The sequence below is a fragment of the Tursiops truncatus genome, chromosome 6 (genome assembly GCF_011762595.2).
Source record: "Tursiops truncatus isolate mTurTru1 chromosome 6, mTurTru1.mat.Y, whole genome shotgun sequence".
Taxonomy (NCBI): domain Eukaryota; kingdom Metazoa; phylum Chordata; class Mammalia; order Artiodactyla; family Delphinidae; genus Tursiops; species Tursiops truncatus.
The window spans coordinates 19877513-20021691 of NC_047039.1; the positions used below are offsets into that span (position 1 = coordinate 19877513).

Genomic DNA, 144179 nt, shown 5'->3' on the forward strand with positions numbered 1-144179 from the left:
AGAAATGATGACTGGAAACTTCTCAAATTAGAAGAAAGACATGAAAATAAACATACAAGAAACTCGATAAACTCCAACTTAGATGATCACAAAAAACCCACACCAAGACACATTAGAATCAAACTTTTGAGAGTTAAAGATAAAGAGCAATCTTGGAAGCAGCAAAAGAGAAATTAATCATCATTTACAAGAGATCCTCAGTAAGATTATAAGCAGATTTCTCATCAGAAACTTTGGAGGCCAGAAGACAGTAGGTTGATTTATTCAAAGTGCTAAAAGGAAAAAAACTCTCAAGCAAGAATACTATATCTGGCAAACTGTTATTCATAAGTGAGAGGAAAATCAAGACATTCCCAGAGAAACAAATGTTAAGGGAGTTTCTGACCACCAGAACTTCCCTGCAAGAAATGATCATTAAAGTCCTATGAAGTGAAATGAAAGGACAAAGATGGTAACTCAAAGATGTGTGGAGAAATAAAATCTTAATAAAGATAGATATGTGGACAAATATATAAGCTAGCATTGTTGTGACAATGGTTTGTAACTTTACTTTTTATTTTCTGTATGTTTTAAGAGACCAATACAGTGGGATAGATTTAGAAATCAATAACATAAAGAAAACTGGAAAATTCACAAAACGGTGGAAATTAAACAACACACTTTTAAACAACCAATGGGTGAAAGAAGAAATCACAAGGGAAATTCAAAATTAGAGATGAATGAAAACAAAAACATTACCAAAACTTATGGCTCTCAGTGAAAGTGGTGTTAAGGAGGAAATTTATAGCTATAACAGCTTACATTTAAAAAACTAGAAAGATCTCAAATCAACAACCTAACTTTACAACTTTAGGAACTTAAAAAGAAGAATGAACTGAAACCAAATCTAGCAGAAGGAAGGAAATAAAGATTAAGCCAGAGATAAATGAAATACAGTATACATAAACAATAAAGAAAATCAATAAAACCAAAAAGTGTTTCTTTCAAAAGAGGAACAAAATTGGCAATACTTTAGCTAGATGGACCAAGGGGAAAAAAAGAGAGAAAACTCAAATTACTAACACCAGAAGTGAAAGTGGGGGCATTACTATCAATTCCACAGAAATAAAAAAGAAAGTACTATGAAAAAAAAAAAAAGAAAGTACTGTGAATCTTTGTACTCAAAAAAAATTGAATAACCTAAATTAAGTGGACAAATTCCTAGAAACACAAAACCTACCAAGACTAAATCACAAAGAAATAGAAAGAGAATAGACCTGTAACTGGTAAGGAAATTGAATCAGTAATCAAAAATCTCCCAAAAAATAAAAGCCCTGGATCTGTTGGCTTTACTGTGAATTCTACCAAACACTTTAAAAAGCACTAATACCAATCCTTCTCAAATTTCTCAAAATATTAAAGAGGAAGGAACAGTTCCTAACTCATTCTATGAAGCCAGCATAACCCTGACACCAAAGCCAGACAAAGATACTACAAGAAAACTACAGACCAATATCTCTTATGAACCTTGATTCAAAAATCCTCAACAAAATACTACCAAACAAAATTCAGTAGCATATTAAAAGGATTACGCACCTTGACCGAGCAAGATTTATTCCCTGAATGCAAGGATGGTTAAAAATATGAAAATCAATCAATGTAATATACCACATCAAGAAAATGAAGGAAAACAAACACATGATCATCTAAATTGATGCAGAAAAATTATTTGAAAAAAAGTGAACATCCTTTTACGATAAAAACCTTCAACAAAGTAAGAATAGAAGGAAACTACTTCCACATAATAAAAGCCATGTATGAAAAACCCATAGTAAACATGTGATGAAAGATGGAAAGCTTTTTCTCTAAGATCAGAAACAAGACAAGCATGCCCACTTTCACTACTTCTATTCAACATAGTACTGGAAGTTCTAGCCAGAACAATTAGGCAAGAAAAAGAAAAAAAAGACATCCAAATTAGAAGGGAAAAAGTAACATTATCTCTGTTTGCAGATGATACAATCTTACATGTAGAAAATCCTGACAACTCCAAAAACAGCTGTTAGAACTAATAAATGAATTCAACCAAGTGATACAAAATCAACACACAAAATTAGTTGCATTTCAGTACACAAGTAATGAACAACCTGCAAAGGAAATTACAAAGACAATTCAATTTACAATAACATCAAAAAGAATTAAATATTGATACTTAGGAATTATCTTAACCTTAAACAAGGAAATGAAAGACTTCTACAATGAAAATGACAAAATATTGATGATAAAAATGAAAGATGACAAAATAAGTGGAAACACATTCCACGTTCAAGGATTGGAAGAGTTAATATTTTTAAAATGTCAGTATTATGCAAAGTGATCTGCAGATTCAATGCAATCCCTATCAAAATTCTAAAGATTTTTTTGCAGAAATAGAAAAATCCATCCTAAAATTCATATAGAATTTCAAGGGACCCCAAATAACTGAAACAATATTGAAAGAAAAAGAACTAAACTGGAGGACTCACACTTCTTAATTTCAAAACCTACTACAAAGCTATCATAATCAAAAGAGTGCAACAAGTGCAACATTGGCATGAAGACAGACATATAGATCAAAGGAATAGAATAACAAGCCAGAAATAAGCTCTTTAATATATGATGAAGTGATTTTTGACAAGGTACAAAGGTCATTCAATAAAGGACAGTCTTTTCAACAAAAGGTGCTGGGAAAACTGAATATCCACATGCAAAAGAATAAAGTTGGAAAGTTGGACACTTACTTAACACCATATATAAAAATTAGCTCCAAATGGATCAAAGATTTAATGTAAGACCTAAAACAGTAAAACTCTGAGAAAAAAAAAAGAAGAAAAGCATGGAACAAAAGCTTCACAACATTAGATTTGCCATTGATTTCCTGGATATGACACCAAAGGCACAGGAAACAAAAGTTAAAGTAGACAGATTGAAATTCATGAAAATTAAAAATTTTTTGTCGAGACATTATTCACAGAGTAAAAAGGCAACCCAAAGATTGGAATAAAATATTTGCAAATCATATGTCTGATAAGGGATAATTATCCAGAATGCACAGAGAACTCCTAAAACTCAACAACAAAAACAAACAACCTGATTCAAAACTGGGTAAAGGACTTTAATAGATATTTCTCTAAAGAAGCTATACAAAAGGCAAATAAGCACATGAAAAGATGATCAACTTCACTAATCCTTCAGGAAATGCAAATGAAAACTGCAATGAGATACGACCCTACACCCATTTAGATAGCAACAATCTAAAACAACAACAACAAAACAATGTATTGGTGGTGAAGTGGGGAGATTGGAACCCAGTGCAGTGTTGGTGGGAATGCAATATGGTATAGTCACTGTGGAAAACACTATGAGGTTCCTTGAAAAATTAATAATAGAATTAGCATATGATCCAGCAATTCCATATTTGGGTATATATCCAAATGAAATGAAAGCAGGGTCTCAAGGAATATCTTCATACCCATGTACATAGAAGCATTATTCATTATAGCTAAAATATGGAAGCAACCCAAATGTCCATCACCAATGAATAGATAAGCAAAATGTGGTACATACATACAGTGGAAGATTTTTCAGCCTTACAAAAGAAGGAAATTCTACAATATCCTACAACATGGCTGAGCCCTAAAGACATTATCCTAAGTGAAATAAGCCAGTCACAGAAAAACAAATATTATATGATTCCACCTATATGAGGTACTTAGGGTAGTCAAAATCATAAAGAGAGAAAGTAGGATAGTGGTTGCCAGGGGCTAGAGGGAAGGGAGAAAGGGGAGTTATTATTTAACAGGTAATAGAGTTTCAGATTTGCAAGATTTGTTGGAGGGGATGATGGTGATGGTTATATATCAATGTGAAAGTATTTCATACCATTACACTTAAACATAATTAAGAAGGTAAACTTTACGTTATGTGTATTTTAACACAATTTTTAAGAAGGAGGAAAAAGTCTGGCAGTTCCTCAAAAGGTTAAACTTAGAAATACCATATGATCCACCAGATGGTGGATCTACTAGACAAAGACAACTCTCTTTGAAATAACTGTCTTAAGGATGTTCAAAGAACTCAAGGAAGATGTGGCTAAAGTCAAGAAAACCATGTACAAACAAAATGGAAAATGTCAATAAAGAGATAGAAAACATTAAAAAAGACCAAAAAGAAATCATAGAGCTGAAAATTACAACTGGCAAAAAAAAAAAAAAAAAAAATCACTAAAGGAATTCAAAGGCAGATTTAAGCAGGAAGAATAAAGGATTTGTGAACTTGAAGAAAAGAAATTATTGAAGCTGATGAACAGAAAAAGACTGAAGAAAAGTGAAAAATGCCTATGGGACTTATGGGGTACTATCAAACAGATCAACATACCCATAGTTGGGAGTCCTAGGAGGAAAGTAAAGAGACAGAGAAATTATCTTAAATAATGGCTGAAAACTTACCAAGTTTGATGAAAGATATGAATAAAAACATCCCAAAAGCTCAACAAATTCAAACTAGGATGAGCTCAAAGAAATCCACACCAAAACACATTATAATTAAACTTTCAAAAGACAAAGACAAAGAGAGAATCTTGAAAGCAGCAAGAATGAAGCAACTTATCACATACAAAGGATCCTAAGATTATCAGTAGATTTTTTTCATCAGAAACTTTAGAGGCCAGAAAACAGTGAACTGATACATTCCTAAGTGCTAAAAGAAAAAAAAATTAACAACTAACAATCCTATAACCAACAAAACTGTTTTTCAAAAGTGAGAAAGTAATTAAGACATTTCAGGTAAACAAAAAATAATGTAGTTTGTGACACTAGACTTGCCTTGCAAGAAATTCTAAAGGGAGTCCTACAGGTTGAAATGGAAGGACATAAGACAGTAGTTTAAAACCGCATGAAGAAATAAATCCTCAAGAAATGTAAATATATGGGCTATTATAAAAGCTAGCATTATTCTAACAACAGTTTGTGACTCCACTTTCTGTTTCCTCCACGATTTAAGAAACTAATACATAAAAAGTTATTAGTCTAAATGCTAATATTATTCTAACTTTGGTTTGTAACTCCACATTCTGTTTTTTACATAATTTAAAAGATAAATGCATTTTTAAAAATTATTAGTTCATGTTTTTGGACACACAATGTATAGATGTAATTTCATGACATCACTAACTGAAAGGAGTGGGGACAGAGATGAAAAGGAGCAGAGTTGCTTTATGTTATTGAATTTAAGCTGTTATAAATTCAAATTAGAGTGATTTAACATGAGGATGTTAAATGTAATCCCCAAGGTAACCACAAATAAAATAGTTAAAACATGAAAGCAACCCAAGTGTCCATCGACAGATGAATGGATAAACAAAATATGGTGTATGAATACAATGGAACATCTTTCAGCCTTAAAAAGGAAGGAAATGCTAACACAGGCTACAACATAGAGGAACATTGAGGACATTATGCTAAGTGAAATAAGCCAGTCACAAAAAGACAAGTTCTGTGTGACTCCACTCATATAAAGTAGCTGGGGTAGTCAAATTCATAGAAACAGATGGTAGAATGCTGGGGGCCTGGGGGAAAGGAGGAGTGAGGAGTTATTGTTTAATGGGTAGAGAGTTTCAGTTTTGCAAGATGAAAAGAATTCTGGAGATGGATGGTGGGGATGGTTGCACAACAATACTAATCTATTTAATGTCACTGAACAGTACACCTGAAAATGGTTAAGATGGCAAAAATTATGTTACGTGTATTTTACCATAATAAAAAAGAGCAACGGAGTTCCTGAAAACAGGTGTGTGGGTGAGGGGACTGCTCAAGCCTTCAGAGCTTGGAAGTATGAGCTCTGGAGTGTAGTCTTCCATGTGCTTTCATGTTGATGATTTTGCTTGGACCTCACAGTCATCTGTGCAGAAGACAGACCCTTACTTCCCCATTTTAAAGATCATAAACCTGAAAAAAAAAATGACCTCCACAGTGATCTTTCAAACTGAAGCCAAAATGGACCAAAGAATGTTCTGTGCCCATTGGCATAAAGAGTTTATGGCACATTTAGCAGCATTTTCAGCCTTTCCTTAGAGAATGCACATAACAGAAACTGAGGCAAACCTTTGTTAGGACAAGAACAGCTCAAGACCCAGGCCAAGCATTGGCTGGAGCAGTGGAATATCACTGAAGCCCTGGGCTAAGAGCCAAGGGTTATTGAGCACATATGATGTTCCAGGAAACGCTTTACAAGGTTAGTTTTGTTCTATCCCCACAGCAACCCTGGGTAGTAGGACATACAGACTCCCCAGTTCTTCTAAGAGGCAGAGAGTTAATTAGCTCACCACATTCACTCAACTAGAAAGAGGTGGAATCAGGATCTGAGCCTACACAGGCCACTCGGGAACCTGCATTCATAGTCTCCTCCCCCAAATGCCCTGAGCTGGCCACATGGGGGAGGACAGGACCCTGATTTTGGCATACATAACATGGCAGGATGAGCCAGAGGACCAGCTCTCTGGAACCCAAAAATGTGAGTGTGAGCTGTGATTTATATATATATATATATATATATATAAAACTATAAACTTCAGTTCACAGCCCAGTTTCACACTTCATCTGTGACAGCTGACTCCTGTTTCTTTCTACAATGTGTTTAGTATAAGTCTTTGGTTATATATGTAGCCTCGAAAAGTACATCCTGCTATTTTATTTTATCTGTAAGAATTTTTTATTTATACAAATGGCATGGGCTTTAAAATCTCATTTTGTTTCCTACTTTTCTCACCTGGTACTCAGTTTTAAAGCTGTATCTATGTTGATAAGCGTGTGTGTGCGTGCACTTATATGTCAGCAGCTATGTCAGATTCCATTGTATGCATCTGTCTTATTCAGGACCCCTGCGAGGGAGACCCTGAGATGTGAGTGCATCTCAGAATGTGGATACAAGTGGCTCATTTGGGTCATGACCCCTAGAAACTCCTGAGCGCAGTGGGAAAGTGGAGCAGGGAGAGAAGGAAATCAGTTTCTTCTCTGGCACTTCTGGTCTGCCTTGAACGCAGGCAAAGGTGACTCCAGCCGCCAGATGAATCCCCTGGCAAAGAGGTGCAGATACTGGCAGAGAAACTGTAACTGCTGGGGGCATTGTGGGCTGGGAAGGAGGTACAAACAGCCTCTGCTACAGCATCATTCATGATCATTCCGCTTTAGACAGACCTTAGCTTTCTGCTACCACATATAGTGCTGTATTGAATATCCTTGGCTCCTGGCCCCTTATGATCCTGTGTGGGAGGGTTCCTGAATATACGGCCCAAGAGTAGAATTACTGGGTCTAAGGGACGTGTGTGCTGAGTTTCCCCAGCTCAACCAGACTGCTCTTCCCAGGCGCAGCCCTGACTGACAGCCTCGCCAGCAGTGCATCGAGTTCCAGCCACACCATCACAGGATTAAAAACCATTTCTAGTCCTGTCCACCCATGGAGTCTCACCCACACTACCACCAGCACGTGACAGAATCTCTTTCTAGTCCTGTACATCAGAGAGCTGGAAAGTGGTCTCCCACTCTGATAACGAGTTAATTTCTTATGTTTATTAACTGTTCAGGTTTTTGCAAGACGAGGGAAAAAGCTGGGTACTTCCTCCACACTGCACACCAAAATAAAGTGCAGTTATATCATTAAAAACAAATTAAAATTGTAAAAATATTTGAAGAGAACAATTTTTTAAAATGTGAGTTGAAAGTTGAAGTGTATATTTGAAAATTGCTAAGAGAGTAGATCTTAAAAGTTCTCATCACAAGGAAAAAAATGTGTATGTGACAGATGTTAACTTTTTGTGGTGATCATTTTGCAATATACACATATACCAAATCACCTTAAACTAATACAATGTTATATGTATATCTCAATAAGACTGGGATGAAAACAGAAAAGAATGGCAAATTTGACCACAAAAAAATGTTTAATTCTGTACAATAAAAGATACCTAAACAAAGTTTTTTTTAAAAAACACTGAGAGATGCAATGTAGGGAAATAGGTACAACATACATAAAAGGAGATAAATATAAAAAAATACATCAAATCATATAGAAAAAGAAAAAGAACCTTATGGGAAAATGGGTAAAATTATGAACAAACGATGCCCTGAAGAAGTTTTACAAATGGGCAGTGAGAAGCACAAAACACCTCATTAGAAATGAGGAACCAGCAGTCAAATCCACTAAGACTCATTCATTTCTCCATCGTCAGACTCACAAGTACTCCGTGTGGGCATGAAGCAGGGTTACAGGCTCTTGCCAGTTCTGTGGGTGGCAGTATAGATCCAGCCAGTCTTGGCCAAGGCACCTGGCTCTTGGGTCACACACAGGAGCTGCATGCAGAGGAGAGACAGCCACACAGGAAGTCCCAGATGTACTCATTTCTCTCCTGAGAGCTTAGCAGAGTTTAAGCTCAAAGTCCCTTTACTGGTGCCATGCTCTAGCCTTCTGGAGGCTTCTAAGAGCTCCCCCCACCCTGAATTGGAGGCTGGGCAGAAGAGCAATGAGGAGGGGGTCACTAACTTGAGTGTCAGACCCCTGGCAGCTCTTACAGCACAGATTGCTGAGTGCACTCCTGGAGTTTCTGATTCAGTGTGAGATGGGCTCAGAAATCAGGGGGTGTGGACACTAAATTAAAGTATGAGCAAAACATGGTTATAATGACCATATTAGTCTGCTTGGGCTGCCATGACAAAGTACCACAGACTGGGTAGTTTAAACAACAGAACTGGGCTTCCCTGGTGGCTCAGTGGTGAAGAATCCGTCTGCCAGTGCAGGGGACATAGGTTCGAGCCCTGGTCTGGGAAGATTCCACATGCCACAGAGCAGCTAAGCTTGTGCGCCACAACTACTGAGCCTGCGCACCTAGCATGCTCCACAACAAGGGAAGCCACAGCAGTGAGAAGGCTGTGCACCGAAACGAAGACCCAACGCAGCCAAAAATAAATAAATTTTTTAAAAAAACAACGAAAAAAAACAGAACTGTGTTGTCTCACAGTTCCAGAGGCCAGAAGTCCAAGATCACGGTGTTGGCAGGATTGATTTCTCCTGAAGCCTCTCTCCTGACTTGTAGATGTCTGTCTCTTCTCTGTGTCCCCACATGGTCATCCCTCTGTGAATGTCTGTGTCCTAATCTCCTCTTTTCATATCCTTATAAGAAGTCCGATTTGTATATACCAGTCAGATCACACTAGGACTCACCTAGTGACCTCATTTTAATTTAATTACCTCTTTAAAGGCTCTTTCTCCAAATACAATCAGATTCTGACCTGTTGGGGTTTAGGACTTCAACATATGAATTTTGGGGGAACACAATTCAGCCCATAACAATGACCTCATCCAGAATTTCTTAGTCAGGTCTTGGACTTCTTTTGCTCCCCTTGGCCAGCATATCCACTTACCTCTTTTCCTCAGGCCATATTTGAGTTATCAAAAGAAAAAGTTTCAGAAACCTAGTGGGAATAGAGTCACCTCCAACACTACTTATTTTTATTATTTTTTTTTGTGGAACACGGGCCTCTCACTGTTGTGGCCTCTCCCATTGCGGAGCACAGGCTCCGGACGCGCAGGCTCAGTGGCCATGGCTCACGGGCCCAGCCACTCCATGGCATGTGGGATCTTCCCAGACCGGGGCACGAACCCGTGTCCCCTGCATCAGCAGGCGGACTCTCAACCACTGCGCCACAAGGGAAGCCTTACCTATTTTTCTTGATTGTATTATGTTTTCATTCATCTCGTCTCCTTTATTGATGTCTCCAAACTGTAAATTCCATGAGGGCAGGGACCTTGACTGCTTTCTTTACAGTTGTATCCCAAGGTCTTAAACAGTACCCAGCATATAGTAGATGCTGAATAAATGTGTATCAAATATATGACTGAATGACCCACCCCTCTCCTTCCTTCCAGCATTATCCCACAGAGCATGCTCATCTCACACACACAAACACGCACACGCGCGCACACACACACACACACACACATCTCTAATGTATGTAATATCTATTCATTGATCCACTCTGACCCATTTCTAGCAAAATCTCTTTATGCAGCTTTTGTCTGTGAAAAAGAAGCAATGCAATGAATGCAATGAATGCTCTGATGAGGAAATGTCCCTAAGATACGTTTAAATTTTAAAAAGGAAGTCGCAGAACATATCCTTCCACACCTTGCCCCATGCCCTCTGCTCCACTCGCACTTCTCCTCCTCCCACACCTCACCACCACATTACTAAAGGCCTATTTCCAGTAGGTCCTTTTACCCAGTACATGATGTCTAGCCACCAAAAGAAAATTACAAGGCATACCAAACAGCAAAATATACACTTTGAAAATACAGAGCAAGCATCAGAACCAGACCTACACATGGCAGATATGTTGGAATTATCAGACCATGGAATTTAAAATAACTATGATTAATATGCTAAGGGTTTTAATGGAAAAAGTACACAATATGAAAGCACACAATTACATATGGGCAACAGAGAGAAGAAATTCTAACAAGGAATCAAAAAGAAGCACCAGAGATCAAAAACAATCCAACAGAAATGAAGAATGCCTTTGTTAGGTTCAATAGTAGACTGGACATGGCAGACGAATAATCTCTGAGCTTGATGATATGTCAACAGAAACTTCCAGAACTGAAAAGTAAAGAGATAAAAGTCTGAAAAAATAAAAAATAATATCCGAGAACTGTGGATAACTCGGAACTGTGGGACAACTGCAAAGGGTGTAACATACAACTAATGGGAATAACAGAAGGAGAAGAAAGGGAAAGAAACAGAAGCAATATTTGAAGCAGTAATGACTAAGAATATCTCTGAATTAACTTCAGACACTAAAGCACATTTCAGCAGGATAAATGTAAAAAAAAAACAAAAAACTTGCACTTAAGCATATCATATTCAAACTTCCGAAAATCAGAGATTAAAAAATAAAATCTTGAAGGAAGCCAGAGGGAAAAACACCCTACCTGTAGAGAAGCAAAAACAAGGGTTACATCTAACTTCTCAGAAACCATGCAAGGGAAAAGAGAATATAGTGAAATATTTAAGTGTTGAGAGGGGAAAAAACCCCCACTAATCTAGATTTTTGAACACTGCAAAATTATCCTTCAAAACTGAAGGAGAGGGCTTCCCTGGTGGCGCAGTGGTTAAGAATCCGCCTGCCAGTGCAGGAGACATGGGTTTAATCCATGGCCTGGGAAGATCCCACATGCCATGGAGCAACTAAGCCCATGCACCACAACTACTAAGACTGCACGCCTAGAGCTCGTGCTCTGCAATAAGAGAAGCCACTGCAATGAGAAGCCCATACACCGCAATGAAGAGTAGCCCCCCTTGCTATAACTAGAGAAAGCCTGCACGCAGCAATGAAGACCCAACACAGACAAAAAAAATTTTAAAAAACAAAGTCAAAAGTGTTTTATTAAAAAAAAACAAAACTGAAGGAGAAGTATATTCTCAGACAAATAAAAATTAAGGGAATTTGTTGCTAGTAGACCTGCCTTGTGAGAAACATTAAAAGAAGTTCTTCAGGGAGAAGGAAAATAATACAGGTCAGAAACTCAAATCTACATAAATAAAGAGCATCAGAGAATGAATAAGTTGAAGGTGAAATAAAAACATATTTTTCTTATTCTTTTGTTCAAAATAATATTAGCAGCAAGGCATTCAGTTATGTATGCTATGTGTGTATGTATGTGTATATAGCAAACATACTCTTACCAAAAAATCCAACAATAGCACTTTTTGGTATTTACTCAAATGAACTGAAAATGTATGACTGCGCAGAAACCTGCACATAAATGTGTATAGCAGCTTTATTCATTCATAATTACCAAAACTTGGAAGCAACCAAGACATCCTTAAGGAGGAGAATGGACAAATAAACTGTGATACATCCACAATGGAATACTATTCAGCACTAAAAACAAATGAGCTATGAAGCCATGAAAAGACATGGAGGAACCCTAAATGCATATCTCTAAGTGAAAGGAGCCAATCTAAAAAGGTTACAAACCGTATGATTCCAACTACTGTATATGACATTCTGGAAATGCTAAAAACTATGGAGACAGTGAAAAGACCAGCGGTTGGCAAAGGTTAGAAGAGAGCAAGGGATGGAGCACAAAAGATTTTTAGGCAGTAAAACTTTTGTATCATACTATAATTGTGGATACCTGTCATTATAAATTTGTCAAAGCCAGTAGAATGTATAACATCAAAAGTGAACCCTAGGGCTTCCCTAGTGGCGCAGTGGTTGAGAGTCTGCCTGCCGATGCAGGGGACACGGCTTCGTGCCCCCATCCGGGAAGATCCCACATGCGGCGGAGTGGCTGGACCCGTGAGCCATGGCTGCTGAGCCTGCGCATCTGAAGCCTGCGCCTCCGGAGCCTGTGCTCCGCAGCGGGAGAGGCCACAACAGTGAGAGGCCCGCGTGCCGCAAAAAACAAAACAAACAAACAAAACAAAGCAAAAAAAAGTGAACCCTAATATAGCCTATGGACTTTGGGTGATAATGATGTATCAGTGTAGGTTCATCAATTGCAACAAACATACCTCTCTGGTCGGGGACGTTAGTAGTGGATATTGATAGTGGAATGGACTGTGCCTTGTAGGGACAGGGAGTAAATGGGAAATTTCTATACTTTCTGCTCAGTTTTGCTGTGAACCTAAAACTGCTCTAAAAAAGAACTTATTCATTAAAAAAGAAAACATAACCGCAGGTAGCAAAGACATGAACAATATTGTTCTGTTGTTATTTTTATGGTGATTACATTGCTTATTTTCTTTACAGGGAGTGAGGAAATGTTTTAGATATATTAGTAACTTGCTAACCACCTGCTCATTCCCTTGGGAATTCTAAAAGGTTTTAGAACTCATCGGGAAAACCACTTACTCTCCATAGAAATGCAGTTTTAGGATTTAAATCCACATTTAATCACAGAAATAAAAAGGAACACAGTGTTAAGTGGGTAGCCTTGCAAACATCTTAAACACTATTGTGCAAACCTGCCATTGAGAAATCCAGCTCAAAGAAATCCAGCAAAGGGGATTCGGCATGTTGTCAAACTTGTCCTACTCCCTGTGGATCCTGAATGTTTGACTCCAGAAACCTGGCACTTAATTTTAATCAAGATTTTCTAAAAGACACAGGACACTCCTACTTTCCTTGGCTCCTTCACCATTTCCAACAGAAATAAGATGTGCTCTGGGCTCAGGACCAGCATTGCCACACACACAAACACTCATATGTTTGGAATGAAGAAGGAGTGGTTATTTATTTCCTCCAGTCTGTGACATAAAAAACAAACAAACCAACAAACTCAGTTTGAAAGCTCGGGATGCAGACAAAAAGCACAACAGGATTTCACTTTAAAAATCTGATTGAACACAACTCGGTCCAGGATTTGGGAGAAGGAAGGATTTCGGGGCTCCACCTAGGAGGGTCTGGACCCTGCATTTGGAGGACACTTTGTTCAAGATGGAGAACAAGGTGACTTTCAAATCAGGTAATTATGAGAAATGAGGAGAATAGGGACTGTAAGGACTTTAGAGCCCCCCTTGGCCTCCGCTTGGCGCTGCCCTGATTCCACCACCTCATTTTGAGCGCCTCTCTGAGTCCCTACCACTTGGACCAACATGGCAGCTCATGATGGGCTTTTATGTTGCCCTATGCATACTTTGGCTTGAACTTTATGTTAACTAGAGCAACCCGTCTTGTGGTCTATCAAACATACATTGTACATCTGCTTTAACCATTAAAGAAAAGGGTGCATTGTCCAGGAGTAAAGAGTGTCCATCTGGAAAACAGAGATAAATGCCTCCCTTCCTGGGACTCCTTTGATGATAAGCCTTCCTTCCTACGAGCTAAGGCCATACTGACTCGCTGTGTATGTGCCAATCTGTCTTTTTTGAAACCTTGAAGAAATGTACCCCCATCAGGTTTGATGTTTTGTTCCGACAAAATATAAAACTGTCCTGAAAACCATGCTTCTCTGGAGCATTTCCTCAGAGCTATCTGAGAAGCTGTCTTCTGGGCTACATTCCCCAGTCTGGTTTGAATAAAACTCTCCTCTATTCTTATTATAGATTGGTTTATTCATTGTTTCCAGTGACATCAGCAATCTTAGTGAGCACCCTGTCAAACCCCTTCATGTACAGATCAGGAAACTGGGTTAAGAAAGGTGGAATGACTCACCTGAGGACACCAAGCAAATAAGCAGCAAGCACAGAAGGGAGGTCGGTCACCAATAGGTTACCCTTGTTCACTGTGCCAAGATGAATTGTGCCAACCCTCTGACTCCTTCCTTTAAACCTTGCTGATTGAGGTGGGAGGAAGAAAGGAGGTGAAATATAAACATGACACGGAGAGTCCTTTGGCCTTATTCTCTGCTCGTATTTTTGTTCAGGGTACATATGAATGCTTTCTTCAACCTAGATGACCCAGATGAAGCTACAGGTGGTGCCTGTCTGGTCCATCTCTGCTGGGGATCCTGGCAAGTCACCTAGTCACTCCCTAAATTGGCTCTGAACGCATCCTCCAACTTCCAGGTAATGGGTCCCTGCCCTTCTGTCACCCCTGAAACTGGAACTTCTCCAATGATTATAATAACTGCCTGTTATTACCGTCTATTACTGTGCTAGGTGCTTCATATTTAGTAAACCATTTTATCTTCATGATAATCCAAGGGAGAATTACCATTTCCATGGTACAGATGAGAAAACTAAGAAAGCAGAGGGATTCTTTCAAATGTGCTGAGAGTGTTAAATCTAGGACAGGAGGCCAGATCCCTTCAGCTGGGCGTGGACTACACTCATTCCCCCGCTCTGGGTACTGTGGCCTGCTGTCCCCACTCCAGCTCCCAGACATGGGCCTGCGGCCTTCCCAAAAGAATCAAACTTAAATCTTTCTTTTATTCCATGAACATATCACACCTGGAACCCAAGCTAGACCCAGAGCCTGGGGCTCCTTGACTATCTAATAAAGAAGATTGGTGTGATTACTTTGTTTCAGGGTCTTCATCTAATAAAGACATGTAATAGATGGAAAAATAGAGAGAAGAAAGGAGAAGTGAGGAAGGGAGAGAGAAAGATACTAAAGCAAACCTCCCTATACCGGCTCATCTCACTACCCTGGGAGTATTCATAGTAGTGCAAAACAGTGCATCAATACATACATGCACACACATACATACACACATGCATACACATACAAACACATGAATGAATGTATATATGCAGGAGTGTGTAGACATGAATATATATGCAATGTATATATTTGACTCTAATGTATAAAACTAGTAAGGATTGGTTGTACTTGATTGTGAGTCATTTAAGTGGAAATGCTAAATGCATGTGAAAAGATGCTTCCTGAATGACAAATGTAAGTCATCCGTCTCAACCAGTGGAACAGGAAGAGGGGTCACTTGGGCATCCCACGATCACCTGGTGGGATCTGAGTAGCTCCGACTTCTCTTTTTCCCTGTCACTGGGGAAGGTCGTTAACTGTGCTGGGTGGAAAGTGCCCCGCCCCTACCTCTGTGCCTTTGTGCATGCTGTTCCTGTCTCTTCAAAACCTCATCCCCAACTCCCTACTCAACCCCTCAGTTCATCCTCCTCCTCCTTAAATGGCCCAGCTTAAGTCTTCCTATTCCAGGAAATTTTTTCCTGATCAACACAAGCTCACAATTCTTTTCTTGTCTGAAACCCTATACAATGAGTTCTTCTTTACTGTTATTTATTGTTGAGATTGTCATGAGGAGTTAGGGAGATAAGTTACATAAAAGCGCCCAGCACTAAGTCTAAAACATGACAGGTACTCAACAATGAAGACTGCTATGACTATGCTGGAAATAACATAGAACAGGAAGCAAAATAAAAGCAATAATGTAAGTTTCTTGTAGAAATGTTTCATTTTAAAACATCTGGATTTTTTTTCCCACACAATAGTAGTAAGGGTCTAGGTGAATGTAGGTTATGTGCTAGGCACAGTTCTGAGCACTTAGCATGTGCTGTCTTGTTCTGTCTTGTTTATTCCCCCACAGTCATCCTTGGAAATGAGTTCCACCATCATCCCTGCTTGACAGATGAGGGAACGAGGTGCACAACTAGGAAGAGGGTGTATGGGGCTTAACCAATCCTCCAGACCACTCTGCATCCCCTTGCTCTCCCCAACACTAAGCACAGACCTTTTAAGGTCAGAAGGTTCACCTTCAAAATGGGATTTCCTTTTTAAAAAAATTTTTTTTAATTTTATTGAAGTATAGTTGATTTACAATGTTGTGTTAGTTTCTGCTGTACAGAAAAGTGACTCAGTTTTATATATATATATATATATATATATATATATATATATATATATATATATCCTTTTTCATATTCTTTTCCATTATGGTTTATTGCAGGATATTAATTATAGTTCCCTGTGCTATATAGTAGGACCTTATTGTTTATCCTATATATAATAGTTTGCACCTAAAATAGCATTTCCTTTTGTCCAAGCCCAAAGCCCAAAGCCCCTGGTGATTTTAAGTTCACGGTTCTGTTTGTATGACCAGCACAGTTGAGAATTGCAGTGTGCCTGGGATTTCCCTTTAAACAGCATGCTTCCCACTGCCTAGTACAAAAGCACAACACCGGAGAACAACAACAGTATCAACAGCATTTTTTCTCTTGAGTGTATTCATTTTAGCAGTTCAAATTCATTTTTCAAGTTTCCTATAAGCAGTTTTAACACTTTTACGCAGGTAAAATTCTATTCTTCTCAGGAAGTGGAGAAAAGTTCACCTGCAGAACCCAGGGAAGATCTGGGCTGATTCCAGGCTGGCGTTGGGTTAGCTGCAGTGCCTGATTCAGGGGCAACCACACTGGGCAACCGTCCATCTGAGAGATGAAAATCCCTCAACTGCTGCTGGGGTGAGTCTCCTTGGTGGCCCAGATGCATTTCAGGGCCCAGCGCTCACTCCTGGCAGAAGCACTGACCTGCAGTGGGCCCTGGAGCTGCCTCCAGTTCGGACACGGCCAGCTCACTCAGGGATCACGCAGGGGCCATTCTGGGCTCCCCCATTTGGCTCGATGAACCTTCAAGAGAAGGTAGGCTACTAGGATCATTTTCTACATTCCAGATATTTATCTGATATGACCTTTGAGCCCTTTATAAAGATATTCTCTATAGGTGCATAGTAGTAGTATTAAAGATCACCAATTAAGAAAAGACATTTTAATTAAAAACTAATATAGTCATTAGAAAGAATGTTTATATTTTGCTCATTATAGGGAACAGAGATAGAGTTTGCTAAGGACCAAGGACTCCTGGCCCTCGGTCCTCTCATTGACTTCAGAACCAAGACAGCCTCTGCCACAATGTTCCCCAGAGCTGCTCCAATCCATCGACTCCTATTCAGAGGAGTGGAGAAAACCTGTCTATAACAGGTCTCCTAAAACACAGTGAGGGGTTAAGGGTCCCAGCTCATGCAACTAACTTATTCCTGCTTCTCTGTACCTTGATGGGTAATGGCCGGACCACAGGAAGTATTTGCAACTCCTAGAAAAGAAGGGGATTACAAATTAACACAATGTAAATATAATAAAATAAAATGTTATCCTAAAACAGAGAGGTGCACAACTGTTTTTCTTTTACAACGTGTCTCTGTCTCTAACTAGCTAGGTGACTTTGAACAAGTCACTTTATCCCCTCTCCTTCCGCCCCTGAGTTGTTCCCTCTGAACAATGACTGAATTTGAACTTGATGGCTCCTGCATGCCCTTCAGGCCCCACAGTCCAGGGCACTCTGGGCTGCCATGAGGGGATGATGGCTTCTTGGTGTCTGAGGCATCAAGTGAGAGCAGCATGGTGTACGAGGTACTTGCAGCCACAACTTGATTTAATTTAAACTGTATTTCATGAGGTAGATATTAATATCCCCATTACAGATGAGAATACAGAGGTTTAGAGAGAATAAATGATTTACCAAAGTTCCTAGAGCTGGTTAAGTGGTAGAGCCTGGATTCAAACTTTGAAAACCCATGCTTTTGGAGGCTCTGCGTTGAGATCCTGCCACTATGCTAGACATTGGAGTAACAACCCCAGGTACACAGCACTTACCAGGAGCCAGACACAGTTCTAAGCACTTTGCATATACTAACTTGCCTAATCCTCACAATGGTCTCATGCCATTTCACAATTGAGGAAACTGGGGCACAGAGAGATTAAACAACTTGCCCAAGGTCACAGAGCTGGTATGTATAGGAGGGATATTCATAAGCACAAACGATAACTTAGACCTGGGTTTCTCCTTTAAAATAAAGTATGGAAATACTATTTTTTTACAACTATCTGTAGAATATTGGCACAGAAATTTTTCCAATACCAAATCATCTACCTTTCAAAACTTCCTCCAATACTAAGATTCTGTTCCCCAAGAAACCTAGTCACAGCATCACCCCAGGACCCTCAGGTTGGGTATACTATAAAATACATTCGTTTCTAGAGCAATTAATTTATCCTTCTTTAAGAGGGCTCTCCTAATTATGTTAATCTGCACTTTTAAAAAAAAACGTGTAACGTAGTTATCCAAAACTTGAAAGATGAATAGGATTCTATGACATTATAAATTGTTTATTTGTAGTATCCTGAACTGAAACCTAATAATTTCACCAAGCATAAAATAAGCTCTTGGGGCTTCCCTGGTGGCGCAGTGGTTGAGGGTCCGCCTGCTGATGCAGGGGACGCCGGTTTGTACCCTGGTCCAGGAAGATCCCACATGCCGCGGAGTGGCTGGGCCTTTGAGCCATGGCTGCTGAGCCTGCGCGTCCAGAGCCTGTGCTCCGCAACAGCGAGAGGCCCGCGTACCGCTAAAAAAAAAAAAAAAAAAAAAAAAAAGCTCTTGTTTAAGTAAAATGCTGGACAATCATTGCTTGGACAATCTAAGATCACCCTTTTGAAGTTTTTCAGGATTTAGGATTCAGAATAACATTTTAAAATGACTCAGTGTTTATACAACACCAGCATCGGGAGGTGTGGGTGAAGGTGAGAGAGCAAAACACAATGTTCATATATTTTATAATTATTTATTGAGTATGCACTAGATACTTGTGAATACAGTGATGAAAATATTGTCACAGCTCCTACCTTTGGTCAATGGAGAAGGCAGACATTAATTCATACATACACAACTACATACTTAGGTTTTATTATGTGAAACCAAGAGGTGCAGAGTCCTGGAAAAAAAAAAAAGTGCCGAGTTCTAAGAGAGCTTATAACTCAGGGAGGGGAGAGCTCCCTGAGAAAGTAGTGTTTGAGCTGAGATCTGAAGGATATATATCTCAGATCTTGGCTGGGAGATGAGAGCATTCTAGGTACAGAGTGTGCATTCCAGGTACATGTGCCAAGATTCACAGAAGAGGAAAGGAAGGGCTAGTGGGGATGGGACACAGAAGGAAGGCTAGTTAAGGATGGGGCTTTAGGTAATGGTGTGGCTGGCACAGTGGCACATCCAATTCTACTCCCTCTTTCTTGAAAACAGAACCCCACTTTATTCAGGCAGTAGGCAGAGACCCCTTGATCTCAGTGAAGGTAAGCCCAGCTCCCAGACTCAAAAGATAAGTCACAACTGGTTGGCTAATTCTTTGCCTCCTTTCCCAGTGACCAGAGAGGGGTTGGCAAGTGGCCAGTTCTGACCAATAAAGGAAAAATGAAAGAATGCTGGAGGGTTCTTGGGAAAAATTAGATTTTCAAATAAAACCTCAGAGATCAAGAGAAGACATCCTTTTTGCCTTGCCCCTCTTGTCCTGACTGTATGTGACAGTGTGGCACTGTGGTCATCTGGAATGCATGACAATCTTAAAAACACAAAGCCACCGGGTGGAGGATGACAGAATGGAAAAGTAGCACCTGGGTCCTTGACATTTGCAAGCCTCTGGGCAAACCCTGGAACTGCCTCCCCCAGGCCCCTTGATATGTAGGATCATTGAAGGCCTTTGTTTAAGTCATTATTGCTCAGGTCCTCTTATTCACAGCCAGATGCAAGCAAAACTGATATGTGCGGGAAGACATTTGTTTCAGTGGTCTATTGTTAAGTCATGAACCACATCAGAGCTTAATGGCATAAAGCACCCATTTATTATTATCTCTCACAGTTCTGTCGGTTGACTGTGCCCAGCTGGGCAGTTCTCACTTGAAGTCTTACAGGTGGTTGCCATCATACAAAAGCTGCAGTCATGTGAAAACTCGACCAGGTTGGATGCCCAAGGTGGCTCACTGATGTGGCTGTTGGCTGGTTGCTCAGCTGGGGCTGTCAACATTGCGCCTATTCATTGCTTTGTCATGCAGCTTGAGCAGCTCACAGTATGGTGGCTGGTTTCCTAGAGGGAGTATTCTAAAAAACAGTGTTCTAGCAGAAACAGTAAAGTTTTTTATGACCCACTTTCAGAAGTCACACGGCATCATTGGTCAAAAGCAAATTGCAGAGCCAACCCAGATTCAAGATGTGAATACCAGGAGGTGTAATTCAGTGGGAGGGTCATCTTTGAAGACTAGCTTCCATACTGTTGAAGGATTTTAAGTGATGAGTGGTGTAGTCAGATGGTTGCTGTATCGAATGGATCGGTGGAAAGGAAGATAAAAGGGAGACCAGTGAAGTGGCTTTCTAGGATTGTGATTGACTCCAATATCCATTCTGTGCCTCCCATTGTGTATCAGCAAATCATCCCTTCTCTCCTTTACACTTACTGATTCAGGTGTGGACAGATCCAACTCAATGTCGACCAAGGAGACTTGAGCAGAACTCTCAGGATCTCTTAGAAAATTTGTTCCTTGTTCTTAAGAAAAAACCTCTTGAAACCAGTCTTTCTCTTTGGCTGGACATGAACATGGAATCATGCAGGACTGATTACCATCAGCTGCTGTCTTATAGCCAGTGAGGAATACTGGTCTTAAAATTATCTTGATATTGGTCTTACAAAGAAGTTAATACTGTGGGTAGTGGAACAAAGATCTCAGAAGAACCAGAGGCTTCAATAGCTTTGTTGAGCCACAGGACAGGAGCTATCCAGGGATGACCTGAACCTCACTTTTTAAATTTTTCACAAATTATTTGATTGATTGATTATCACTGCATATTTTGCAAGGCTACAGGTATAATTAAAGACATTAGAGCAGGTGTCCAGAAGGACAAGGGATGAGAATGGGAGTCAGAACTGGAGACAAAGTGGGGGGAAAAAATGGATGAATGAATAAAGAGACTACAAGTGATTTATAAACTTAGCAGTCTGAATAACTCAACTTTATACCCCTACAATAATAAAAATAATAATAATGAATTGAGAGCCCTTAAGAAATATTATCTAAGGAAAGGTTGCAACAAATCTATTTGATTTTAGATCCAAACAAATTTTTCTACATCCCACAATAAGATATTATTCCACTGTTCAATACACATAAATCACTGATAACAGTGACTGACACATAATGCTAAATACGTTAGGTAAAATATTATAAAGAACAATTAAAGATACAACTTTGCTTAATTTTGATTTTTTTCCCATTTAGTACATATACTATATATGCATATACATATATACTTACGTATATTATAGCTTAAGAATTCAGATAAAAGCATGAGGTTTATAAAAATAAAAATCTGTCCTGGCCCGCCCTTCCCCACCCCAGATTCCCATTCCCAAAAGGCAACTACTTCTTTTAGTTACTTCTAAAAATTTCTTTATATTTTTAAGTAGCTTGCTCTTCTGGTATTTATGATGTTTTCATTTTGCTGCTGTTCATTAACAACATGCTATAGAAGATGAAGATTCAGGTGTCTTAACATTATCCCTCACACACATTTCAACATTTCACCAACTCCCATCTTCTCAATATAGTTGAACCCATTTTTCAGTTAAGTTCATTCACAGTGTTTCTATTATTAAATGACTTTAAACATTGTTCACTGTCAAGCCAAATAGTGATTCCTCTCTATAACATTTTTCTTCTGGGTTTAATTGTCTCTTTTTGTTAATTTTCTTGATGTTGGACCCACTTAGATCCATTCCTTCTGTCCTCCATCCCGTTAATCCAATTTTGCCTAGTCACACTTAGGCCTGCCCACAGCTGTCATCCTGGAATCTCCTTCCCTTCTTTTCTGTGTGAGGTGTCCCATGCCATCTTCTTTCTTGTTTTGCTACTCATTTGGGAGCGGCATATCACCCAGGAGTTTCTTGAGAAAGAGTACCAAGGTGGATTGGTTATTAAGAACTTGTGTGCGGGCATCAGTGCTTTTCTGTTTTCCAGACATGGAGTAACATCACACCTCCTTGCCACATGAGTAGAAGTGGCATGTTCCCTTCATGCCATAGCACTAATTGCTAGTGTGAAACTGGCACTAACACAATGATAGGTGATGTCCAGGATGGTGGCTGTTGTGTTGACCTGGATCATGAAAAAGGGCAGTGTTGTAGGATCTCCCCTACTCTCAGATTTACAAAGGGGTGTAGCATAAGCAAGAAATAAACTTGTTATAATAAGCCACAAAGATTTGGGGGATGGTTGTTACTGTAACATCACCTAACTGATCCTAATTGATACACATTGTATGTCTTCATTCTACTTTTATTATTGCATAATAGTTAATGATAGACTCCTTTGTTGGAAATCATTTCCTTCAGAAGTTTGAAGGCATTGGGGACTTCCCTGGTGGTGCAGTGGTTAAGAATCCTCCTGCCAATGCAGGGGACAGGCGTTCAATCCCTGGTCCAGGAGGATCCTGCATGCTGCGGAGCAACTAAGCTCATGTGCCCAACTATTGAGCCTGCGCTCTAGAGCCCACGAGCCACAGCTACTGAGACCATGTGCCAACACTACTGAAGCCCGCACACCTGGAGCTGGTGCTCCACAACAAGGGAAGCCACTGAAATGAGAAGCCTGCGCACTGCAAGGAAGAGTAGCCCCCGCTCACAGCAGTGAAGACTCAACACAGCCAAAAATAAATAAAATAAATTAATTAAAAACAAAAAGTTTGAAGGCATTGGTCTATGCTGTCTGGCTTCTAATATTGCTAATGAGAAGTCTGACCCTACATTTACACATGATCCTTTTTATATGACCTGTCCTCTGATCCCCCTTTTAGAATATTTAGGAGCTTTCTTTATTTTCATTTATGTTTAACTTTACAATGGTATAAGTAGTTGTGGGACTTTTTTTTTTTTTTTGTGGTACGTGGGCCTCTCACTGTTGTGGCCTCTCCCATTGCGGAGCACAGGCTCCGGACGCGCAGGCTCAGCAGCCATGGCTCACAGGCCCAGCCACTCCGCGGCATGTGGGATCCTCCCAGACCAGGGCACGAACCCGTGTCCCCTGCATCGGCAGGCGGACTCTCAGCCACTGCACCACCAGGGAAGCCCTGTGGGACTTCTTATAATCAGTATGTTGGGCACTTGAGGGAGCCTTTCAATCTGGAAACTCATGTCCTTTGGGGAATTTTCTTTTATTATGTCTTAGATTGTTTCCTCTCCATCTTTTCCTATGTGCTGTCTTTCTGGAACTCAAGTATATGAATCTTGCAATTCCTGAACTGTTTCTCTCATCTGTGTGTCTTTTCTCCCTAATTTCTATCTCTTTGTATTTTTTGTTATATTTTCTGGGACATTTCTTTAACTTTATCTTTCAAGACTTTTAACACATTCTTTCATTTCTGCTTCCATGTTTTTAATTCCCAAGAACTCTTCCTTATTACCTAGATGTTCCTTTTTATGACATATGGCTCTTGCCTCATGGTTGCATTATATTCTTCTTCTTTCCATTATATTCTTCTTCATTTCACATTAACCCTGTTTCCCCAAGTTCCTTTTTTTAATAAGCTTTTTATTTTACAATAGTTTTAGATTTACAGAAAAAATTGTGAAGATAGTAGAGTTCCTATATAACTCACAAGTAGTTTCCTTATTATTAAACAGCTTATACAAGTATGATGCATTTGTCACAATTGCAAAGCCAATTGTGCCAAGCTCTTTTTATTCTTTGTTTTGGTGTTTTTCTTCATGTTAAATTATTTTTTCAACTCTGCGGTGACTCTTGGATGACCATTAATATCTAAGAGTTGGGAAAATCCTGATATATAAAGTAAATGGGATTTTACTGGGCTTTAATTAAAAAGTCTTTTCAGTGACTATAGTAAAGTCTGTCTCTATATTAACATTCACTTTATTCAGTCTCTGAGTGGGCAGCAATCCAAGGTAGGAAAAAATTAAAATTTTAGAAAAATTTTTTAATTTTTAGAAATGTTTTTCAAATGTACTGGAAACTAATACCTAATATGACCAAATAGAAATAATATCTGAGGAAATATGGTTAATAGGGAAAACAGGAGGCCATTTTAAAGTAAATGTAGTTAATATACCCAGAAAGTGGTGCTTTAAGGCAGAGCCTTTATACCTCTTTTCTCCTGTATCTACACTCATTTCCATTTCTATTCCTTACCTCTTTTCTGAACTTCAGATCCAAACATCCACCTGCCTATGGGACATCGCCATGTAGATGTCTAACACCTGCTTTCAAACTTGCTCACCTTCAGTCTTCCCCATCTCAGAAAATGGTAATGCCATTCACTCAGTGATTCAGGCTAAAGACCTTGGAGAATCCTTGATCTACCTTTCTCTCCCATCCCACAGTGGCAAATCCTATCAGTTCTATCTTCAAACTGTCTCTCGTATGATGACTTCTCACCTCATCCAACTCTACCACCAGCGTCTAACTAAGTCAGGACCTTTGCAGTAGCTCCCCTCACCCTACACCAGCCACACTCTCATCTTTGGTATTTCTTGAACTCCCAAAACATTTTATCATCACTTAGTCTTTCCCCTACCTATAACACTCTTTCACCAAACATTCATAAATTTCATTCCTTTATTAAAAGTTCTGTCCACACAACAACTCTTTAGAGAGGCTTCCCTGTCCACTTTCTGTAATTCTTTATCTCTATACATACTTTCCCTTTCTTCATAGCATTTCATGACATTAGGCCATAATTTTATTGTTTATCTGTTTATTACCTGTCTACCCACTAGAGTGTAAGCACCAGGAGGGCAGGGATGTGACATTTTTTGTGCATTTATATGCTCCAGTGCCTTAGGAAGTAAGTGCTCAATAAATAAATGTTGATGAATTCCACATCTAGAATTTTAAATAACATCTCTAGAAATTAAAAATGATCACTGAAATTAGATTTTAAATCAATGAACTGATGGGCTGAATAGGCACAACTAAAGACAAAATGGTGAACTAGAATATTGACACCAGGAATTTTACCAAAATGAAGCTTAAAAGGACAAAAATTGGAAATTTTGGAAAAAAGTTAATCTATATAAAATTTAAATACATACATATAAAGAAATCCTTTATTGTGGTAAAACATACATACATAACAAAATTTACCATTTTAAGTGTATAATTCAGCACCATTAAGCATCCGTTTATGTGCTTAGTGACTATTTGTATACCTTCTTTGGTGAAATATCTGTTCAAATCCTTTGCCCATTTTTTAACTTGGTTTTTTTGTTGTTGTTTTTGTTCAGTTGCAGGAGTTCTTTATACATTCTGGATATTAATCTCTTATCAGTTGTGTAGTTTGCAAATATTTTCTCCCATAAATAAAAAACTGTCTTAAAGGTAACATAAATAATGAGGTAGAAATAGTCAAAAAAATTGTTCTAGAACTGAAGAAAGACATAATGCTTCAGCTTGAAAGAAACCACCTAGTAACCAGCAAAATAAATGAAAAATGTTCAACGTTACTACATATAATACTTGTGTGTGTGTGTTGTGTTAGTCTCAGATTCTTGATAGTGATACTCATGGTTAGGAATGCCTAAGACACTTGCCCAGGGCCTATATTACAAGCAGTCAGTCCCCACAGACATTTCCCTGACCTGATCCAAAGTTGTGGCTGGTCTGGTCATTGTAGTTCTTATTATGATTGCAGGATGCACTTCAGCAAAAACCATCAGGGAACTTTAAGGGAAAAGGTTTATTACTCACAGGTCTTGGAGGGTACACCGCAAGCTCCAGGACCACACTGTGAGGTCATGGAGAGGGAGGGAGGAAGGGAGGGAGGGATCTGGGGGGAGAGAGAGAGAGAGAGAGAGAACCTAGCAAGAATCAGGGTCTCTGCCTTTGTTAGGGTCCAAGGTTCATGTGTGTAGGGTTTTGCAGGTTCACTCTGTCAGGAGGAAGAAATTTTTCTCTACCCTTCTAGGTACTTCTGGCTGGTCTAAGAATTAAATTGACATGAAACAGATTAACAGGAGAAAATCACACAAAATTTTAATAACATGTATACATTGGAGAGACCCAGGAAAACAGGATAACTCACCAAAATGGCAGAAACCTCACCTTACATATCATCTTCAACTAAAGACAAAATAGGATGTTGGGGATAGCAGTTTGGGACTTCAAAGAAGGGGAAGGCAATTTACATGGAGATGGAAAAGCAACTGTTTGGTAAACAAATGTTTGCTGGCCATGCAGAGACAGTGAGACAGAGAGGAATTTTAAAAAACACACTGCTAGGTTCCCCCCTGTGTACACACCCAGTTCATACCATAGTTATCTATGGTGATAGCTCCCTTCCTGAAACAGGTCCTCTATTTACATTCTTTAGGCAGTTAGGAGGAAGGTCAAAGGTTCTTCCTGAGTCTTTTGGGCTTTGAATTTTTTCAACTCAAAATAATCTGCATGCCAAAGAAACATTTTGGGGTGAGAAATTTTGCTCCTCTGTAGTCCCACTTTTGAAACTTCTCTTAAGTTTCACAGTCCAGAAGTTAAGTTGATAGATGGCTTTATAACTCATTGAACCAGTATCTTAGTCCTGTTAATAGGTCAGTTCAGTTACTCATTTCAGGAAGCAGAAATGCAGGTGGGCTCCCAAAGCTAGGCCTCTAGGGTGTAAGAAGTTGGGTATTTAATAAGAGGCATTTCTATGGAGACAAAAGAAAAGCAATGGTTAATGATTGGAGCAAGTTATAAACTCACTGTCTGAGTGAGTTCTGATTGCTGCCAGTCCAGAAGATTTCTTGATGTCAGGGTTGAAGCATCTTTTGCAATTTGAAATGTCTCTGAGGATGTCATCACGCGTTCAGGTAAACCTTCTGAGTGCCTTACACAGCAATAAGCACAAAGATTGTCTAAACATGGGCTACTGAGGTAACCTCTCTTAAGTTTATATCAAGTTGTTCAGTTCACAGGGCTTCAGGAAAAAGGCAGTTTTAGTTCTCAATGATTCCACGTCCAAAGTGGGAGAAAAATTAGAAACATTAGTTTGAAAAGTTGTAGTAAAAAATTTGAGTAAGCTAGAAGAATTCAGGATCCAGACCAGCTAACGAGTGGAAAAGCAAAACCTTGAAGACAATTAACAGAACTAGCATCTAATATCCATGACTGTGTATTAAAGTTCTACTGAAAAACAACTTTTTTCTCGAAAGTCACCCTTATTTCTAACAAAGCTAGCTGAATTAACATTTAATTTGTTTGCTAAATAAATTTAGTTTTATTAAACCTAGCCTGATTACTTAAATCCAGAAACAATAGTGATTGACCGTAAAGACTATTTTAAATTTGCTTTGCTGGAACTTTTCACAAGGAATTCCAGATTAAATTTTTTTTAGCCTATGGAGGCCAGGAAGCCATGAAGCCACACCAAGGACTTGCCATCTGACTTGCCTGTAATACCTATCTATTTGGGTGAATTCCTCTCTTCTTGAGGTCCCCAAAATATTCTGAGATTCTTGTGCCTGCCAGGAAGTGATCTTCCTTACTCACCTGGTAAGGCCACTGAGAACCTGTTAGCAGGGCACCAGGCTAACTTTCTAAGGGATTTTATGGCTCCCTAAAGTCAACCTCAGTTCCTTAAAGCTGTCTGGATGTATCTGATTCTATGCACATTCTCAAAAATGACTTTCCAGCCAAAGCCATAGCCAAAGTTTCCAACTGGGTCCTGTTATAAAGGGAACATATTCTTAGTGAACTTATACAAATAACTATATTGCCATGAAAATAAGAATACTCACTAAGAGTCTCCAAATTCTGGAGCAATCAGGTAGGGATAAAAAAAGATAAATGTTTCAATTCTACTTACAAATGTATAATTTACCAAGTAGCTATAATATTGTTAGCTTAAGAGGAAAGATTTCCTTATATCTGGAAAGCAGAGATTAAAAAGCCTGTAATAGTTCAGATGAAAAATCATAAAAATTATGATCATGTTCATCAGTTCATTCAGTTTGGTATAATTAATTCTTATTGATCTTGATCTTTGTTAGCAGTTTTATGAAGCCATCAGGGTTTTCATTAGAGTTCTGTAATTTCTTACTCAGTTAAGTATGTGATTTGAAAGTTATCAGAAAGGTATATATGTCAAAAAATTCTTTCTATAAATCTTCTTGAACGTGAAGCATTTTTGTGAAAGCATCAGAGTAAAACAGTAACTGTCTATAAATGACAAAATACTTAAAATGGTATGGTTAAAGATCTTATTATAATGCAATTGACAAGGAAATTTGGTTATTTCTGTGACATACAACATTATAAAATAATAACTCGAATTGTGATTGATATTATACCAGGACATATCTGAGTTTTAAGAATTTTATATAATTTCTATAACATTTATATTAGTAACATTCATTCATACAATATAACCTAAGGTTTATCTCAAATTATCACTCATTTGACAATGCTTTCCATGTAATTTAACACACCAAATAAGCCTAATAAGTTTAATATCTCTCTTTGAGATTTTTCAGGGGCTCTCTGAAAACCTCAAAGTTAGCTAGAGGTCAAAAAGACTTCATCTAGAATTTGATTTGGGGAAATTTGTCAAAGATATCAAAAGGTTTAAAACACTTGGTCAAATAGGATCATAGGTCACTGTGAAAGAATACTTATTCACTTAAACAAAGTGACAATAAAATATTTCAAAGGCAGGGCTTCCCTGGTGGCGCAGTGGTTGAGAGTCCGCCTGCCGGTGCAGGGGACACGGGTTCGTGCCCCGGTCTGGGAAGATCCCACATGCCGTGGAGCGGCTGGGCCTGTGAGCCATGGCCACTGAGCCTGTGCGTCCGGAGCCTGTGCTCTGCAACAGGAGAGGCCACAACAGTGAGAGGCCCGCATACAGCAAAAAAAAAAAAAAAGAAAAAAAAAATTTCAAAGGCAAATACAGAAAATTACAACAGATTATTTAAAAGGTAAAGAACTTTTACAATCTGCTATCAAAAACAGATCAATAATGTAAGATAACTTTGTCCCCTTAACAGAGAGAAAAATTCAAATTCGAATTTTGCAACAGCTTAGTTTTAATATTAAAATTCATTCACTCAATTAAATTTATTATATTTATTCTAAATTTATTCTATTTTATTCTTAGCCAGTCTTAACCATGCACAAAAATTTTTCTCAGGGTTTATTTTCCATAAACCTCTATAACACCTTTCTTTTGTATATTCAAATTTTGTCCTATGCTTTCCCTTTCTCTCTCTCTCTCCTTTTTCTTTTAACTTCTTTTTAGGACAAAATTATTTGTTTTCCCTTTAACAAAATTCATTTCCATTCCTTATACTTTTTTCCCCTTACATATAAAGATGTTTTCCTTATTAATTTTAATTATTTTAATTATTTATATTAATTAGAGTTCTTAACCCTTAGAAGCCTTAATTTCTAGTGAAAACTAAGGAGTAAGCAATTGTGACCTGTTTGTTATACCAATATTTTTTGGTTGGCAAACATGTGAATACATTTCATAATTTCTAGAAACATACATTTCCTCATAACATAATATTTTTTTAATGTGGTACATGACATGTTTCTAATAAATCTAAACATATTTAGTTTTTCTGTAATAAGAAGACAAAAAGTAAGTATATTTATACTCATTTAGCAATTAATATTTATCATATTTGGAAATGATCTAGACATTCGATGAATTTTCATCATTTAAGTTAGCAAAACTGTACAGTTTTGTTTCCGAATTATTTTGGAAGCTGTTTTTAAGTTTTAGCTTACTTACATTTATCTACATCACTGTTCTCAAAAATTATGTTTAGATCACCCTTGAAAACTTCAGGAGACATTAGACAAAGTTGGTCAACATCCCAAGCTATTTTTCTTGCTGACAAATTTTGTATCAGAGATAACATAAACTTATTTGACTTTTGATAAACCTAGGTTGAATAAAAGTTTTACATTTAATGCTGACAACTCTAAACACATGCCTATTTTAATTGAACTGATAACCTTAAATATACTTTTATTTGTTAAAGATTAATCCTGGATCACATGAACTTGAAAAATATTTGGGTTTGTTTCTATTACATTTAAAAATATTTAATTTGTAAGCACTTTTAAGCAAAGTAAACAGAGGTCTTTTACAAATTAATTTCAATAATATTATCAGAGGTAGAAAAAAATACCGTATCTTCAACATACACCACAGACATACAGACGCAACCAGTGAACTCAAAAAATACCATATCTCCAACATACACCACAGACATACAGACACAACCAGTGATCTCACAGCTTCATTTTAAAACTTTAGTCATGAATCTTTTACAAATTAATTTCAATAATACTATGAGAGGTAGAAAAAACACCATATCTCTAACATACACCACAGACATACAGACACAACCAGTGATCTCATAGTTTCATTTTAAAACTTTAGTCATGAATCAGGTATTGCAATATAAAACTCACTAGTTTATAAATAACAGTTGGAATAAGTTAAGTTTATCTGCTCAGAAGACTAAGGCTTTTTAATATTTGTGGAAGAGACTTTTAAGATTTGCATTTGTCCTTGAAAAATCTTTACAGAGACTATGAATTAGATTTTGGGGCAAGGAAGTCTTTCCAGCAGGTTGCACTTTTTAAAGCTCTCTTTCCCTCTTTTTTCCCCCTTTGGTGTCAGGTACTACCTGACTGAGGTAACAGGGTCCAGTCTTAGGCAATAGCGAGCTGTGTTTACATTTCTGTTTAGGTAGAGATTACAAGACAATGTTTTCAATTTCCCCAAAAGAACTGGGTTGCCGCCTAAATGATATGAAAAGGCTGACTTGCTGGTCCAATTACATTTTCTTTCACTTGCTTCTTTATATCAAGGAGATTTCCAACAACTAAAATGGAAATCAAAATATTTCTATGTTCTAGAATTTCGGGGTTTATGTACCACATCTTTAAAAAATCTGCACAAGGCACTCAACAAAGGCCCTCTATCTGAGTGCATAAGTCAACCCTAAACCAGTTCACGCTAGGGACAAAAGTCCTCCGCCACTACTCCTGTCAATCCCCAGTTTCCACCTTACACTACGTGGGATCAGGCAACCCTATTGACTTCTTTTAGTATGTTCAATTCACGTACTACGTTGTCCAAAAGGTGGATGTATATGGCCTGTCTTACAATACCAGGCAGGGGAAGCATTCCACAGTGAGACACAAAGTTCACTCCCACAAAACAATCAGGCAAAAGAGACACAACCATTTTACATAAAGCCCATTCAAATATTCCCATTTTCTCCAAACTGAGGTAAATAGAGCAGACTTGTTTGGGGCCCTTTAATGTAGGGGAGTAAGTAACCATATCAGTATTTGTTTTATATATCCCACTTCTTAATAATTATCAAAAGATTTTCATCCCTCTGTGATGAATCCCATGATTCTTCCTTTTCTGATTCCACTTTATTCTGCCTCTAGCAATATTTGCTAGACATAGGTGCTGTGAGGTTGCCCCTGAGCAGAGCTATTTGCTTAGGTGGCAGCTGCCATTAAAAGTGCTAAAGAACTTCAGGCAGGGCAAACTTGACTCAGAGCAAAGTGTCAGGTTTGCTTTCTCACCACTCAAGTGGTTTATTTTCCCTTGTTAGACCCTAGCTGATACATTGCTTCTAAAATGATCCCATCAATCAATTTTCAAAGAGCTGGCAGAGAAATCCTGGCAAATGCAAGCCAGAGCATGTCCCTCTCCTGTTCAGAAACCTCCAACAGCCCCCATGTCATCTGGGAAATGGCAGAGTCCTGAGAGCGACCTACAATCCCCATAAGACCAGGTTTCTTCCTCACTCCTAACCTCACCTCCTACTCTTCTGCCCTCTGGCTCAATCCAATCCAGCCAGATGGGCCCCTCATTCTGCCTTGAGCACTCTGAGAATGCTCCAACCTTAAGGCCTTGCACCTGTTAGTCTCTCTACCTGCAAAGTTCATAGGAGCTGAGAAATTTTTGCAGTGTGTAGCACAAAGGACAATAGTATCAACTAGGTATCTGCATGGCTAGCTCTTTCATTTGCAACTAGTATTTAAGTCAAAAGTTAACTTCTCTGTAAGCTTTCCCTGGTCATACTATCTAAAATATCAACCTCTCAAACAATTTATATCCCCCTTCCCTGCTTTATTACTTTCTCTCTAGCATTTATCACTATCTAAGACACTATATATTTTCCTTGTCTGTCTTGTTTCTTTCTGGTTCCCTTAGTAGGATATAAGCTCCAGGAAGAAAAAGATCTTTGACTATTTTGTTCACTTCTTTGTCCCTATCTCCTTAGGCTTATAGTGGGTACTGGTTAAATATCAGTTGAAAGAGTAAATGAAAAGAAAATGTAACCTCATGAAAGAAGAACTGACTTATGAATAAGAAACAATGAGCCAACTGAATTGCTACATTCACCAAGAACAAAATACCACAAAACTACAGTGAATTAAAAAAAAACATGGTGCAAACCACTTAATGGCAAAGGAATAGTATCTAGATTACACAAAGAACTCTTAAAACTGAACAGTTAACATAAAATACTATTGGAAAATGGGCAAAAGACATAAATAGACATTTTACCAAAGACGATAAACAGATCTCTCTCATCCTTATTTGATAACAAACAAACATATGAAAATTGGAAAATTCTAATTAAAACTACAGTGAGATATAATTACATACCTATCAGAATGGCCAAAGTAAAAAATTGTGACAACACCTGGTGAGGATGCAGAGAAACTAGATCACTGATACGTTGCTGATGGGAACGCAAAATGGTACAGGCACTCTGCAAAATAGTTTGGCAGGTTTTGTAAAACTAAACGTAAAATTACCATATGACCCACCAATTTCACTTCTGGGTATGAATCCCAGAGAAATGAAAATTGATGTTTACACAAAAATCTGTACACAAATCTTCATAGGAGCTCTATTCTTAATAGCCTAAAACTGGAAACTACTCAAGTGTCCTTCAACATGTGAATGGCCTAACAATGACCTAACATCCATATCAGAGAATACCACTCAGTAATGAAAAGGGAAACACTATTGATACATACAACTTCCTGGATGAATCTTCAGGGAATTATGCTGAATTTTAAATGCCAATCTTAAAATTTCCCCTATGGTATGATTCAATTTATATAAAATTCTAAAAATGCAAAATTATAGAAATGGAGAACAGATTAGTGGGTGTCAGGGGCCAGAGACTGAGGAGGGAGAAGGGGAAGTGGATGTAGCCATAAAAAGGCAAAATGAGGGATCCTTGTGACAAGGGAATGCTTCTGTATCCTGACTGTATCAATGTCAGTATTCTGGTTTTAATATTGTACCATAGTTTTGCAAGATGTTATGATTGAAGAAAACTGGGTAAAGGGGACATGAGATCTCTCTGATTTATTTCTTACAATGCCGTATGGACCTGAAAATATTTCAAAATAAGTAATTTATTTTTAAGTAATATTGTATCAGAATAGGCACAAATAAAATAGATTAATGGAATCAAATAGATGCTCCAGATACAAACTCTATCAGGTTTGGTTTCCAGAAGCAGACTATGAGACAAGGATATGTGTGAAAATGATTTGTTAAGAAGCATTCTCAGGAAAAACTGGTGGGAGAGATTGGTGGTAGGATCAGAAAAGAAAGGAGGCTGTAGTAAGTTGAATAGTGGCCCCCAAAGTCATGGTCTTATCCCAATCCTAATCCTACATTGTAAATGTCACCTTATTTGGAAAAAGGGCTGTAACAGGTGTAATTAAGGATTCTAAGATGAGATCATCCTGGATTATCCAGATGGGTCCTAAATCCAGTGACAGTGTCTTTATAAGAAACACAGAGGAGACATACACAGAGAAAGAGGAGAAGACCATGTGAAGATGGAGATAGAAATTAGAGTGATGCAGCCACAAGCCAGGGAATGCCTGGAGCCACCAGAACCTGGAAGAAGAAAGGACACATTCTCCCCTAAAGGCTTCAAAGTGAGTACAGCCTTGAAAACAGCTTGATTTTGTATTTTTGACCTCTCAGAATATAAGAAAATAAATTTCTCTTTTTTTTTCGCCCACCCCATTCGTGGTAATTTGTTATGACAGCCCTAGGAAACTAATACAGATTTTGATACTAGGAAGTGAAGTGCTGCTGTAAGAAATACCTAAAACTATGGAAGTGGCTTTGGAATTAGGTAATGGGTAGAGGTTGGAAGAATTTTGAGGTGCACGAGAGAAAAAGATTTGAAGAGTCTACAGGTAGAAATATGGGCTTTAAGGATAATTCTGGTGAGATCTCAGAAGAAAGTGAAGAGCATGGTAGAGAAAATGTCTATCATCTTAGAGAATGGGGATCCCATCATGACCAGAATGTTAGTAAATATGGATGTTAAAGTCATTTCTGTTGAGGGCTCAGAAGGAAATGTGGAACATGTTATTAGAAACTAAAGGAAAGGCAATTGTGGTGATACAGTGGCAAAGAACTTAACTGAATTGTGTCCTGTAGCTACTGTGGAAAGCAGAACTTTTAAGTGATGAACTTGGATAATTAGCTGAGGAAATTTCTAAGCAAAGTGTTGAAAGTGTGGTCTGATTCCTTCATGCTGTTTCTTCAAAAATATGAGAGGAAAGAGGTAAACTGAGGAAGGAACTGTCAGGCAAAAAAGAACACAGCACTTGATGACTTGGGAGGTTCTTGGGTTATCCATATTGCAAAGGATGAAAAAATTAGTAGAGTCACTGTTGGGAAAATATGCTCTGGAGAGAGGGTCAAGGATGCAGCTGGACAAACTTTTTGTAAAGAGATTAAATATGTGACTCATGGATCCACTCAATCATCTCAGCAGAGCCAGAAGTAGAGATGGGGTTATTCAGAAAAGATCTCTGGAGGACTCTCTGTCTATGGCACAGTCTCATGACATACGTGGGAGACCCACAAGGTTTCTGAGAATGTTGTATCAGCAGAAACACGGTCAGCTTGGCCTGAAGGGACAGAGACAGGACAAAGTGAAAGAGTGCTGTTGAATTTCTAGAATTCTACAGGGCTGTTAGAGCTGCTTAGCTATAAGCATATGCTCCCCTTCAAGAATGACTATAAGGGCAGAGCCATGGACTCGAGAGCTAGAAGCTGGAGATGTAGGAGCAGAGGCCTACCAATCTACCATAGGTACAGAGGCCTATGGAGCTGTGTGTCCAGATGATGTAGCTTCATAACACAGAGAATTATTCTCAGGCCTTGAAACAAAATGAAACTGGCCCTGCTGAATTTCTAACTTTCTTGGAACTGATGACTCCTTTATTCCTTGCATTTTCTCCCTTTTGGAATGGAAATATCTATCCTATTCCTGTCCCACCCTTGTACTTTGTATGTGACCTTCTGGCTTTACAGGTCAACAGATGGAGAATTTTGCCATTGGATGGGTTATACCTAGAGATTCATTCATATCTGATTTAGATGACCTAGATAATGAGATTTTGGACTTTTTGAACTGATTTAGATGAGGGTTGAAACTTTTGGAAATGTTGGAAGGGAGTGAATGTATTTTGCATGTGGGACAGAGGTGAATTGTGGGCCAGAGATTGGACTGTAGCTGAGTTGAATGGTGGGCCCCCAAAGTACATGTCTATGTCATAATCTCTGGAACCTGTGAATATGGTCTTATTTGGAAAAAGTTTCTTTGCAGATGTAATTAAATTAAGGCTCTTGAGATGACATTAGCCTGGATTATCAGGATGGGTCCTAAATCCAATGACAAGTGTCTGTAAAGAGACACATATAGGACCGACAGAGAAGACCATGTGAATACAGAGGCAGAGATTGTGGTAGTGCAGTCACAAGCTAAAGAATGCCAGGGGCTTCCCTGGTGGCGCAGTGGTTGAGAGTCCGCCTGCCAATGCAGGGGACACGGGTTCATGCCCCGGTCCGGGAAGATCCCACATGCCATGGAGAGGCTGGGCCCGTGAGTCATGGCCGCTGAGCCTGGGCGTACGGAGCCTGTGCTCCATGACGGGACAGGCCACAACAGTGAGAGGCCCGTGTACAGTAAAAAAAAAAAAAAAAAAAAAAAGAATGCCAGGAGCCACCAGAAGCTGGAAGAGACAAGGAAGGATTATTCCCCAGAGTCTTTGGAGGGAGTGCAGCCCTGTCGACAACTTGATTTTGGATTTCTGTCCTCCAGAACTGTGAGAGAATAAATTTTTGTTGTTTCAAGCCACCCAGTTTCTGATAATTTGTATGGCAACCTGAGGAAAATAATAAAGGGACCATGCAAGAGTGAAAAAGCCTGCAAGGTTCCACAGGGTACCCATTCCAGTGATCTATTGTAGCAGATAACTTCTACATAGCAACCAATCCCAAAGCAGTGGCTTAGGACAATAACAATCATTTGTTTTGCTTACAAATTTTGGGGTTGTCTGAGCTTAGCTAGACATTTTTCACTCAAAGTCTCTCAGATGGTTGAACCAGAGGGTGATTAGAGCCAGGGTCATCTTGAAGGCAACTTCCCTTACATGTCTGGCACCTGGACTGGTAAGACTCAAACAACAGGGGGCTGGAGCAGGTGGGGTCACTTTGCCATCTCTTTTCGTGTGTATGCGGTCCCCACGTGATCTCTCCACGTGGCAGCAGCAATCTACTGTAGAAGTTGTCACAAGGTACATCCAGATTCAAGCAAAGAGAACATAGACTCTACCTCTTGATGGGTGTGTCAAAGAATTTGCACATAGTACCCCTGACTCAATCTAGAGGAGATGGTGAGGTTTACCCCTCAGAATCGTCTTGCTCTGTGCAGCCAGGAAGCTCCAATATTTTATTCCTCAGCAACCATCAGTCACCCACCCAGTAAAGGGCTGCCTGAGAAAACATGTTCTCAGATCCTTCCAGTTCTCCATGAGAGTAGGAAACATGGGTTCTGGCAGCCTGAAGGTACGCCTCTGAAGATTGCAGGAGCTGGCTGCTGGGAGTGAATGCACCTGGGCGAGGCAGTGTGCACAAACATGGTACTGGATCCCAGGTCACCAACATCATCGGGTACATAGTGGCAACTTCATGGGCAGTGCATTAGTGCTGGTGCCATTTCACATAATTTGGGGAAATCAGGATTACTAAAATAAATGGCACTGAGAAAAATTGTTATTCCTTTAGGAAAAAATAAAGGCCCATAACTCTCATCATACAAAAATATAATTTCCAGAATAATTAAAGAGCTAACTATAAACAACAAACTGAAGCATGGGAGGAAAACCTAAGTGTGGTGAAGATGGTCTTTCTAAGCAAGATACAAACCCACAGGCAATAAAAGAACAGACTGACACATTACATAAAAATTAAAATATAGGTATGACAAAAGACAATGTAAAAAACTAGACAGAAATTGGGCAAAAATAATTGTCACATATGAAATTAGATGGTCTTTCTAAGCAAGATACAAACCCACAGGCAATAAAGGAACATACTGACACATTACATAAAAATTAAAATATAGGTATGACAAAAGACAATATAAACATCTAGACAGGAATTGGGCAAAAATAATTGTCACATATGAAATAGGAAAATATAAGATATTCAGAATGCATAAAGAGCTTCCATACATCCATTAGAAAGTGAAAAATAACTAATAGAAAACTGGGCAAAGAATATGAATTGATGATTCACGAACGGACTACAAATGCCAATAAACATATAAGAATAACCATGAATAACCAGCAGCATGAAAAGTAAAATTCAGTGAAGAGACATTTTATCTCCATTAAATTAAATTGGCCAAAAATAGATTGATAATATCCATCATGAGATAGAGTATGGATACACTTTCGAACATTTAAAATTGGTTGAGCCATTCTGGAGAGCAGTATGGCAGTATTTATCAGCATTAACATGCATATTGAGTAAAATTCGACTTTGAGGAAACTTGCCAGACATACCCCAACACACACAGAAAGACAATAGGGCACATCGATGTTTACTGTAGCATTGTTTGTAATAGGTGAAAAAGTAGAAAAAACCTAAGTGTTCATCAATAGGAAAATGTTTAAATAAAATGGAAAGAGAAATATACATAACAAATTATTCCAATAAATAGGCTTCTTTGTTGATTAAAAACACAAGATTTACAGCCAAAAAAAGAATGGAAGAAAAGCAAATTGTAGAACAATATTGTCCCTATGCTCCCGGTTAAATTTAAGAAATCCAACCGAAGTGTGTGTGCACACCACGTTGGGATACATAGGCTCTTGAAGGTTCCACACCAAACTCCTATTATGGCTTAATACCTGCAAAGCCTTAGGCTAGGCTTTATACACGGTAAGTGCTATATAAGAGCTGTCTATTTTTTTTTTACGATAATGCATTCCTGCATTACTTATGTAATTTAAAAGTAAAGAATATGTTTGTGATTGCATTAATAACTCCCTGCACCCAACTGCCTGCCAAGCGCGAGGGCCATTTATTAAAATCTCTCCATCCGGAGAGCCCAACACGTGGTCTGGCACATAATGGCCGCGTTGTGAACACCTGTTGCGGGGACCTGCCTGCCGCTTCCCACCCCTCCCCGCACCCAAGCGAGACCCCAAGTTGACCTTTCACCCCTAAACCTTCCTCAGCCAGCGCAGCCAACCGCCGCCCAGTACACAGGCGCGAGAAGGCGGTGCCCAACTGACGGCAGCCCCGCCTTCCGGGCGTATAGACGTCACTGGACCGCGCCGCGCAATATCTGACGTGCCTGTGGCCTGCCTTCCGGAAGGAAATCCTGGCGGCTAACTATGGCGACGGTCGCGGAGCAGTGGGTGCTGGTGGAGATGGTACAGGCGCTCTACGAGGTGAGCTTGGCGGCCCCAGGGGTCCACGACCACACCCAGCCCTGGGGAAGTGGGACGTTTTGTGTGGAGTTTTGGTCTGAGGCCTGGGCGGGGCTGGCCCGGTTATGCCCGGACCCCCGGCGTCCCTCGCTGGAAAGGCTCATAGGCGCACACATTTCCCAGTGGCGGAATGTAGGGAGACACGGGCGGGAGCCGGAGCCGGGGGGTCTTGTATTGCGCTGCTGCGAGCACGGAGCCCTCTCCAGGTCCTGCCCGGATACAGGAGAGAGGCTAGTCAAAAACAAGAGTTGGGACTGATGGTAAAACGGAGTGATGAAAGTAGAGTGGAAAATCTCAGTCTGGTGAGGTCCTAGGGAAGACAGGTTCTCGGAACTGTGGAGCAGGGAATAGGGAAAAGAATTGTAATAAGTTCGACTTTGTTTTTGTTGGGACGTGGGGTTAGAAAGGAAGCCGAATGATTTAGGTATGTGAAATAGTTTGTCATTCTTCCGCCTACGTCCCATTTTCTGTCTTGTAAAGATACAACTATTTTAGTAAACTTTTAAAGGAAGACCAGTTAGGAGCTTTTTTGAAAGGTAATATAAAATTTAAATGTCAGTCTTGGAGAATGTTCATTCATTTGACATTTAGTGAGTTTCCATGCATTGTGCGATGCAACTTTCTGCGTGTTCTCTGAGCTGTTCAGTACAGTAGACCACTAACCACATGTGGCAGTTAAGCACTTGAAACGAGGCTAGTGCAACTGAGGGGCTGAATTTTTCATTTAATTTAATTTAGATGTGTATTTAAATAGTTGAATGGTGCTAGTGACTACAGTATTGGACAGCAGAGATCTAGATGCTAGGAATAGTGCAATGAGGGAACAGGTAAAAGTCCCTGTGCTTACAGAGCTTACATTCACTTAAAGTGAATCTGTTTTCTTTTGATAATTTTCTTAAAACTTAATATAGCGCTTACTGGTAAGGGTGATGATGCAAGATGTATTATTGCAAAACCCATCAGGACTTTTTGGAAAAAAAAACAGAGCAAATAGAGCCTAGGTGATGTCCAACCTTAGGTAGATTATAGTGACTAAGAAGAACCACTAAAATTTAAGATTTCCTTTTTTCTTTTTTAGAAATGAATAATTTCTACTATATATTGTTGCTGCCTTTTTGAAGACTGCCCTTTGACTATGTAACTTCTCATACCCTGGTATTGACCATGAGTGAGACTTGAGAGAAGGTCTCCTTGATGTAACATTTCCTAGGGAAGAAAAGAAGCCACATTTGTGATTTTTATTAATTCAGTAGACATTTCAATTTTTCTTAGGATTTCTTTGTGGAGTGGAATGTTTAGTGACTTGGACTTATGTTTGTCAACTATAATCCAATTATTGATAAAACTAAAAGGATTTTTTTAGTAGAGTCCTCATTCTTAAATGAATTATAGTCAGGAGGGATCAGCAAATTTTAAAAATAGTCTTAGATTTCTTGTTTTGCTTCTAATTTCTGTGCACAGTGTATGCAGAATTTGAGGAGTCTTGCTGTGTACCCATACATATGTAGCATGTATGTAGTTTTAAAGTTATTTGTCCAATGACCTGAAAGTTTATTTATGAAATTGCCAGCAGTTTCCCTGATCCCCCCTTCTGAACTTTTTTAACTGTTGTGAATCATCATTGCTTTCTTTTTGTCTAATGTTTGAAAATAATTTGTATTTACGTTTCTAAATACCTCTTTTTTTTTAACATCTTTATTGGAGTATAATTGCTTTACAGTGGTGTTAGTTTCTGCTTTATAACAAAGTGAATCAGCTGTACATGTACAGATATCCCCATATCTCTTCCCTCTTGCATAAATACCTCTTTTAAATGACTTTCCGATGACAACCTATTGGAATGTAGCACCCCATAACTGACTTATGGAGGTTTAGTTGGTATCTGGAATCTTTTATATGCACTTACTGTATCTAGTTGTGTAAGACATAAAAGTCAGCCTGGCTTTTATCCTGGAAATGTACAGTTGAAAAGAAGACCTGATGCGGATAATTTCATTAAGGTACCTTTATGGATGTTGACATGGAAAACACTACATACTTTGGGGGAACTGGTAGAAAAGAGACCTGCTATTTCTTTAAACACTTATAAAGTCTTCTTTTCTCTGCCACATTCCAAGGAGAACTTAAAGAGGCCTATTGGGGATACAGGAAATATAGTAAATTGTGCAAAAGTCTTTGAGAATTATGGTGTCCAAATAATTCTCAATTTATCCATGGTATGTGGGGGTTGTAGAAGGCTTGTGAAGCTGCGATATGTTTGTTACAGTTATTTCTCACCAGTAAAAATATAAATTACCTGAAGGATCTGATAGTTGATATTGTTAGACTATTGGAATTCTGTGTCAGATTTAATTTTTAAAATTAATTTTTATTCCTAACACTGCAGTTTTAGAGATTTTTCATGTAGGAGAAATTGCCTTCTGTTAGAAATGGGAAAACGAATGAGTAGACGTGAAGTGAGCTTTGAAAGTAAATTTTAAGAAGTAATAAATAGGTATAAAGGTCATGGGAGCAGTATATGCAGATGAATTAAATTTTATGTGCAGGTTTTGGAAATGTTTATTTCACTTCTTGTTATGCTTTTGCTTTTGACTCACTCCTAGGCTCCTGCTTATCATCTTATTTTGGAAGGAATTTTAATACTCTGGATAATCAGACTTCTTTTCTCGAAAACTTACAAGTTACAAGAACGATCTGATCTTACAGTCAAGGTAAGAAGTTAAATCTCTATTTTATTATTCGGTGTATGATTATAGTTGCTACAACTTTCGAAACAGGACTTGTGGTGGCTCAACTATAAATGTTAAAATATTTTCTGGAATGTAAGGAAATCAGGGTAAGCAAAATACGGGGAAGCCAGGGATAAAGTGAATACACAAAGGAGTACCATGTTACAGGCCTTTTTACTTTGCTAGGAGTAAACAGCAGTCTGGGAACGTACTAGATGCTGGACGGGAAGCATGGATGCATGCTGGATTTCAAATATCCGTATACAAGAAGGATTACATGAGTTGCTCAGGAAAAGCACCACTATTTCTGAAGCCTGAATGAAAGTTTCCCCTGTGGTCTTTATAAAGGAAATTCAGAGTTAGAAAGAATCCTCCCCATCCCACTGCTCTCCACCTTACCACCCCAAATCAAATTTTGATGTGTTCTATATGGTAAGGGACCCAGCTCAAGCCCAAGCTAGGCAAACCTTAGGAAGCAGAAGTGTCGAGAGGACTTGCAGTCCTGACCACTTCGAGTCTGTTAGTACGAGGGACCAAGGGGTTTGTGGAATCCCCTACCTTCTCACGCAGGTAGGAAGACTTAGTAACTGTGCCCTGGGTATGAGAGGAAGAGCAGTTTTGACTGCAGTGTGGTTTCTGTAACTTGGATTGTTTCCTTATCCAGCCTCTGTAGCAATGTGCCAGAATACTACTTAGGGATACAGAGATGGTGAGAGATGTTTTCCCACAAAAATGCCTGAAACTTTGGTTCACAAGGCAGCATTGAGTGTGGCACAATGATGGAGTACTGCTCTTTTCTGGAGCATTCACAGAAGGAAGTGCAAGTGGAATGGAATTACAGCAATGTGGCGATTGTTCCCCAGGTTTCACTGGCTGCCCCTGCTGTCCTGATCATTAATATTTGTCATGAGATGGTCAGGCAGTATCCCCCCTAGAGGATAGGGGATATGCAACAAATGGTTCTTAGGGCACATAAGTTTTCGAAACCTGGGTAAAGAAGACTAAAGAGGTGTCTCATTGCATGATTTCTTGTAACCTTTAATATGCCAGTGGATATTTGAACCGCTGTTTGGAGAACTGCCATAAACTTGACCATAGATCCCCACCCCCACCCTTTTTTTTATGAATACCTGTGGGATTAGTGTGCCTTAGAACACTCTTTTGATAGTATTGCAGTAAGATTGGGCTATCTGGGCCAGAAATCCTGTCTCTACTTTTTTCCCTTGGTATTTAGGAGCTCCACGTGAATGATTATGAGGCCATGGAATAGATTTATAGCCCAACTTTTTAAGGGGTTGATCATTCCTAATATTCTTAGTTTAAGTTTAGACAAGTCAATCCACACAAATATGCATTTTAAAAGAAGGATACTGAAACATAATTTTAGGATAACCCTCTAAAAGCAGAACTTACCTAGAGCAAGATTCAGTAATCACTGACATCTTACCCTAAAAGCTGTGGAAGAAAAAAAAAACTTTATGAGTGTTTCTAAACCTTAACTTATGGCAGCAAAGAAGAAATACCTTCTCGTTTTATAGGTCTGCAGAGTCTCTTTTTTTATTATTTATTTATTTATTTATTTATTTTATTTTGGCTATGTTGGGTCTTCGTTGCTGAGCGTGGGCTTGCTCTAGTTGCAGCGAGTGGGGGCTACTCTTCGTTGAGGTGCTTAGGCTTCTCATTATGGTGGCTTCTGTTGTTGCGGAGCACGGGCTCTAGGTGTGCGGGCTTCAGTAGTTGTGGCAGGCAGGCTCAGTTGCTGTGGCTCACGCGCTGTAGAGTACAGCCTCAATAGTTATGGTGCACAGGCTTAGTTGCTCTGCAGCATGTGGAATCTTCCCGGACCAGCGCTTGAACCCATATCCCCTGCATTGGCAAGCGGATTCTAAACCACTGCACCACCAAGGAAGTCCCCTGCAGAGACTCTTGAATACCAGGCAATCCTGAGTTGATTCTCAAATCTGTCTCTGTGGTAGCAAGTGGACAGTGTGCATGATACATACTTCAGGCTTGTTCAGGCTGCTATTCTGTGCAGTCATTGGCAGAAATAGATGAGGAATTTATTGACTGATTTATTCAGCCAGCATTTTTGAGTGCCTGAGCATCAGGTGAATATGCTCCTAGCCATGCCCTAGAATTGCCTGTTAGGAGAAAAATGCACAGAAGCATTTAACAGGAGTGTGAAAATAGGAGTATTGAGAGTGGGCCTATGTAAAGCAAGATTTGCTGTGGCTGTCATGTTCATCAGGTGCCTCATCTCATCCTGTACATCCAGACTACATTTTCAAAATTACATTGTTTTCTAGTTCAAGAAAGGGTAAGAAACTCAAAATAGTCAAAATACTTGGAATGCATGAAATAACAGGTAAAAGGAATAAAGTAGTTTTTTATGAGAAATTTCCAAACAACGAAATCCTGTTACAATAATTATTATGAGAGTCTTTTGGTATATTTCAGTTACTTCTGCATCCTTGCCAATGGCTTGTAGAAACAGTGCTTTGTAGTCTAGTTGATCCCTTCCTGTGACAGCCATGCCTGTAAGAACTTAAGGCATGGCTGTCTGTCATATCTTGCAGTAGAGGCTGAGCTCCCTTACCTGCAGTCATGCCTCTCACCTTTGTGTTACAGACTTTTAGTTTTATCATCAGTAGCAGTTATACTTCCTACTTCCCACAGTGAAAAATCCTGAACATAGAAATAAAATTTTTAAGAAATTTCCAGTCAGCCACAAAGCTTCATGGAAAAAGAACCTTTAGCCTGAGATAAGGAAAGAGGTGAGGGGTTAAGTGCACAAAACTCAATAGTGATTCTGTGTCATTTCCAGGCACAGCAGCTGGACGTCTGTCTAGCAGTGTGTTCATTATGATGGTTCCATTACAACAAACAGTTTAGATACCGCTAGAGTTGCTGTCCAGTAAGTAGCACTGCACTGTATTTTAACTGCTTTTCTCCTGTAGGAAAAGGAAGAATTGATTGAAGAGTGGCAACCAGAACCTCTTGTTCCTCCTGTCTCAAAAGACCATCCTGCTCTCAACTACAACATCGTTTCAGGGTAAATTGGTTTTGCTAGTCAAGGGCTTATATTTGGTTTCCTGTAGGTAAACTCAACAAAGTATACAGTGGTTTATATAGTATTCCTTTTTTTTTTTAACTGATATAAGACTTTTAGAAATTTCTGGAGATCAGAAACTTTTTTAATAGTCTCCAATTTGGGTTTCCAAGTTTGTCCCTTTTTAAAAATATATATATATATTTTTAAAAGCAGGGGCTTCCCTGGTGGCACAGTGGTTGAGAGTGCGCCTGCCGATGCAGGGGACACGGGTTCATGCCCCGGTCCAGGAAGATCCCACATGCCGCGGAGCGGCTGGGCCCATGAGCCATGGCCGCTGAGCCTGCGTGTCCGGAGCCTGTGCTCCACAACGGGAGAGGCCACAGCAGTGAGAGGCCCGCGTACTGCAAAAAAAAAAAAAAAAAAAAAGTAATAGACACACATAATATTTCAAATGGGAAGACAGTTAAAATGAAAAACAGCATTCCTACTTTTTCCCACCTGGATTGTTTCTGATTTTAGATCTGTTGAAGTTTACCTTCATAACTAGATATTAGCAGTATGCTTACATTACTGTTTCTTGATTGATTAATGATAGGCAGTGCCTGTTGACTTTCACAATATGAATTATGAAACCAGCTCACTTATGCTACCTACCTCCTGGCTTCCAATGTTTTATTTTTATTTCTTAAATTTTAAGTATACAGAAAATATCAGTCACATACATATCTACCACCCAGAAGTAATAGGTATTAACATTTTGCTATCTTTACTTTAAGTCTATTTTTTAAAAGAAATAAAGCATTAGAAATGCAGTTGACCCTTGAACAGTATGGGGGTTAGGGGCCCTGACCCTCTGGGCAGTCAAAAACCTGCATGTAAATTAGAGTCAGCCCTCCAGATACCCAGTTCCTCTAAATATGTGGTTCTACATCCATGGATTCAACCAACCGTGGATCATGTAGTACAGTAGTATCTACTGTTGAAAAAAATCTGTGTATAAGTGGACCTGCACAGTTCAAACCCATGTTGTTCAGTGGTCAATTGTATCACTAAAGAAATCCCTTCCCATCTATCACTTACTCTTGCCTCCCAGGCAAGATAACCACCATCTTGAAGTTGGTAGATGTTTTTCCTTTGCTTATATTTATACTTTTGCCACAGCATGCCTGTTGCCATGAAAGTGTTTAGCATTCTATTTTAAAATATGATGTAGGATATTCTCCTGAGTATGTCCTTCTACTTCTGGTCTGATCTGAGAGAGGCTTGTATTCTTCACTTTCGCGAATTTCTTTGGTCTCATGAAAGTTTTACTTCTCCTGAAATCAGACTGACCAATCATTAATGTTATGGTTATAAAATCCTTCCTACCACAAAGGTCTAATTTGCCTGTTTTCCATATGACAGTCAGTTGTCCCAACATTATTAGTTGAATAGTCCATTTTTTACCTACTGATTGGAAATTTCCCTTCTTTCATATGTCAAGTTCCCTTATAAAGGATCTGTTTCTGGCTTTATTTCTATTCTTTTGGTATATTTATCTCTCCCTGTGCCAGAACCTCACTTATACCACAGCTTAATAATAGGCCTTGACTAGAGTGAGTCCTTCACCTCCTTGTTCTTCACAATTGTCTAGGCTATCCTTGACTCTTCACTATGAGTTTAGGTTTAGCTGATCAGATTTGACCAGAAAATGGGTTTGGGTTTGTGACTAGTAATGCATTGAATTTATGGATTAATTTGGAGAGAATTGGTATATTGCTAATACTGAATCTCTTCACCACGTACCTCGTGTGTCACTTGTATACTTAGGTCTTTTATGTCTCTGAGAGAAGTTGCATAACATTCTTCATAGAGATTTTGCTTAACTTTTTTTTTGCTACTTTTTATTTGGAAATAATAGTAGATTCACATGCAGTTGTAAGAAATAATACAGAGAGATTTCATATACCCTTCGTCAGTTTCCCCCAATGGTAACATCTTGCTTAACTATAGTACAGTATCGCAACCAGGAAATTAACATTGCATATCTTTTAATAGCTTCGTCTCTGGGTTCCAGAGAGTTTTCACTTCTGTCATGAAGCGTCATTTTCTTCTTGTTTCTGTGTTATTGCACTTGCTAGGATACCTACCATGCAGTGTTGAATAGGAGTGGTAACAAGGGCCTCTGTATCCTGTTCCTGATGGCTTTTAAGGGATAACCTGTATGGTGTTACAAGCCTTCCTTTCTCTTCCTAGTTTGCTAAGGGAACTTTTTGTTAGTTTTAAAGTCAGTATTAAATTTTATTAAATTTTTTCTTTATCTATTGAGATGGTTGTGACTTTTCTTCTCTAATCCATTACTATATTAAATTGTACTGATTGATTTTTTTACATTAATTAAGCATATACATAAATTTTTATGAGAAAAATTGCAAGCAACCATGCCACTCATCCTCACCCCAGATTCCAGCTCTGTAGACTTGCAGAAAGATGGGAGATTTACTCTCTGGAAAGGCTAAATATAAATTGAAAGTCCTAAGAATGTGTGAGGAGGTGAGTGCCATTCTAAAAACAGAAAGCAAGTATATAATGAATAATGGGATGCTAATCCCGTTTCCTCCAACTCAGCTTTCAGAAAGTTGGAAACCAGATTTATATCCTCATATACACCTCACTGGAGGATTCCTCTCTGGTGAAACTCAGAGTCAAGAGAGTAAAAACAGAAAATTTTGAGTTTGTGGTCTCCACAGATGAATAAACAAGTCTATGTCTCATTATCATAGAGTGAAGCCCACCATCAGTCAAGAAGCCAAGCCCATTTACACAGTGCTTGCAATTAGCATTTCAGTGTCTTATTCTTAAAAATGGGTGGACAACCTTAAATTATGGTCCATTGATTTTCAACAGAATGCCAAGACAATTCAGTGGGAAAAGAATACTCTTTTTAACAGATTGTGATGGGACAACGGGATATACACATGTAAAAGAATGATGATGGACCCTGACCTCACACCATGTGTAAAAATTAGCTCAAAATTAATCATGGGCTTAAGTTTAAGAGCAAAAACTATAAGTTCTTAGTTTAGAAGAAAGAAAACAAAAGAGTAAATCTTCATATTCTTGGATTGGCCAGAGATTTTTAGATATGACACAAAAGCACAAGCAGCAAAAGAAAAAATAGACAAACTGGACTTCATTAAAATTGAAAACATTTGTGCTTCAAAGCCCATTACTAGAGAAATGATACAAAACCCCACAAAATGGAAGAAAATATTTTCAAGTCACATATTTATTAAGGGGCTAGTATCCAAAATATTAAATATATAAAAAGAACTCTTACAACTCAGTGATAAACCCTATTTAAGCATGACTATTTGGTTAATTTTTATTAATTGTTGGATTTTTTTTTTTTGCTAATATTTGTTATTTTTAGCATCAGTATTGAAAAATGAGTTTAGTCTTTTTCTTTTCCCTTACTGTGCTGGCCCAGCTTTGGTATCAGAGGTATATTAGTCTTACAGTTTTCCTGGCAGCACTATTTGTTGTTTGTTCTGTTGAGCATATATTTTTAATCATGAATTTAATGTCTTCAGTGAGTTTTTAAAGCTGTTCATATTTCCTTTTTGAGTAAGTTTTGGTTACTGCCATTTAGTAATTGTTCATTTCTTCTTTCGTTTTCAAATGCATTGGCATGAAGTAATTCATAGGATTCTCTTGGGAAGTTATATGTAAAATATATACGTATAACTTTGTATATAGATATATATATAACAACACATCTATGGATTTGTGTCTCCATTGCAGGCATTTGTGTCTCCTTTCTCACTCAAATTTGCCAAAGGTTTATCCTCTGGTTTAGTTGAGTCTCTGTTTTATTTTCTTCATTTTGGGCCTTTCCTGCAAAGGCATTGACTCTCCCTTCAGCACCGCTCTCATCAGCACCCACGTAAGGCAGCATTCTCATTTGCTTTATTATTTCCTTCATCCCCAGCGCCTGCATCTGTTCTCCTCCCCAGTAAGGTATCCCACTGCAATACGTGTATTTTGCTTTCTTTTATTATTTTATGTTATTAAAGTCATATATGTTATTGTTTTTATTACATATGTATGTTTGAAACCATGTAATCTTAATGTTTTATGAAAGTTTTTAATTTTGTGCTCTAGACTTCATTCTGGTTTTTTTCTTACAAGTTGTTTACTCAGCACTTATTTTTCAACAAATATTTGAGTGCCTACCATGTTTAAGGAATGTGCTGATGAGCATGTGCGATAAATCAAAATCTTAGTTCTCTTGGGGCAGGCTGACCAAGAATGAAATAAATACAGTGTTAGCTGGTGTTGAGCAGTATGAAGAAATATCAAGCAGGGCAGAGAGGTGGAATTGCTAGATGGACTTCCTGTTCATTTCTTCCAACTGCTACATATTATTCTGTTGTGTATGGCCACGATGTTTTACTTAGTGATGGGTAAATTTAGTGATTTTCCTCATGATGGATACCTAAGCTACCCCGACTCCCCACTGCCACAAAAAAACCTGATGATTAAACCTGATTAATGTCCTCTTGTGGACCTGTCTGAGTCTCTCTAGGGGTGTGGGACCAGAAATTGGGTACTACTCTATATGCCTGTCTCATTTCCCTTTGGGACTTTCCTACATTGTGATTCTCCTGAGTTAGTATATGAGCGTTCAGTTTCCCACAGCTGTGTTTGGTAACATTGTTTTATTTTGCATTTCTCTGATTATTTGAGCCTTTAAGTATCATTTGATCTACTTATTATTAGCTGCTGGGGTTTTTCCCCCTGTGAATGCCTCTTCATATCTTTTAGTTCTTCTTCTCCTTGATTCCCAGTCTATCTTTCGATTATCAAGAGTCCCCAGTATTGTGTAGCTTTTAATCCTTGGTCAGTTTTTGAGTAGTAGTCTATTACAATGAGTCTAAGAAACTTTTTTTTTCCGATTTTAAGATCTCTGAAACATGTATGAATCTTACAGCTGCTGAGAGTCATTGTCAGCTGGGAGCAGGTGAGGGTATCATTTCTTGCACACTGATGAACTTGGTCATGGCTATGCTTACTGCCAGCACCTCAGTTGAGTTTTGTGCACTGCTTGTAAGTAAATCAGCTGATGGAAGGAGAAATGGCCAGATTCCTCCAGACAGTTGAACAGAGGCTACTGGGACTAAGGCTTTGAACATTCCTTTGTCAAACTCCTACTGCCTTTGGGTAATAACAGTTTACTTTCTAGAAACGTGATTCAACTGCATAAAGATGAAACTAAGAGTTTAGTCCAGTAGGAAAGTTCCAGCATCAAACTTAGAGAATGGGTGATACTGACTTGTCAAGTAATCCCAGAGGTGATAGCAGAGCATCCTCCTAAGCAATGCCAGGATCCTTCTGTCAGCAGGGAGCAGAATATGTTAGCAGGGAGTATGAATACCCATGGTATCCATTTCGTAGCAGAGAGCAGACAGAACTGCTGACTAGAAGTTACGAATGTCTTACCTGATTGATCTTGCTTATATTTTTCTTTTCATAGATACAAAAGTAGAATGACAAAAATCTGTGTCAAGATAGCCCTTTCATTAAATATGAACTAAAATATAAATGATAAGAAAACATCATTGCATTTTATTTTATTTTTTTCATTTTTGGCTGTGTTGCGTCTTCATTGCTGCATGCATGCTTTTCTCTAGTTGCGGCGAGTGGGGGCTACTCTACAGTAGCAGTGCATGGGCTTCTCATTGCAGTGGCTTCTCATCGTGGCGCATAGGCTCTAGGCACGCAGGCTTCAGTAGTTATCCCACACGGGCTCAGTAGTTGTGGCTTATGGTCTCTAGAGCGCAGGCTCAGTGATTGTGGCATATGGGCTTAGCTGCTCTGTGGCATGTGGGATCTTCCTGGACCAGGGCTTGAACCCATGTACCCTGCATTGGTGGGCAGATTCTTAACCACTGCACCACCAGGGAAGTCCCTGCATCATTGCATTTTACTTGGCTGTGTCTTTCCTCCTTAGTGATAGATAAAATACAGTCGATGCCATCTTAGATTCATGAAATCTAGTAAATCTCTTTATCACCTGTCTGTTAATTTTGTCTTTGGTATCTTCATTGAACCAGAATTCTAAATTTGGACTTGGTCATATTCATCCATTTTCGCCTCATGGTTTGTGTGTTTGCATACTTGTTTTAGAAATCATTTCCTATTCCAAGGTCATGAAGACCTTCTAAATTTTCCTCTGTTCCAAAATACTTTTTAGTTTTTTTTTAATATGTGTGGAATTCATCTTTGAATATGGTAATTCAATTTTATTTTTCTCCATAGAGAAAGAAATATGTGTAACTTAGTAGTTAGTGGGGGCAACTGATGTCATTTGCCATATATTTATATATAGGCACACCTCATTTTATTGCACTTCACTTTATTGCACTCCCATAGATACTGCACTTTTTACAAATTAAAGGTTTCTGGCAACCCTGTGTTGTCAGAAGATGGTTATCATTTGTTAGCAATAAAGTATCTTTTAAAAATTAGAAAAAAGGAAGACCTTCAAGATGGTGGAGGAGGAAGATGTGGAGATCACCTTCCTCCCCACAAATACATCAGAAATACATGTACATGTGGAACATCCCCTACAGAACACCTACTGAATGCTGGCAGAAGACCTCAGACCTCCCAAAAGGCAAGAAACTCCCCACGTACCTGGGTAGGGCAAAAGAAAAAACAGAGACAAAAGAATAGGGACGGGACATGCATCTCTGGGAGGGAGCTGTGAAGGCGGGAAAGTTTCCACACACTAGGAAGACCCTTCACTGATGGAGACAGTGGGTGGCGGGGAGGAAGCTTTGGAGCCACGGAGGAGAGTGCAGCAACAGGGGTGCAGAGAGCAAAGTGGAGAGATTCCCACACAGAGGATCGGTGCCAACCAGCACTTAGAGGTTGAGAGCAGCACTGAGAGGCTTGTCCGCTCACGCGCCTGGGCGGGTGGGGGCTGGGAGCTGAGGATCTGGCTTAGGAGGTCAGATCCCAGGGAGAGGACTAGGGTTGGCAGCGTGAACACAGCCTGAAGGGGGCTAGTGCGCCACAGTTGGGAGGGAGTCCAGGAAAAAGTCTGGAACTGCCTAAGAGGCAAGAGACCATTGTTTCGGGGAGCGTGAGGAGAGGGGATTCAGAGCACCACCTAAACAAGCTGCAGAGACGGGCACGAGCCGCGGCTGTCAGCGTGGACATCAGAGACGGGCATGAGATGCTAAGGCTGCTGCTGCAGCCACCAAGAAGCCTGTGTGCAAGCACACGTTACTATCAACACCTTCCCTCCCAGGAGCCTGTGCAGCCCGCCAGTGCCAGGGCCCTGTGATCCAGGGAAAACTACCCCGGGAGAACACACAGTGCGCCTCAGCCTGTTGCAACAGCATGCTGGCCTCTGTCACCTCAGGCTCGCCCCGCATTCCATACCCCTCCGTCCCCCCGGCATGAGTGAGCCAGAGCCCCCTAATCAGCTGCTACTTTACCCCGTCCTGTCTAAGCAAAGAACAGACACCCTCAGGTGACCTACATGCAGAGGCGGGGCCAAATCCAAAGCTAAACCCTGGGAGCTGTGCGAACAAAGAAGAGAAAAGGAAATCTCTCCCAGCAGCCTCAGGAGCAGCAGATTAAATCTCCACAGTCAACTTAATGTACCCTGCATCTCTGGAATACCGAATAATAGATCATCATAGAATTCAGGTGGTGGACTTTGTGTAATTTTTTCTGTATATCTTTGCTTTTATCATTTGTCCTAGGGTTCCAGCTGTCCATTTTTTATTTTTTTGTTTGTTTTCCTTTTATTATAGTTTTTAGTGCTTGTTATCATTGGTGGTTTTCTTTTTTGGTTTGGTTGCTCTCTTTCATTTTTTTATTATTATTTTTAATTTTTTAATTTTTAATATTTTTTTAATAACGTTTTTTTTCCCTTTTTTTCTCCCTTTTCTTCTGAGCCGTATGGCTGACAGGGTCTTGGTGCTCCGGCCGTGTGTCGGGCCTGTGCCTCTGAGGTGGGAGAGCCGAGTTCAGGACATTGGTCCACCAAAGACCTCCTGGCTCCACATAATATCAAACAGCGAAAGCTCTCCCAGAGATCTCCATCTCAGTGCTAAGACCCAGCTCCACTCAGTGACTAGCAAGCTACAGTGCTGGACACCCTATGCCAAACAACTAGCAAGACAGGAACACAACCCCACCCATTAGAGAGGCTGCCTAAAATCATAATAAGGTCACAGACACCCCAAAACATACCACCGGACGTGGTCCTGCCCACCAGAAAGACAGGATCCAGCCTCATTCACCGGAACACAGGCACCAGTCCCCTCCACCAGGAAGCCTACACAACCCATGGAACCAGCCTTACCCACTGGGGGCAGACACCAGAAACAACAGGAACTATGAACCTGCAGGCTGTGAAAAGGAGACCCCAAACACAGTAAGTTAAGCAAAATGAAAAGACAGAGAAACACACAGCAGATGAAGGAGCAAAGTAAAAACCCACCAGACCAAACAAATGAAGAGGAACTAGGCAGTCTACCTAAAAAATTCAGAGTAATGATAGTAAATATGATCCAACATCTTGGAAATAGAATGGAGAAAATACAAGAAATGTTTACCAAGGACCTAGAAGAAGTAAAGAGCAAACAATGATGAACAACACAATAAATGACATTAAAAATTCTCTAGAAGGAATCAATAGCAGAAAAACTGAGGCAGAAGAACGGATAAGTGACCTGGAAGATAAAATAGTGGAAATAACTACCGTGGAGCAGAATAAAGAAAAAATAATGAAAAGCATTGAGGACAGGCTCAGAGACCTCTCGGACAACATTAAAGGCACCAACATTCAAATTATAGGGGTCCCAGAAGAAGAAGTTAAAAAGAAGGGGACCGAGAAAATATTTGAAGGGATTATATTTGAAAATTTCCCTAATATGGGAAAGGAAATTGTCAGTCAAGTCCAGGAAGTACAGAGAGTCCCATACAGGATAAATCCAAGGAGAAACACACCAAGACACATATTAATCAAACTATCAAAAATTAAATACAAAGAAAAAATATTAAAAGCAGCAAGGGAAAAACAACAAATAACATACAAGGGAATCCCCATAAGGTTAACAGCTGATCTTTCAGCAGAAACTCTGCAAGCCAGAAGGGAGTGACAGAACATATTTAAAATGATGAAAGGGAAAAATCCACAATGAAGATTACTCTACCCAGCAAGGATCTCATTCAGATTCAACGGAGAAATTAAAACTTTTACAGACAAGCAAAAGCTAAGAGAATTCAGCACCACCAAACCAGCTTTACAACAGATGCTAAAGGAACTTCTCTAGGCAGGAAATACAAGAGAAGGAAAAGACCTACCATAACAAACCCAAAACAATTAAGAAAATGGTAATAGGAACATACGTATCAATAACTACCTTAAATGTGAATGGATTAAATGCTCCATCCAAAAGTCATAGACTGGCTGAATGGATACACAAACAATACCTGTATATATACTGTCTACAAGAGACCCACTTCAGACCTAGGGACACATACAGGCTGAAAGTGAGGGGATGTAAAAAGATATTCCATGCAAATGGAAATCGAAAGAAAGCTGGAGTAGCAATTCTCGTGTCACACAAAGTAGACTTTAAAATAAAGACTATTACAAGAGACAAAGAAGGACACTACATAAAGATCAAGGGGTCAATCCAAGAAGAAGATATAACAATTGTAAATATTTATGCACCCACCTCAATACATAGGCAAATGCTAACAGACGTGAAACGGGAAATCGACAGTAACACGATCATAGTAGGGGACTTTAACACCCCACTTTCACCAATAGACAGATCATACAAAATGAAAATAAACACAAGCTTTAAATGATACATTAAACAAGGTGGACTTAATTGATATAGAACTTGCCATCAAAACACAACAGAATACACTTTCTTCTCAGGTGCTTATGGAACATTTTACAGGATAGATCGTATCTTGTGTCTAGCCTTCGTAAATTTAAGAAAACTGAAATCATATCAAGTATCTTTTCCGACCACAATGCTATGAGACTAGATATCAATTACAGGAAAAAATCTATAAAAACTACAAACACATGGAGGCTAAACAATACACTACTAAATAACCAACAGATCACTGAATAAATCAAAGAGGAAATAAAAAGATACCTAGAAACAAATGATAATGGAGACACAATGATGCAAAATCTGTGGGATGCAGCAAAAGCAGTTCTAAGAGGGAAGTTTATAGCAATATAGTAATGTTTCTTGTTTCTTCATACCTCAAGAAACAAGAAACATCTAAAATAAACAACCTAACCTTACACCTAAAGCAGTTAGAGAAAGAAGAACAAAAAAACCCCAAAGTTAACAGAAGGAAAGAAATCATAAAGATCAGATCAGAAATAAACGAAAAAGAAATGAAGGACACAATAGCAAAGATCAATAAAACTAAAAGCTGGTTCTTTGAGAAGATAAACAAAATAGATAAACCATTAGCCAGACTCATCAATAAAAAAAGGGAGAAGACAAATCAATAGAATTAGAAATGAAAAGGAGAAATAACAGCTGACACTGCAGAAATACAAAGGATCATGAGAGATTACTACAAGCAGCTATATGCCAATAAAATGGACAACCTGGAAGAAATGGACAAATTCTTAGAAAAGCACAACCTTATGAGACTGAACCAGGAAGAAATAGAAAATATAAACAGACTAATCACAAGCACTGAAATTGAAACTGTGATTAAAAATCTTCCAACAAACAAAAGCCCAGGACCAGATGGCTTCACAGGCAAGCTCCATCAGACATTTAGAGAAGAGCTAACAGCTATCCTCAAACTCTTGCAAAATATAGCAGAGGGAGGAGCACTCCCAAACTATTCTACAAGACCACCATCACCCTGGTACCAAAACCAGACAAAGATTTCAGAAAGAAAACTACAGGCCAATATCACTGATGAACATAGATGCAAAAATCCTCAACAGAATACTAGGAAACAGAATCCAACAGCACATTAAAACGATCATACACCATGATCAAGTGGGGTTTATCCTAGGATTGCAGGGATTCTTCAGTATACCCAAATCAATGTGATAAACCATATTAACACATTGAAGGAGGAAAACCATATGATCATCTCAATAGATGTAGAAAAATCTTGACAAAATTCAACACCCATTTATGATAAAAACCCTGCAGAAGGTAGGCATAGAGGGAACTTTCCTCAACATAATAAAGGCCATATATGACAAACCCACAGCCAACATCGTTCTCAGTGGTGAAAAACTGAAACCATTTCCTGTAAGGTCGGGAACAAGACAAGGTTGTCCACTCTCACCACTATTTTTTTTTTTTTTTTTTGCAGTTCGCGGGCCTCTCACTGTTGTGGCCTCTTCCGTTGCGGAGCACAGGCTCCGGACACGCAGGCTCAGCGGCCAAGGCTCAAGGGCCTAGCCACTCCACAGCATGTAGGATCTTCCCGGACCGGGGCATGAACCCGTGTCCCCTGCATTGGCGGGTGGACTCTCAACCACTGCGCCACCAGGGAAGCCCCACTCTCACCACTATTATTCAGCATAGTTTTGGAAGTTTTAGCCACAGCAGTCAGAGAAGAAAAACAAATAAAAGGAATCCAAATAGGAAAAGAAGAAGTAAAGGTGTCACTGTTTGCAGATGACATGATAGTATACATAGAGAATCCTAAAGATGCTACCAGAAAACTACTAGACCTAATCAATGAATTTGGTAAAGTAGCAGGACACAAAATTAATGCACAGAAATCTCTTCCATTCCTATACACTAATGATGAAAATCTGAAAGAGAAATTAAGAAAACACTCCCATTTGCCATTGCAAAAAAAGAATAAAATACCTAGGAATAAACCTACCTAAGGAGACAAAAGACCTGTATGCAGAAAACTGTAAGACACTGATGAAAGAAGTTAAAGATAATACAAACAGATGAAGAAATATACCATATTCTTGGATTGGAAGAATCAACTTTGTGAAAATGTACTACCCAAAGCAATCTACAGATTCATTGCAATCCGTATCAAACTCAATGGCATTTTTCACAGAACTAGGACAAAAAATTTTACAATTTGTATGGAAACGCAAAAGACCCTGAATAGCCAAAGCAATCTTGAGTAAGAAAATCGGAGCTGGAGGAATCAGGCTCCTGGACTATAGCGTATACTACAAAGCTACAGTAATCAAGACAGTATGGTAATGGCACAAAAACAGAAATATAGATCAGTGGAACAGGATAGAAAGCCCAGAGATAAACCCACCACATATGGTCACCTTATTTTTGATAAAGGAGGCAAGAATATACAATGGAGAAAAGAAGGCCTCTTCAATAAGTGATGCTGGGTAAACCGGGCAGCTACATGTAAGAGAATGAAATCAGAACAGTCCCTAACACAATTCACAAAAATAATATCAAAATGGATTAAAGACCTAAATGTAAGGCCAGACACTATAAGACTCTTATAGGAAAACATAGGCAGAACACTCTGACATAAATCACAGCAAGATCCTTTTGACCCACCTCCTAGAGAGAGGGAAATAAAAACAAAAATAAACAAATGGGACCTAATGAAACTTCAAAGCTTTTGCACAGCAAAGGAAACCATAAACAAGACCAAAAGACAACCGTCAGAAGGGGAGAAAATATTTGCAAATGAAGCAACTGACAGAGGATTAATCTCCAAAATTTACAAGCAGCTCATGCAGCTTAATATCAAAAAAGCAAACCACCCAATCCAAAAATGGGCAGAAGCCCTAAATAGACATTTCTCCAAAGAAGATATACAGATTGCCAATAGTTACATGAAAGGATGCTCAACATCACTAGTCATTAGAGACATACAAATGAAAACTACAATGAGGTATCACCTCACACCAGTCAGAATAGCCATCATCAAAAATTCTACAAACAATAAATGCTGGAGGGGGTGTGGAGAAAAGGGAACCCTCTTGCACTGTTGGTGGGAATGTAAATTGATACAGCCACTATGGAGAACAGTATGGAGGTTCCTTAAAAAACTACAAATAGAACTACCATATGACCCAACAGTCCCACTACTGGGCATATACCCTGAGAAAATCATAATTCAAAGAGTCGTGTTTCAGTGTTCTTTGCAGCTCTATTTACAATAGCCGGGACATGGAAGCAACCAAAGTGTCCATCAATAGATGAATGGATGAAGATGTGGCAAATATATACAATGGAATATTACTCAGCCATAAAAAGAAACGAAATTGAGTTATTTGTAGTGAGGTGGATGGACCTAGAGGCTGTCATACACAGTGAAGTAAGTCAGAAAGAGAAAAACAAATACCATATCCTAACACATATATATGGAATCTTAAAAAAAAAAAAAAGGTTCTGAAGAACCTAGGGGCAGGACAGGAATAAAGATGCAGATGTAGAGAATGGACTTGAGGACATGGGGAGGGGGAAGGGTAAGCTGGGACGAAGTGAGAGAGTGGCATGGACATATATACACTACTAAATGTAAAATAGATTGCTAGTGGGAAGCAGCTGCATAGCACAGGGAGATCAGCTCGCTGCTTTGTGACCACCTAGAGGGTGGGGTTGGGAGGGAGACACAAGAAGGAGGAGATATGGGGATATATGTATATGTATAGCTGATTCACTGTGTTATAAAGCAGAAACTAACACCATTGTAAAGCAATTATACTCCAATAAAAATGTTAGAAAATAAATAAAATTTTTAAAATTAGAAAAAAAAAATTTTTGTTTTATTGAGATGTAATTGACATATAGCATTGTATAAATTTAAGGTGTGCAGCATAATTATTTGACTTAAACACATCATGAAATGATTACCACATTAAGTTTAGTGAATATCCATCATCTCATTTAGATACAAAATTAAATAGAAAAAATTTTTTTCCTTGTGATAAAAACTCTTAGGATTTACTCTCAACAATCTTCATACATAATTTAACAGCAGCATTAATTATATTTGTCATGATGTACATTGTATCACCGGTACTTATTTATCTTATAACTGAGAGTTTGTGCCTTTTGACCTTCATCCTGTTCCCCCTTCCCTCACCCTGCCTCTGGTAACCATAGATGTGATCTCTTTTCCTATGAGTTTATTCGTTTCTTTTTGAAGTATAATTGACTTAAAACACTGTTAGTTCTTTTCCTTTTGAAGTGTAATTGACTGAAAATGCTGTTTATTCGTTTCTTTTTGAAGTATAGTTGACTTAAAACACTGTTAGTTCCTGGCACACTACATGGTGATTTTATATTTTTGTACATTTCAGAATGATTACCCTGATGAGTCTAGTTACCATACAAAGATATTACAGTAATTAGTAACTATATTCCCCACACTGTACATTTCATATCCATGACTCACTTAATAACACACAACACACCATGCATATATAGCAAATCTTTTTCCGTACATATATCGATGGGCACTCAGATATTGCTACCCCATCTTGGCTATTGTAAATAATACTGAAATGAACATAGGGGTGCAAGAATATTTTCTAACGAGTGTTTTTGTTTTCTTTGGGTAAATACCCAGGGGTAGAATTGCTGGATTGTATGATAGTTCTATTTTTAATTTTTTGCAGAGTTTCCATACTGTCCTCCATAGTGGCTGCACCAATTTACATTCCCATGAATAGTGCATGAGGGTTCCCTTTTCTTCGCTTCCTTGCCAACATTTGCTATTTGTGGTCTTTTTGATGATAGCTATTTAGACAGGTGTGAGGTGGTATTTCATTGTGGTCTTGATTTTCATTTCCCTGATGGTTAGTGATCTTGAGCATCTTTTCATGTGCCTATTGGCCATCTGTATGTTTTCTTTGGAAAAATATCTATTCAGATACCCTGCCCATCCTTGTCTTGTTCTAAATCTTAGAGGTAATGCTTTCAGCTTTTCACCATTTAGTATGTTAGCTATGGGCTTGTCATATGTGGCCTTTATTATGTTGAGATATGTTCCCTCTATACCCACTTTGTTGAGAGGTTTTGTCATAACTGATTGTTGAATTTTGTCAAAGATTTTGTCTTTATCCTTACTGAGGTGTTCATGATTTGTATTCTTCAGTTTGTTATTGTGATGTATCACATTGATAGATTTTCAGATATTGAACCATCCCTGCATCCTTGGGATAATCCCATTTTATCATGGTGTATGATCCTTTTAATGTATTGTTAAATTCAGTTTGCTGATATTTTGTTGAGGAGTTTTGCATCTATGTTCATCAGTGATATTGGCCTGTAATGTTCTTTTTTTGTGATATCACTGGTTTGGGTATCAGGGTGATGCTGGCCTTGTAGAATGATTTCAGAAACATTCCTTCCTCCTCTGTTTTTTTGGAATAGTTTAAGAAGGATAGGTCTTAACCCTTCTTTAAAGGTTTGGAAAAATTCACCTGTGAAGCCCTCTGGTCCTGGGCTTTTGTTTGTTGGGAGTTTTTATTACTGATTCAGTTTTATTACTGGTAATTGGTCTGTTCATATTTTCTACTTCTTCCTGATTCAGTCTTGGGAGGTTGTACATTTCTAGGAATTTGTCCATTTCTCCTAGGTTGTCTATTTTTTGGCGTTTAGTTGTTCATAGTAATTTCTTATGGTCCATTATATTTCTGCAGTGTCTGTAACTTCTTTTTTCATTTCTGATTTATTGATTTGGACCCTGTTTTTTCTTGATGAGTCTTGCTAAAGGTTTATTAATTTTGTTTGTCTTTTCATAGAACCAACTCTTAACTTCATTGATCTTTTCTATTGTTTTTTAGTCTCTTATTTCATTTATTTCTGCTCCAATATTTATTATTTCATTCCTTCTACCAACTTTGAGATTTACTTGTTCTTTTTGTAGCTCCTTTAAGTGTAAGGTTAGGTTGTTTATTTGAACTTTTTCTTGTTTCCTGAGGTAGTCTTATATTGCTTTAAACTTGCAACAGCACACTTCCCTCTGGTCACCAGAGCTACGTGCTCCGAGTGTGCCCTGTGTGTGTGCTGAGCGAGTCTTTCTGTTTTGGTGTGCTGACTAACTACTATGGGTGCTTGGTAGCCACGGTTGGCCCTTGGTCCAGTTGGTTGCCAGACCCTGCCTTGTGCAGAAGTTGCTGGCCCCTGGTAGGCATGCCCAGATCCTGGCATGGCTGGCTGCATGGCCAGGGGAGTCCCAGTCCTGGTGCCAAGCAGCTGGTGGGTGGGCCCAGGTCACAAAGTAGCTGGCTGTAGGGCCAGGGGTCCCAGAGCTAGTGTTGGCCTAGTGTTTGTGGGCAGGGCTAGTCCTGGATTGCCTGGGGCTCAGGGGGTCCTATGATAGCCTGCCTGTTGGTGAGTGGGACTGTGTCCCGGCCCAGCTGGCTCCTTGGCCTGGTGTTTCCCAGTACTGGTGCTGACTAGCTGGTAGGCAAGGATCAGTTTCAGTGCTAATAAGCTAGAGTGAGGATTCAAAAATGGCACTCGCCAATACCAGTGTTGCCATGGTATGATAATCTCCCAAAAGTGGCTGCTGCCAGTGTCTGTGTCCCCAGGATGAGTCCCATTTGCCTCCTGCCTCTCTGGGAGGCTCTCTAAGATCAGCGAGTAGGTCTGACCCAGGCTCCTTTCATATTACTTCTGCCCTTGGATACTGGAGTGTTTGAGATTTTGTGTGCAGCCTTTAAGAGTAGAGTCTCTATTTCCCACAGCTCTCTGGCTGTCCCAAGAGGAAGCTCCACTGACCTTCAAAACCAAATGTTTGGGACTTCCCAGGTGGTCCAGTAAGAATCCACCTTACAATGCAGGGGACCCAGGTTCAATCTCTGGTCAGGGAACTAAGATCCCACATGCAGTGTTGCAACTAAGCCCACACACCACAACTACACCAAGCCCACATGCCTCAACTAGAGAGCCCATGTGCTGCCAACTACAGAGCCCACGCACTCTGGAACCCCTGTGCCACAACTACAGAGCCCACACACCCCAGAGCCTGCATGCCTCAACTAGAGAAGAGAAAACCTGCACACCACAACTAGAGAGAAGCCCACGTGCCACAACGAAAAATCCCGTGTGCCTCAATGAAGATCCCGCATGCCTCAACTAAGACCCGGTGCAGCCAAAAATAAATAAAATAAGTAAATAAATAATAAATTTAAAAAAAAACGCAAATGTTCTGGGGGTTCATCTTCCGGGTGCAGGACACCCAGGCTGGGGAACCTCTTGTGGGGCTCAGACCCCTCACTCCTTGGGAATGACCTCTGTAATTGTAATTATTCTCCCATTTGTGGATCACCTACCTGCGGGTATGGGTCTTGACTATACCATGTCTCCACCTCACCTACCCATCTCATTGTGATTCCTTCTATCTTTAGTTGTGGAAGATCTTGTCTGCTAGTCTTCAGGTCATTCTCATCAATAGCTGCTCTGTAAATAGTCGTAATTTTGGTGTGCCCATGGGAGGAGGTGAGCTCAGGGTCTTCCTAGTCTGCCATCTTGGCCACTCCCAATGCAATAAATTATTATTTATTTATTTATTTTTGGCTGTGTTGGGCCTTCATTGGTGCACACGGGCTTTCTCTAGTTGTGGCAAGCAGGGACTACTCTTCGTTGTGGTGCACAGGCTTCTTGCTGTGGTGGCTTCTGTTGTTGCAGAGCACGGGCTCTAGGCACACAGGCTTCAGTAGTTGCAGCACGTGGGCTCAGTAGTTGCAGCACACGGGCCCTAGAGCATGCAGCTTCAGTAATTGCAGTGCATGGGCTCAGTAGTTGTGGCTTGAAGGCTCTAGAGCGCAGGCTCAGTAGTTGTGGAGCACGGGCTTAGTTGCTCCGTGGCATGTGGGATCTTCCCAGACCAGGGATCAAACCTGTGTCCTCTGCATTGGCAGGCGCATTCTTAACCGCTGCACCACCAGGGAAGTCCCAATAAATTATTTTTTAATTAAGGTGTGTACATTGTTTTTTAGACATAATGCTGCTGTACACTTAATAGACTACAGTATGGTGTAAACATAACTTTTATATGCACTGGGAAACCAAAAACTTCATGTGGTTCTCTCGATTGCTATACTTGCTTCATTGTGGTGGTCTGGAACCGACCCCGGAGTATCTCTGAGGTGTTCCTGTATACACAATTTTCTTGAGTTCTGGATTCTTTCATTCGTCCGTTTGTCTGTTCTCCCTCAAGTGCCAAACCTGTTGTTAATGGGGGTCTGTAGTATTTGTTTCTTTCTGGTAAAGCACCATTGTCCTATTTCTAAGTTCACTTATGTAATTACTGACTCTCAGTAATAGTGTGGTTGTGGGTTTTGACTGGAAGGGTTTTATTTTCCCTCCCTTGACTCTTCTGAAGCCTTGTTGTGAAGATGTCTTTCTGTATCGGTTTTATTTGCTTCTGTGAGGAACTTTGAAGTGTCTTCAGCTCCAGAATTCCTGTGTTAAGTGCCCTGTCTGGCTTACTGCTGCAAGCCTGCATGGGGCACAGGTGTGAGCCTTCCAGTTCTCATGGAAACTGTTTTCCTTTCCTGCCCCATGTGCTAGGCAGAAACAAGATGTCTACATCCCTACATCATGCTGGCAGCTTATCGACTGGTCAGGGCCTTTGGGTGTACTTATTCCTGGTAGTTTGATTTCTCTGTGTGTCACAGTTTTTGTAGAATGGCCTCAACTTTCACAGCAGCAACCGTTAGTACAGACTTGTCTACATGGATATTTTGTTTTTTCATCTTTTTGTGGGTGCCAACACCTCCACATCAGGGAGGACTTATGAAACTAAAGAAGTCCTGGGAAGTGGGAAGCTAAATAACACAGTGGATTATTTGAAAGAGAAGAAGCTCTTGAAGCAATAGGGAAAAAAGAAGAACATATGATGAACACCTCTTATAATGAACAAGTTGAGAAATGAAACTGAGGCTTATGCAGTCCAGGTAACATCTCTGAGTTTCTGAAGTGGTCAGTAGCCATAATACTGATGGGATCTGCCTGACTCCACAACCATGTCCTTTTCACCGAGTCTTGTACGAGTTCATCTGCTTTTGTGAATTTACTTCAAGTAGTCATTCTTTTCCTTCCCTGGTTTCCCAGCATCTTTCGTTATTTTTCTCATAGAAAACCAGTTCTGTTAAAACATACTAGTGAAAGTGGTGTTTCCCAATCTTTTCTGACCACAGTGCATTTTACAGAGCAGCCCAGTGCACAGAGCAATGCATGTGTAGAACAGTTATGTGCCACCGTCCTTTCCCTGGCCCTATTGGTGCATTTCCATTCCATTCTATTCTTATGGTTTACTTTAGGTGAAATAGGCTGGCTGTGACTAAGTAAATTGATCTCACAACCCTTTAATAGCTCATGTCCCATAGTTTGGCCAGTGTTTTTTTTTTTTTTTTTTTGGTTTACTTATTTATTTATTTATTTTTGGCTGTGTTGGGTCTTCGTTTCTGTGCGAGGGCTTTCTCTAGTTGTGGCAAGCTGGGGCCACTCTTCATCGTGGTGTGCGGGCCTCTCACTATCGCGGCCTCTCTTGCTGTGGAGCACAGGCTCCAGACGCACAGGCTCAGTAGTTGTGGCTCACGGGCCTAGTTGCTCCGCGGCATGTGGGATCTTCCCAGACCAGGGCTCAAACCCCTGTCCTCTGCATTAGCAGGCAGATTCTCAACCACTGCACTACCAGGGAAGCTCTGGCCAGTGTTTTTGAAGCATGACTTAAAGCTAGAGTATTTGTCAGCAGAGGACATAATAGGTTGTCTCCTCAAGAGCCCATCTCTTGTCTCAGCTGAACTCAATCCATGCTTCTCCTGTGCAACTGGCCACTCTGTTTTCCCCCCTTTTGGGATGAGGGGGATTCCTTTTAAATGGTATTCCAGCATTAACTTTAGAAATTGGGAACAGAGCTCACTTATTCTTTTGGTGGCTTCCTGTAGATAACATGTAATTTTTTTTAATATTTATTTATAGTTATTTATTTATTTATTTTGGCTGCGCCAGGTCTTAGTTGCTGCATGAGGACTTCTTAGTTGCAGCATGCATGTGTGATCTAGTTCCCCACCAAGGATCAAACCCAGGCCCCCTGCATTGCGAACGCAGAGTCTTACCCACTGGACCATGGGGGAAGTCCTAGTAACATGTATTTTTAAACCACTTAACTGTAAGATTGTTACTTGCTCTGCCTCTTCATACCTTTGATCTTGATCTTTTTATATTTTCTCCCTGTTTGTCTCATTCCAGGTACTTTATTTAGCAACTTCTTTCTTAAGTGAGTTTTAAAACTAAAGCAACAGTTTGCCATTCATCTATTCATCTTGGAATTCTAGCTCAATTTTTTTTATTTAAGTACTACTAGGTGGCCTATTAAGAGTAGAATTGATGACCGAGTATCTGATTTTTAATATACTATTGTCTAATTTTACTTTTTAAGAATAAAAAGAGAGCTAGGAGGCCAGAAGGCAAATAGAGTAGAATGACAACACTTGTGTGTCCTGTCACCTTCCCTCTTCTGGACAGCTGATAATGTGTGTCCTGTAACAAGAATGACTGCTGAAGTATACCACTCCTGTCTCTTTCCCCAGCCCTCCAAGCCATAACATTGTGGTGAATGGAAAAGAATGTATAAACTTTGCCTCATTCAATTTTCTTGGATTGTTGGATAACCCTAGGCTCAAGGTAAGTAGCACATATGCTGAAGTGGACAGATAACATGACTGACATAAGCATCTGGACATAAAATAAGAGACAAATGCAGAATATCAGAAGGGGCTGTGTAAGTACTTACTCTTTACTCTTTAGTGACAGAGCTGTAACCTAGTTTTCAACAAAGGGAGGCAAGAGTGTCCTAATGTGGCTTAGTGCTGGGTGACAACCAGAGAACTATATGAACCAGACCCAGGTAATAGTTGGAGATGTGTCTAGGAAATTGCTTCATCTCCTGTTGGGATTGTGGGCCAGTAAACATTTTTTGAGGAAAGACCTGTGCCCACAAATGCCAGAAAGTACGAATGCATTGAGTTAACCAGGTTTTAATGATCAAGCTAATATAACTTTTCCATGTTTTAAGTCGTATACCTAAGTCTTCCCATCCCTCTTTTCTTTATATCCTGTTAGAATTGTCTTAGTACTAAGAAAGGAAAAGCCAGGGTACTGGGGAGCTATGTGGGTTAAAGAATAGGAAATGTCATTTTTAAACTGTTAAAGATATATTATTACAGTCTAATTTTTTTTTTACTTTCACAAAGGCAGCAGCTTTGGCATCTCTAAAGAAGTATGGTGTGGGAACTTGTGGACCTAGAGGATTTTATGGCACATTTGGTATGTTTTCTGTCATATTTTTCAGACTACTGCTTTCAAGAATTAAGATTCAGTTTGATTTCAAAACTCCTTGGAAAAGGTATCCTTAATTAGTTGTGGAAATAAGCTGGTGAACTTTCTAGATTTTGTGTTTGAAATCATTGGTAGGAGATGCATTGGTCTGGGGCTGACTGTCCGTTGTGGACAAGAGTCATAGGTATCTAAGGCACACTGTCTCAGTAGGGCGAAGCCTGAGCTCTTGTTGCATTTGCCCCAGGAGACATGGTGTGAGGAGACTGTTTCTGCTGTGCATGACAGTTGTAAGGGGAAGCATCCGGTTGTGAGTGGCTCTGCTCTTTGTAGTCATGCAGGAACCCAGATTTTCCCTGTCTCGTTGCTCTAGGCCTCAGGGCACCATCTTTGTGTGACCGAAGCCAAGTGATGAGTATGGAGGAGCAGGAGTGCAGGGCATTGGTACCTGTTTAGGTGGGCAGGTGGTGGTGCTTATCATTCCGGCCACATTCTGTTGGTGAGAACATTACCCAGGTCATGTCTCCCAGCAGAGGGACTGGAAAATTGCTCTAGCTGGGCAGCCACCACGTGCCGGAAGGAAAGTGAGAACAGATTTGGGGGATGGGGGAGGTCATAGACTGTGTAGCCCTTTTCTTTCTGGAATGAAGACAAAGGATCATTGATTTCCTTGTGTGTGGATGACCTGGAGATGGGCTAACTACATATTAGGATGAGAGTGTGATTTCAAACACGATGAACTCCCTAAATCAGAGTCATCAAAGAAGACCCTGGAATTTTATGGTGGTTTTTTATTAAATGTATATTGTTCTTTGCTTCTGAAAATTTCAAAAATGTTGTTAAATAATTTTCCAAATAAGTATATTACTGGAAATAACATTCTGGTTTACAAAATGTCAGAGGGTGGGGACAGTGGGGCCAGGCAAGTCTCTTTTGTCTTCTCTACTCATTTTCATTTCTGGGTCTTTGTTTTTTTCACTTTAACAGTTAAGATGTTTTTATTTAAGGGAGCACCTTTCTTTATCCCTTAGCTAATTTAGTGGTTAAATTATTTTTATTGGAAACAGATGATGGGAGTTGGTGTCCAAGAATCCTACAGTTGGAAATCCTACAGTTGGAAAATCCAGCTATTCAGAAGAAGAACAGAAAGCTCAGAGAGGTTAAGTGACTTCCTCATGGTCACATAGCTAATTAATTTCAGCCCTAAAACTAGAAAATAAGTATTCTGATTTGCAATATTAATGGCAAGATCAAAGACTTAAAAGAGCTCAGATCAGAGGCTCTCTCTTTCCTCTAGCCTAGTGCAAACATGATTTGTTTGCCTGCTTTTTACTGGTAGGGTATTATTTCCTTCATAAGAATTAGAAAACTAAAAAAGGCATTTTTTTTACAAAGTTGTTTGTTGTAATCTGATCAACAAGGCTTTCTTTCCATGATCTGCTTGTGGGGTAAAGAAATTGCTTTCTTAAAAGCCTCTCTTTCTAGTAGATCTTATTTGCATGTGTGGCCTTGGCTCTTGCTCAGGAGTTAATCTGAGAAGACTGATAAGAGATTTATTGCTAAATTTAGAGAAAAAAAAGTTTCAAATCTTCAAGACCAGTTTTCCCAGAACTATGGAAATATGTTGTTTTAATTGCCCAGTCAGTTTTTCATTTGGATCACCTGAAATATGTGTAATAGGATGCTGTGTGCCTCCAAACTTGGGGGGGGGGGGATCTTTAGTGATTTTTAAATTAATTTTTTTAATTTAAATATAGTTGATGTACAATATTACGTTAGTTTCAGGTGTAGTATATAGTGATCTGACATGCATACATTATGAAATGATCACCATGGAGTCTAGTAACCGTCTGTCCCCAAAGTTATTACAATATTTTTGGCCATATTCCTTATGCTGTGTGTTACATCACCATTGCTTATTTATTTTATAACTGGAGCTTTGTACCTCTTAATCCCCTACACCTAATTTTCCCCACCCCTGATCCCCTTTCCCTCTGGCAACCACCCCTTTGTTCTGTGTATCTATGAGTCTGTTTTCATTTTGTTTGTTTTGTTTTTTAGAGTCCACATATTAGTGAGATCATATGCTATTTGTCTTTCTCTGTCCAACTTATTTCACTTTTCATAAAACCCTCTTGATCCATCCTAAATTAATTTTCTTGATTGAATAATTCAATCCAAGATATAAACCTCAAAGATTTAAAGAGATAGTGAAGTCTTCTCCCCACTGCCATTCCACCCCCAAAAAAGACAGCTACTCTCAGTAGTTTCTTGTTCATTCTTCCAGGCTTTTTTCAGTGTGTGCAAACCACTTCCATACATTTCCCCCCCAGTTTTACAAAAATGGTAGCATACCACATACATGTGGTGTGCTGTTCAAGTGCGTTTTAAATTTAAATTGGATTTGATCCTTCAAGTGTCTGAATGGGCCACCAGAGTCAATATAATGAACACATAGTTGTGTATTAGCTACTCTGTGAACTACATTATTGGTCACTGTGTCATCCTTATCCTAATGTAGTCAAAGGTTCAAACAGACTGTGGTATCTGGACAAAGGTTGAAGGTTAATTTGCAGTGTGATGGTTTTGTAATAAGACACCAAACCTACAGCTTGGAGTAATGTGTATTGTTTTCTGAGTACATTGTCCTTCCTGTAAACTTGTTTTGTTCCTTTTCAACAGTTGCCCATGCTTGCTTATCATCTTTTTTCCTTTCTTTATGTGTATATAGTATGTATTTTTACTTGGTTTTCCAACAGGGTATTTTCTATGTTTTTCCTTATTCTGGAACTAATCACTTATATTACTGTAGTTGTATTAAATTACCTTGAAATTTCAGTGTTAGATAAGTTCAAGAAGATACTTGAGGTCAGCTAAGGCTATATTTTAAATCTCTAAAATACCCTTGGGACTTCCCTGGTGGCGCAGTGGTTAAGAATCCGCCTGCCAATCCAGGGGACACAGGTTCAAGCCCTGGTCCAGGAAGATCCCACATGCCACGGAGCAACTAAGCTTGTGCGCCATGACTACTGAAGCCCGCGTGCCTAGAGCCCGTACTCTGCAACAAAGAGTAGCTCCCACTAGCCACAACTAGAGAAAGCCTGCGCACAGCAATGAAGACCCAACGCAGCCAAAAATAAATAAATAAATTTATTTTAAAAATAAAATAAAATACCCTCTATAATTAAATTATTCTAAATATTTAGATATTTGCCCTTTGTACTGAGCATTAAAGCAGAAGTGAACTTCCCTTTCCTCTCATTTTAGTAGCTTGTGTGTAAGGCTAGGGTCTCTTTCCCAGGCCCACCAATAGGTTGCTTTTGATTTTGGCTTTTTCTTTTCCTGGAAGTACTAATATCACTCAGGCATCTGTTTTCAGTGATGAAAATGCTCTGTCTTCTAGCTCTTTTCTCAACTTTTCAGATAGTGAATGAAAATCACTTACTGGAAAAGTAAATTTCCTTATTAAAACATTTTCTGTTTATTATTTCATAGTAACATATTAGATGGTACTGGATGATTAACACAAAAAAAGAAAATTGACAGTTGAATTAAAATTCTTCTAGTTTCTTAGGCTAAATGTTCTCCTGCCTCCTAAAGGCCCAGCAGGTTCTTAAAATAGTCTTGTGAGGACTGTGTGGATCAGAAGTGTTTCCACCTTCTCATCTTATCGTTTTAATGTGTAGTTTAGAATCAGTCAAGTGATTTTATCAGGTTGTGGAGCCTTCCTTTCCTCTAAGGCTAATGGGGTCCCTGTGCACTTTGATAGTTTCTCTTGTTGAACCTCTCTGATTGTTTTGTTTGTAATGCATTCAGATCTCAATTACATGTGGTTTATCCCTGTGCCTGGGATCTGCTTTGCATACATGATGCCTACTTGATTCTTTGGTCTTAAACTAAATCAAAAGACAATTAGTGGCAGTTTCATGGTGAGAGATAGTGGCATATAATTGTGTTCTAGAGCCAATAGTGAACAATTGTTCATTTGTTTATTTTAAAAAATATTTTCTCTCTGTTGTAGGACCATGAATGCATGTTTTAGTAGGAAGGGCATTTGGTCATAAAATTCTTAGATCTGCCACTTCTTCCTACCAGTCATGGAATTGTAGTTTTCACAGTGTAGGCAGGGAATCATCTTTGTTGCACAACTTAGAACATTTTGGTAAGAATAAGATACTGTATGTGAAAACATTCTGGAAAACATTCAGCACTGTTTTTAACGTTTTAATGAGTACATAGGTGACATTTGTACTTTTAAGAAAATTGTCCAAGTCTCAAGGGATTTAAAAAAAGTCTGCAGGGCTTCCCTGGTGGCGCAGTGGTTGAGAGTCCGCCTGCCGGTGCAGGGGACATGGGTTCGTGCCCCGGTCTGGGAAGATCGCACATGCCATGGAGCGGCTGGGGGAGTGAGCCATGGCCGCTGAGCCTGCGCGTCCGGAGCCTATGCTCTGCAATGAGAGAGGCCACAACAGTGAGAGGCCCGCGTACCGCAAAAAAAAAAAAAAAAAGGTATGTAACACAAAAATATGGAGATTTTAAGAGAAAATATAGTTGGTTGTTTTTAAACTGTTCTAAAGTTGGGTATTTTATAGTCTTTCCTCTGAAAAACAATCAAGAAGGCCATAATACCTCTTTTTATTCTGATAAATATGAACTTGAATAAGTGGCTTTAATATAAGATAGTTCTTTAATATCCAGGATTTGGATAACGTAATTAGCAGATAGCGTACCTTTTTTCCTTATAAAAGATTACTCTTTTTTGGAGGGGGAAAGCTTCGGAGCCCCGGAGGAGAGCACAGCAACAGGGGTGCAGAGGGCAAAGTGGAGAGATTCCCGCACAGAGGATTGGTGCCGAACGGCACTAACCAGCCCGAGAGGCTTATCTGCTCACCTGCCGGGGCAGGTGGGGATGGGAGCTGAGGCTCGGGCTTCAGTCAGAGCGGAAGGAGAGGACTGGAGTTAGCGGCATGAACACAGCCTCCAGGGGGTTAGTGCACCACGGCTAGCCGGGAGGGAGTCCGGGGAAAAGTCTGGACCTGCCAAAGAGGCAAGAGACTTTTTCTTCCCTCTTTGTTTCCTGGTGCGTGAGGAGAGGGGATTAAGAGCGCTGCTTAAAGGAGCTCCAGAAACGGGCGTGAGCCGTGGCTAAAAGCGCAGACCCCAGAGACGGGCATGAGACGCTAAGGCTGCTGCTGCCGCCACCAAGAAGCCTGTGTGCGAGCACAAGTCACTATCCATACCCCCCTTCTGGGGAGCCTGTGCAGCCCGCCACTGCCAGGGTCCCGGAATCCAGGGACAACTTCCCCGGGAGAACACACAGCACGCCTCAGTCTGGCGCAATGTCACGCCAGCCTCTGCCGCCGCAGGCTCGCCCCGCACTCCGTACCCCTCCCTCCTCCAGGCCTGAGTGAGCCAGAGTCCCCGAAGCAGCTGCTCCTTTAACCTCGTCCTGTCTGAGCGAAGAACAGACGACCTCCGGCGACCTACACGCACAGGCGGGGACAAATCCAAAGCTGAGTCCCGGGAGCTTTGAGAACAAAGAAGAGAAAGGGAAATCTCTCCCAGCAGCCTCATAAGCAGTGGATTAAAGCTCCACAATCAACTTGATGTACCCTGCATCTGTGGAATACATGAATAGACAACGAATCATCCCAAACTGAGGAGGTGGACTTTGAGAGCAAGATTTATTATTTTTTCCCCTTTTCCTCTTTTTGTGACTGGGTATGTGTATGCTTCCTTGTGAGATTTTGTCTGTGTAGCTTTGCTTCCACCATTTGTCCTAGGGTTCTATCCGTCTGGGTTTTTTTTTTTTTTTCCTTTTAAAAAAAAATTTTTTTTGTTCTTAATAATTATTTTTTATTTAAATTATTTTATCTTACTTTATTTTATTTTATTTATTTATTTCCTTCCTTCCCTCCTTCCTTCCTTCCTTCCTTCCTTCCTTGCTTTCTTTCTACTTCTACTAATTCTTTCTTTCTTCTTTCTTTCTACTTTTTCTCCCTTTTATTCTGAGCCGTGTGGATGAAAGGCTCTTGGTGCTGCCGCCATGGGAGAGCCAACTTCAGGACACTGGTCAACAAGACACCTCTCAGCTCCACATAATATCAAACAGCAAAAATCGCCCAGAGATCTCCATCTCAACACCAGCACCCCGCTTCACTCAACGGCCAGCAAGCTACAGTGTGGGACACCCTATGCCAAACAGCTAGCAAGACAGGAACACAACCCCACCCATTAGCAGACAGGCTGCCTAAAATCATAATAAGTCCACAGACACCCCAAATCACACCACCAGACGTGGACCTGCCCACCAGAAAGACAAGATCCAGCCTCATCCACCAGAACACAGGCACTGGTCCCCTCCACCAGGAAGCCTACACAACCCACTGAACCAACTTAGCCACTGGGGACAGACACCAAAAACAACAGGAATTACAAACCTGCAGCATACAAAAAGGAGACCCCAAACACAGTAAGATAAGCAAAATGAGAAGACAGAAGAACACACAACAGATGAAGGAGCAAGATAAAAACGCACCAGACCTAACAAATGAAGAGGAAATAGGCAGTTTAACTGAAAAAGAATTCAGAATAATGGTAGTAAAGATGATCCAAAATCTTGGAAATAGAATAGAAAAAATGCAAGAAACATTTAACAAGGACCTAGAAGAACTAAACATGAAACAAGCAACGATGAAAAACACAATAAATGAAATTAAAAGTACTCTAGGGCTTCCCTGATGGCGCAGTGGTTAAGAATCCGCCTGCCAATGCCGGGGACACAGGTTCGAGACCTGGTCTGGGAAGATCCCACATGCCGTGGAGTAACTAAACCAGCGTGCCATGAGCCTGCGCTCTAGAGCCTGCAAGCCACAGCTACTGAAGCCTGCGCACCTAGAGCCCGTGCTCCGCAACAAAGCCACAGCAATGAGAAACCCTCGCACCACAATGAAGAGTAGCCCCTGCTCGCTGCAACTAGAGAAAGCCCACGCGCAGCAACAAAGACCCAATTCAGCCAAAAATAAATAAATAAATTTATTTTTTTAAAAAAATACTCTAGGGCTTCACTGGTGGCACAGTGGTTGAGAGTCCGCCTGCCAATGCAGGGGACGCGGGTTCGTGCCCCGGTCCGGGAGGATCCCGCATGCCACGGAGCGGCTGGACCTGTGAGCCATGGCCGCTGGGCCTGTGCGTCCGGAGCCTGTTGCTCCGCAGCGGGAGAGGCCACAACGGTGAGAGGCCCGCGTACCACAAAAAAAAAAAAAAAAAATACTCTAGATGGGATCAATAGCAGGACAACTGAGGCAGAAGAACGGATAAGTGACCTGGAAGATAAAATACTGGAAATAACTACTGCAGAGCAAAATAAAGAAAGGAGAATGAAAAGAACTGAGGACAGTCTCAGAGACCTCTGGGCCAACATTAAACGCACCAACATTTGAATTATAGGGGTTCCAGAAGAAGAAGAGAAAAGAAAGGGACTGAGAAAATATTTGAAGAGATTATAGTTGAAAACTTCCCTAATATGGAAAAGGAAATAGTTAATCAAGTCCAGGAAGCACAGAGAGTCCCATACAGGATAAATGCAAGGAAAAATACGCCAAGACACATACTAATCAAACTGTCAGAAATTAAATATAAAGAAAACATATTAAAAGCAGCAAGGGAAAACAACAAATAACATACAAGGGAATCCCCATAAGGTTAACAGCTGATCTTTCAGCAGAAACTCTGCAAGGCAGAAGGAACTGGCAGGACATATTTAAAGTGATGAAGAAGAAAAACCTGCAACCAAGATTACTCTACCCAGCAAGGATCTCATTCAGATTTGATGGAGAAATTAAAGCCTTTACAGACAAGCAAAAGCTGAGAGAGTTCAGCACCACCAAACCAGCTTTTCAGCAAATGCTAAAGGAACTTCTCTAGGCAAGATACACAAGAGAAGGAAAAGACTTAACAATAACGAACCCAAAGCAATTAAGAAAATGGGAATAGGAACATACATACCGATAATTACCTTAAATGTAAATGGACTAAATGCTCCCACCAAAAGACACAGATTGGCTGAATGGATACAAAAACAAGACCCATGTATATGCTGTCTACAAGAGACCCACTTCAGACCTAGAGACACATACAGACTGAAAGTAAGGGGATGGAAAAAGATATTCCATGCAAATGGAAACCAAAAGAAAGCTGGAGTAGCAATTCTCTTATCAGACAAAATAGACTTTAAAATAAAGACTATTAGAAGAGACAAAGAAGGACACTACATAATGATCAAGGGATTGATCCAAGAAGAAGATATAACAATTGTAAATATTTATGCACCTAACATAGGAGCACCTCAATACATAAGGCAAATACTAACAGCCATGAAAGGGGAAATCGACAGTAACACATTCATAGTAAGGGACTTTAACACCCCACTTTCACCAATGGACAGATGCAAGATGAAAATAAATAAGGAAACACAAGCTTTAAATGATACATTAAACAAGATGGACTTAATTGATATTTATAGGACATTCCATCCAAAAACAACAGAATACACATTTTTCTCAAGTGCTCATGGAACATTCTCCAGGATATATCATATCTTGGGTCACAAATCAAGCCTTGCTAAATTTAAGAAAATTGAAATTTTATCAAGTATCTTTTCCAACCACAACACTATGAGACTAGATATCAATTACAGGAAAAGTTCTGTAAAAAAATACAAACACATGGAGGCTAAACAATACACTACTTAATAACGAAGTGATCACTGAAGAAATCAAAGAGGAAATTAAAAAATACCTAGAAACAAATGATAATGGAGACACGACGACCCAAAACCTATGGGATGCAGCAAAAGCAGTTCTAAGAGGGACGATTATAGCAATACAATCCTACCTTAAGAAACAGGAAACATCTTGAATAAACAACCTAACCTTGCACCTAAAGCAATTAGAGAAAGAAGAACAAAAAACCCCCAAAGTTAGCAGAAGGAAAGAAATCATAAAGATCATATCAGAAATAAATGAAAAAGAAATGAAGGAAACGATAGCAAAGATCAATAAAACTAAAAGCTGGTTCTTTGAGAAGATAAACAAAATTGATAAACCATTAGCCAGACTCATCAAGAAAAAGAGGGAGAAGACTCAAATCAATAGAATTAGAAATGAAAAAGGAGAAGTAACAACTGACACTGCAGAAATACAAAAGATCATGAGAGAGTACTACAAGTAACTCTATGCCAATAAAATGGACAACCTGGAAGAAATGGACAAATTCTTAGAAAGGCACAACCTGCCAAGACTGAATCTGGAAGAAATAGAAAATTTGAAGAGACCAGTCACAAGCACTGAAATTGAAACTGTGATTAAAAATCTTCCAACAAACAAAAGCCCAGGACCAGATGGCTTCACAGGTGAATTCTATCAAACATTTAGAGAAGAGCTAACACCTATCCTTCTCAAACTCTTCCAAAATATAGCAGAGGGAGGAACACTCCCAAACTCATTCTACGAGGCCACCATCACGCTGATACCAAAACCGGACAAAGACGTCACAAAGAAAGAAAACTACAGGCCAATATCACTGATGAACATAGATGCAAAAGTCCTCAACAAAACACTAGCAAACAGAATCCAACAGCATTAAAAGGATCATACACCATGATCAAGTGGGGTTTATTCCAGGAATGCAAGGATTCATCAGTATATGCAAAGCAATCAATGTGATACACCATATTAACAAATTGAAGGAGAAAAAACATACGATCATCTAAACAGATGCAGAGAAAGCTTTTGACAAAATTCAACACCATTTATGATAAAAACCCTGCAGAAAGTAGGCATAGAGGGAACTTTCCTCAACATAATAAAGGCCATATATGACAAACCCACAGCCAACATTGTCCTCAGTGGTGAAAAAATGAAACCATTTTCACTAAGACCAGGAACAAGACAAGGTTGCCCACTCTCACCACTATTATTCAACATAGTTTTGGAAGTTTTTGCCACAGCAATCAGAAGAAAAAGAAATAAAAGGAATCCAAATCGCAAAAGAAGAAGTAAAGTTGTCACTGTTTGCAGATGACATGATACTATACGTAGAGAATCCTAAAGATGCTACCAGAAAACTACTAGACCTAATCAATGAATTTGGTAAAGTAGCAGGATACAAAATTAATGCACAGAAATCTCTGGCATTCCTATGCACTAATGGTGAAAAATCTGAAAGTGAAATTAAGAAAACACTCCCATTTACAATTGCAACAAAAAGAATAAAATATCTAGGAATAAACCTACCTAAGGAGAACTGTATGCAGTTAATTATAAGACACTGTTGAAAGAAATTAAAGATGATACAAATACGTGGAGAGATATACCATGTTCTTGGATTGGAAGAATCAACATTGTGAAAATGACTCTACTACCCAAAGCAATCTACAGATTCAATGCAATCCCTGTCAAACTACCACTGGCATTTTTCACAGATCTAGAACAAAAAATTTCACAATTTTTGTATGGAAACACAAAAGACCCCGAATAGCCAAAGCAATCTTGAGAACCAAAAATGGAGCTGGAGGAATCAGGCTCCCTGACTTCATACTATACTACAAAGTGACAGTAATCAAGACAGTATTGTACTGGCACAGAAACAGAAAGATAGATCAATGGAACACGATAGAAAGCGCAGTGATAAACCCACGCATATATGGTCACCTTATCTTTGATAAAGGAGGCAGGAATGTACTTTGGAGAAAGGACAGCCTCTTCAATAAGTGGTGCTGGGAAAACTGGACAGGTACATGTAAAAGTATGAGATTAGATCACTCCCTAACACCATACACAAAAATAAGCTCAAAATGCATTAAAAACCTAAATGTAAGGCCAGAAACTATCAAACTCTTAGAGGAAAACATGGGCAGGACACTCTATGACATAAATCACAGCAAGATCCTTTTTGACCCACCTCCTAGAGCAGTGGAAATAAAAACAAAAATAAACAAATGGGACTAATGAAACTTCAAAGCTTTTGCACAGCAAAGGAAACCATAAACAAGACCAAAAGACAACACTCAGAATGGGAGAAAATATTTGCAAATGAAGCAACTGACAAAGGATTAATCTCCAAAATTTATAGGCAGCTCATGCAGCTCAATGACAGAAAACCAAACAACCCAATCCAAAAATGGGCAGAAGCCCTAAATAGACATTTCTCCAAAGAAGATATACAGACTGCCAACAAACACATGAAAGAGTGCTCAACATCATTAATCATTAGAGAAATGCAAATCAAAACTACAATGAGATATCATCTCACACCAGTCAGAATGGCCATCATCAAAAAATCTACAAGCAATAAATGCTGGAGAGGGTGTGGAGAAAAGGGAACCCTCTTGCACTGCTGGTGGGAATGTGAATTGGTACAGCCACTATGGAGAACAGTATGGAGGTTCCTTAAAAAACTAGAAATAGAACTACCATATGACCCAGCAATCCCACTACTGGGCATATACCCTGAGAAAACCATAATTCAAAAAGAGTCATGTACCAAAATGTTCATTGCAGCTCTATTTACAATAGCCCGGAGATGGAAACAACCTAAGTGTCCATCATCAGATGAATGGATAAAGAAGATGTGGCACATATATACAATGGAATATTACTCCGCCATAAAAAGAAACGAAATTGAGCTATTTGTAATGAGGTGGATGGACCTAGAGTCTGTCGTACAGAGTGAAGTAAGTCAGAAAGAGAAAGACAAATACCGTATGCTAACACATATGTATGGAATTTAAGGAAAAAAATGTCATGAAGAACCTAGGGGTAAGACAGGAATAAAGACACAGACCTAGTTGAGAATGGACTTGAGGATATGGGGAGGGGGAAGGGTAAGCTGTGACAAAGCGAGAGAGTGGCATGGACATATATACACTACTAAATGTAAAATAGATTGCTAGTGGGAAGCAGCTGCATAGCACAGGGAGATCAGCTTGGTGTTTTGTGACCACCTAGAGGGGTGGGATAGGGAGAGTGGGAGGGAGGGAGATGCAAGAGGGAAGAGATATGGGAACATATGTATATGTATAACTGATTCACTTTGTTGTAAAGCAGAAACTAACACCATTGTAAAGCAGTTATACTCCAGTAAAGATGTAAAGAAAAAAAATCAGATAAAGTAGGATGACAAGGAAAGTAAAAATCCTATTATAGATTTATAATCTACACTGAAAGACAATCTCCCTAAATCTCATTAAAAAAAAAGCTTATTTTTATTCTACAAATATTGAGTTAGTTGAACAAACACCAGCATGTTGCTTTTTCCATGCCAGACATTGTTCTGAGTGTTTTATAAGCATTCTCTTGCAGTTCTCCTAACAGTCCTTTGAGGCAGGTAGAACTGTTAACCATTTGACAGAGGAAGGACTGAGAGGCACAGAGCAGTTTTGGGCCTGTCCATGGTTCAGACCTGGCAATGAGGGAGCCCAGATCTGAACCCCCTGTGATGACTGCCATGGCCAGGCCTTGTGTTTGGTGTAGGGCATCCTGCCCTGGCCTTGCCTCCCGTCTCTTACATTCTGGTGAGGGAGCAGGTGCCAGAAAGGGCAACAAGTGCTGAGAAGACACAGAGGCTTTCTGGTCACCTTCCTCCGTGGCCTCTTGCCTACCCTATTGGTTCCTAGCAGTGAATTAGAGAATGACGCGTGCAAAGCTGTGGCACTAATTGTTTAAATGGATCATACACACAGAAGATAGGCATCCAAACTCAAAGAACATGCCCTGGCAGTTTTTCTGTTTGCTGCCTCCCCCGCCTTTGGGTTAAGAGTTTCTTCATTGCAGAGTAGCTATCAGACATCAAAAGATGTTATGCAACTGTCCGTGTTTACCTGTCACAAAACCTGCTTTGCATGGCTGACATCCCCTAAAACCCAGTGTCTTTAGATAGGAGGAGGAAAGGCCCATCTTTTTTAAACTTTTGGGACTAGGCAAGAACCAGTAAGTCATTGATTTATTGTAAAGAGATTCTTCTTACCACTTTATGGCAATGACATAAAAATGGCTATGAGTATGTATAATGAGAATACTAACATAATTTTTATCAACTGGGTAGCTAACTCTAAAGCCCTAAAACAAAGCCAAGATTGTTTTACTGTTTTATTGCTAATCAGTGAAGAGAGTCATTTAGAGCTACAGAATGATTTAAAATCCTTTTTTGTAGTTGCCAAAAACAGTTTGTCTGTATAGCATAGCTATGTGTCTGTAAACATAGCATGTTTTTTTCTTTTTAAAATGTAGATATTGAATGAGAGCAATTCACTGTGGCTTGGGTTGTCCATCTGCTAGCTAAATTGTTGAGATTTGGGGTAGATGATTCCCAGTTTAGAGGCAGCATTGTAATTTGAAGGAGGCCTCCTATGGGGGACCTGCCCTCCTGTCTCATCAGAAGTGAGAGGCAACAGAATGGTGGGGACGTATCTGTAGGCAGGGTGCTCAGAGAGCACTAACAAAGAGGAAAGGAAGACATGCCTGAGACACGCCCATGCTCAGCTGCATGGAGGTAGCTGGTTCTCTGGTGCTTTGCTGCTTTCCTCGTTCTTGCCAGACTGTGCCTGCCACATTTCCCTGGCAGCATATCTCGTGGAAGGGCGGGCAGTCAGGAGCAAGATCAAGTCTTCAGACTTGGTGGTGTTGGTGTCACAGATTTGATGCTTGAAGAGCTAAGCACTCTTTTGGTACCATTTTGATCAACCGGGATGCATTCTTCTAAACGTTATTGTGAAATCTCATATTTATTTAATGTTGATCTAATGAAAGTGTCACTTCTATAAAAATGACTACCTGATTGGTAATGGAAATAAAGTGGTATTTCATGTGTTTTTTATGTAATAAACTATGTTGGTATACATTTTAACTTATAAATGGGAAGAAGCATGCCTAGTTGTTTATCATTACTTGATGGGATAAATTGGAATGGGATAAATAGTTCATTTTCACAATTCTGTATCATCCTTTAAGAAGTCTACAAATGAAGTGTCTTCAATTTATTTTATTATTTGGATATTGCTGCTAAATTTTCTAATTCCTCACTACACCTCTCTTGCCATCAAATTGAGATTTAGTTCGGACCCTCTGTGTCTTCTCATCTCTCACTCAATAGCTGGCGCCCACCCCAGCAGCCTTTGGTTCACAATCGAGGGACCTGTGTGCCTTTAGTCAGAAGTCACTGTGAACGTGTTGTAGTTCTGAGTGTAGAAGGGGCCCAAGTGCTTCAGACCAGGGGACTGAAGGCACAGCTTAGCCTTGTATCTGCCCCTCTGGGCTCCGAGTTCTCCATTGACAGCTGCCAGGTGCCTCTCTTAGCTGTCTCACCTTGTCAAGTGGCAGAAACCCTATATTTCTCTTTGATCCAGTGCTTATCAGAGTATTTTTATGTGATACTTACTAAATGTTTGATTAACAATTGAATGAGATTGTTGGACAGCCCTCATTTAACTACTTTTTAAAATATAGTCCTTTGTGAAGTTGTATCTTTTATAATTCTTAAATTTGTCTTTTACTAGTTAAAAGCATCACAATAAGATTAACTTGCCTCTGATAAATCAGTGAGTGGGTTTACAGATTTTAGACACTTTATTCACATGTTCTAAAAAGTTGTTTGTTCCTGTTGCTAAACTGACCTTACTCACTTGTTCCTTCCTGGAAGTTGGTGGAAATCTCACACTTAACAACTAACCAGGTCTCTGTTGGAAATATTTAGTCCACTCACTGTCCAGCCTTGTATCCAGCTGGGTTAAGTTGTTTCTTTTGTATATCTCAGTCCCTCAGGTCTTTTCCCTCTCTCCCTTCTCACCAGGAATGTCTCTGATAGGGAGGGGCATACTTGGAGGGAAGGCTGATGCTGAAGGGGTCTTCTGGAGCGAGGCTCCCAGCCACAGGTCCTCGACATCTGGGCCGGAGGGCTCTGCCGGGCCATCGGCCCTCTCCACCACCCCTCACTGGGGAACGTCTGGGTCCCCTGCCACTGCCTCCACTTCTGAGTTCCCCTCGGTGGACATGGCACGGCTCTGAAAGTCTGCCTTTACTCCTCAGAGTTTCTCGTTTCTCCCATGAAGCTCCAAGGCTGGAGGGGCCTGGCTGCATCCTTCCTGTATCAACTTCTGAGTTCTTTTTGCGCAGAGCATGTGGTAAAACTCTGATCTTGTTCTCCAGACTTGGGTCCTGCTGTAGTTAAAAGAACTAAAGAAGGTTTAAAAAAATTTTCTCTCTCTTGGGTAATGCCTCATTTTCAGACACTTCGAAGTTTTCCAGTTCACAGCCAGCTGGTACACTATTTATTTTAGACATCGCTGGTCCCTCCATCCCAGGGTGTGAAGCCTCATGGCTTAGCCTGGGAAGGTGAAAGGCTATATGGAACCATGATGTAAGAGAGAAAAAAAATACCAGTTTAATAATTACAATTTATCCCTATAATTACATCAACATTCTTCTTAAGCTGCTTCCATAAAAGGACCATATTTCTCTTTGTACTATACGTTTGAATTCACCAGTACACTTAAAAAGAAATTCAGACAGAAACTCAGTCCTGCAGAGTGATGGCAGGTGCCACAACTAAGTGCTGACACAAACTGTTAGAGGAGTGACCACCACAACTGAAAAAGTTCCTCTCTCTTGATGCAGAGTATGTGGGGTTCTTTTTAACTTAACTACTTTTCTTTTTTCTTTCTTTTCCTTTTAAAAGCTGGTTGACAGTTGTCTTAGTGCCTGGTTTGGTCACTTCTACTAAAATGCAAAAAGGTGTTAATAAATTAATGTCGTACATTGGTAAAGTCTTGGCATTTTTGGTTGAGGGAAGTTAAAGCAGACAAGGTCACTGGACCTTGAATTCTTATTGCTAGAGTGATATAAAAGCAAAACCTAGAGTCAGAGCTGTCCCAGTCACATATTTATAGACAAATGAGTAGCTGATTCAGTTCACAGAGTACAGAAACAGTTTTGGCCCAGAATTATCTTAGACAGTATTAACAACTAAACTGCTTATGTTATTTTATTTATTCTTTAGTCAAAGAAAAAGAATTATAAGACAGTTTAACCATTTGACTTTTTACTCTTGAACTAGATGTGCACTTGGATTTGGAAGACCGCCTGGCAAAATTTATGAAGACAGAAGAAGCCATTATATACTCATATGGGTTTGCCACCATAGCCAGTGCTATTCCTGCTTACTCTAAGAGAGGGGACATTGTGTTTGTGTAAGTAATCTTTACTGACATTTCTTACCAGAATTCCTTTGGAAATAATATTGGCCCTCCTAGAGAATTCCTTTGTTAGAGGTCATGTGCCTAAAATAATATTGACTTTTTTTTTTTTTCATTTTTAAAGAAATATATAGTCACCCAGCCAAGTAGTTCTGCAGAATTAGTGAGACCTCCACTGGAGGGATGCCTTAAAGTGTCGGTGCTTCGTTATCTGCCATTATGATTTTATTTATTGATGTTGAGAAGGCCAAACTTATGTAGGAGGGGGCCAGCCGTCTGCTTTCCCTGTGCAGCTCTGTGACAGTGTGGTGTCCTTGTGAGTCCATGGTCGTAACCCACCTAGTCACTCACACTACCTGATAAAGTCACTCCACTTCTCAGCACCCTCGCTGCGACTCTTGGTCTCTGCTGATCTTGCTTCATGGCTTGTTAAGAATATAGAAGTCATGAGTTGCAGACTTCCTTAACTTTCCAGGAACAAATCTACACACTTGCATACATGTGCACTAGATGTATGGTGTTGCTTTTTACTGTGGAGGGGAAGAGCAGAGAGGAGTAGAGTGAGGGCTGGCATAGCCCAGGCAGCTGGTTATACCCATCAGAAGCACCTGCCACTAGCCCGAGCCTCTGTTATCTTTTGAGTGGACTATTAAATGACTCTCTTAATTTAGGTCTCAGAGTGACTTTTGTTTCCTCTTTTCCTTTTTGACACCATATCCAGACACTCCATTTAAGAGCTTCCATTATTCCTAAAATAAATATCCAAGTTCTTATTATGATCTTGTACATTCTAGACTGCTGTTTTAGACCCATTTTCTGCCATTTTCCCTTAGGTGGTCATGCTGTGTAGCCTTACCAGCCTTATATGCTAGTTTCCTCTCAAGGCCTTTGCACGTGCTAAGACCCTGAGTCCCTATGCCTAGAACATTGTTCCTCCTCTCATCTCCTGCTTAATTCCTGCTCATCCTGCACATATACCACCTCTGCAGGAAAGCCTTTCCCAAGCTCTCAGACCAGGTCAAGACCCCTTGCTGCATGTGGAGAAAATTTTACAGCCAGAGGAGTTTGGTATCCTTGTGAATCCATGACCATGTAGGCACTTACATGCCTGTCAAAATCAGTTTCTCAAGCCTCCCTTAACTTATATATGTAGGTGTGGGCATGTGTGCTCATGTGCACCCGTACCCTCTGCTCTTGGCTCATCTTGCCTCACACTCACTGTACTCTTTTATAGCACATTCAACAGTTTATACCAGCCCATTGCCTAGGATAGCATGTGCCATTTAGTGGTGCTCAATAAATACCTTCAGTAAGAGAATGAATGGAGGCTGGAGCTCAGAAGAGGGGTCCAAGTGACTGGACTTCAGAGCCAGGCTTACCTCGGTCCCTGTACCATCCTGCTGCTTCTCACTTACTGTCGGAGCACCTGTAGTGCAACAAGCTCAAGCACACGCTGCAGGGCTGGCTCTTCCTAGGGGTTTTCAGCGTGCTTGTGTCCCATTCTTCCCCACAGCCCTGTGACAGTTACCTGGGAGCACTCCAGCACATGGCCTGGAGTAGAATTGTTTCCCAATGTGACCATGAAAATGAATGTTTCTATTAATTTCTTGCACATAGTTTAAAAAATCAATAATAATAAAGACTCATCACAAATTTGAGAGCCAGTGATTTAAACAGTGATTCTAGTTTTTTAATAAAGCATAGTTGCAGACAACTACAATACAGTGTCAGCCAATGTCGCTTTATACAAGCCCCCACCATAAATTCCTTTTTGAGTTTAAAGTCCAGAAAAAGTTTACAGTTACAGTTGAACTTGTATGCTTCCTTTGTCAGATAATAAATACTATGTTGTCCTTTTGGTTTTCACTGCTAGGAAACCTAGTCTAAACTCACTTTCAAACCTTATGCCTGGTGTCTTAGAACTTCAGTTTCTAGTGAGCCATTAGACAACTTAATTATTCCCTTATACATAATTTTAAATATTCCACCTGAAATTCATTTGAAAGTAGGAATGCTAGAGTTAAAAATGGTGTTTAGTAAATTATTTGATAAATTGTTTTTGATAAATTCATTAGGCATAGACTCTATGTTCGATGTTTTATTTTCTTTCTTTTGTAGTAAACAGTGATAATGCTTTGCCGGTAGGTCTCAGAACAATGGTTGTTTATATACGTAAGTTTTTCCTTGTCACTCTGTCTTTTTTATGTTACTTTGTGTACCCTTTTCTAATGAAGTGTTTTATATTGAGATAATCGTGGATTCACATACACTTGTAAGAAATAATACAGAAATTTTATGTGCCCTTTACCCAGTCTTCCCCAATGGTCACCTCTTGCAAAAGTGTAATACAGTTTCAAAAGTGGGCTGTTGACATTGATGAAGTCAAGATAATCCCCCTTGTTGCCACACCCATATCCCTTCTACTCTACCCACTCTTTAACCCCTGGCAGCCACTAATCTATTCTCCATTTCTATAATTTCATCATTTCAAGATTGTTGTACAAATGTAATCATACAGTAGGTAAAACATTTGAGGATTGGCTTTTCTCATTCAGCATTAATTATTTGGAGATTCTCCAGAGTTGTTATATGAATCAAGAGTTTGTGCCTTTTGATTGCTGAGTCATATTCCATGGTATGGATACACCACAGTTTGTTGAACCATTCACCTATTAAGGATATCAGAGCTGTTTCTAGTTTGGGGCTGTTACAAATAAAGGTGCTGTAAATATTCCTGTATAGGTTTTTCTGTGTACATAAGTTTTCATTTCTTTGGGATATATGCCAAGGAATGCAGTTGCTGGTCATAAACTATTGTGCATTAAGCTTTTTAAGAAATTGCTAAACTTTACCAGAGTGGCTGTATTATTTTACATTTCCATCAACAGTGTATAAGTGATCTAGTTTCTCCAACATCCTCAGGAGCATTTGGTGTTGTCACTTTTTTTTTTTTTTTAGCCATTCTGATAGGTGTGTACAGATATCTCATTGTAGTTTTAGTCTATATTTCCCTGATGCTACCATACTTACTGTTTTTAGACTTTGGTCTTGGCATCAGGGTAATACTTCATAAAGTCAATTTGAAAGTGTTCCCTCTTATTTTCTGGAGAAACTGTATAAAACTGTTGTTAGTTCTTTAAATGTTTGGTAGAATTCTCCAATAAAAACAGCTGGACCTGGAGTTTTTGGGGGGGTTTTTTGGAAGTATTTTAACTATGAATTTAATTTCCTTAATACTTGTAAGGCTATTCAAATATTGAGTGAGTTGAGGTAGTTCGTGTTTTTCAAGGAGTTGGTCCATTTCTTCTAAATCGTCAAATTTGTATGTGTAGCATTGTTTGTGATAGTCCCTTATTATCCTTCTAATGTCTGCAGATCCCTGTTTCCTTCCTAACTGGTAATTTCTGTCTACTCTCTTTTTTTGTCATTTTTGCTAGAGATTTGTCAATTTTATTGATCTTTTCAAAGAATCAGCTCCTTGTTTCATAGATTTTTCTACATTGTATTTTTGTTTTCATTTCTACTGATTTCTGGTATTATTTCCTGCCTTCTGCTCATTTGAAGTTTAGTTTCCTCTGTCTAGGTTCTTGAGGTGAGCACTTCAATTACTGATTTGAGACTTTTCCTCATGTCTAATGTAGTAGTGCTGTGAATTTCCCTGTCATCACTGCTATAGTTGTGTTCCACAAATTTTGATGTGTTTATTTTCATTTTTGTTTAGTTCATTTCTGTATTTTGTTTCTCTTTAGACTCTCTCTTTGACCCATGAGTTATGTAGAAGTGTGTTGTTTAGTTTCCAGGCGTTTGGAAATTTTTAATTTGTTACAGTTTGTTTTATGGCTCATGATGTGGTCTATCTTGGAATATGTTCCATAGTCACTTAAAAAAGAATATTCTGGTAAATACAGAAAAAGGCCACGTGAGGACACCAGTGAGAAGGTATCACTCCATGATAGGACACATGTGATTAATTTCCTTCTTTATACATTTCTGTTTTTCATATTATAGTATTCGATGATCAAATGTTACACTGACCATTATTTTTTAAAAGCCACTGATATGCAAATTAAAAACCAAAAAAACATACAGAACATTCATTTGCCACTTCTATCCTTTAATCCACTAAGAGAAGCGCTAGTTTTACATGTCGACTTCCTAAGGTATACTTATATAAAAGTTTTAGTGAGACAAAAAGCAATTTACATATGAAACTTTATTTACCTTTTGAGAAAAAAAAATTTTTTGTCATTATCATTAAATAGAAAAAAAATATTCTGCTGAATGGAGTGTTCTATAAATGACAATTAGATCTTTCTAGTTGATGGTGTTATTGAGTTCTTTTTTATCCTTGCTGATTTTCTGTTTGGTAGTTCTGTCAGTTGTTGTATTTTGTCAATTTCTTGTTTCACTTTTATTAGTTTTTGTGTCTTTTGTAGCTCTGTTATTTGGTGCATATTTAGGATAAGTTTTCCTGGTTAGTTGATTCTTTTTATCATTATATAACATCCTTCTGTGTCTCTGGTAATTTTCTTTGTTCCAAAGTCTACTTTATCAGATTTTAACATAGGCACTCTGCTTTCCCTTTTGAATGTTTGCATGGTGTGTTTATTGTATGTAATATATATGTATACCCTTACTACCTATATTACTGTATATAACATACTTACATATATATAGCATATAACTATATATATATAACTACATGTATACACACACACACACACATTCCCTTACTACCCATCTCATTACATTTGAAGTGAATTTCTTATAGACAGCATGTTTAATCCAATCTGCCACTCCCTGTCTTTAAATTGTATATTTTAGCCATTTACATTTAATGTAATTATTGATATATGGTATCTTAAATCTCCCAATTTTTATTTTTTGTTTCTTATTTGTTCTCTCTGTTTTTTGTTTTCTTTTCTCTTTTTCCTGCCTTTCTCAGGGTTAATTGAATGAGTTTTGGAGTTCCATTTTTATTTATCTCATTTATTTTATTTATTTGTTTTCGAGTGTTTCTCTTTGTATAGTTTTTTAGTCATTGCTCTAAGTATGATGTTATATGTATGCATAAGTTATCACATTCTGTGGGTGTTATTTTACCAGTTCAGTTATAGAATCTTTTATCTTCCTTTACATCCCCTTACTCTCCTTATTTATAATACAGTTGTTTTAAGTATTTCCTGTAAACAGTTTGAGAACCACATCAGAGAGTGTTATAATTTTTACTTCAACCATCCAAAATAACTTAGAAAACTCAAGAGGGGAAGAAAAGCCTAGTGTGTTTGTTCATACTCTTTACAGTGTTTTTTCTTCCTTCCTGATAATCTAAGATTCTTTTATTTATTTATTTTTTCTATGTGGAGAGCTTTCTCTAGCCATTCCTTTAGGGGAAGTCAGCTTGGGACAGAGTCTCTTAGTTTTTTTTCAACTGAGAGTGTCTTCTCCCCCTCATTCCTAAAGGATATTTTTGCTAGTTTTGGATTCTTGGTTGCTAGGTCTTTTTTTTCAGCATTTGAAATACATTGGGACACTTTTTTCTGGTGTTAATGGTTCCTTGTTTTTTATTGTTGTTGTTAATGGTTTCTTATGAGAAATCTACTGTCACTCAAATTGCTTTTCTCTTACAAGTAAGGTGTCATTTTTCTTGTGCTGATTTCAAGATTTTTTTCTTTGTCATTAGTTTTCAGGAGTTTGACTATAATTGTATTGGCATTTATTTGTTTGGGTTTACCTGCAAGAATTTTGCTCAGCTTCTTTAATCTATAGTTTTAAGCCTATTCTTTAATCTATAGGTTTTCAGCCATTATTTCTTTAAGTACCTTTTTAGTCCCACCCTCATTCTCTTTAGAACTCCACAGACTTGAATGCTGCATATTTTATTGTAGTCTCACAGGTCCATGAGACTGTTCTTTTCTTTCTAGTCTACTTTCTCTCTGCGATTTACATTGACTTGATTTCTACTGTTACATCTTTCAGCTCACTGATTCTTTCCTCTCTCCATTCTGCTGCTGAATTCATCCACTATGCTTTTTCTTTTGACTATTTTGCTTTTTAGTTCTAATATCCCCACAGGATTCTTCTTTGTATCTTCCTTTTCTCTGCTGCAGCTTCCTGTTTTTTCATTTGTTTCAAGCATGTTCATAATTACTCATGAAACATTTTTATCATGACTGTTTTAAAGTCATTATCAGATCATCCTGACAGCTCTGTCATCTCAGTACTGGCATTTGTTGATTGTTTTTTGTTTGTTTGTTTGTTTTTTCATTGTGTGATATTTTCTGGTTCTTGGTATGACAAGTGAAACATGAACAGTTTCATATTATGCTGTTATAGTTTATGCTTTATTTAAACTTTCTGTTTTAATTGGCTTTCTCTGACAGTCTTCCAACAAGGGCAGGGGGGCACTGCTGCCTCATTACTGTCAGGTGGAAGTACAAGTCCAGGGTCCTCACGGGGCCTCCATTGACACTGAGGTGGGGTTATTTTCATTTCTTCTGGTTGTTGGTGAGAGTCCTACTCTTCTCTGAGCCTCCCCTGACACAGCCTAAGCATAGGCAGGGGAGAGTGTCTCTCCCTGCAGGGAATTGGAAGTTAGGTCTCTCCACACAGTCTTCACTAACACCACAGTGGGAGCCACTTGTTACTACCCAGCAGAGATACAAGTTCTGGCTCCCTTCTCTGACAGCGCCCACAGGGGTATTGGGGAGCCTTGTTATGGCCTTCTGGCGGTTAGAGTCTGGGCCTCCCTCTCAGCCTTTGCTAGTGTGGAGGGGACAGGCCCAGGTTTTTCTGTGGTTTGGCTGCAATAGAGACATTTGCCGGGCTGCCCCCTTTCCTATCCCTTTGGCTACAGAGAGCAGACTTTCGTCAGAGCTTTTCTGTCTCTGCCTGTTGGCATTTCCAGTTTGCCAACTGCATCAGCTCCAAGTTAGAAAAATCCAGGAACTTGTTTCATGTCATTTCTCAGGTCCCTCGCTGGTCTGCCTTTTCTCTCCATTTTTCAGCATCATCTTATGTTTGTCTTATACATGATGTCCAGGATTTTTGGTTGTACCCAGTGAGAAAAATAGGGAAAATACGTCTATTTTCTCAGAAGTAGAAGTGTTGCATGCACTTTTAAATAATACACTTAATTTAAGAAATATATCCTGCCCCCCATTAACTCAATTTAGGAGATCTTACTGAAGATTAATCTGCATGACTCAGAGTTCTCCCCTGGGTTATGTAGAGTCAGTAACCCAGTATTCCTTTTGATGGCAAGTGGTGGCCAGTCAAATCAGAGATGCCACTGATGGTGAGGTACACCAGTATTTCATTTATTTTTCAGAAAGAGAAGAGTACTTTGAATAATATGCCATCCATATAGTAAGATGCATGCTGATTTCTCAGATGTCAAAATATGGCAAGAGTTTGCTTCCTGGAACAGAATCAGTATGGTAGTTATGTGGAAAGGCTTGCAGAGTGAAGTGCAAACAATAATGTATTAAAGTTCAAACATGTTTTATTTATTTGCCATGTTCAGTTTAACAAGTGGATGTTGGTCAACTTACAAAAGCAAGCATTCCTTTTCTGAGAATGTTGACAAGACCCTTTAAACCCCAGTTTGGTGGGTCTCTCTTCCTTGCAGAGATAAAGCTGCCTGCTTTGCTATTCAGAAGGGATTACAGGCATCACGTAGTGACATTAAGCTGTTTAACCATAATGATATGGATGACCTGGATCGACTATTGAAAGAACAAGAAATTGAAGATCAAAAGGTATGATTCTTAAAAAAATAAAACAATAAAATTAAAATAAAATAAAATAAAATTTTAAAAAGGTATTCTTTTGAAGAAAATTACGCAGTTCTTTTGTACTTTCTAACCAGCTGAATTATAAGTGAAATGGTAATTTGTCATGAAAACTTGCTTGTGGATCACATTTGGACACTAAATAAGGGTGTTTCTACTTATTAAATGTACCTCAGATTAGAGAGTCAAGCCTGATAGTAATTGCCTCATCATTGCCATAATTATATATGGCAAATTTGAGGGAAGGTTATCTAGACAGCTTTCTAAAAGAGAGAAAGAAAAACAGCATGCATTTTGGGGGTGGAGGGATGTACACTCAACTCTACAGAAGTAACAACAGAACTCATTAGGGCATTAACAAGATGTATCTAGTGAATTCAAAATAGGCTTATTCATATTAGAATAAATCATGTATCAATTCACCGGAAGACACTATGGCGGCAGATCTTAATTTATGAATTTATGAACAAAGTGAAGACTCTTTCTCCCTACCCCAACCTCATCCCAGATCCCTGAGCAGCTGCTCCCTGTGGGAAGCAGCTGCCTCAAGCATGGTTTCCTTCTACCTTGCAACCTATTTACACTTCTTCTCAAGCACCTGTGTAGTCCCTTGGAACAGGGAGGGAATTAGGCAGGTGGAACTTGCTCCTTGTTGTTCTGATAGAGAGTGGAACAGAGGAATCGTGTTCAAAGCATCACTGTTAGAATTAGCATTTATTTGCCCCTGACAACATGATCAGAGAACGTAGTTCTGTGGTCTGTGGTTCTCCATCAGGAACCACTGTGTGTGGATTGTACTGGGAACCCATTCATCACATCCTTTGTCTCAAACACCACTTTCAAGTGGACTTTCCCAGTGTAACTCGTCCGTTACTAGAGTAACTGATAAAAATGGTCATCACATCCTTAATTTTGTGTTAATTTCCATTTTTCCAGATATTTGCATTATTCCTTTTGGATTCTATCATCTTTGTTGAGGTGATAACCTAAGAGCAGCACTTCATGATTATACATATTCTTGTGATGAATATGTATAGACTTATGCTATTTTATGCTGAGTGTGCTATAGACAGTGTTTTATAATTATACAATTTAGAAAAATCTATAGGGAAAATCTTAAAATTGAGACCATTCCACCGATGAATTTTTTCTACAGATTGTAAAAAGATGTCCCTTTTCTGATTCAGTAATGGAATGCTACCGTATTGAAAAACACTGCCTTAGAAAGTGTGACCAATGAACCAGTCTGCTGTAGAGTTACTTTGCCAAGTTAGCATTGTACAAATTTGGAAGACAACATATTCAAGTTCTGTGTGTGTGTTGTGTAAGATTTATAATCTGTGGGACTTTTTTTTTAATGAATAACAAAGTTATCTTAAAATTTATTTCCATTTTATAGTTTTTACCTTTTTACTAATTAATTTATACTACGTATTCCTGCCAAGAGTAGGCTTTCTGAATTACTTTACATTTTGGTTTTTAGAAATAATTCTTTTTTAATTTTGTTTTCACAAAAATAATAAATGTTAAATTTTTAAATATTTTGTACTTAGATGCTTATATTTCCTTTGAAAGTAAGTTAAATAATCTGAGTTTGGATCAAACTCTTTTTGTCAGTTTCCCAACTAATGGGGTTCATATGTTTTTTCATTCCTTTTCTTATAGAGTTCTCTTATCCCCTATTAATCCTTCTTAAAAAAAAAAAGACAGTTGATAAAAACAGCAGTTCATAGAAGAAATGCAGATAACTGAGCAAATAGAAAATAGTCTGACTTCACTAACAATTACAAAAATTAGGGTAAGAGGTTTTGCCTGTCCAATTAGGGAAAACTTTTTATGGTAATAATCACTGCCACACTGATGTATGTGAGGATACAAAGGGCCTTCCAAAAACTCTGAGGAGAGCTTCAGTTGGCACAGCCTTTCTAGAGGGTAAATGGGCAGGTATATTCTGGGATTCTTAAATATCCATACCCTCTGGAGTGCTGTCTTTAGAAGAGAATCAGAAGTGGTGTCAAAGATCGAAGGGTATTCACGTGATGTAAAAAAACAAAATGAGGGAAACAACCTAAATCCAACACTGTGGGAGTAGTTAAATAATTTACGGTATATCTACAAGGTGGAATATTAAATCTCCATTAAAATCATGGTTTAAATAATATTAAATAATGTGAAAATGTTCACAACATAATATTTTAAAACCTCACGTCCTAGAATGATTAAAACCCTGATTTGAACAAGGTAATTCACAAAGATATGTAGTTACAAGAAAAAGTTACTAGTGTGTGGTGTAACGAGCTCATTTGTTAAATTCTTTTTTGTACTTTTCCATTTCCCAAGAATATTCCAAAAATAAAATATTCCTTTATTGAGTATTTTAAGATCATAAGAAAGATACTTTGTTTTTTAAAGGCAGGGAGAGGCGGGATGCCCCCATGTCCTCAGCTGTGACCTCCCAGCAGACCCACAGCCTTCAGGTTTGAGTTAGTGACAGAGTGAAGATGACCAAGAATGATGTAAACTTTTGCATGCTTCAGCCGACACTTTTCTGAGCATTAACACACAGCTGTGGGTTCTAAAATACCCCTTAAAGAATAGCTCTGATATTTGAGTTTCTAATTGTTCATTAGAAGCTTAGAGGCAAGAAACCTTTGAGTAGAAAGGTGGCGGCAAACTCTGTGGAATTTTTTCAGTGCAGTGTACCTGAAACATCTACAAATTCAGCAATGGGAGTGGTTTATTAGTGATATGACATCAGTGGGTTGTGGGAAGGTGTGTGTTACTTGAAAGAGTCCCTCCACTGCACCACCTTCGAACGTCACTGGGTGAGGTCATGGTCCAGTTTTACTTGAACCAGTAGTGAGGAGTAAGGAAGGAAAAGGGTTTCATCTGTTTTTTGGTAAATAAGGGAGATCAGGGTTTGTCTGTTTTTTAACTTTTTATTAGGAAAATTTCTGGCACATTCAAAGGAGACAGTAGTATAGTGAAGCCCCCTGTACCCTTCTCCTGGCTTTGTTTTCAATATTCTGCCATTCTTGTATCATCTGAACCTTCGCCTAACTCCCCACTCAATCTCTGTGATGATGATGATTGTCATCATCATTAGAGTTCTTTTTATTTTAGGTAAAATTTACAGACATTGAAATACATTAGTCCTAGTTATACAGTTTTGACCAGTGGTTATACCCGTGTAGCCCAGGTATCATGGCCCCCATCATGACATAAAACGTCCCCATCTCCCCCAGAAAGTTCCCTTGGGTCCCTTCCCAGTCATTCTGGGCTTGGAGGGTTTTGTTTGTGTTTTAGTATTCTCAGTGTCTAAACAGTTTGTGTTTGTGTGTGAGGCCTCCTAGTTGACTGTGTGACCTGAAAACATGTCTGAGAGAAGAAAGCACTGTTTTTCATCTCAAAATAACAGGATCTCAAACCTTGAGCTTGAAATTAATTTAGTTTGACTATCTATTTGTTGATTTATCTTGGTGAATAAATCTTGTAGGGTGAAAGTGCTAGAGAGCACATAACAGATTATGTATTTGGAGTTACTGAAATTTAAAACATCTACTTTTTTTTTCTTTTAAAGAATCCTCGCAAGGCTCGTGTAACTCGACGTTTCATCGTAGTCGAAGGGTTGTATATGAATACTGGAACTATTTGCCCTCTTCCAGAATTGGTGAGCAACCATGTTTATTTATTATTTTAGTATTCAGACTATTTGGCACTTAGGCCTTTTGTTTATGACCATTTTTAATGTATAATGTCTGCATTGCTTTGCTTAATAGGTATCATAAGCAAATTCTGATCATACTAGGGTAGTAGATTAACGTTAAATGCCAACCCTGACCTTTAAAGAGTAATCAAGACAGGTTTTTTGTTTTTGTTTTTTTTTGCGGTATGCGGGCCTCTCACCGCTGTGGCCTCTGCCGCCACAGAGCACAGGCTCCGGATGCGCAGGCCCAGCGGCCACGGCCCACGGGCCCAGCCGCTCCGTGGCATGCGGGATCCTCCCGGACCGGGGCACGAACCCGCGTCCCCTACATCGGCAGGCGGACTCCCAACCACTGCGCCACCAGGGAAGCCCAAGACTGAGTTTTATAAAACCAACTTTATTGAGGTATAATTGACACATAATAAAATATACTCACTTTAAGTGTACAGTTCGATAAGTTTTGACAGATGTATACTCCCCTATCACCACCACCACCACAGTCAAGATATAGAACATTTCTGTCACTCCAGAAGTCCCTCATGCCCCTTTGTAATCAGTACCCCATTCCTGGCTGCAAGCCACTGTTGACTTGCTTTCTGTTCCTGTAGTTTTGCTTTTTGTAGAACTTCGTATAAATGAAATCATATAATATGTACTTTTTAAAACTCAGCTTTTTAAAAGGGGATACAGTACACTGTCTTTAGAAACCATGACTGTTGAGATTTTTTTTTAGGTGAAATTCACATAACATAAAACTAGCCATTTTAGAGTGTAGAGTTCAGTGGCATTTAGTACGTGCGCAGTGTTATGCACTCATCAACTAGATAGTTGTAAAACTTTTTTGTCACTCCCAGAGAAGACCCAGTACCCATTAAGCAATCACTCCGCATTTTTCCTTGCCCCCAGCCCCCACCAGTCTGCTTTCTGTCTGTATGGATTTACCTATTCTGGGTATTTCTGATAAATGGAATCATATAATATATGACTATGGCTTCACTCACTTATAATGTTTTCATCGTTCATCCAATTTGTGGCATCATTTATCAGTACTTCATTCCTCTTTTTTTCTTTTAATTTATTTAATTTTGGCTGCGTTGGGTCTTCGTTGCTGTGTGTGGGCTTTCTCTAGTTTTGGCAAGCAGGGGCTACTCTTCGCTTCATTCCTTTTTAAAGCTAAGTAATATTCCATTGTGTGGGTATATCACATTTTGGTTTTTTTGTTAACAGATATTTGGATTGCTTCACCTTTTGGCATTTGTGAATAGTGCTGCTGTGAACATTCATGTACAAGTATTTGTTTGAATCCTTGTTTTCAACTCTTTTGTGTATGTGCCTAGCAGTGTAATTGCTGGATCATGTGGTAATGCTATTTTTAACTTATTGAGGAACTGCCATACTGTTTTCCACAGTGGCTTATACCATTTTACATTCCCACCAGCAATGGAGGAGGGTTTCAGTTTCTCCACATCCTTACCAATGTATACTTTTTTTTTTTTAATTTTTGCCATTCTAGTGGATGTGAAGTATATTTGCATTTCTGATTTACATTTCATGAATGACTAATAGTGTTGGGCCACTTTTCTTGTGTTGGCCATTTGTATATCTTTGGAGAAATGTTTGTAGAAGTCCTTTGCCCATTTTTAAACTGGGTTGTCTTTTTGTAAAGTTCTTTATGTATTCTGGGTACTAGACCCTTTCCAGGTACGTGATTTGCAAATATTTTCTCTCATTCTATAGGTTGTCTTTTCATTTCTTTGATAGTGTCCTTTGATGCACAAAAGTTTTTAATTTTGGAAAAGTCCAATTTATGTAGTTTTTGTTGTTACTTGTGCTTTTAGTGTCATATCTAAGAAATATATTGCAGGGTATGAAGATACACCCCTGTGTTTTCTTCTGAGATTTTTATAGTTTTAACTCTTATTTTAGGTCTTTGATCCACTTTGACTTAATTTTTGTATATTCTGTGAGAGAGGGATTCAGCTTCATTCTTTTGCATGTGGTTATCCATTTGTCCCTGTACCATTTGTTGAAGAAACTATTGTTTTCCCATTGAATGGTCTTGGCACCCTTGCCGAAGTCAATTGACTGTAGGTATATGGGTTTATTTCTGGACTCTCAGTTCTATTCCATTTGTCTATATGTCTAGCCTTATGCCAGTACCATGCTTAATTACTTAATTCATGTAGCTTTGTGGTAAACTTTGAAATCAAGACGTGAGTTCTCCATTTTTGTTCTTTTTCAAGATTGTTTTGGTTATTTGGCGTCCCTTGAAATTCCATTTGAATGTTAGGATCAGCTTTTCCATTTCTGTAAAAAATTACATTGAGATTTTTTTATAGGGATTGTAGTGAATATTTAGATTACTCTGGGAAGTATTGCCGTCGTAATGATACTAAGTCTTGTCATTGATGAACATGGAATGTATTTCCATTTATTTCAGTTTTCTTCAATTTCTTTCAGTATTGTTTGTGGTTTTTATTGTAAAGTCTTGTACCTCTTGGGTTACTTTTTTTTTTTTTTAAGAAGATGTTGGGGGTAGGAGTTTATTAATTTATTTATTTTTGCTGTGTTGCATATTTGTTTCTGTGCGAGGGCTTTCTCTAGTTGTGGCAAGCGGGGGCCACTCTTCATCGCAGTGCGCGGGCCTCTCACTAGCGCAGCCTTTCTTTTTGCGGAGCACAGGCTCCAGATGCGCAGGCTTAGTAGTTGTGGCTCACGGACCTAGTTGCTCCACGGCATGTGGGGTCCTCCCAGACCAGGGCTCGAACCCGTGTCCCCTGCATTAGCAGGCAGATTCTCAACCACTGCACCACCAGGGAAGCCCCTCTTTGGTTAAATTTATTCCGAAGTATTTTATTCTTTTTTATGCTATTATAGATGGAATGGTTTTCTTAATTTCCTTTTTGGATTGTTCACTACTAATTATAGAAATACAGATGACTTTTGTGTATTGATCTTGCATCGTTCAACTTTTGCTGAACTTGTTTATTAGCTGAAACAGTATTTTTGTGGATCGTATTCTGTATATAAGATCATGTCATCTGTGAATAGAGCTAGTTTTGCTTCTTCCTTTCCAAGGATGGATGCTTTTCTTTTTTTTTTCTTGCCTGATTGCTCTGGCTAGAACTTCCAGTACAGTGCTGACTAGAAGTGACAAGAGTGAGTGTCCTTGTGTCATTCCTGCTCTTTAAGGGGAAAGCTTTCAGGCCATCACCATTGAGTATGATTTTAGCTGTGGGTTTTCCATAAATGCCCTTTATCAAGTTGAGGAAGTTCCCTCCTATTTCCTATTTGTTGAATGCTTGTCTCATGAGAGATTTGGGGTTTGTCAGATGCTTTTTCTGCCTCAGCTGAGTTAATCATGTGGTTATCCTTCATTCTATTAATCTGATGTATTACACTGATTTTCCTGTAATAAACCACCATTGCATTTGACCATTAAAATCTGAATCTATGAGTCCATCAATTGAGTAGGGATTCAAAATAAAGGTTTCATATCTTATTTTTTTAGTTTTTCACTATTTCTTGAGGAAATCTAGATACATCCTAAATGTCAGTAAAAGAGATGATTTGTTTTCCTCTCCTTCCTTTTGTGAGTGTCAAAGACTGATAGAATAATGTAGGAGAGATAGTCGGCCACAAGATACTAGAACTGTATGTTACAGGGGTACAATAATAAAGCAGTACTGATGGGCAAATATATAGCCAATGAAGCAAAATGTAAAGTGTAGGAACAGATCAAGTACCTAAAGTACTTAGTATGTAAAATTACAGGATACAAATTAGGGTTTGACAAAAGGATTCCTGTTTTGTTTTACTTGTCTATTTGTGTTCCAGTACTGTGATGATATTATTAAATATTTTCTAAAACATAGTTTTTAGAAACTATCTCACTCATATAATACCTCATATTAATGGATGGGAAAGAATCAGTATTGAAAAGTTGTAATTCTCCCCAAATCAATTTGTTCATTGTTAATGAAAACTCAGCTAAAAGCCCAGTGAGGACCCCTCTCCCAGTTTCATGTTGATTCACAAGATTAGCCTGTAAAATCTTGATGGTTAAAAAATAAATTATCAGACTCAGGATATGAGACATCAACCCATCTTATATATTTCTGTGCATTATTTCTATAGTTTCAGTGGAAAAAATGATAGTAATTAAACATTTAATAACTAAAATTATGATTCTGGCACGAGAGAAGATTACATGAGTCATGGAAAGATTTAAGAGCCCAACTTCTCATGTTATATATATAAAAATTTAGTGGTTGATAATCACTGTATTTTAATTCAGCTGTGAAACTTATCACATACATATCATAAAGGGGTAAATCAGTTAAACACTAGGGGGAAAAAATCTGTACATATGTTCAGCCTCCCAATGTATAAACCAAAAAATTTATGAAATAATTAGAAGAACATATAGATAAATATGCATCTAAACCTTAGATGGGAAAGGACTTTCTTATAAGCCGGAAAGCAAAGGGGGAAAAATAAGATTAAAAAACATATTAATGAAAACTTTTTCTGGATTAAAAAAATGAATCTAAATTGGAACAGTGCCTCTGAGGGAAGAATATTTACAACATTTCTCTAGGAGTTTTTATGTATAATCAGACCAGTATTTAACAGATAGATTACATGTCTGTACTCATAATGTCTTAACAGTTCCTTCTTTAAAAATTGGCATTGTGCTGTCTGTATTACTGAGTTAAATTGAACCATTTTAGAGCATCTAAAATACAGTTATTTTTCATTATTCATGGTAGTTATGTTCTATAAAGTGTGTGTGTGTGTGTGTGTGTGTGTGTGTGTGTGTGTGTGTATTTATGTTCTGTAAAACTGCTGCAAATACTGAACTTTTGCTCCTAGCGCAAATACAGAGTTAGTTTTCTGCAAACCTCTAGTCACAACATTTTCATCAGTCACTCAATACATAACGTTGTTTTATATGTGTTTCTGTTTAAAGACACCTTATTTAATATGTATCGTTGATTTATTCATATTGAACTCACAGCCAGCAGTATTATAACTCAGGCCTGAATGAAGCTTATGTAACACACACATTTTTTCCATAAGGCACATCACAGCCTTCTTGCACTTAGGGACTCTAGGCCAAACTTCAGCACTGTGCTTGGGGGCCATTTTAAACAACAAAATCACAAAGAAAAGCACAAAATGCGAAAAATGTGGCAGTAAACAGAATGTGAAAAGGACACTTGTTTGCAATATAAGCTGAAGCAGTAGCCTGTTAACTCAGCTGGGAAGGTGCATTTCAGGTGACTCAAAGTTTTTCACCACCCTGCAAATATGCCCTAAGTATCGATTTGGAGGTTACAAATAAATTTTAGCATGTAGGCAGATTCACAAATATGAATTTTATGAATTTTCAGTATTTTAAAGTTGTGTTTATTTACCACTTAGGTTAAGTTAAAATACAAATATAAAGCAAGGATCTTTCTGGAGGAAAGCCTTTCGTTTGGAGTCCTGGGGGAGCATGGCCGAGGAGTCACTGAACATTTTGGAATCGATGTAAGCTCTCCTTTTTTGGAACATTCCCTCTTACAGTAACCATGCAGTTCCATCCTGCTGGGCAGGTTTCATGGGCACAAGACAGTGTTCCTCATCAATGTGCAGGGTGCAGCTTTGGTGTCTGTCACTTCACTGAGCCCACAGAGGATTGGGTCAGCCAGACCAGGGTCCCTATCTTCCCTTGGAACTCAGTGGCTAATCATAGAATTTGTGTTCTGTTTACATGGTAACATTTGATCCCAGCTTTCAGTGTTTCTTCTCTAGAAACAGTTAAATTTGCCTTCCATTTTTTCTTTAAAATCAGTAAGAATTCTCTAAGTTGTCCTTTAGAAAGTATCAAAGCAGTGAAAAGATGTTCTTTCTAATATTTAAAATTCTGTATTTTTATTTGTGTGTATGGGGGTGATATATATATATATATATATATATATATATATATATAAATAAAATAGAAATACCACCAGCATGGATTCACAAAGCTGTTCAAGGTCCCAGACAACTGGAGTGAGTTTTTCATTGTTTCTTTTGCTGAAAGGAAATGAGCCTCAACTAGCCCCACTCTTAGTGGGTTTTGCTCCTAGAGCCTCGGAGAGGAACAGTGTGGGCCCATCTGCAGAACCTGTCCTTACCCACCTCTGTGTGGTTGATGTGAAGGAAGCTTTTCTCCAAATCTTGTGCATAAAAGTTTTGCAACTTGTGTTAAAATGTTGAACTATAAAACATAAACTCACCTTAGATTATTTGCATCCCTCTACCCATACAGACCTAGAGAAAAATGCAGAGCAGAATGAATATCACACCAAGTTGACTGAAGCATACTCTTCAAAGACAAACTGACATTTGGCAATGAAATGCACTGAAGAATTTAAGATAAATGGAAATGTAATTCAAGTAAAATTTACACCAGAGCAATTTTTAAGGCATGAACATTTTAAAGAAGGAAAAAGCACTATCTAATTTCACTGTTCTAGTTTCCTCACTGCTTCCAGCAGTTGTCTCAGAGGTAGTATTTATAATGGCTTGAGTAAGAGTGCAGAATGTATGAACCTTATTTGGACCCTAATTCAAACAAATACTGTGAAAAACAAGCTTTGTGAGACAGACGCTTGAACACTCAGTATTTGATATTAAGAAATTTTTCATTTTTTAAGTGTGGTAATGTTTTTGAAAGAGTGCATATCTTTCAGAAATGCACACTGAAATATTTATAGATGAAAACATAAAAAGTCTGAGATTTGCTCCAAAGAAATGAAGAGGGCAGTAGGGGGCTTATACGTGGAACAGGATTGTCCATAAGTTGATAATTATTGAATCTGGTGATGGGGATTCTTTATACTTTTGTATATGTTTGAAATTTTTCATAATGAAAGGTTAAAAAAAAGAATAGTGCACAGGTTTCCTTGTTGGATCTGTGGAACACTTGGGAAAACACCAGATGTGATCTGACCAGTCATTATTATGGCCATCAGTGAGTAATTACAGAATGGCTGCTGTATGCAGGATGGAACTTGGTGCTGGGGGCTGGAGCAGAAGGTGAGGACCAAAGGAGTGCTGAGCTGTTGAGAATGTAGTGGGTACTCAGGAGCCCAGTGGGCACATTAGGTTCATCCACTGCCCAGTTGGTCCATTTTGGTCAGAGCCCATGATGGCCCATTGCCATCATGTTTGGATAAATTGATTTCATTTTTGAAAAGGTAGAAAAGGTAAATGGAATGTAGTACTTGCTCCAAAGTGTTCAAAACCCTGATAGATTTCTGTTTATTTCTCTCAAGTACCTTCTATGGAGAAGGACAGCTGAGACCACTGTTTTAGCAAGGAAATGATCTTATCTTGTACCTCTGAATATGTTTAGTATCAAACAACTTTAGATTTCATCTTTTATCTAGCTCTTCCACGGTGAATAAATTGTCAATGAATGATGGAATGGCAAAAAAGTATAAAGTGAGACATCTTCAGAGGTGGGCTATGAAACATTGGTCCTTTTAACGATTGATTTTGTATGACTTACCCTTTATTTTCAAGGAGGTAGTTTGAATCCAGATGTTGACATGATTAGTGCTGAAATTTTGTCTCTAGGATTGACATTGGCCTTTCCCCCCAACTTTTCTTTAAATTGAGAAATAACTCCCGCTGTCCCTCTTTTCTGACAGATTGATGATATTGATCTTATCAGTGCCAACATGGAGAATTCACTTGCTTCTATTGGGGGTTTCTGCTGTGGCAGGTCTTTTGTAATTGACCATCAGGTGGGTTCTTTTTAAAAACAGAAGTAAAAACTGAAACCTGTTGCTCCATTGGTCAACTAAAAATGTAACTGCTATTACAAAATTTCATTCTAACTTAGTTTGTCACACAATTTTTATTTAGAAGTAGATTTGTTAAAGAATCATTCAAAATATTTACATTTAGAAATTATCTCCCTTTCTAAAAAAGTTTTGGTTTTGTTACATAACTTCTGTACATGCCTGGGTCTTACCACCTCACCATTTGTACGTGCTATTTGATAGGGAGTGCAGAGATTTGGTGCCTTTAGTTTTTTTAGCCAAAGGAAAACAAAGACAAAAAAAAGTGTTTATGTTTTATAACTTGTGTGTTTCTTCTCAGCGACTTTCCGGCCAGGGATACTGCTTTTCAGCTTCATTACCTCCCCTCTTAGCTGCTGCTGCAATTGAGGCCCTCAACATCATGGAAGAAAATCCAGGTATAACCTTTAAACACAGGAAGTCAAAGATATTTCAAGTCATGTTAGCCATGCTGCTGGTTTGCCTTTTTGGAGAAATTAGCTGGAGGAAATGATTTCCCAGACAAAGCTCTGGCTCTGAATTACGTTATCTGGCAATTTATGGGAAAAATGATGGTGAAGAAGTTTTGTCCCTGCCTCAGGGTTTCGGGTTAGAGCTTCTCTCGTGTTTCTGGAGGTGAAGGCAGAGCCAAAGCAAAGCTCACTCCCTTGGTGGGCAGAGATGCCAGGAAAAGGAGGGACTAGCTCTGGGCCAGTCATCCTTTAGTTTATCGGGGTTTTTTGAGAAATTAGCTGAAGTATGCTAATTCTTGGTACTTATAATTTTATAACTGTTGTCTAGTTTTCCTCATCAGCCTTTGATTCATGAGTTGGTGCTGAGGCCATACAGGTTTACCAACTATTAAAGCTTGCTTAATGGGCAGTCGACTCAATTTAAAATGTGGTTTGGGGCTGTGATAGCGCCTCCTCACCAAAGGCTAAAAGGAAAATGGAAAAGCAGGCCTGGTATTTGTAATTTTAAATTTTATAAATTTCTAAAGATTCAGCATTGGTTTTAATTCAGAGAATCAGTAAAAGTGAGTGTTTCTGTGTGCACATTCACATGCTTGCTTGTCAGATACCTGCCACTCCTGTCTCCTCAGATATTTCAGTTTGTGGATTTTCCTTAAAAGAAAGTGAAAATATCAAGAAGAGATCATAAACATTACTGCAATGTCTATTTTTTCCCAAATTGTTTAGGGTCCAGAAATATTTAATATATTTGTACCCTTTTGTTCTTGGCCAGATAATTTATAGTATCTTAATAAGAACAAGAGCCATTGTTTTGTTGTGGAAAACCTCATCCCAGATTTTGCTGAAAGTTGGGTGAGCAGGTGCCAGCTAGTATATGCCACAGATGAAAGTTGGGGACCTTCAGAGGAGTTACTGGCAGTCTATTTGTGTGTTATTAGTGGGCAGAAGGATTTGCTGCATTTTAAATTGATGAACTGGATCTTTAAAAACATTTTTAGATTAGTATATGCAGTCTTCCAAATGTACTAATGTATTTGTTTCCTTCAGATATTTTTGCAGTGTTGAAGGAAAAGTGCAAACGAATTCATAAAGCTTTACAAGGGTGAGTTTTACATATTTTCAACCAACTCAAAAGTTTATCTGCACAACATTTAAACAACTTGTGAAAAATTTTGAATGTCACCTCTTTGGGTTTCAGTGCATTTAATAGGCTTGAGTCAGTTTGTCTAAATTGCAGCTAAGAAACCAAAAACACAGTTCATTCAAATTTGTCTCTGTGTGTGAAACCAGAGCATTCATTTTGTCATTGTTTTAAAATATCATAACTTTGTTTTTCTAAAAATGATACAAGCTCGTTGGTAAAATACTACAGCAGTACAGAAGGTAACAAAGATGAAAAAAAATAACACAACACGCTGCCACCAGAAATAACCAGCATGAATACTGGCGAATCTCCACACATCTTGTAAGGATAAAAGGATGACAGTGGGTTCATACTGTCCATGCTGCTTTTTAGAAAATTACTGATTTATTTTAAGTTACTTCAAGAAAAAGAAACAAGTGAAATAGAAGTGAACCTTATGAGGGTTCTGTTTACTTTTGTTTTAACAACACAAGAGTAGTTCTTTAAGATTCCTCTAGAATTGAGAAAAAAATTGAGGCTAGTGACATCTTCAGGCAGATTTCTTATCTTACAGAAAATGATCTCACCTTGCCTGTGGTTTCTTTTTGCCTTTCCAAGTTGAAACCTGCCTTCTCAGTCATGGAAGTCCTATCCCTATTGCCAGATACGGAAACTAGAAACTTTTCTAAAAAGGACAGTTAATAAATAAGCGGGTCACAGATGTTCCCGATAAAGTAGGGGGAGAAATAATTGAAGTTGGGTCTGACTTTCTGATCCTAACAAAAGTCCTTGTATGATTTATGGTAGAGAGATATTATTGTTTCCAGTTACATTGGCTTATGAAATATTAATAAACCAGTTCAGCCTAGCACATTGGAGTCACTGTCAATTCATGAACACCTACCTCAGATGCCCTTTATTCTATGAGTGTTAATTTGTTTATTTTTTAAATCCAATCCTCTACTTTTCCCAGTTCTTTCACACTTTTTCTTCTCTCCAAAATCCCTAACCCTCTGTCTCACTCCACCCAGTTTTAGCTGACAGCCTTGCCTCATGCTGTCGCTTGGGAACTCCCTCATTTTCCCTCACAGACCTGCACACCTGCGGGTATCCGAACCAGTCTTCCCTCGTGTTATAGCCAAAGAAACGTTCCTCCATCTATCACAGCTCTTCTTTCTTAAGGACCAAGTGCCTTTGGTTGTCTCCTATCCTTTCTCTTCAGTCTCTCCCCTTTCCTGAGTCATTTGATTAGCATTCAAGTACACCCTGCCCTATCTTGTCTTAAATTCTTCTTTCCTGTGGCCCCATACTCTCCTCTAGCAACTAGCCCATTGCTCTGCTTCTCTTTATAGCCAGTCTTTTTCCAGAGTTGTTTATGCCCTCTCCACATCCTCACCTCTCATGTACACTTGAAACTACTGAAACCCACCTCTACGGCACTTTACCCAGAATGTTCCTGTGACTACTGAGGGATGACTGTATTTTCTGATGTTAAAACATCCTTGCATTCCTGAGTAAATCCCTCCTTGATTACAGTATATTTTTCTGCCCTGTTAGAATTTTGAATTTTTATATCCATATTTATAATTTAAATGGGCCTATAATCTTTTGTTACAACAACCTTACATAACCTAGGAATCAATGTGTGGTAGCCTCAATAAAGTATTGAGCAGTTTTTCCACTTCCCTGCATTATGGAGCCATTGTATAAGACCAGGCTTGATTATTTGTTTCTTCAAAGTTGAGCAGGACTCCTCTGTAAGACTCTCTAGACTTGGGGCCTTTGGGCTGGGCATAGTCTGTGATTATCTCTCTTGTGTCTGTTATTTCCCCTTTTTATTTTCTGTTTCTGTCGTTTTCATTCTTATGATAATCTGTCCAGGATTTTGCCCAGCACGTTTTTTAAGTTTGATTTTGTTTTTTACTCATATTTTGTTTTCTCTGATTGATTTTTTTTTCCTTATTTCTCTACTTTCTTGTTTCATTGAATTGTGGTTTTTTTTACTCTTTTTTAGCTTTTTACATTTAGGTTATTGGTGTTATTATTTTCCAATAAATATCTTAAGGATAAACATTTCAAAGGCAGTAAGTATTTTCAGTGTTCAGTTCTAAGTAATTTTTTTTAGTCTCCTCTAATCAGTGATTTGCTTCTCTCATCTCTGAGGTTGCATTTGGGAGAGGAAGTCAGCGGCCTATGCTGCTTTGGGTCCTTGCTGGAATCTTGAAGAGCTCCTAAATTCTAACAGATAATTATTCATGTCCAGCGCTTTCCCCACACTAAGCACATGATGGAGACCACGTCTGAACTGTTGATTGTTCTATCCCTAGGACCTAGACCAGTGTTTAGTATTTCCATTTGGTAAAATGGGTAAAATAATATGGTAAATAATGTGCTCTCCAGAAATGCTTTTTTTAAGTATAACAGGCTCTGAAACACAACTTCTAACTTTCTGAACTCAAGTTATAATTCTCTGTCCATTTGGTTTTAGTTAAACTTTAATGCAGCATCCAGGCAGCCAGAAAGAGGGCATTTTGTTTCATTCCTTCTCACACCAACTTGCTCCACCTAACATGTGAGATGAGCCCATTTGAGCAAATAATAAGCTCGATTGGGCTTATAGGTGCCTTGTTTGTATCAAGGAAAATCCAGGCCATTTAATTCATATGAAATGCAATTTGAAAAGTAATTTTTTAAGTTCTCCCTGAGAGTACATGACCTAAAACAATTAATACTTCTTTGTGTACAAGTTTAACACATTCAAAATTCACCTAAGAAATGGGTTTTGAAAGCATATTTCTTAGTTTCTACAGTAGTAAAACAACTGATCTATAAGGTTTCCCCATATTCCAGAAGCCCTAGAGTCTAAGATTCCATGATTCAAATCTGCAGCCTGATTTACTGAGAGATCCTAGTGTGATGCATTACATTTAAAGAAAGTAGACACAAATTAATGATGTTCAAGGGTGGTTTGAAAGGCAGGTGAGCTTAGCTTCCTCACTTCATGTGATACTCGGCACAGGTAGTCATTCAGTAAAAGCTTGTTGAGTCCTAAACATGTTTGAAGAATCGAATATGCCAGCAAGTGCTTTTTGTGCTCATTTCATTCTAAGGGAAAAGCAAATCTTTCCAGGTAAAGCAGACTAAATGAAAGCCATTTAAAATGTTTAGCCCAATTTCAAATAGACATGTATCACTCTTTTTGTCCTAGGAGATAGGTCAGAAATCAAACCATACATGGCTAAATTATATGGCCTACTGTTCTCATAACACTGCAATAATCATTTGAAAATACAGGCTTTCACCCCTAAAGAAATCTCCCTTCCTTCCTGAGAAACAGCAGATTTCTGTGCTGTTAATCCTAAGAGAGAAGAAAATAATTGTAATTCAAGAAAAATTTAAAATTAAACATGTACACAAGAAGACAGCTTTACAACCTAAATATACTGTTGGTGATCGAAGTATAAAATTTTAGTGTCAGAAATTATCCCTGTTGTTTATAAAAGACAAGATACAAACTAAAGATTTAGAAAATAAGGAAGCAACATTATCAATTATAATATGTTATCCATGGAGGAAACAGAGGTAATAGAAAATGATGGTGCAGACACTTCCCTAAAGTGGGTGATGAGGGAGGCCCCCCCTGGACCTGGGACCGGGCGTGTCTGGCGCTAACCGTGCAAGAACAGGAGAGAGCAGGTGAGAGGAAGCGACAGGGCAGAGGCCCAGGGCTGAGTGGGCCTGCAAGGGGCCCCTCGAGGAGGGGTTGGCCCCAGCCAAGGTGGGTGAGGCGCGTAGACCGTCTGGTGGGAGGCTGGGGATGACGCACGTGTTCTCTGTGAAATGTGAGCCGGAGGGTCCCGCGGGACCGGGAATCCTCTTCCCAGCCATGCTGCAGGGTGTCCTAGACTAGGAAGCACTGCCCAGAGCGTGCATTTTTACCTCCCTTTGTCAGATCTGGAATCCCACCACATGATGTTTCCCATGGAAGTCCCAAGTTTCTGTCACCTTCATTAATGCAGACTTTGTAAAATTATTTATATGTGAGAAATCTGAGCTCGGAAGAGGATTTATGCTTGTGTGTGTGTTACCCTTCCTCAGCATTTCTGGATTAAAAGTGGTGGGTGAGTCCATTTCTCCAGCATTTCACCTCCAGCTGGAAGAGAGCACTGGGTGTCGAGAAAGAGATGTTAAACTACTTCAGGAAATAGTAACTCAAGTGAGTATCCAGTTATTCGGGTGAATCTCTTCGTACTCTTCTACCCTGAACCCAAGCAATTTTTAAGGTCATTTTTAAGAATGTTCTCTTTGCCCTAAGAGATTGGGTACAACAGAAATTGTGGTTACCCCTCTGGTGACATGGAATTGTTCCGATGCCCAGCCTTCCCGACATCTGTCCCTGCCCAGTGGCATCTGTAGCAGTCTCTGCTGACAGGCTGCAGGTTATTCCATTGGGTCAATTTTCAGTTCACATTGAAGTTGTGTTCTTTGCCACATTGTATTAAAATACACTTTGCTTCCACTCTGAATAATTAGTCTTCCAGAAAACCCAGTTGCTTACTATTTACAAAGCCAGGCTTTTGCACATGTAGGTGGGGATGGCATTGTGTATGGTGATGGCGCACAACACCGGACAGCTGACTGGGGCTGAACACCCAGCATAGCTCAGAAACAGGTCGAAATAATCTTGTAACCAAAAAGGAAGGAAGAAGAGCCACTCCTTTACCATGCCTAACTTGGGAGCTTGATTTAAATGTCTGACTTCTGAAAGTCTTACTACTAAGTGTACCTTAGGTATTAACTAAGAAACGCATCACTAGGGAAGATCCCTTGGCCTTTTACTGTTCAGTAGAGCTGCTTTCACCCAAGTCCTCTCTCCTCACTTTCCTCCTTCTAAAGAATGGTCAAGTGGCCCTGCAGCACTGAGCACCGAGGGGGGTGCTGCCTTGTACTTGAATCTGAAATACGTGGAGTATGTATTTGAGAATTTCCTTGTCCTGCTTGTCCTGACGGTTCCTTTCAGAGGCTCCTTCCCTGAGTCCGTGCTGCCAGGCATCAGGGTAGTAGTGACGGTCAAGTCTGCCATGTGCCCCTGCCCGGCTGTGGCACAGCAGGCAGTCACGTGGCTGCTCAGTATGGAGACTGTGGTGCTAAGCCAGCCTCTGGCTTCAGCTGACCTGTACCCTACAATGTGTGAACCACAGTACCTGCAGGCATTGATTCGTGGAGAGCTTCTTGCAATTTGTGGAGCATTGATTCGTGGAGAGCTTCTTGCAACTTGTGGCCTTCCAGAGTCAGTTGTCCTAAAAAAACAAAATAAAACCAAACCCAGAATATGAGATTCCTAATTAAGGAAACGTGTCAGATTATGAATGAACAGGCTGGAGTGGCTCTCGCCTCGCTGGGTGAGGAAATGTCACGGATGTCTCCTCAGGTGCAGCTCTGCAAACATGAAAAAAAACTCTTTAAAGGGGAAAAGCATCCCACAGACCTTTTTTACTGCCTCGGTGTTTTTATTGTCATATTACTTAAATGTATAAGCTATAAAAGGAAGAACAACATCCTTTTAATTAGAGTTCCCATACAAATGTAATACCAAAACAAATTTATAACAAATATAAGCAGAACAGACAAGCCTAGTAAGAGTCAAATTATGACATTACCTTCATGTGACAGCTGAGTTTGTTTTCTAACTGAGTTGCCGGGTGGTGTGACTGACGCTGACTGCCGCCAGAGCAGCCCTGTGAAGCTGCATGTCCTATGTTGGAGTCTGTGGTGACGCCGTTATTATCCCAGAGCCTCCCCTCTAACCCCCCTCAGGGTGACTTTGTGTCACAGGACGTGGGCCTTCTCTAGGTGCCAGGCTGTCAGTTCCAGTCAGATCTACCTCGGTTCTTTTCTCACTAGGTAGCGACAGCTAAGGTCTTACTGCGACTCTGTTCCAGAGGGAGACTCAGAAAGGGCATGTGAATGAAGTGACTCGATACTTCTCTTACATAGGTTATCCTCATAACAAAAAGAAAAAGTGAGTTTGGACAATTCACAGATCCCAAAATTACATCTGTGGGCTCCCGCTGGATATTGGCTGTCTTCAGGAAATCACCTTGAGAATTGAATAAGGAGAGAACAGGCTCTGGGGAAGGGAACAGAATACTATCTGGAAACTGCATTTGTAGGAAGGAAGAGGAAAACTCTTAGAGTTTCTTTGCATCATTGCAGCTTCCATCTTAATAAGTCTTTTGTCCTGTTCCTCTTTGCTTTTTCTTTTCAATATTTGAAAGAGAAAAAAGGATCATGACACCGTAGTTCTTGTTTAAGCTTTGCAGAACTGAGCAGTTCTGCCAAATTTTTGTTGACTTCCTGATAAAACAGTTTTTACAAACTGAGCTATGGTTTATACTGTTTCTTAACTAGACAGGACTAGAAACAGAGCCAGTCCAGATGTTTGCAGAAGGAGTTAACTTTTCCAAGTAGACTTCCAGAATGTAGAATCAGCAAAAGACATTGCCTGCCATTGTTTTCCATCTTTTCCTAGCAGAGGAAAACCTTGCCTCACAGCTTACAGAATGGCCCCTCTTCAGGCAAATACCTGCACTGCCACACGCTGGCAGTGATTGTTCTTTCCTTTACAACACCCCTTGCTCTAGCTGACTGTTAGTTTCTTTGTTCATTTGTTTAAAAATACAATTCACGTTCCATAAAATTCACTCTTTAAAGTATACAGTTGAGTGGTTTTTAGTATCCTCACAGGGTTGTGCAGCCATCACTGATTTCAAAACGTTTCATCACCCCAAGGAGAAACCCTTATAAACCATTACCCTCGTCTGACTTTATGCTTTATTTTGATAGCGATTATTTAATTTTTTAAAAAATGTTGGCAGGTAGCTGATGTATTGGAAAGCTGTGCAAAATGTGACACCAGACTCTTCTGTGCTTGGTAGCACTGTGTCCGAGTGTAGCACATGGGAATCAGAGGTGTTGTTGATACTTGACGTGTGAGCAGTTCCTCTCTGAAATGATTCTGCTGGCGTTACTAAGTGCAGCTCTTGGTCAGCCTCCGGGGCTTTGTTGGTCCTGTTTCCCCCTGTCCTAACTCTGCTTTGCCTAAAGTGGTAAACACTAGTTACCTATGGCTGTTTAAATTAAGTCAGATTCAAAGTTCAGTGTTACAGTTGCACTAGCCATATCTCAAAGTGCCCGAGAGCCACGTGGGCCCCTGACTGCCGTCCTGGACAGCACAGGGCGAACACCTCCATTATTGCAGGAAGTTCTGTAGAACAGTGCTCTCAAGATGATTCTGTGGTATTTTGTTTTGTCTTCTAGCAGTTATAATTGGAAAAATGAATTAAAACTACTATTGAGAGTAGCATTTCACTGCACCTTCCTGTTTTAATGATCAGTGTCTGCAGTCCAGGTTGCAAATGTATTCCTTTTCCTCATACAGTGCATGGACAGAGGCATCGCGTTAACTCAGGCGCGCTACCTGGAGAAAGAAGAGAAGTATCTCCCTCCTCCAAGGTTGGTAGACTTAAAATTATGACCTGAGTCATTGTTTTCTACTTTAAACTCTGTATGAAATGTATTATGTTTTGAAATTTTTTGAAAGACTGTCACAAGATAAGGAAGAATGTGTATTGTTAAAAGATAGAACATCACCTGTTTCTGTTCTTAAGCTAGATGTTTTCCCATTTTAATTGGAAATGCCCTCAGGACTCTGTAATTAACTTAATGACACATCTGCAATCCCAAGAACGAACTGGGACAGCCCAGGTTCGCATTGGCGACGACCTACCACTGTGCTGCGGTAGCATGTGCTGGGCCAGCTGTTTCCGCTACCAGGATAGTCCTTACGGTGTGTGGGGGGGGGCACAGTCTGGGGGTTGCTGCTCATCCCACCTCTGGCCCAAGCACTATGTGGTACTTCATCTGACAAATATGTATTAAACACCCAAGGAAAAGCAAAGTGACAGTGGGGAAAACCTCTACAGAGGTTCAAGCAGCCCTCAGTGGGAAGGCACCTTGACTCATGATTTAAAATTGGCGTTCATTCAACACCTGATTCTGTCCCCTAAGCACTTAAACAGTGTAGTCCAAGAAGGTAGACACCCAGAGCTTGAGGGTTTCAGGGTCATGACACAGGTCAGGGAGGTCACAGAGGAGGAGGGCATGGTTAGTTCTGGCCTGGGACGGGCTGAGGCTTCCTAGAACAGGAGACACTTAAGCCAAGCCTGCAAAATCAAGCATATCAAACAAGCTGGGGTGGGCATCAGGCCTTCCAGCAGGGTCTGCAGTGGCGTAGAGACCTACAGGTGCACCTGGGGAGCCCAGAGCACAGGTTTGAGAGGCACCATGGAGAGGGAGCCTGGAAGAGTCTGGGAGAGACCCACGAGAGCACACAAAGTCAGCGCTGTGCAGGCGTGGAGCACTGGGCTGGGTTCTGGAAGACTGTTCTGGCAGCAGCTCGAAAACACCCTAAAGATCCTGCTCTCTCCGTTCTAGTTACACCATCCAAAGTTGTGATCCTGTGTTTCATGAGGACAGGGGCCACCGTCATTTTGTGCCCTCAGGACTCTGGGCCCAGCCCAACTCAGTGTGTATGTGTCCAGTGGCTGATGCAGATGTTTGCAGAGGGGAGTGAGAGGGACAGGGGTAGAAGTGCCCTGTCAGGCTGATATTTCTTGTCTTCAGTTTCCTGAAAACTTGAACATTTCTGCCTCGCATCAAAGTATTGTAGAACCTCTATATGACTTAATTGAATTACACTTATGAACAACCACACACTCATTAATATGAGAAACGTTGACTTCCTGCTTTGGGCCTGATACTGCTTGCAGCGGTAGATTTAAAGGACAGAGTTTCCTGCCGGCCCTAGGCAGAGCCCTACTGCAAGATTACCTTGACTAGATCGCTACTAGTCCAGGCAGGGAACGGCAAACTCCTGTAAATAGCAGAAAGTAAAATACTTTCAGCTTGCAGGACACAAGGTCCCTGCCACAACTATGCAACCCTGCTGGGGCAGTGAGAAAGTGGCTATGGACAGTAGGCCATGTTCCAGTAGAAGAGCTTTATTCACAAAAACAGGTGGCAGGCTGACCCTTGGTATAGACTCTCATTTGACTGTCTTTTGTGTCCCTTATTATTTCTCAGCATTAGGGTTGTGGTCACAGTGGAACAAACAGAAGAGGAACTAGAGAAAGCTGCGACCACAATCAGCAAGGTGGCCCAGACCGTGCTGCTTTAGTCTGGGGCCTGGTGGCCTCTCACCACGCAACATGCAGACAGACCTGAGTCACTGCAGAGTGAGCCAGAGGGGGCCTGCGGGAACCACATAGGGTGTCACTAGATGGTGTGGATATCGACTCAGTGTATGACCATGAAAAGGATGCTGGGTACTTAAAAGAAAACAAATCCAAAAGCCCAAGAACTGATTTTCTTAAGAGAAAAACTAATGACAGCATATAATTGATATTTAAATTGTGCTGTTTAGTACTATTTAAACGTTTTATTAATACTAGTATTTTATATTCTTTTTTTTGTTGTCATTGTTTAAAAATGGAGCTTCAGTGTATCTTCTTTCCCTTCTAATGATAAAGATTGTGAGCACTCCTTAATATCTCATAGAAAATTTTCTGCAACATTAAAGCTTAGAGGCACTTCAGCATATATGATACAAAATGTATTGAAGATCTAATTCAACCACATCTTTTTCAGTCTTCGTCATGTGAAGCTCAATGGTGGCTAATATATAAAGAATACTTTATGTGTGATCATTATAAATTTTTCATTATAATATATTTGAATCCTAGAATTTTTATATACACTAAATACTGATGTTGCACCATTTCTAACAGTGAATCTTAGCATCCCTAACCAGAGAATAGTCATTATACTTCCTAAGTGAGCAATTATTTAAATCAAATGCTATTTTATTTTAGTATAATTGACCTGTACATTCGTTATGTGTTGACTTCTAATCTGTTTTCAGAAGAGGATTATTGTGATGATCCCAAAATAGAAATCATGTCCTTGATATTTTAGAATATCTAGAATGTGTTGTTTTTTGTATAGGGACGTATAACTACAAGCTTTTTTTCTAAGCTAAAGAAAATGCGACCTTTATTTCTTTTCAGTTTATGAATTCCAGATATCTAAAAAAGATGTGAAAGCACTAAAAATAAAATTTTTAAGCTGTGTTTCAGCTATTTGTTTTTTCTTTAGCAAACCAAGTTGGGTGGTATAAATGTTTGTGATATGTGCCATAAGGTACTACATAAATATTACGCTATTACTCCATCTCTTATTAAAGAGAAAGGAATAAAATTATATTAAAAATGTCATTTTATAATATATGTTCATATTAACAAATGGTCTTCAACATCTTTTTAAATAACATATTTTTTTAATTTTTAGTTTCTATTTTGCCCGAGGTATTTTGTACATATGTGCCTTGTGATTGCTGCTGCTTTAAAGGATACAGTACTCTTTGGGGGATGAATCTGTTTCGTTTTGTTTTGTTTTTTAATGAAATAAACCTACATTCCTGATAATCAGTCTTTTGCATATGTAATCTATTCAACAGAATAGTCTCTTGATTTTAAATTCTGCAGGCCTAGGGTAGTATTCTGTGTGTGTGTGTGTGTGTGTGTGTGTGTGTGTGTGTTTGTGTCGTGGGGGTTTTTGGAAAATATTAATTTAATTTCTTAGTGCCTTTCTTCAATGTACAGTATCTGAAATTTCCTTGGTTCCTATTGATTTAACCCTTGGCCACTTATGACTACAAAAATACCAGACCTATTATTTTTATAAACAGATTAGGATTGTAACTTTTCAGCTACTTTTATAATACTCTATAAGTCAAAATTGCAATAATCTAGTTTATTGCTACATTTAAAAAATGATTGGACTCAAAAAAAAAAAATGATGGGACGTTCCTGGAAAAGATGGTGGACATTATTTAACTTTATTAACATTATTTAATGCTCACACATTATTTAACTTCAATCCTTGAAACACATCAACACGAACCAAAAATAGAGTCTTTATATTAAAGCTATAGAGTGACCACAATCTGGTAATACACACCACAGAAAATATCTACTAGAAGCAATAAATTTGTATGAAACAAGCAAAATGTTGAGAAACAACAGTCATCTCAAACCTCAAGCAGTTTACAAATTGCTGTTTTAGAAACAGTGAGAGAGAGAGGGTTCTGAAGTGCTCTATCAACGGACCTCTGTTTAGAAAGGCAGTGGCTGGGTGAGCAGCATGGAAACCTTTTGAGCCGGTTTCCACTCAGCAGTTGCCCCCAGAGGAGAAGGAAGCCACCCACAACGGCTCTTTTTCTATTGTCCACAGAAGGCTCTAGCTCAGGAAAAGTGGGGCTTTGAGTCAGGTTAGGACACGTGGACCACAGGCCTAAATATAAATCTTAAAACTACGAAACTTCTAAGAGAAAGCACAGGAGGAAATATTTTAAATCTTTGGTTAGGCAAACATAGATACAATACCAAAAGCGTAAGCCATAAAAGGAAAAATTAGTAAATTAAGCTTCATTAATTCATTGTTTAATTTGTTCTTCAAAAGACAGCTTGAAAGAAATGAAGACAGGTCACAGACTGTGAGAAAATATTTGCCAATCATATGTAATAAAACATGTGTATCCATAAATATAAAGAACACAGCCCCAAAATAAGAAATCCAAAAGCATAATTTTAAAATGGTGAAAGACTTGACATTGCATCAAGAGAGACATTCAAATATCTAAACTCATGAAAACGTATTCGACCTCATTAGTCATCAGAGAAATGCAAATTAAAACTACAAAGAGATACTATTACACACTCACTAGAATGACTAAAATCAAAAAGACAGATAACACCAAATATTGGCAAGATGCGGAGAAAATTGGAAACTACATTGTTGGTGGAAAGGTAAAATGGTACAACTACTTTGGAAAAGTTTGGCAGTTTCTTAATATAAATTTGTCATGTGGGCCAGCAAATCCACTTCCAAGAGAAAAACATGTTTGTGCAAAAAATTGTACACAAGTATTCATAAGATTTTTTTTTAATTTATTTTATTTATTTATTTTTGGCTGCATTGGGTCTTCGTTGCTGTGTGCGAGCTTTCTCCAGTTGCAGCAAGTGGGGGCTACTCTTTGTTGTGGTGCGTGGGCTTCTTGTTGCAGTGGCTTCCCTTGTTGCGGAGCACAGGCTCTAGGCGCGCGGGCTTCAGTAGTTTTAACACGTGGGCTCAGTAGTTGGCTCGCAGGCTCTAGAGCACAGGCTCAGCAGTTGTGGCGCATGGTCTTAGTTGCTCCGTGGCATGTGGGATCTTCCCCGACCAGGGCTCGAACCTGTGTCCCCTGCATTGGCAGGCAGATTCTTAGCCATTGCGTCACCAGGGAAGCCCTATTCATAGCAGGATTATTCATAATAGTCAAATGTCTGCCAGCTGATGAATGAGTAAACAGAAAGCAGTATATTCATACAATGGAATACAATAAATAAAAGCAATAAAAAGAAGTGGATAAATCTCAAAAAAGAAAACATTTTGGTAAGTGAAGAAACCAGATGAAAACAACCACGAAATTGTGTGATTCCATGTATATTCAATGTCCAGAGCAATGTAAAAAGAAGATAAGTTAGTGGTTGCCTGCGGCTGGGGGTGAGAATGGGATTGACTGATGAAGACTGTCAGCCCCGGGGACCTTTCCAGGAGGTGTTCTAAAACCGGATTGTGGTGATGGGCGCACAACTCTCTGAATATACTAGAAACCGTTGAATCAAGTACAAATCTCTGATAATGAACGTAACTACTAATGAACTGACTTTCTTCCAGTCATTACAGCAAATACTCTCTTATCTGTGTTGTCCATGATGAACATTTGGAAGTCTGTGACGTGCATGGGCTGGCAGGCCTCAGCACAGAGGTGGTTCCTGCTGGGTTCCTCATCCCCTTTGTGATGTGCACGGTTTGTGAGTGCACGTGGCCCACGTGCCAGAACAGAACAGGAGGCAGCCCAAGGCAAATTCGAAAACAGAACAGGGTCTGGTCCTAGCTCATTTACTCAATAGCCATGAGTCCTTGGACCAGACCCTACTCCTCACTGAACAAGTTCTTTCTATGAAATAGAGAGTTGGGCTGAAGGACTATATTTGAATTATCTTAAATCCTCCTGCTGTCATAGTGTTTCCCAGGCCAAGTTGGAAAATTCTCCTTGGCTCCAGACCTCTGTCACTGAGAAAGAACTACCCATACACACCTTTCCCACAGGGGATGTGGAGGCCCCTTTGTTCGGCCTCACACCAACCAATATCCTATTTTGATGAAAATGCACAAGCCAGAAAACTTCAAATATAGGGTTCCATTCCCCCGATTGTTGGTACTTATCCTCAGAGCGACTGTCCCCCTGAGCCCCACGCCATCTCTCCCCTGCTTAATGGCTTCCAAGAACTTCCTTGGAGGCGCCCTCCATGCTGCTCGTCACCATGGGCCCCTTTGTCCTCTCACCCTCATTTAGTCCACAGACCCCGTGACATCTGAGGAGGCTGCTGAGGGTTCCATGCACAGTGCAGAGGAAGCCCTGGAGTCAGGTCATCTAGACAAGAACCAGCATCACCACCTGCCATCCGTGTGAACCTGGAGAGTGGCTTCAACTGACTGTGCCTCAGTTTCTACATCTGTGAAATGAGAGTAATCGTGCCCCAGCCCACAGAGCCATTGTGAGAATTAGGTGAGACGAGACATGCAAATACTTTAAATCACACCTGATGTGTAGTAAGTACAAAATATGTGTTATTATTATTAATAATAATGTAAATGAGACAAATTGGCAAAAAGAACTCGATACAGGAGTGCAGATCTCTTACCTCTTATATGATTCAGTAAGAAATCACTCCAGGAGGGCTTAGGACTTACATGACATCCAGGTCCATGATTTTTCCTGCAACTGCTTTATGGAAGCTACCCCAAATACTGAAGACTGAAGGAGTATTTCTGTCCCTTTAATTCACATGCACGGCTTAGAACCAGCTTCCTACATGTTCTGTTGACAATTCAGATCTCCTGGCAGTTAATTCCAAGCCCACCCCTCCATCTCCCACACGGGGGCTGATAGAAAGCTGAGAAACTGAGTGCCCCACCCACCCTGGGGGCTGGAGCTGAAGAGGGAGACCTCTGTTCAAATTCCCAGCGTGTTTCTTTAGGATCTGATGCCACTGAAAGTGAAAGAGGCAGGGAAAGTGTGGTGTGTTGTCGGGTTTCCCAGCTCCTTGCAGGTAAGCAAGACTTGTATTTTCAGCTTAGCCCTTTCTCAGCTCACAAGCTCAGAACTAGTAGAGGTCTGGAGGCCAGGCCTCGCAACAGGCTGCCTGCATGCAGGCAGGCCTGAATCCCCTACCGGGATAGCAGAGATGTCTCTCTATCTGAGCATCCTAACACTGCTGCCGCTGAGCTGAGTTGAGTTAGAACAGGCCCGGGTTGCCATTTCCACGGCCTCAGATCTGTGGGTGATACATCATTTTATGGCTGTCACATCTGCCTCTTCCACATTCTTGATTTCTTTTGTTCAAGTGAAGAGAAAACCCTCATTTGCCCTGTGCAATCGACCCACAGTCTCTGCTTGGAGCTGAGCACCAGGGGATTGGTGAGTGCACGTGGCCCACGGTTCCTCCACATCTGTTTTCTGTCCCTTAGTGGCTGGGTGGCCTCCTGGCTCGTCTGACTCCCCAGCTTAGATGGATGTGCAAAGTCCTTATTCTCCGTCCCTGGGGATGAGGAGCCTTGCTTCCTTGTTGTTTACATTTTTAAAATTACACAGTGATTACATGTTCAAATTAAACATCCGAACAAAGAGGAGGCATGAAGAATAAAACTTGAAAATCCTATTTCCACCCATTCCACTCCCCTTCCCAGGGGTAACTCTTATTCACAGTTCATTGGAGATCCTTCAGGACCGGTTTTTATTTACATATATACCTATATTCAAATAGATTTTTTAAAATGCAGAGCAACAGCCTTGTTCTTGTTCCTTGTTCTGACTTAACCTAGGAATTTTTCTATACCAGACCCTCATTCCTTTTACTTTATGAAGAGTATTCTGTAGTTTGGATGTGTTACAATTTATTTGACTAATGTTCTTTTTGTAGACATGTAAGGTTCTCATTTTTTTCCTATGACAAACAATGCTGAAATGAACATCCTGGAACATGTAACTATATGTGCCTCTGTGGGTACTTCTACGATGTGGATTTTAGAATTGGAATCTTGAGTCCAAGAGTTTGCAAAGTCTTTCTTTGGATAGAGACCAACAAATAGTTTTATCAGGTATCTATATGAGAAGTTTTTTTTTTATTTCTTTTCTTGAGTTTGTTATCTTTCTCTCTACAACTATTTCAAATTTTTATGCTGTCAAGTCCTCCAGTCTCTTCCATTATGGCCTGGAAATTTTGCCTTGCTAAAAAGATGTCCCCACTCCAGAATTATAAAAAGGCCATCCTTTCTCCTTCAAATACTTCTTCGTGTGGATCCATAGCCGCTTGGAGAGCCGTTTGTCTTGCCTTGGCTAACATCAGAACTTTCCAACTATTGTTGATTTCTAATATGTTTTTGTATCTGGTAGGACAAGTCTCCTATCTTTCTCTTGTTCAAAATGTTCTTCGACATTCTCACACTTTTTCTCTTCCGGAAGAATGTTAGAATCAACTTATCATATTTTAAAATCGGCACAGTTGTATCTGCACCATACTGCCTTCAAACCTGTTGATGGAGACCTTAATTCTCTCAGGCAGAAACTACCTAATGAGGTCAAATGCTCCAACCAGCTGTGTTGATGGAAACCTCTTCTGAACATGCTAGAAGATCCACAGGGAGGGACTTCCCTGGTGTTCCAGTGGTTAAGACTCCACGCTCCCAATGCAGGGGGCACAGATTCAATCCCTGGTCGGGGAACAAAGATCCCACATGCTCCACAGTGCAGCCAAAGAAAAATTTTTTTAAAAAAAAGAAGATCTATATTTATTAATCTTTGTCCCCTCTGCCCCCTGCATCAGTGCAACCTGACCCTCATTGACCCAGTAAACACTGAGTGAATAGATTCTAGGACAAGAGCAATGAGCTCTTGTTATAGACCCACGGCATTGGCTCTTCCTTACAGCCTTGTACAACCCTGAGCAAATAGCTTTACTTTATGACAGTTGGCTTTCTCATCAGTAACATGGTCACAGTCTTACAAGTCCTGCCTACCTCTCGGTGATTCTAGAACCAAATGTGTGCCATGCGGTGTCAGAACACTAGGAGAATGAGCTAAGGTGAAACTCCCTAATGAAATGGAAATGGGAGGAGGTGGAAAGACAGGTAAAAGCTAGACAAGAAAGAAAATGTTCTCCTTGGACTGTTTGCTACCCATCCCCCAACCACCCACAGAAGGCTCTAGAAGAGACAAAAGACATCCTGTTCTCAGGATCCCTGGAAGTCTTAGGGAGCTGCCTGGGACCTGGGGGAGTAAAACACCTCCAAAAATGATGGATGAATCTCTGCTTAAAACATCTGACAAAATTGCAAAAGAGTGTACAGAGCCCAGACCCAGCAATGACTCCTTCTCTCCTTATCCTTACCTGTCTCTGCTCCTCCTTGGCATTCTGTCTGTTGGAAATCAGACCGAGGAAAACGATGGTCTTTAATTGAAACTTACAATGTACCAGATGCTGTTCGAAGCACTTTTTCATCCTTAAGGAAACCCTGTGAAGTGGGGATTATTGACATCCACATTTTATGGTTGAGGAAATAGAGGCACAGAGAGGTGAAGTGACTTGCCCATCATCACACAACCAATAAGAAGTAGAATCTACATAGAACCCAGATAGTTGGGCTCCAGCGACTATGTGCCCATCCACCAAATCACACTGCTTCTTATGCAAAATCACAATTTTCTTTTTTTTTTTTTTTTTTTGTGGTACACGGACCTCTCACTGTTGTGGCCTCTCCTGTTGCGGAGCACAGGCTCCGGACACGCAGGCTCAGTGGCTATGGCTCATGGGCCCAGCCTCTCCGTGGCATGTGGGATCTTCCCGGACCGGGGCACGAACCCGTGTCCCCTGCACCGGCAGGCGGACTCTTAAACACTGCGACACCAGGGAAGCCCCAAAATCACATTTTCAATGTGCTCTTTCTCTCTGTTGGTTACATGTATCTGAAGATCCTAAGAATCTTAGATATCCGTCTAAGAGATATATATTGATACTTATCTCCAAAGTAAGGTGTCTGGAGTGATGTTCAGCTAATGTTAATGTTAATTCATATTCAAAATGAAAATGCTTTGGAAACTATAACATACTTTAACATAAAAGATTTATTTGGTGTACATATCACTGTGCTGTATACCTGAAACTAATACAGTATTGTAAATCAACTAAATTTCGATTTTAAAAATGCATTAATTAAAAAAAGAAAAAAAGACTTCTGCATCCTAATTCCAGGAATCTGTGAATGCTACCTTATTTAGAAAAAGGGTCTTTGCAGATGTAACTAATTTTAGGTTCTTGAGATGAAGAGATCATTCTGGAGTATTGAGAAGTGATGGGGGCGTACCTAAGTCCAATGATAAGTATCTTCAGAAGAGAGACACAGGGGAGATGAGAAGATGTGAAGACAGAGATAGAGATCAGAGTTATGTAGCCACAAGCCAAGGAATGCCAAGGATTACCAACAGCTGTCACAAGCTGGTCATCTTACCCCAGAGCCTCTGGAGGGAGTGCAGACCTGCCAACATCTTGATTTTGGACTCTGGCCTCCAGAACTGTGAGAGAATAAATTACTGTTGTTTTATTACCTATCCGCCCCCCCCAAAAAAAAGATTTCTTGGTTTATATTTTTATGTACTCTCGCGTTTGTATTTCATATCTATTTCATTTTCAATATAATTTTTTCTGTTCAATGTATTTTTGTGTTCTTGTAATCTGCTAAAAAGTCATAAAATATGATATATTTAATTCCTATATAAGATTTATTAGAACTGTTTTTTATTTGTCACTTATCTGTACCTATTTGAATCCTTCTATTTTGTGAATAGTATGTTGCTGTCATTTTTGAAATTATATCTTAAAATTTTTATTCTTATGCAGCATTTTCAGTGTAATTACTACTGACTAGATGACTCTAAGTGAGATATTTCCTTTAATTTTTTGAAAGATATGGATGAGGCTATTTGACATTAGTTCTTTTTCTTTTAAAATTTAAAAATCAAATTATATTGAAGGATTTCTACCCCAAATGTTCCCACCTTCAGCCACACTCTCACGAGGCAACCACTTAAACCTTTTTCTCTTTATTTCTTCTGGAGAACCAAACATTTATCTAAGTAATGTTATGTCTCTATTTCCTCATTTATCAGCCTTAGTTAGGATCTCCTATTTCAAAAATATTTTGTACATATCTTTTCCCCATTTCTCTGTCTGAATTACTACCTTTCACTTGTTCATTCTTCTAGGAATTCTTGGTTTATGCCAGGTAATAACCCCTTATAGTTTCATGCAATTGCATTACTAGCTGACCTCTATATCTTAGCTGTCTCATTGAGCAGAAGCGTGCATTTTGATGTAATGAAAGCTATCAACTTTTTTTCCTTACAGTTTTTGCTTTTGAAGTTTAGTTTAAGGACTTTTCAACACTCTTAGCTCTCCACTGATTTCAGATCTTTATTTTCACATTTAGGTCTTTAATCCAGCTAAAGTCTATCCCTGTATCAGGATTAGGTAAGGGTCAAATTTCATTTTTATTCTTCTTCACATGGTGAGATTGTTTTCCCAAATCATTCACTAAGCAAACTGTTGTTTCTCCATTAATTTATTCTTATAGTTTATCTTATATTAAGTCTCATACAAACAAGGATCAGTCTTTAAGTTATTATGTTCCCTTGATCTGTTCATCTGTTCTCGTGCCAATTTCACTGTCTTTATTAAATTATCATCTTTCAACATGTCTTAATATTTGGCAGGGCACACTCACCCTTTGTTTTCTCTAAAACTGACTTCACTATTCATAGATTTTTATTCCTTCATATACGTTTTAAAATAAATTTAGTTGAGTTCCTCAAAAAAGATCCAAGTGGAATTGTCTGATATTGCATTTCATTCATAGATTAATTTAGGAAGAATCAACATCTTATAATATTAAATTGTCCAATCTAAGAGAATGGGACATCTTTGTAAATATTTATTCAGATCTTCAATCTCCTTTATTAGAGTTAAGTTTTCCCATAGAGGGATTTTTGTATTGGATAATTTCTAGATATTTTATACTTTTAGTTATTGTAATTTATATTTAATTTTATAGTATTTACTGGTCAATTTTGCTGGTGTAGGAAAGCATTGACTTTTTTTTCAAATTTATTAGTAATTTATTATATTATAGAGTAAATGCTCCAAGTAAAAGAAAAGAATTTTAAGATTGGATAGCAAAAACTTAGGTATATTAAAACTCCACATAATGTCCACTGTGTGTAAAGTGACATTAAAAAAGTAAATAAGATTGAGCAATTAAGGAAAAGCAAACTGATATAACTACTGGTATACTTACTGATGAGCATCATTAAGAAGTAGGACAGCAGGGATCCTTGTTCCCTCTTCTTGCCCCAAACACGGGCAGTTGTCCAGGGGAAGAGCTTTCATAACTGGATTCCAGATGCTTTTCTGTCTTTCCACCCAGACTGGCCACTAGAGTTCTGCCTCTTCCAGGAAGCCACGTCTCCATCACCAAAACTGTTGGACTTGTGACTTGATTATTCCCTTCTTCCAAGGAAAGTTAGCCTGTTTGTCTTGGTTCCCTTTGTTCCTGAGTCTCTCAGGGGTGACACAGAGGGCCCACGTGAAGTCTGCACATACGCTTGGTTGTCTCACAGGAGAGGAATGCTGAGGTTGTGGGATTTATTTCAGTTTCTTTGAAGTAGGAACCAAGCCTGCTTGTGTCTCAATGGGAGAGATGAGCTCGTCTATCCGAGTTCCTCACTGCATTTTTCAATTCGATGTTACTGCTTCAATTCCAACAGATGTTTTTCCCCCAGGATTATCCTGCTGAATTGCTGAGTCTTGGAGGACTCCTCTTCTCTCCACTGTCCTCAAATCTTCTTCTTGTTCTAACCAAGAGATCAGAGTGGGTTTCAATGATTGATACCCTGCTGTGGTCAGGTTCTTGCAGTTCTCCAGCATCACATCTCTGAAAAGAGTCCAGTAAAGTCCACTCTTCCTGGGTGAAGTCCACAGCCACATCAGCGAAGGTCACTGAGTCCCGAGAACAATTTCTCAAACACTCAGTCATCATCCTTTCTGCCTCTATCTTTTCCTCAAGAAGGCAGAAAGGGTCCTTAGAAGGACACTTTTTTCCATTTTCATTTCTTGTGGGTACTGAAAACAATTCATTATATATATGATATACACATCATATTTATATTAGACACCACTGGTCAAGACTGCAGCTGGATATTTGAAAGGAAGAAAGATGAAGTTTTTTATTCAGTTGACATGCTTGAGCTTCCTTGATGGATGTTGGAGAAGCTTGAGGCCTGGGCTTCCCTTTAATTTATCTCTGGCTTATTCCTTTATGTGTTCAGTAGATAATTAAGAAGTTATGAGCAGTTGAGAGCAGAAACATATTCAGAAAATGTCTTGGCATTATAATTCAAAGTTCCAAGCACACTCTGAACCACACGATGACCAGCATGACTCCAGCACTGATTTTTTTTTTTTTTTTTTTGCAGTACGCAGGCCTCTCACTGTTGTGGCCTCTCCCGTTGCGGAGCACAGGCTCCGGATGCACAGGCTCAGTGGCCATGGCTCACGGGCCCAGCCGCTCCGCGGTATGTGGGATCTTCCCGGATCGGGGCACGAACCCGTGTCCCCTGCATCGGCAGGCGGACTCTCAACCACTGCGCCACCAGGGAAGCCCCAGCACTGATTTTTATAAGTTGATTTTGAAAACTTACTGAATCATTTGTTGATTCTTTTGTTTTTTTCTAGTTAGTTGTTCATTATACCTCTTATTTCTTTTTCTTTCGTTGTAGCATTGTCCAGGATCTCCAGAACAAGATTAAATGGTGGCAGTGGTAGTGGGCACGTTTATCTTGTAATTAACCATAAAATAAGTTGGGAAGTGTTCTCTCCTCTTTACTGGAAGAGGAGCAATTTGTAAAAATTGGTATTCTTTAAATGTTTGGCGAAATTGTCTATTTGAAAACATCTGAAACCTGGGGATTTCTTTTTCAGGAGCTTTTATTACAAATTCTATTTCTTTAATGATTATAGAACTATTCATGTATCTATTTTATATTGCTGAATTTTGGTAGTTTGTGGTTTTTAAGGAATTGGTCCATTTCTTCTACGTTATCAAATTTATGAGCATTGAGTTTCTTGTAGTATTTGTTACTTATTATTTTAATGGCTGCAGGATCCTTTGTGACATTGGTGATTTGTGTCACCTCTTTTTGTCAAGGGGTTTGCCAATTTTATTGATTTTTTTTGACAAATGAGTTTTTTGTTTCATTAATTTTCTCTCTTGTTTTTATTTTCATTGACTTCTGCTTTTTTGTTGTTGCCGTTTGTTTTGTTCCTTCTGTTTGCTTTTTATTGTTGTTTTCTCCTTTCTTTTCTATTTCCAGTCTTTTGAGTTAGGAATTTAGACTACAGATATATTTTCTCTTTTCTAATGTAAGGATTTAGTGCTGTAAATCCCTCTCAGCCCAACTTTGATATGTTGTATTTTTTATTTCATTTATGCAATTTTTTTTATTTTTTAAGTTCTTTTGAGACTTCCTCTTTGACCCATGGATTATTTAGAAGTGTATTGTTTAATTTCCAAGAATTTGGAAAGTTTTCTGTTGTCTTTCATCTACTGATTTTTTTTTAATATCTTTAATGGAGTATAATTGCTTTACAATGTTGTGTTAGTTTCTGTTGTACAACAAAGTGAATCGGCTATATGTATACATATATCCCCATATCCCCTCCCTCTTGAGCCTCCCTCCCACCCTCCGTATCCCACCCCTCTAGGTCATCACAAAGCATTGAGCTGATCTCCCCTGTTCAGCTTCTGACTTCTTGATTTGATTTTATTATGGACAGAAAACATACTCTCTATGATTTCAATTCTTTTAAATTCATTAAGGTTTGTTATATGACCTAGGACATAGTCATCATGGTGAATGTTCCATGAACACTTAAGTAGAATGAGTATTCTGCTATTGTTGGGTGGAGTGTTCTATAAACGTCAGTTAGATCTATTAGGCTGATGATATTGTTCACTCATCTGTATTCTTGCTGATTTTATCTCTGGTAGTGCTACCAAATATTGCAAGTTGGGTACTGAAATACCCAACTACAACTGTGAATTTGTCTATTTCTCTTTTCATCTCTATCAGTTTTTGCTTCATGTATTTTGAAATGCTGCTAGGTGCTGCACACATACTCAGGATTGCTACATCCTAGTGGGTTGATTAATCCTTCATCATTATGCAGTGCCCACTTTTGTTCCTAATAATTTTCCTTGCCCTGAAGTTTACTTTATTTGATATTATTATGGTCACTCTTACTATTTTCTAATTCCTATTTACATGATACATCTTTTTACTTCCTACTTATCTATGCTATCTGTGAAGTCATTTTCTTAGTCTGTATATAATTGATAAATGTGTATTATTCACTCTATTTTTAATTTTTTTCCAACTTTACTGAAGAATAATTGATCTCTTTTAATTGGTTTATTTAAATTAATCATTGATGTGTTAGAGCTTAAGTTCTGCCATTTGGTATTTGTTTTCTATTTGTCCCTTTGTTTCTCATTCCTCTATTTTTTTCTTGTTTTCTTGTGAGTTACTTGAATGTTTTTTCTTTCTTTATTTGTAATATTCTTTTTTTTTAATTGTTTTTTTTTATTTTTGGCTGTATTGGATCTTCATTGCGGTGCACGGGCTTCTCATTGCGGTGGCTTCTCTCATTGTGGAGCACGGGCCCTAGGTGCGAGGGCCTCAGTAGTTGTGGCGCACGGGCTCAGTTGCTCCGTGGCATGTGGGATCTTCCTGGCCCAGGGCTTGAACTCGTGTCCCCTGCATTGGCAGGCGGATTCTTAACCACTGTGCCACTAGGGAAGCCCTCCAAATACAGTCTCATTGAGGATTGGGGTTTCAACACATGAATTTTGGGAGACACAATTCAATCCATAACGTTGTTTTTTTTTTATGTTTGGAGAGCTTCCTTTAACCAACCTTTAGATGTAGATCAGATAGCAACAGATTCTCCTAATTTTCTTTCATCTGAGAAGTCTTATTTTCCATTCATTTCTGAAGGATAATTTTGCCAGATATAGAATTCAAGGTTGACAGTTCTTTTCTTTTATAACTTGAAAGGTGTTGTGCTGCTAAGTTCTGGCTTGATGGCTTCAGATGAGAAATCCAGTGTCATTAATTTGGTCTTCCTGTATAGTTAATGCATCATTCCTCTCTGATTATTTTTAAGACTTTTTTTTTTGTCTTTAGTTTATCAGAAGTTTAATCATGATGTGTCTTTGTTTGGATTCTTTGGGTTTATCCTATTTGGGTTTCACTTAGCTTCTTGACTCTGAAGTTTTATGTCTCTTGCCAAATTTATGAAGTAATTAAACATTATTTCTTTGGTATAATGAAAGAACTATTTGAGTATTTTTTCAGCCCCACTCTCTTTCTCATTCCCTTCTGGGACCCTGATGATAGGATGTTATATATTTTAAATATTTAGTTACATATCTGTTTCACAGATCCCTGAGGCTCTGTTCATTTTTTTTCAGTCTATATTTTTGTTTTGTTCATATTGTATAGACTCAGTTGATCTATCTTCAGGTTCATGGATTCTATCCACTGTCATCTTTACTCTACTATTGAGTCTACCATGTGAGGTGTTTTTTTTTAATATTTGTTATATTTTTCAGTTCTATAATTTCCATATAGCTGTCTTTTGTATTGATAATTTCTATTTTTTGCTGAGATTTTCTATTTTTTCCTTTGTTTCAAGAGAATTTGTAATTGCTTGTTGAAGCATTCTTATTAAATACAAGGATTTTAAAATCCTTATTAAATAAATTCAGCATCATAGTCATTTCAGTACTGGCATTTTTTTTAATTTTAGTACTGGATTTTTTTTTCCTCATTAAAAGTGTGGTTTTCCTGGCTCTTGGTATGATGAGTGAAATTTTATTGTATCCTTCACATTTTGGTTATTATATTTGGAGATGAGTGAACTTTTATTGTATCCTACACATTTTGGTTATTATATTAGGAGACTTTTAAATGCTATTTAAATCTATTTTATTAGGCACTCACCCTTTTTAAGTTTAATGTCTAGATTCTGGCCTAATTTTGTGAGCTGTAGTTCCAGTGACAGTTTAGTTTTCAGAGCCCTTGACGTTTTATTCTGGTCTGCTTCATTCTTTGGCATTTCTGGGGCTCTTGCTCAGTCCCTGCAGGTGTTGCCTGAAGGGGTGGAAGTTGCTTTTCTGGGTCACCTAGAGTGCAAGGCCACCTTCAGCCAAGGGAGGTGGAGAGACTGAAGCCACAGGGCCTGGATCTTCTCATGCCATTGGATGGAGAGTGAAGCCATGCCAGGCTGTGCTGATGCTTCCCCACGGTGGATCAGTCTACCCACCAGTCCCCAGAAGAAGGGGTGGAGAAGGGCTTGGGTCAGCCCAGTGTGACTTTGAAGGCAAATGGAACCCTCTGATGTGCCCCCTTGTGAAGTGGGAGTTAGCATTCCACCCCACCCCCCACCATTTTGGCTCTGTTGGGTTTCTCCTTTCTGGGTTCTTTGCCAATGCCTTTCTTGTCTGTTTGTTTGTTTGTTTGCTTGTCTATGCACATTGGTGATTCCAGGTTTCAGGCCTCTCTGGCACCCATATGAGGCATATAGGAGATAAAAGAACTCACCACATCATCAGTCCTGAAGTCCTGAGGTCTCTAAGTAGTCCACCTCTTCTTTCCAGCTTTCAGAATCCTTTATTCTTGTCTGTTGGATTATTTCCGGGCTATTTAATTGTTTTTTTGGGGGGATGGGTGGGGGAGGGATAAATGAGCCTACACTTTCTTGTTCTGGAACTGGAAATGCTATTAAAGATTTTGCATATGGAAAGAGGAATGAACCATTTAAATTGCATGGCTGCAAGAGCCACTTCTGGGCCTTGGTACAGAGTGGGCACTCTGTAATCATTATTGGTTGAATGAATGAAAAAAATGGAGTTTTCATACTTTAATTTCAGTGTCCTGGAGGCATGTGTAAGACAGAGCCCCGTTTTCCTGAATTCTTGGACAAGTACTTCTCAGGGCTTTTAGGCTTCATCTTTCTGAGAAAAGACCACAATGAACTGGTGGCCTAAAGGTAGGAGATTGCTATTGTTTGAAAGCGGATGACACTACTATGTCCTTATATCTGTCTATCCATCCATCCGTCTGTCCATCCATCCATCCATCTCTCTGTATATATATATAATCACCTCGAGGATCATTATTCTTTTCTCTTTTCCAAAAAGAAGAAAACTTGCTCTTCAGTATTCAGACATACTTAGCATAATAAGTCAGGACTCGAAAACACCCCCTTAGCTAGAATCTTTCTTCAAGAAAAAGGCCAGTATTTAAGATACAGAAATGATAACATTTTTGAAATTTTACTCTTAGTAACACCAGATTTACATGACAGAATGTCAGCACTTTTTAAAGATGTTAATGTTGAGATTTCAATGAGATTTCCTTCAGCTCGTATTTCCTTTTCTCTGTGAATAGTATGAAGCCTCTCAGATGTGGCTTTTTAAATAAAAACATCTTAATGAAGCAGTAAATAATTCTACGGTGAGGGGATCAACTGTGAGGGGTGTGTTTCACAAAGGATCACACTCGCAGGTTTTGTTTTTGTAAATCTGAATTTTACTCCCCAGTGGATACCCCACTTTTTGTATTCAAGAGATGAAATACATAAGGAATTCATTAAGAAATCAGGCTTTGGTGGGACAGCTTTGATTTGACACTTTTGAAATATGATCTAGGTCACAGTGGTGAATGGTGCAAACCTCTTTTTTGGCAACGGCATCTGGACTTGATTATTTTAAATTAGGTTGTGGGGTGCTGGCATCCACCCCTCTGCAAAACTGCTACTGCAGACAGCCCTTGTTCCCCGATATGATATGGCAGATTAGATGAGTTCTGAATACTTAGAAATAAACTTTTATATTCTCAACTTTGTTGTTTCAGTAGCCCATTTTTATAAGCTTTTAGAATGTCACCTATTATCTTTCATTAGTAATGATGGCTTTCATGCCCAAGATAAATTAAACCTGGAGCATTTTATTAATATTTAACTTCTTCCTTCAGAAGCATAAGTGACACTAAATAGGTTCTTCAGCGAATATTTATTAAACGAATGGAAAATTACCCCCAAGGTAATCTATCATTAAGAACACGCAGTTGTGTTCCGGGAGGTCTGTGGGCGGCTCTGTGCCTACCTGCACACTTTGTCCCACGGGCTTCATTCTCTTTCCATCTCAAGTGTTCAGGAATTCAAAACCCAACTGTCTCCTTCACTCCACCCTGACTGCAGTCAAACAAGAGGGTGTAAAATTGGGTTTAAACCCAGTTTTCGGCAGCTAATAGGTACAGTTTTCTGATTTCAGGAATGTTTATATTTGAAAGTTGATTTTTCAGGATCAGAGTCTGGTTAAAAAAGAAAGAAAAAACACACTTTAACATCTAAAGAGTTTACCAACTGTATTTCCTCTTATATGTTGTTTCAGAAATAGTCACACAGCCATTTCTTAAATAATTTCATAGAAACCAAATTCCAAGTGTGTTTATGTTTCAGAGATGAATGGTTATTTTGATGAGCTTTCAAATTTGTAAGGGCTTTATAACAAATATTTTGGGAAGAGATTGTGCACCAAGAAGAAATGGAATGCGGATCTTCATTTGTACCCACACGTCAGGGTGACACAATTGGATCCCACTTATTCTTCTCCGCAAGACTTAGCTTAAAAGCACCCAAGGGTGTAGAGTATTAGCATCTGTCACATTATATCTCAAAGCTCTCCAAGAAACTGCAACTCATTTAACCCACCCCCCAAAACCCACTTACAGATGAGAAAAGAGACAGGGAAACTAACTTGCCTCTCGTCCTACAGCCAGGATGTCACCAAGACCTGTTCTTGACTCCTATTCACTCCATTTGCTATACTTTTCTCTCTATCACACAGCAATCCAAAATGGGCTAAAAAGAGCCCTGGAAGATAAAATCCTGGGAAAACAATAATTTCCAAAAGGGCCCTCGAATCTCCCTTAATTTCTAATCAACGTGACTTTCCTTTGTTCCACTGAACTGTAACATTCTTTGTGTCCCACTCACCACCTTCTACTTTTAAATTTGGGATTTTTTTCCCTTCAAATGATGGTGTTTGGGGTTTTTTTGTGGGTTGTTTTTTTTTTTTTTTTTGGTGTATCAAAAAATAACTTATAAATCACAAAGTGAGAGAAACGCATTTATTTGTTAGAGAATAGGTGTTTAGAGTCTTGGGAACATTATTGATATTCCTGGGCTATTGTTTCCGAATCACTTTTCATCTGTTTCTGGACAGGCAGAGCAGACTCTTCCACGTTAAGAACAGAGGACTCTGGAGTTTTTCAGGAAGATAGAATTTCAATAAGGGTCTCTCAGTTTCTTAGCTCTATGACCTCAGGCAACGTTTTGAGCCTCAGTTTCCCCTTCTATGAAATGAGGTGGGACAAGCTGCTTCCCAGAGGTGTGGGGCAATTCCACAAGGCTTAGGTAATCAGATACCCGACCCACTTAGGGCAGAGCCCTGATTCCAGCGATGACCAATCAGAATGGATGCACACAACCGACGGCCAATCAGAATGGCGCCCACAGCCAGCCTCAAACTGAGCTCTGACTAAGCGGGTCACGCAGAGCATCCAGCTTGGTGCTGATTGAATGTCTACTGACTGACTGTGGCTGAGTTTGGGCTCCCTCAGGAGCAGACCCTGAAATGAAGATTAAAGTGACAGCAGTGTATCTGGGAGGTGATCCCGGGAAGCACCTGCAGGGGAGTGGGAGGCACTGACATCTCTCCAGGGATGGATATCAGTGAGAGGGTCACTCTGTGGACATCAGGGGCTCAGTCCTGCTGGGAACCTCTCAGTTGACTGCTTGGAGAGTCAGAAGGCTGGTTAGTGGCCCTACTCCTGCCCCTCTGGCTGAGGGCTGCTCAGCACATTCTTGCCCACTCTGCACAAGCTCTTGCAGCCACAGGCGCTGGCTGTAGGTGTCACAGATGGGCAGACATGAGCTCTGAGGGAACGTGGCATCCACAGCGTCTGCTACGACTGCTATTACAGGTTTTGCAAAAGAGGACTCAGCATTTAGCGAGTCTCCAAGGGGACAGTGGTCACTTTCAGCAGAGAGTTAAACCTAGGACTTTGGAGGACCTGGAAGCACCCTGCCTGGCTGTGCCGCCTCTCCCTGTTCTCTGCACGGTGAGCAGGCCTGGCCTGATGCTCAAGTTCAACTCCGGGCACCGACAGCAGGCCTTCACCCCAGTCAGTCACTGGGCGAGTTGCGCTCCCAAGGTAAGGCGCTCACTACAACTGAGACAGACCCTGAAGGAGCTGACAGCTGGGGCAACAAGCCCTTCCTTCAAGGAGTAACTGGATGGCGTGTCTGTCCAGTACGTTCTAGAATTCTGGCAGGCGGCAGACTCTCAGCTGCCCAGGGCCACCCCCTCTGAGGGTCCTTCTTTGGAGAAAAAAACCTCCAAGCGCTGACATGTGGAGTGAAAGAACTGGCTCACTCCTAGGAGGCCGCTAGCCCCAAACTCCCTCAGCCAGCTTCTCAGCACCTGACTCTTCAATACGAGCAGATGGATGAAGATCACCATCGTGGGAGGGACCAAAACAAATGAACGCATCAAACATAATCAGAATTATTTACACACACATTCCTGTGGTTGGATATCATCAGAAATAGAAGAGAAAATTCGGCATTTGTGAATTGAGAAGAATTATCAGAGACCAAAAAAAAAGCAGCCTAAATTAATTTTTTCTTTTTTTTTTTTTTTTTTTGCGGTACGCGGGCCTATTACTGTTGTGGCCTCTCCCGTTGCGGAGCACAGGCTCCGGACGCGCAGGCTCAGCAGCCATGGCTCACGGGCCCAGCCGCTCCGCAGCATGTGGGATCCTCCCGGACCGGGGCACGAACCCATGTCCCTTGCATCGGCAGGCGGACTCTCAACCACTGCGCCACCAGGGAAGCCTCCTAAATTAAATTTTTTTTACAAGTTCAGTAGGTGGCATGGAAGATAAAGTTAAGGAAATATCAGGGTAAGAAGGATGGAAAATATAAGAAAATTAGAGAATCATTCTAGGAGGAACAATATCGAATTACCAAAGGTATAGAAAGAAAGAACAGAAAAAAAAAATGTTAAATGTTAGCAGATTCGCATTCACTTGGGTTTTTTTAATTAAATGCTTCCGCTTCAGCCAAATGTTCTAGCCGAAGCTGAATTAAAGAATATGGGGCTTAGAGATATCTACTTCTGCCCCAAACAGGGAAAATTGATAATCCTAAACTTCCATAGAGAAAAAAAATACAGATCTTCTATTGTGACAGCCACTGTGGATGTCCCCAGCTCAGAAGCCTGCAGTATGGCCCCTCCTGGGGGAAGAATCATATCCAGGTCAACTAGGGCCCCTTGGCCAGTTACTGGACAGGGTGTGTTTTGGCACAGCCCTGACCAAGGAAATGCAGGGAGACATCTACTGGGACTGTTTAATGTTACTGCTACTCTCCTGTTACTCGCGCTGTGATGTGTGGAGCTGGTGCAGCCATCTTATCCCAATGAAGAGCACCATTGCTGACACACTGAGGAGGGAGGGGCAGAGCTGGAAAAACCCTGGGGCCTTTGAAGAGCATGGGAAGGTGCCAATCCAACCTTGGGATTGCTTCCTTCTAGACCTCTCCTTAAGGGAGCAATCAGTGTACTCATGCTACTTTTAGACATGTGTTATGTTCTGGGAAGAATCAGAACCATGCACCCCAAAATATGACGCTTTTGCATAAGGATCATTTTGAGCTGAAGGCAGTTGAGAAGCAGCAGATATAGGAAATGCTCTCTAGCCTCCCCCTATCTGCCTAAAAACAGGGCATAAGTTTCCCTTCATGAAGCTGTAACCCTCTCCCCTACCAGGAAGGGAAGAACCACCTTTATCGCTGGAGATGGAGGTGATAAGTCTGCATTAAAAAACCTTACTGAATAATCCTTATCTTTCACTACTTACTCCCGTATATTTACCTCCCCAGAATTTACTGCCTCTGGAAGCCTAAACCCCTCTCCTTTATCTAATTGCATCTCCACAGTTTATCACTTTGTTAAAATGACATAGAAGTCCCCAGGTCTAACCACCCCTTGGGGTCTTTACTTTTTTTCTGTAGAGGCCTCCATGTACACATAAAAATTAACATCAAATAAAATTTGTGTGCATTTTCTCCTGTTAATCTGTCTTTCACCTGTTTCATTTGCAAATGCAGCTACAGAAACTAAGAGGGTAGAGGAAATGTTTTGCCTCCCCTACAGTTCCTTGCTACCCAAGGCAGCTTAATTAATACACATACAAAGAATCAGAAATAATAGTAGCATGGAACTTTTCAGCAGCCATATGAGAAGTTAAAAGAGTAAGAGATTAGTAGAGAGTGTGCATTTCCCTCTGTCCTCACCAGCACTTCCAGTGGGTACCCCATGGTTTCTCACTGTCATTTTAATTTACATTTGCTGATAGCCAGTGAGACTGAGCATTTATCACAGATTTATTGGCCATGTAGATTTCTTCTTCTAGGAACTGTCCACTCGTTTATACACTTTGAATTCCTTGCTCTTTCCTTACTGATGTGTAAATTTCCTTTTGTCTTCTGGTACTAATCCCTTATTCTCCATGTTGAAAATGACTTCTCAGTCTGTAATTTGGGGAGATTAGGGCTTGCATTCTGGCTGTGTCATCTTTTTTTTTAAAGACTTTATTTTTTAGAGCAGTTTTAGGTTCATAATATAATTGAGAAGGTACAGAGATTTCCCTTATATCCTCTACCTCCTCACATGCATAGACTTTCCCATTATCAACATCACTCACCATAATGGTACATTTTTTACCGAGGATGAACCGACATTGACACATTATAATCACCCCCAAATCCATAGTTTACCTTAATGTACATTCTTTTTTTCATTTATTTCATTTATTTTTTTATCGAAGTATAGTTGATTTACAACACTGTGTTAATTTCTGCTGTACAGGAAAGTGACTCAGTTATACCCATATATACATTCATTTTTATATTCTCTTCCTAGGCTATTAAATATAGTTCCCTGTGCTATACAGTAGGACCTTGTTGTTTGTCCATTCTATATATAATTGTTTGCATCTACTAACCCCAAACTCCCAATCCATCCCTCCCCCATGCCCCCTCCCTCTTAGCAACTACAAGTCTGTTCTCTATGTCTGTGAGTCTGTTTCTGTTTCATAGATAGGTTCATTTGTGCCACATTTTAGATTCCACATATAAGTGATATCATATAGTATTTGTCTTTCTCTTTCTGACTTGTTCACTTAATATGATAATCTCTAGTTGCATCCATGTTGCTGCAAATGGCATTATTTCATCCTTTTTTATGGCTGAGTAGTTATTCCATTTTATATATATATATATATATATATATATAGAGAGAGAGAGAGAGAGAGAGAGAGAGAGAGAGAGAGAGGGAGGGAGGGAGTACACTCTTGATAATTGTACATTTTATGGGTTTGGATAAATGTATTATGATATATGTTCATCATGATGGTATTATACAGAATAGTTTCACTGCCCTAAAAATCTTCTAAGCTCTGCCTCTTCATCCCTTGCTCTCTCCCCTTTCAATGACAACCACTAAAGTTTTTAATGTCTCCATTGTTTGGCCTTTTACGGAACATAGTATAGTCAGAATCATCCAGTATGTAGGCATTTCTAGACTGAGTTATTTCTTCCTTTTTTTTAATTGAAGTATAGTTGATTTACAGTATTGTGTTAGTTTCAGGCATATAGCACAATGATTCAGTTATATATATATGTCATATATACATACACACATATATATGTGTATATATATATATATATATATTCCTTTTCAGATTCTTTTCCCTTATAGATTGGTTGTGTCATCTTTGAGACTAAACCAACTCCTTTGTGATCTTAGGCAAATTACTCAACTTCAGCCTCCTCTTTTCTAACCAGGTGATATAACCCAACTCACAGGATTGTTTGGGGCATTAAGTGAAATAAAGTATGTCAACAGGGTAGTAGATTAATATATGGAGGTAGCTTTTGTGATTTTTAAAGCCGGAAAGAACCCTAGAAATCATTGAGTCCATTGATCATCAAATTAATTCTATTTAGACAACACTTACCAGGTACCAGGGGCAGTTTTGAGAGTTTTACACATATTAGCCTATCTAATCCTCACAACCACGCTATTTGATAGATACTATTATTACCCCAATTTTAGTATAAGAAAACTGAGAAACAAAGAGACTAGGACGCTTGCCCAAGACATCTTGGAGTGGGTAAGCAAGATAAAGGTATTGATACAATTTCTGCTCTTTCATCAACTGGGAGGAGTGCTCGCAACAATTCAGTTTAAAAAATAAAGAATGTTGTTTAAACAGGAGATCATTTGAAAAGGACTGATAACCACTCCTTAGCTATTGCAAAGACATCTCAAGTTTCTAAAGAACTACTGGTTGAGACCTACAGCAGGGTGCGAGGAGCCACGGACCCAGACCTGAAGTATCAGCTACAGTCCTCCTTCCAAGCCCGCAGCGCCCCAGGCAGTGTTCCCTGATCATTTCCCATAAGTTTGCAAGAAATGCCATTGGATGCTGTAAAGAGGGACCATCCACCCTCATTATACACAACTGTGCTCTTCTGGGAAGAGAGTCCGTAGCTTCCATCAGATTCTCAAAGGGGCTTATCATCCCAAACAAGGTTAATTTACTAAACAAGCTCCCAGTCTAAATCTTAAGCTCCCCCCAAAAAGCTAAGAGACAGAACTTTCTTCTTTTTATTTTTACAATGATAAGAGCTCCAGTTTCCCTGAGCTGCAGGGGCTCCTTGAGCAAGATTTACTCATGTGGATAAAGGAGAGTCAAGAGGTGGTGTAATGAGAGGGGGAAAAAAATGCATTTTTTCACACTCTTATGTTCAGTTCCTGGGACCCTGCAAATTAAACTGACAAAAAAAAAAATTAAGGTGAGAAAAAGTTTATGTCATATACAAATGAGGGAGGCTCACAGAAATGAAATGAAAACATGAGTGAAAGATTGTGGAAACAGGACAAAGGAAAGGGGGTTCATGTTTCTAGGGGCAGTAAATTGAGGGAAGATAAATATATGAGGGAAACTAACGGAAGATAAGGGTTGTTTTAGTAAGGTTTGTTTGTGGGGATCCATCCCGGTATTGACTCTGTGGTAAGAATGTTCTCTGCTTAGTGTGGAGAGAGCACTTTATAACTGGAAATTGATGACCTGCTTTTAGGTGAGAAGGGGGAGGTCAGAGCCCTTGCTGCACCTGCTGTTTCTCAAGTGTTTGCAGCTCAAAATAATCAATATGCCAAAGTGGCATTTTGGGGGTGGCATATTCTGATTTTTCGGTGAGGGGTGTCTCCATCACTCCCCTCCCCACCTTCCCCGTCCCACCAGACTTCTCCCAGGACAGGGTCATTCACTTTCATTAAGCAGGTAAACAGCCTGGAGATTTTTAACCAGAATGGGTACTCTGTGCAAACAAATGCTCTGGGGACTTGGATGAGCTCTGTTCAATGACCAGAAGTTGTGAGGCCCTGGGATTTGGGCCCCTGGGGGGACCTTCCCAGTGTCAAGGCCTCCGCTGCCCCCCCTTTCCCTGAACCATCAGGGGCACTGTTTACAGCCACTTAGTTCATTCCATCTCAACTGGAATTCGGGCTGGGCAGCTATATTCCAAATGCTTTCTTCAATGCTTTCGAGGTTTATTGCTGTAGAAAGAGTTTTCTGAATTAAACCCATCTAGGTTAAAATCCATTCAAGGTTTTAGCAGAGCTTGGTGAACAAATGCTAATTCGCCTATATGGTTACACTTAGGTAAGGAAACTCGGGCTTGCTGAATTTAATCCAATACCTGGCCCACAGCACTCCAAGGTCTGGAGGGAGTTTGTTTAAGCAATCCTATTTCTCAAAGCCGAAACATAAGTAAATTAAAATTCTTTACTATATTGGGGAAATTTGAACAGATCACATTTTCCTGGTGGTACTATTTTCAAAAGGAGAAAGATGAATCCAATTGTGTGTATTTTACAAGCTAACATAATAATCTCCCTAACACCGTTCTGATGTATAAACAAACAAGTGTGGGTGCCCAAGGGGGAAGCAACTGTGCATTTCAATATGAGAAGCAAAACGGGAAAGACATCCTGTCTCTTCCACAAAGGGAGATTTCTACCTCATTTTGAGCAGGGTTTAAGGGTTACATTATAAAATCTTTTAAATAACATTTTATTATGATAGAAAAAAATATATGTTCATTGTATAGAAACTTTAAATTGTTCAGGAAAGCATCAAGGACAAAAATCACTCTTGATCCTCCCCCACAAAGGTAAAAGACTAATTATTATTAATACTTGCAACGAGTAACTTGATTAGTGATAGAGTTAGTTTAGGGGGTAGGGGAGTAACATTTAAAGAAGAAATGCGGGCTTCCCTGGTGGTGCAGTGGTTGAGAATCTGCCTGCTAATTCAGGGGACACGGGTTCGAGCCCTGGTCTGGGAGGATCCCACATGCCGCAGAGCCACTAGGCCCGTGAGCCACAACTACTGAGCCTGCGCGTCTGGAGCCTGTGCTCCACAAAAAGAGAGGCCGTGATAGTGAGAGGCCCGCGCACCGCGATGAAGAGTGGCCCCCGCTTGCCACAACTAGAGAAAGCCCTCGCACAGAAACGAAGACCCAATACAACAAAAATTAATTAATTAATTAATAAACTTCTACCCTCAACAACAACAACAAAAAAGAAGAAATGCTTGAAGATGGTCCACATAACACTTAAAATCAAACTAATAATAATAACAGTTTTATATATATATATATATATATATATATATATATATATATATAAAATATACATTAATTCCGTGGGGTAGGTATTCATCCCATTGTATAAATGAGAAATGTTTTTCTGAATGAATTTCTGCTGGCATCTTTATGAATTGTCCTATTTATCATGATACTGTTCCTGAGTGATTGGAGCAATAACCATAATGAATGATTAGTATTTAATGAGCCCTACATTTTGTCAAGCACTTATCTGAGTCCCTCAAAAACCAGGCAAAACCTCTCACGAATAACAAACTTTTTATGACTAAAAATTTAATCGTTAGGTCAAGATTAATTAGCAGGAGATTATATTAAGATATTAGAAAAAGTCCAGTGCCTTTGGCATGGAGCACCCGTTGAAATGGTAACTAGCGTAAAACAAAGGCTACCTCTGACTTTAGAACTGTTTCGCATCAGTTACAAATGCCGGGAGGGAGGCACCAGATTTTGGAGCCAAGGGCTGACAAATGGAGCAGCCACGTACATAATGGAGTCTAACCCTTTGAATAAATAAATATCTGAAAGTCCATACTGGCACAAATAAAAACTTGAATAAGTAAATAAATGGGGAAGTAGCAACAGCTCTTTCTTACAGGTGAATTCCAGTTAACAATGGTATAAGGAACGAGGGAAATAGAAAGTCAACATTAGGTAGTAACAGACATAGTAATCGCTGTAGGCAAGATCCACCGATGGGTGTGAAAATTAGTGAGGAAACGTTTGAGAAGAAATAGGATAGTTGCATTGTCTCAAAATATTCCCCCCTCCAATAATGACACTGCATAGTGGGGACCCCAACAGACAACCTTCCCCAGGGGACTGAGGACAGACCCACATGAGGAACCCGGAGAGGGCACCTTGCACTAAGAAAGGTGCGACACCGCTTGGGTGGTTTTCCTGCTGAAAATGTGTAACCTCAACCTAATCATGAAAAAACATCAGACCCAAATCAAGAGGCATTCTATAGAAATAACTGACCAGTGCTCTTCGAGACTATGTTAAGCCCATGAAGGACAAAGATGACTGAGGAACTGTCCCAGAACCGTGGAGACTAAGGAGCCATGATAACTAGATGCCAGGTGGGATCCTGGAACAAAGAAGGGACGTAGTGGGAAAACTGGTGAGACTTGAATAAGGTCTGTGATTTGGGTAGTAGCATCCTTTCAGCACTAATTTCCTGGATTTGATCACCATGGTTTGGAAGATGTTACAGGAACCGGGGTGAGGGTATGCAGGAACTCTCAGCCCTATTATACAACTTTTCTGCAAGACTAAAATTATGTCAAAATAAAAAATATAAAGAAAAGAAGCAATGGCAACAGAGAGAATGATTTCCTCCCACTTGAGCACCAAATCACGAGACCCACGGTTGGCGGCTCTCCATGGCTGGCATGGATTTGTCATCAGTGATCTGGCTGAATCTCTCATGGGCAACTGGAACAGTCCCAGGAGAATCAAGGTCACGATTTATTTAGTCTCATGAAAAATGGAAAGGTGCCGGTTATTAGTAATAAGAGAACTGGCTCTTGATCACCAAGACCGGCGTATGACTTGAACAGAAAGTCGAATTAAGGAATCTTAGAAGATATGCCAACAAATTGACTAAAATGTGTTCATAATTTAAAATGGAAGGCATGCACAAAGTTCTCAAGCTTGTGTTGAGATTGCTGGGGGGCAGCAAATAATACCCCTCTTTTCTTCTCCTGAATTCTGAACTAATTGACAAGTAAGACAATCAGTGATCAGAATACCAGTTTTACAAGTATTAAAGTGGATTGGAGAAAAGGGTTTTTTCTTTACTTTCTAAGGGCTTTTTTCTTAATATCCTCCCCCAGCCCCATCCAGTCACAGGCAGACCTGAGCCACCACAGCCCCTGAGAAGGCAGAAGAGCCCAATGACCAGATCTGGAGAGCCTGTTACCTCCAAAAATCACGGACGATCCAGAAACCCTCGGCTTCCCCCAAACACCCATCAGAGAAATTCCCCTCTTCCCTTGTGCTGACTGGAGTGAAGGGGAAGAGATTCCTTGCTCCTGGGCTAAGCTCAGAATGCTGGGGGGAGAAAAAGGGAGGATGATTTCCCTACAGCTTATATCTAAAAGTCTAGCAAAACTACATGAATTAAGGTTGCCAGGGGCTGGGGGAGAGGGATGAATGCAGAGTTAGTGTTTGATGGGGACAGAGTTGCAGTTTTGCAAGATAAAAAGAGTTCTGTGGAGGGATGGTGGTAGCATAACAATGTGAATGTACTTAATGCCACAGAACCATATACTTTAAAAATGGTTAAGATAGTAAATTTTACATTATGTGTATTTTACCACAATTTTTAAAATTTTAAATTGAAAATGAAAAAAAAGGTACATGAATTAATAACATGGCCACAAATCAATTATGACTTTACTGTACCAGTACTATTCAAAAGCAAAATGAAATGCCATCACTATGTCTGGATTTATGCCTGCTCTGGGGAGAAGCAGAAAATGGTCTCAGAAACTTTCTTTTAATTATTCTTTCTCCAAGGACTACAGCATAGGGAGGACCAGAAAAATACTTCTCTAAGCCTTCTACTTGCTTCAGGAGTGAGTGAGTGAGAGGATGCCGTGAGTTTCCCAGTGATGAACAGGGAAGAAGCTAACATGGGGTCCTAGCAAAGGTAAAGCCAGTGGAGACAGGGATGGTGGGGAAATCATTCAGGATAGCGTTTTGGTCTACATCAAACGCACAGATGACGGACCCTGATCAAGGTCGCCTGGGGAGGTAGAGGGGGCACTGTGTCCCCTTCCCAAGATCCCATCTTGACTCCTCTGGATACAAAGTGGCTCTGAGACGGCTCCAGATGGAGACTGAACCCATGACCTCTCCGCATAAAGACATCATGACACCCACTACGCCATCTGGGGCTCATAAAACCACATTCTCTATCTTTTCTTGGCTCTCAGGCTAGTCAAAAGCTGAAGGGCAATATTTGGGACGGCTCTGGTTTATTCGTGGGCTTTAATTCAGAACACATTTCCACAAAGAGAGGCAGAACAAAGCACAATAGCACTAAAGTTCAATTTACATTCTCAGTCAGTGAAACAAAATGGAAATAAAAAACAGTTGTGCAAGAGTCATTTATAACTAAACTATGGCTCCAAAAGAGCCTTTCCTATAATGTCATGGAATAAAAGACATTTTTAAACCACCAGCAAGAAAAGCTTAAGTGACCAAAAAAGGAGAGGTGAAGGCTTTCTATTAAAAAAAAAAAAAGATTAAATGAAATTAGAGCACCCATGACAGCATGCAATCTCTCTCTCCGAATCTGGCAGATACAAAGTTATGTCAGTATTTCCTGATTTAAAGTGCTTTCCTCCTGGTGATGTTGGTTTTAGTGCTTCTAGTCATTGGGAAGTCAGTGCTGTCACAGGAAATTCTGCAGGTTTCACTTCACAGTTTGGCGAGACTCCTCCAAGACCACAGCGCTTGTCTGCCATCACATCTCCGTGATTTCCAGGTACAAATTTGCCATAGTGAGTTATGTCTGGCTTGTTCTGCAAAAGAAATTTACCAAGTGCTAGCAGATGGCTGCAATTGCAACCACCATTGGCAGCTCCGCAGTTAAGAACCAGCACACGAAGCACGAGTGTTCTTACAGGATGGGAACCGTTCTAAGATTGCAGTGCTAAATAAAGGGGCTCCCTCAGTTAAATTTCAAACTTGATCTCCCACAGCTAGTCAGCAGCAGAACCAGAAGGAGACTCTTGACTCCACGTCTTGCACATCTTCTGCAGAGCTAAAAAATGAAAATTCTTAGAAGAACACACACAAGCCCTCACAAGAGTGGTCCATAAAGCTGCTCACAGCTCCTCGAGGTGCCAAGCTGTCCTCATCACCACGCCTTCATCTGTGCTGAATTTTCTCTGAAACATTTCTGAGTCCCCATGCTAGTTTGTCACTGTCTGTTTAGTGTTTCTTTTGCAGGACCTTTCCCACATTATATTGTAACTATCTATTTATAGGCCTGTTCCCACAGTTGTACTGTAAACTTCCTAAGGATATGGGACATCCCTCAGTCATCCTTGTCTCCAGGGATTTCAGCCCAGTGCTTGGTGTGTAGTCAGGGCCTTGTGAAATGTTTATGGAACGAATTAATGCTCCATCCATACTAAATGCAGTAATTTTTCCAAGTTAGGTTTTTTCCTATTTTTGTTTTCCTTTAATTTGTGCATGGATATCTACTAAAGAAATCTACTTAGAAGATACATTTCGATAGAGTAAGAAACAGTGGGAGGGCAAACTTGTTTTTTAGCTCCTCCAGAACCCAATTCATAAAGTCAACTCCTTTGCTTGCCCCTAAGAGAGTTTAGAATGGCTTAATACTTGGATAAACAACAAGGTCTTACTATGTAACATAGGGAACTATATTCAATATCCTGTGATAAGCCATAACAGAAAAGAATATGAAAGAGAATGTACATATCTATAAAACTGAGTCACTTTGCTGTACAGCAGTAATTAACACAACATTGTAATTCAACTATATTTCAATAAAAAGATTAAAAAGAATCGCTTAATACTTGTTTCCCAGACTCCCTTGCAGCTCAGTGTGCCATGGGAGCAGTTATGGTCAAAGATATGTCAGTGAAGGTCCCATGGGAGGCTTCCCCTTCTTCTTGCACCGAAGGTCACTGCAGCCAACTCCAAACAGGGGGCAGCAAATGTGAATCTGAGATCCATCACACCAAGGATAGAGGAGCAGGGAGACAGAAAGATCCGGGATCTCGGGGTACATCACAGAGCAGCTGAACCTACATCGGCAACTGCTATCCCCAGACTTCTTGTTCTGTAAGAAAAAGAAGCCCTTCTTTTTTTGAAGCCATATTTAGCCCAAAGGTGGCCTAATGTCTTTGAACGTTTTCAATTCAACAAAAAATAGTGGAGCAATTGCTCTGAGCAGAGCACTGTGCTAGTTTGAGGGGAAAGACATAGTTTGACTAAGGCAAAGCATCAAGGAAGAGGCTTTCTGGAATTTATAGCAAAGCCTATTTGAGAGTATTGTCATGTTCCCAAGTCTTATAATATTTTGTTTTTTCTGCTATGACTTCCCAATATAAGGCTATGTATGTATTTTTTCTGAACAATTATAAAATATGTTGTAGCTTTCATGACACTTTACCCCTGAATACTTCATAATGAATCATTTCCAGATGTAATCTAATGCTCAGTCCATATTCAAATTTCCCCAGTTGTCCACCCCAAACATGTCCTATAGTTCAGCCATCCCCTACCTTTTAGACACCAGGGGCGGGTTTCCTGGAAGACAATTTTTCCACGGACAGTGGGTGGGGTTCAGGGGGTAACGTGAGTGATGTGGAGAAGCAGATGAAGCTGCACTCGCTTGCCAACCGCTCACCTCCTGCTGTGCAGCCTGGTTGCTAACTGGTTCCTGCTGTGGACCACTACCCGTCTGCAGCCCGGGGGTTGGGGGCCTCTGCTATAGTTGGGCTTTAGAACCACGATCCAAGCATTGCATTCTGTTTTTATCTAAACTAGCCCTCCCAACCCCTTATATCTGCATAATATTGGCTTGTTGGA

At 39.5% G+C, this 144179-nt stretch overlaps 1 protein-coding gene across 3 annotated transcripts; it reads left to right on the top strand.

The window, feature by feature from the left end:
• The first annotated feature begins 38981 nt into the window (after positions 1-38981).
• SPTLC1 (serine palmitoyltransferase long chain base subunit 1) lies at positions 38982-113951 on the top strand. 3 transcript variants are annotated; one of them, XM_019936300.3, is made up of 15 exons: positions 38982-39118; positions 41761-41868; positions 44844-44938; positions 65502-65595; positions 66165-66237; positions 82357-82489; positions 90126-90255; positions 93869-93958; positions 99422-99529; positions 101680-101775; positions 102134-102230; positions 103332-103386; positions 107506-107623; positions 110849-110922; positions 112552-113951. In XM_019936300.3, the coding sequence occupies exons 1-15, from the start codon at positions 39062-39064 to the stop codon at positions 112643-112645; spliced, it is 1422 nt and encodes a 473-aa protein (XP_019791859.1). In that variant the 5' UTR covers positions 38982-39061; the 3' UTR covers positions 112646-113951. The 3 variants fall into 3 exon arrangements, with proteins under 3 accessions (XP_019791859.1, XP_019791860.1, XP_033713631.1); XM_019936301.3 differs by lacking the exon at positions 101680-101775; XM_033857740.2 differs by lacking the exons at positions 101680-101775; positions 102134-102230; positions 103332-103386; ... (1 more) ...; positions 110849-110922; positions 112552-113951 and adding an exon at positions 100293-100411.
• Positions 113952-144179: the final 30228 nt, after the last annotated feature.

Excerpts from the sequence above, each read along its gene's own strand:
- SPTLC1 (XM_019936300.3), top strand. The coding sequence starts at position 39,062 with ATGGCGACGGTCGCGGAGCAGTGGGTGCTGGTGGAGATGGTACAGGCG. Across the intron at positions 90,256-93,868 it reads AAGAAATTGAAGATCAAAAG|AATCCTCGCAAGGCTCGTGT; the intron begins GTATGATTCTTA and ends TTTCTTTTAAAG. Across the intron at positions 110,923-112,551 it reads AAGTATCTCCCTCCTCCAAG|CATTAGGGTTGTGGTCACAG; the intron begins GTTGGTAGACTT and ends ATTATTTCTCAG.